The sequence below is a fragment of the Camelus bactrianus genome, chromosome 4, assembly GCF_048773025.1.
Source record: "Camelus bactrianus isolate YW-2024 breed Bactrian camel chromosome 4, ASM4877302v1, whole genome shotgun sequence".
Taxonomy (NCBI): Eukaryota; Metazoa; Chordata; class Mammalia; order Artiodactyla; family Camelidae; genus Camelus; species Camelus bactrianus.
Genome location: NC_133542.1, coordinates 28,334,022 through 28,478,200, shown reverse-complemented (window position 1 = coordinate 28,478,200; position 144,179 = coordinate 28,334,022).

Here is a 144,179-nt window from a genome sequence, read left to right as displayed (position 1 = left end):
GCTATTTTATGGGAGGGCAGAGGAAACCGTCATATTCATGAAACATTGGATTCCTAGATACTGACCGTTTACTGGGATGGCAGTGTCCATGGTTCCAATCAGCACCATCTTTTGACCTTTATGCCGGCTGGTACTGGTTTGACCACTAGGTGGCACACATTAGGTGGAAAGGCAAAATGCTGGCTGGCTGACTTTTACTCTGAACTTGTGGAGGAGTCATGGGAAAATCTTGAAATGATTGTGTAAAAGTTAAAGGCTGTTGAAGTATATGTGATTTTTAAAAAAGATATATAAGAAGAGTGAATCATCAAAATGTAACGTGTAGTGACCACTTGTGTTTCCTCAGAATAATTAACGCAAATTTTAAAAAATCACTACATACATGTTAATTGAGCAATATATATAGAAATTATCAGTTGCTTACTATGCTATGGACTTTAGTTATGTTAAATTTTTTAGTGACTAGCTTGTTATACTATCATATGCTTCTTTGTTATTGAGATGGAAAAATCTAGTTATATGAGAGTTCATTTAGCTGAATCAAGATAAAATGAGAATGACTTTATTTTATCAAAGTAACAAAATACTTGGTACTATATCAAATAGTACATGATGGATTACGATAAACAGCAATTGTCTTTTTCCTATTTCCAGCCAGATTCCACAGAGACAACTTTTTAAAAAAACTTTATAAAGTCATTATTTAAACAGCAAACACATAAAATGGTTTTGATTTGAAAATAGATAAGGTCTTTCTAGGAAGAGGAATATGCAATGATAATGTGATGTTGGTATGATTCTATACACTTGTTTCAAACTACAATGAGTGCTTTGGAATGAAATCACAGACATCTGTTAAAAGTTCTCTTTAAATCATGTACAGGATGTTTATGCTTTTGGAGGTCCTTTCTTAGGAATAATTCTAGTGAGGAAGGGATTCAGAAGAGGGAGAAAGAAGGAGAATGAGTGACAGCAAAGTCAGAGAACAGCAAATGATGAGTAAATGGACAGAGAAGACCATGGTACTCGTCTTCAGTCTTCACTGTCTAGTACCCCTGGTTGGTTTATTCCTTATTGAGACACTTAAGGCCACCAAAACCTGAACAAAACAAACTATCAAATTCTACATCTCAATCCCCTGCTCTGAGAACAAGCTCATTCAGACAGCTTCTGATAATTATCTAGTTTACCAATGAGATTATGGTATAGGTCGTGTGGGTAGGCATTACATGGCCTGGATACCTGCCTTTCTCACTAGTTACAGTTGCCCCTGTGAGCCATTTCTTAGGCATTCAGTTTCTTCCATTCACCACTTGTGGGCCAGATTATCCTGGAGGGATGGGACAGTCATGGGTTGTGGACAAAATCATGTTCATGAGCATATAAAACCTCCTATGAAACCTTATAATAAACCTTCTGGGGAAGGATGTTGGTGGGACTCCCAGAAGATCTCCTCTATTTCCTTTAAATCCCCAAACACCCATTAATGCAATCCATAGCTTGAGAAAGGCCCATAGCAGGGGGACAAGAACAGACCCACAACTTCCCAGTTCTTATTTACATAATATTTACATATTTGTACATACTAGCCTAATCCATGACATGTTTATTCTCTGTGTGGCTTTCCTAGGCTATGTGTCTTACAGTTCTGAGGTGCCTTATTCATTTATTCACTGCTTAGATCCAAGCTGTAGAATGAGGATAATTAACTAGAAATGGCATTCCCATCAGTTCTGCTGTGATTTTTTTGCACAATAAGTAATCCCCTTGCTCCAGACTCTAAGGATGTGATCTTACTCTCCACATGACACCTCCTGTGTACACTCCAGGGTTCCCGCATGAGTGTCTCACATCCACTAGAGCTGACTAAACCCAAGGTGGCTAATTAGCTAGTGCTTACCTGCCCGTGCCCTGCCTCTTTGCCTTGAGAACCTTTCTCTATATCTTGATGTTGGGCTATCTCAGCATCTTCTTTTAGCTGGTGCCTTTTTCTTAATCCTCCTGATCATAGCAGTGAAGTTTTATGAACAGTCAGTTTTCATCCAGATTGACCAAGAATGTGGTACAGGAGATCATGAGTGTATCAACCCAAGTCTTTCTGCAGCCTGATCCCAGTAGGTAGAGGAGGCTATAACATAACCACACACTTGTGGTGCTTCACAAACATTATGATCCCCTACAAAGAATTATATTTTATATTACAGCTTAGTAGATAGGCATAATCAATATATATAAAACCAAAAAACTTATAAAATTATACTTTAGTATCTATGAAAAAGTAAAAACAACAGAATTAATTTAAGTCTAAACATTTATTAACATACAAAAATCCTTAAAAATACAAAACAATCAACAACAACAAGAAAAATGCAGCAGTTGACTCTACAAGTTGGTTTCATGACCAGCTAATAAGTTATAACTCTTGGTTTGAAACAAACTGACCTACAGAGGAAGCGCTTCCTGAGCACTTTGGCACCTGAAGCCTTTTCTTCACTCTCAGATGCTGCAATTTCCCTTTGGGTGTGTTGGTTTTTTGTTTCCTGCTGTTTTTGAGTGTAAATGGCCTTCATACCCCTGGACTAAGTCCTATTTATTCATTCACTCTGTTATCTCAAACCAGACATCTAAAGTGAGTGATCTCTTTAGCTGTAAATGCAAATTAGAATGCCCTTGAGGTACCTACTTGAAAAGGTCAGGGTTACTCCTCCCTGGGTGCCTTGGGAAAAGGCTTTAATTCCCATGGATGCCCCTGGCAGTACAGTCTTAGAAGAGCCATAAATGTTCAGAAGCATCATGGAACCTATATACACAGCTAGCAGATGCCTTTTCTTTCCTGTCAATCCAGCTGGGCATATAGTTTTGCTTTTGGCTTGACTTAGCTAAGCAAGAGTCTAACTAAAAGAAAGTGTACATTGTGAAGGCTTCTCTAAACTTGTAGAATGAGACCTAGTCTTAAATCTGCAATAGGTAACAATCATAACAGGGCCATCTATCACTGGTAATATTGTGCAAGGCCTTGGTCAGTGCAATGCCATGACCTTTCCATTCTCACCTGTTCAGTCTTCCTCTTTGTCTCTTCCTCACACCAGGATGACATGCGTACAATCTCCTTCCTTGCCGGCACATGCACGTCTTCACAACCACTTCCGCTTTGTACACTCTGCTCTCCATGGAAAAGTGATGAGAGGGAAGTCAGAATTCTCTGAGTTTCCTCTGTACCTGTTTCTCTGTGTTCTCTTTACTTTTTCAAGCTTCTCTTTCCTGGAGTAAGATGGATACACTCATTCATGTAACAAATGAGTACTCAGAACTTTCTGTTTCCAATTACTCTCTTGACAAATCAGACAGATAAGATACTTGCTCTCATGGGACTTACAGTGTGGCTGCGAAGACAATTAGCAGGTGTTAACAGTAAGGTGTGATGATCCTCCTAGCCCAGGGATACAAAGAGTCACAGGCAGGTTATTCAAAGACATGGTCCAGATGTGAGAAGTCATCCCTTGAAGGAGTGACTTTTTAGCTGGACCCTGAAGAATGATACAGAAAGTGTCACAGATTGTTCTGAGCAAGGAAACAGTGTACTAGAAGTGTCAGAGGTGAGAGAGCCTGCCCCTGCATGAGGTTTTCAAGGAACTGACAGCCACCAGGAAGGCTGGTACAAAGGAGACTTGGAGACAGAGGCGAGAGCCCCATTATGCTTGCCTTTCAGTAAGCCAGGTTGAGAACACTTGAGCGTCCTTATAGTCAATAAGAATGGAAATTCATTATGACACTCTTAAGTTGGGGGGTGACAGAGCCATATTTATGTTTTTAGAACATCATTCTAGCCTCAGGGTGGGGAATGACTTGGTCAGGATTTAGTGGTTGATTATATTGAGGGTTAGGGAAAGGGAAGAAGCAACAATGGTTTGCCTCGTCAAGTCAATACAGTTATGAACAATTAAATTGCCTTCCCCAGCCTGGAAAGGAACTGAGTGCACACCCCATAGGGAAAAGCTGATCTTTAAAAAGGCATTTTTTCCTGCTATCTCTTTCTTTCTACCCTCAAATAAATCACTGTATTCTTGACTCTTAAATTATCCTTCTTATCTGAAAATGCTCTGCCTTGGACCCAAGTGTCTAAACAAACCTTCTATTCCAAGGAAGCACCGTTGCCTGCAGTGATGAGGGCAACATGTTTCACTCAGTGGGATTGCCAAAGCCCGGCTGGTAATTAGGTCTCAGGAAGCACTCCTACCCCCGCCCCCAGGCCCACCTACTTCTTCTTTTCTTGGAGCTCAAGGAACCGAGCAGGTGGAGCCTAATTTAGCCTCCCAGGATTGATGGGAGGCAAGTCATCCTGGGCCTGTCTGCATCTGCATTTTCCTGTTGAAGACACCAGAGTACAGGTTGGTCAGGCAATGCTTGGTCTATTATCCAGCAAGTCAGCCACAGAATTTGGAGAAGAACCCAGAAGCACAGTTCCTCCTCTGAGTTCAACAAAAGCAGTGAATTTCACACTGGGGCCCCAAGTTCAGCACCGGGTCCTAGAGGTTCATGGGGCCCAAGAGGAAAGTGCGTAAGGGGACCCAGGGCTCCTCATTCCGCCTAATTCCCTTTTCATATTCTGCCTTTTTTGAGAAGTTACACATTATTTCTTCAAACACCCTTGTTTGACTGATCAAAGCTAAACTGCAGGGTAGTCACTTTAGAGATTTCCCAAGGTTAATCCATTTTGAATTACAGCAGAGCAGGCATTAGAACTCGGTTCTTTCACCTGCTTGTCCAGTTCTTTTTTATATGTGTATTGTGCTTGGCACTGTATTTGTGTGGACTGATGTTATTGTCTAACCCAAGATTGACTAACTGTGGGGATTTCGTGCTAGGTTGAGTAGAAGGGCAAATCCTAACTTGTGAGGAAGCATGTGGCAGTGGGGGTAGGAGGGTTGGGAGGAAGAAGAGGGTGATGTGAAAGGCATCCTTCAACTCATGCTCAATACACTGTTAAAACCTTAGCATTTATGTTAGGGCTCTCCAGAGAAACAGAACCAGTGGGAGATAGACAGATAGATAGATAGATAGATAGATAGATAGATAGATAGACAGACAGACAGACAGACAAGAAGAAATTGGCTCATGTGATTATGGAGGTTTTCAGGTCCAATCTGCAGGTGGGGCAGCAGACTGGAGGCTCAGGGAGAGAGCTAATGTGCTCAAGGGCCGACAGGATGTTGCAGATGAAGTCCAATGTCCATCTGCTGGCAAATTCTCTCTTACTTGGAGGGGTGGGAAGTGGTCTTTTTTTTCTATTCAGGTCTTCAACTAATTGGATGAGGCCCACTCACATTATAGAGGACAATCTACCTGATCAATTAAAATGTTAATCTCATCCAAAAAAAACCCTCAAAGAAACACCCAGGACAATGTTTGACCAAAATCTGGGGACCCCATGGCCCAGTCAAGCTGACACATAAAATTAATCATTGTAGCATCCTTCAGCCTAGGCATGGTAGTACCTCGAGCATCCTTCAGCTTGGGCATAACACACAGGTAGTACCTTGAATATCTGTCAACTCATGCTTAACAAAATATCTTGAGCCCTCTTCAATGTGGACACAATACACAGAGAGCATCTTCAATTTGCTTCCCACATAGGATTGACCATGAATATAAGTTACTCATTTGTATCCAAATTGTAAAAAACATATGTATTAAAAAAGTAAGAGAGAATTTAATTTGCCTTCACAACAATGATTGAAGTTCTTTAACTGCTCATTAGGACCCAAGCCACTTGAGGGGAGGGACCATCCATTCTTACCATATATCACGTTGTACATGCTGGATCAGTACAGTGACTTGACCTGGCTTGACTATCAGGCTCTTTGCCAAGAGGGATCCTACTCCTGAGATTTCAGAGTCATTGGCTTCCCTAACATGTTTCACTCGCTTGGAGCTTGCTGAAAATTTTTCCTTTGGGCTTTAAATTTTCATGCTTGATTTCATCCCAAAGGTGAGTTTTTTGGTTGTTGAATGTTGAGAGAAACATCTGTTCGGCTGTTTCTGACACTTGGGCAGCTGAAGAAGAAGGAAAAGGAGCCGACCCTCAGCTTTCTGCTATAAGAATCATTTAAGATTATTTTTGCACATGAATAACTCCAACACGGAGTAAATTTAAAGTTTGAAACTTTCCATGCATCTGCTTCTCACAGGGGAGGAAGCAGGGTCATTCTGGAAAATTTTCTTTAAAAAATTGCATATCCAAAGCAATTTCAAGTGACCAAAAGTTTAGACAGAGCCTAGGTTTAAGGAACTGTTTCCATAGTTCTGTGCTTGGTAAAAACATGAAAACATGATAGCTCTATTTAATACTTAGTGTATGGCTTTTTGTATATTTGATTATAAATGTGTTTGAGGTTAGGGATACTTCATCATGTGTCAACAAGAAGGAATTGAGAGGCTTTTTTGAGTTTTTTTTGTTATTGTTTTTATTTCTTTCCAAACTCATGTTCTTTATTTCTTGTGCTCAAGGAAGGTTAAGCTTTACTTTTGCTGAGTAAATCTCAGCCCTGAGACTTCTCTGTTACTTGCTCTTGTTCTTCCAGGGCCCATCTCTTGGTCCTCTCCTTCCTCTATTTTTACATATATCGTTGTGTCTGCTTCCAACACTAGACTGTAAGCTTTTTATTTATATTTTTTAAGGTCAGAGATTGTATTTTATTTGCCTTTCCTTGAGTGCCTCACTCTGGGTCTGCTGTAACTGGGCACTCATGGAGTGTTGGTTAATTGGCTGGTAGAAGGCAGGTGTTCATACAACCTGGTAGGAGGACCTCTGACAATGAGGGGTTCTGGACCTCTAGTCTGGTCTTCTGCCTCGGAGCTGATTCTACCTGTCATTGGAAAAAAGATGGAAGCGTGCATCAAGGCATTTTAAAAAACAACCTGTCCACTTCTGTTCTCAGTGTGTAAACACAAGATATTCCCATGATTCTTATCCATACTCCATGAAGAATCTCCCTGGCTCAGAGTACACATGTCTTTGTTACACTTGACCTTTTTAGTTTACATTATGAAAATAAGTCATTTGAGTTTTCCAAATATATAGTATTGTAATATTAAATATGCCTTATAAACCACCCTACCCCATCTCTGCTAGTCCAAGAAGATGGTATGTGCCTCAAGGTAATGGAAGGATATGTCTTTCAATCACCTGTGTCCCCCTTCTCCCACCCAATAGAGTGAAGGCTTTTCAGATCATCAGGAAGAGTGAATACAGAGGAAGCTTGCTTTAAAAAAAGTTTATTTTGTTTGGGGTTCTTTTTTGGGGGGGGTAATTAGGTGTGTGTATGAATGTATGTATGTATGTATGTATTTACTTACTTAATGGAGGTACTGGGGATTGAACCTAGGACCTCATGCATGCTAGCATGTGCTCTACCACTGAGCTATACCCTCCTCCCTGAAGCTTGCTTTTTGAGTTCTGTTCTCCTGTTTGATTATCCTTGCAATAAGGAAGCTCTGATTGAAATCCCTGTGGTTGCATATCCTCTAATGCTTAGTTCTGGGAACAGCTGTTCACTGTCCCTTGTCCTAACCTTTCATGTAGAGGAAGAAAATTAATGAGTTTGCTGCTTGGTCTTCTTTCTTTCTAGATTAAGAGATCCCTAGTCCCTTAAACTTTGTGCCCATGGAACTATTTCATAGACTTGTTAATTAATTTTAGTTGATATTCTATTTGTTTTTTAGTTTTTCTCCATTTTTCTGCCCTTTTCTTTAAACAGTGCCCTGAAACGTCTCACCAAAGCTAAGTGTCACGGAGAAACAACTTCTTATCTTCCTCTTTAAAGGGGAAAAGTAGAACCTTAGGGATGGAGTGACTGCCTAGAGCCTCATAAGAACTGGTAAAATGGGTAGAGTCAAGGAACTCACAGCTCAGTGGAGAGAACACTTGGAATCAAGAGAGAGGGGTTTGAGTTCATCACCTACTGGCTGTGTTACTTATCTGTCATTTGGGAAGTGGAAATCATAATACTGCATATTTTGCCTCTGTTTCAGAGACATCATCAAGTTCATAAGAGACCATAGAGAAAATGGGAAAGTGTAAAGCTCTATACAGAGGGTTGTCAGAACCTAAAAGAAAAAGTAAAATGCCTTCAGAATCTTAGGAGAAAGTTAAAAGTGCAATGAGAGAGAATTTACATTACAGCAAATGAGATTGGTGATTTGCTGCAGTAAATCAGTGGTAGAGATTGAGTATATTAACCCCAGTCAAGATGATCAGGTGGAAAATTAGGAAAAGCATATTACTAAGTTACCCTGTGTCTACTGTGTGGTTAAATTAATGTATTATTTAAAATTTTTATATGCAAAACGAGATAGTGGTAGTTTTTTTCTCCTCCTCCCACAAAGGGAGTATTCATGCTTAGAAATATTAAATGGTTTGTCCAAGGCACTACAGCCATTGGGGGCAGAGCCTAGGCAAGGACCCTCTATCTCCTCATCTTCTCCATTCTATTTTTATTTCCTTAAGAACTTGAAGTGGAATGGACATGAATCTATGAATACAGCTGACACTGTAACCTGATGCTTTGTAATTATATGATTAAAGGTGTAACACAACCAAGTATAAACTAAAGCTTTTATAGTGAAACAGCTGAAGCTGATTAATGGAAAGCTGAAATAGCAATTGTAATATAAAAAGACAACATTGATAGAAAGAGATAGAATTAATGCAATGTAGTAAAAGAAATCTCAAAGAGGAAAAAAAAACCACATAGTTTTTTTTTATCTGCTTTATTCTAGGAAGGGTGCACAGTTCCTGGAGGGCAAAAGAAGTAAATAATGCCCATAGGAACCAAGAAGAAAATTTCTTCACACCATCTCCTTTGACTTTCTTTGTACCCTAGTGCCCTTTGTCTGAACAAAGTTAGTAGAAACATCTGTCTCACTTTGCAGCAGTCCTTTGGCGGACAGGTTTATACATCAGACTATTAAATGTTGAGTTATTATGTGTCAATCCCTAAGAGTCAAACCAGTGTCTTCACAAAGGACACTGAATTTGCAAATCCAAGGACTAACTGTAAACCATGGCAACCTCAGCCAGATTCTAACACCTCTTGAGGGCTAGACTGGTGGACAGCCCTCCATCTGTGACAGCTGTCATCTCTCTTTGATTGCAACTAATACTTTTGTCTATAGTGTACTTTTGCTAAATTTATTTTAACCCTATTATTCCCATTCTGGTAGCCTGACCAGTGAAGCAACTGTCATACAATTAGTGACAAATTTTAGATTTGAACCCAGGTCCCCTGAGTTTCATTTGAGCTTCCTCTTCTTTTCCCCACAACATCTATTTCTTATGACCTGCCTTTCTTTGTGCTCTTTGTGAATTCTTTTATAGCAGGGATTTTGTCTCCATCATCTGTGCCTTAGTTTTCTAGTCTTTAAATTGTGGGTAATAATACTTAACTCCTAGGGATGCCATGGGACAGAAATGAGACAAATGGGAAACAAATAGCACCTGGCTTAGGCTGGAGTAGATGCTAAATAAACACTAATTCCCATTCAGTCCTTTACTCGAGGTATGTTCTATAGAGATTTCTTCAGTGAACTTGGTTTCGTCACTTTCTTCCACTAGACTAGAAGCCAGCGGTTCTCAACCTTGACTATAACTGGCTTCACCTGGGGAGCTTTAAAAGCTCTTGATGCCTCATTCCCAGAAGATCTGATTTAATTGCTCTAGGGAAGGAAAGTACTTGAGTTGTGGTACTTAAAAATCTCTCTAGGTGATTCAAATGTATAGGCAAAGGCTGAGGAACACCCCTCACCCCAAAGTTTTGTAAGGGCTGTGGTTTTGTTTTACTCATCTTTGCAACCCCAGGACCCAGTGGAGCATCTCAGTATGGGCACTTAAATTTGGGTTGTTTGGAGGAACACAAATGGCCATGCAATCACTTCCTTATTCATGTATTTGTTTCTTTCTTCCTTCCTTCTTTGTTAACTCATTCAAATAATTCCATTTTATTTCAGCTTGTTCTTCCCACTGATTTAATTAAGCTGTATTCTATGTTTACTGCATCATTCTTTCTGAAATGATACATTCCTGGAATATATCATTGTTTCCTTTTAATGTATTTTTTTTCTTTCTGTTTCTGATCTCAGGCTTCCAGGAAATTTGGAGATTTAGTATTTATCAGTTCAAATTAATGAACTCATGTATTTATTCATAGTGGCAATAAACAGTTATTGAACCTCTACCATATGCTGGCCACTGTGCTGGGCAAATGAAGTAAAAAGATGAGTAAGAAAAAAGCTGTTTCAAAGAACAGCAAGTCCATTGGTAAGATGAACAATTTAACAAATAATTGTACTGTCTCTTGGTAAGGGCTTTGAGAAAGTTACCACCCTCTCAATTGCCTGTCAATGGCTGCTGTTTTTTTCTATGTCTCTTTGGTCTAGTTTTGCTCCAGTTTGTATGTATACACACACGCATATAGTGCATTTCTCTTTGGATCTGGATATAGTCATTTATGGAAGTAGTTGGAGACAGACATCCAAACCAATAAATAAGTAAAATGAATAAGAAGTCATTCTGGTGCACAGCCTGATGGCCTCCAGATAAAACCCTAGAAAACTGTCTGTCTTTGTCCCTATCAGAGCAGCATTTTACCATGACATTTTGATAGCATTGATTATTTATAGCAAAGATTTATTTCTATTCTCAGTCCTTTTCCATTAGCACATGAAGTATTTTTAAATTATACAGAGTTTCAGAATTCTCTTTCCTAATCAGGGGGAAAATTCTTGGCAATTTGGGGAGATAAAACTTCTTTCCTTATCTTCTGGCTGAATTACACCATCCACCTGCTATCCTGGAGGGCCCCTTGGGATAACTTTCATTTTAAATGATTAGGCTGGAGGACGGGTTCTGTTTGGCCAATGAAAATAAAATATTATACTCTGGAGGGGAAATGATAGAAAAAATATTGTTCTAAGATTTTTTTAGACCTCATCCATTCAATGGGTAATTGGCCAGTATGACTCATTTTAAGCTCAAAGCTAAGTTGAAGGTACTTAGTATATGAGATTGGTTAGTCAATTATCTTGCAAGCCTCTTTAAAAATGGGCTCAAAAGAGAAATGATTCTTTTGAAGGGGTCAGAAGGATATGAAGAATGAGTTGTGGTTAGAAAAAGGCATCCCAGAGGAGCGCTGAACATAAGGGCCCTGGAAATATATGATTGTCTGTCTATATAGGAGTTATGGTGGGGTGAGGAGGGTGATACTGAGAGATAGATCAGGAAAGCAAGCCTCCTCTGCATCAGTTTTCATTTGTCCAGGGCAGGATTTTTCAGCCTCAGTACTTTAACACTTTGTGCTGGGTAATTCTCTGTTGTGGAGAGCTGCCCTGTGCATGGTAGGATGTTTAGCAGCATCCTTGGCCTGTGCTCTTTAGATGCCAGTAACACCTCCTCCCTTGTTGTGACAACATAAAATATCTTCAGATATTGCCCAGTATACCCTGGGGAACAAAACTGCTTGTTTGCAACCACCGGTCTAGGGCAAGGCCAAAGTGATTGAAGGCAACCGATTTTTAAAATCCTTTTTAGAAAATCTGTCATGGAGTCTCAAGTTACAGTCTACCAAATAGTAAAGTCAGTAATGGCAGGAACCCTGTTTATATTATCCACTGTTATGCTAAGTGGACAGTTAAGACTAAATTGTGAATGAGCACTGTCAACAAATGAGTTACGTATAGGAAGATTAGAGCTTAAAATAATCTTGTTTATGTAGGAACTACTGATTTTCTAAGGACTTAGGAGATAGGAGCACAGATTCTAAACTCACATATTCTATGTTTGATTCAGTTTGTCTGTTATTTGTTTTTTTACATACACATACATATACTAATATATATATATTTAATTCCTGAATACTTGGTACTGCAGGTCCTTGGGATACAGTAGTGAGCAAAACAACCACTTCTTAGCTGTATAACCTTGGACCAATTATTAGCTTCTAGGAACCTCAGTATTCTCATATATAAAATGAGGATAATAATAACATGCACCTACTCCACTGTTAAATAAATTACAAAGTATAATGTATATAGTGTGCTTAGTTTAATGTCTGCATAGAATAACAAAAATGACAGTAATTACTATAAAACTGATGATGATAATGATTTACTAATAATCATAAAACTAATCAACTTAACCTTTTAGAGGAGGAAACTGAATTCTAGAACATGCATGAAGCTTCAATATCTAGAGCTCAGAGACATATTAGGGACTATCTGCTTCTCTACTTTCCTTTTCTCATTCAAGGAGTACTTAAGTGTTATAGGTGTTAATACAAAGGATGGAAACTTCTGAAGACCCAGCCTTTTCAAGAAATTCATAGTTGTCAGGAGTTGAACAAAGATCACCCACTTGACATAGAGAGTTGAACAAAAGACACATATCAGTGTTGTATTCATAAGTACTCTAGTCCAGATGATTATCTGGGTGGGGTTAAGGGGATAAAAGCATGAAAGAAAAATGAAAAAAAAAAAATCAACACAGCAGGAGCATTCTTCAAAGGAGCCTTTAATTCACCGATTTTTAAAAAGTCTTCTCTCCAAATAATCATAAGGCAGAAATTTGACATAAGGGTGAAGAGAGAGCATCCAGAAGCAGCTAATAGCCTTAAGAAAGAACATCTTAATGTACTCTACAGATGCCATTTGGAATTTCTATTTGAGTCAAAAAAGGAAAAGAAAATTTAAAAAGAACCCTGAAAAGTATGATGGAGGCAACCAACTCAATTTATGCATGGGATTCAGTTAAAATGCCCTCTGGTTCATCTCCATACCTCTGTTGGCAAGTCAAGAGGGCAATCAGAAATATCAGCTCTTTTTGGACATGACATCAGTATTTGGAGAAGTGAAAAGGAAAGCTCCAAACCCTTCATGATTCTGACAAGACCCCCACCTCTTCCTTCTACTTTCAAGACTCACATCCTCACTACCACCATCTGCCTTGAGACCGTCAAGACTAATCTTATTATATCATTTTCCTTGTTTATCTCTGTCACCACAAGCAGCCCAGGACTCCCTAGCCAGTCTTCATTCCTGTTTGGCTCCACATAGTCATTACCTGCTTGTACCCCTGCCACATAGACATTTAATAACTTCTTTCTTTGCTTTTTTTTTTTTTTTTTGTAGTACTTATCAACAGCCACCTTACTTTTTTGCCTATTTTTTTGTTTATTTTCCTTCAACACTAAAATCTAAGTTTCATGAGGTTGAAGATAGAAGTATATTTTGTTGAGGACTGTATCTCCCTCACCTAGAACAATGGTAAGCACATGGTGAACATTCAGTAACTACCTGGTAAATTAAAAACGACACTAATTAATATGTTTGGATAGTGTGCGAGGGATTATGCCAGAGATGCACTGGAAGGTGGAATTGGGGGTGTATCAGATAGAATCTCTGCCTTCAAGGGATCTGTAGTTTAGGAGGAGAGAAAATTGTCATTCAGTGTGGAGTCAGACAAGTGTCTTGGAGAGTGTGGAAAAGACTTCTGGTGCTCACCTCTGTCAGCTTCTCGTCTCCTTCCAGACCAACAGAATCACAATCTCTCCCACCCTTTGCTGTAGGGAGGGACTTGTGAATATTGTTCTGACCACTGGGTTGTAAACAGACGGGATGTGTATCACCTAAGAGTTTAAAAGTGAGTGCAAGACTCTCTATCAGTCTCTTTTGCTACTATAGCAACTGAAGAGGCAGCATGTTCCAGACAGTGGAGCTTGAAAATGGAGAATTCGGCATCAGCCTGGGTTGATAAGGGGCTGCATGGAGGATGGATGCCCTAGCGAGTCATCTCAATCTGCAACAGATTTTATAGAAGAGAAAAATAAGCCTTTGTTGTGTCAAGTACCTGAGATCTTGGGCTTATCTGATCCTGCAGCATAAACTACACTATCCTAATTAATTTAAGGAATACAGAAGATATCATTTTTCCTGAAGTCAGAATTATGGTACATAGACTGACACATAGTCTGGTATTAGCTGCAGTCATTTATTTTTCTCTCTCCCTCTAATTGAAGTATAGTTTCAGATGTACAACATAGAGATTTTACAGTCAAATACATTACGACATGATCACCACCAAATCATAACTGTCACCATACAAAATTATTACAGTGTCATTGACTACATTCCTTGTGCTGTATATTACATCCCTGTGACTTACTTATTTTCTGCCTGGGATTTTGTACTTCTTAATATCCTACACCTATATTGACCAACCTCCTGACCCCCTCCCCTCTGACAACCATAAATTTGCTCTCTGTGTCTATAAGTCTGTTTCTGTTTTGTCTTGTTCATTTGTTTTTGTTCTTTAAGTTCTACATGTACACATGTAAATGAGATAACACAGAGCTTTCTCTTTCTGATTTATCTCACTTAGTGTAATACCCTGTAGGTTAATCTGTGTTGTCACAAAAGAGATAATTCTTTTTTATGGCTAAGTAATATTCCATTATATAATGGACTATATATATAAATAAAGATATATATATATATGTATCTTTATCCATTCATCTATCAATGTAAATTTAGGTTGCTTCCATATCTTGACTATTGTAAATAATGCTGCAATGCAATAAACGTAGGGGTGCATATATCTTTTCAAATTAGTATTTTTGTTTTATTCAGGTAAATACCCAGAAATGGAAATGCTAGTTTGTGTGGTAGTTCTATTTTTAATATTTTGAGGAACCTCTATACTATTTTCCATAGCAGCTGCACCAATCTACATTCCCACCAACAGAGTCCAAGGGCTCCCTTTCCCCACATCTTCTTCAGCATTTGTTATCTCTTGTCTTTTTGATAATAGCCATTCTGACAGATGTGAAATGATATCTCATTGTGATTTTGATTTGTATTTCCTTGATGATTAGTGATGTTGAGCATCTTTTCATGTGTCTATTGGCTATTTGTTTGTCCCCTTCCCATTTTAAAATAAAATTGTTTGTTTTTCTGATATTGAGTTGTATAATTTATATAATTTGCATATTAGCTCCTTATTAGATATGTCAATTGCAAATACCTTCTCCCATTCAGTAGGTTGCCTTTTTGTTTTGTTGGTAGTTTCCTTCACTGTGAAGAATCTTTTTAGTTTGATGTAGTCTTATTTGTTCATTTTTGCTTTTGTTGTGCTTGCCTGAAGAGACAGATCCAAAAAGGATTCATAAGACCAGTGTCAAAGTGTGTATCACCTTTTATGGTTTCAGGGCTTACACCTAAGACTTCAATATGTTTTGAATTTATTTTTACATGTTTTGTAAGAAAATGTCCCAGTTTGTTTCTTTTGCATGTAGGTATCTGGTTTTCCCAACAGCATTTATTAAAAAGGCTGTCTTTTCCCCATTGTATATTCTTGCTGCCTTTCTCATAGATTACTTGATCATATAAGCATAGGTTTATTTCTGGACTCTCTTTTCTGTTTCATTGATCTATGTGTCTGTTTTTGTACCAGTATCATACTGTTTTGATTACTGTAGCTTTGCAGTATAGTTTGAAATCAGAGAGTGTGACCCTCCAGCTTTGTTCTTCTTTCTCAAGATTGCTTTAGCTATTTAGGGTCTTTTGTGATTCCATACAAATTTTAGGAGTATTTATTCTAGTTCTGTAAATAATTGTGTTGGTATTTTGATAGGAATTGCATTGAATCTGTAGATTTCTTTTGGTAGTATGGACATTTTGACAATATTAATTCTTCCAATCCATAAGCACAGGATATATTTCCATTTGTGTGTGTCATCTTCAACTACTTTCATCACTGTCTTAAAGTTTTCAGAGTACAGGTCTTTCACCTCCTTTGTTAAAGGTATTTAATTATTTTTGATGAAATTGTAAGTGAGATTGTGTTCTTCATTTCTTTTTCTAATAGATCATTATTAGTGTATAGGGTAGAACATTTAAAAGTAGAATATCCTCCATGGTTTGGAAAACTGTGAGACACCTTTATGACTTTTTATAAGGAGGAGGGGCTTTGTTTCCTTATAGAGATGGATGGGCACTGCAGTACAGATTATAATCCATCTAGAAGAACATAAATTGACAAATGTTACCTGAGTGCTTATTCTATACCCACCACTAGGTTGGGTACAAAGAGAGATGCCAGAGCAGCAGAAACCAGACCCCACTCTGGAGGAGACTATGTCCTTTATTGTAAACAAGTTCTAAATATTTATTGTATTAGCTATGAGATTTGTAAAAATTTAAAGGAGAGGGAGATTTCTGAAGTCTGGAGAATTTTAGGAAGGGTTCCTGAAGGTGAGGATTTGGTCTTAACCTTGATAAATGGGCAGGATTTAATACAACTACTAAGAATTTACTGAGTTTACTATGCATTAGACACAATGTGAAGATTTATGTAGCCCATTGCATTCACCCTGTGGATGGTATCTCCACTTTATAAATAAGGAAACTGAGTCGTGGGGCTGTTAAATAATTTGGATTCAAACCCTGTGGCAAGGTTTTCTCCTTGCCAAAGCAGATGTTCTTAATCATGAAGCAATCATGTTGAGGTGAAACTATGAGGAATAGGTCTTCTGAAAGGCAGAATGTATTGGAGTGAACCTCCCTTGGCTTGCTCTCAGATCCAGCAAAGCCTTGACTGTACTGACTTTCCAATAGAAATTCCGTTTCTTCATCCTTTTGGTTGTGGGGAGGAACTAGGTGAACTAATCTTTAAATAGTACCTTAAGTAATGGAGCTGCCCAGCTCTCAGCTTTGCTGAGTCAGCCACCTCCTCATATTTCCCAAGTATGAAAATACATCTCACCCCTTCACTCACACAGATGTATAAGGAAAGTGAGTGGTGGGTGGAACTGGTACTAACTCATCCAGACAGCTGATGATGCAGACTCTGCTGAGGACTATCATAGGTTAATGGGATCATTGATGTCCTTTTAATTGCATCAGGACTCCAGCCACACTGTTTTACCTGGGGTGAGTGTGTGAGCATTGTGCTGTCAGGGTCCTGGCAAGAAACATATGGCATGCTTGAAGGGTTGATAGGAGAGAATTTAATAAAGAAATTGTTTGTATAGCTGAGAGTAGGGTAGGTGAACCAACATTAAATGGTGAGGCATCTGAGATTAGCACCATCAAAACTCCATTGCCACTTCTAGACTTGAAGGGGCAAATAGAGGGAACAGAGTTACTGGAACTGATAAGAACTAACCCCATGTGTAGTAGTAAGAATAATGGCCCCTCAAAGTTGTTGTGCCCTAATCCCTAGAGCCTGTGAATATGTTACCTACGTGGCAAAAGGGACTTCACAGATGTAATTAAGGTTAAGGATCTTGAGATGGGGACATTATTCTAAATTATCCTGACGGGTCCAGCCTAATTACATGACTCCTTAAAGGCAGAGAACCTCTCCCTGCTGCAGAGAGAGATGTGATGAAGCCAGGAGGATCCACACAATGCCACATTGCTGGCTTTCAAGATAAAGGAGGCCATTAGCAAAAGAATATGAGCAACCCCTAGCAGCTGAGAATGGAAGGGAAATGGATTCTCCCCTAGAGCCTCCAGTTTGGAACCCAGCCTTGCCACCATCTTGATTTTAGCCCATTGAGATCTTGTCAGATATCTGACTACAGAACAGTAAGAGGATATATTTGAGTGTTTTAAACCACCAAATTTGTTGTCATTTCGTTTAACAGTCACAGGAAACTAATATACCTAGTAAGAGAGGGTGCTTTATAGGAGCTACAGGCCTAGACAGAGGATTGCAGCTACTGCCTGACTGTATTCCAGCAAAGTTACGGAGGGAAATGAATAGCCTGCCCTCCTCCTACCATCTGGGGCCTCTCCAGCGCCTCCCATTAGTGAACCTATTAGCTGAAAACTCCAGGGCAAAACAGCTTGGGTGATGCAGTTTCTAGCATTTAGTCTCCCAGAGCACAGAGCAGGGCAGCCAGGGTGGAGAACGGATCCGCAGGAGCAAACAGAGATGAGCCAGCACAGAGGTTAAACTTCAGGGTGGAGGTTTCAAGTGGTTGTGTGCTTAACTTGATTTCATTCACTATCATGAAGAGGAGGTCCTGGCAGGAAGCATTGCCAAGGACCTCCTTTCAGGCTAGGGTTTGGATTAGCTCAATATATTTCATTGCTACACCTAGAGAACAGATATGTAAATGTGTTTCATGCAATCCAATAGATCAATCAATTAAGTTAGTCATCATTCAACAAATCTACTTGAAAGACTTGCTCTTCACCCGCACAAGGAACAAGTGGGCGTGAGGTGGAGTTGGATACAGGAAAATAGAAAACATTGCCTTTGTTCTGGAAGAATTTAAAATATGCAGAGTAGAGGCGGAGCTGAGACAAGATGGAGAGGCAGACGCACACAGCCATCCATAATTCATGCATCTGGGCTGTATGCATGTCTGAAAGGAGAGGGCATGGGGTGGAGATCAAGGGTAGTGTAGGTGGGGAGGGAGTGTTCACAGAGAAAGTGGTACTTAAGCTGGGATTTGACATACATGTAGGACTTTTCTAGTCTGAAAAGGGATAGAGGGCCCCCAAAGCAGAGGAAATGGCATGAGGAGAGGGGAGATCAAAGGCTTGGCATTCAGGGAATAGTGAGAAATTCCATCTTGCCAGAATAGAGGATGCTTAGGGCATGTGGTGCTGTGGGGTGGGGGCTTGAGGCACGATAGGGTGGGTCATATTTATAAGGGGTCTTGAATGGTGTGTGTGTGTGTGTGGTTTTAGAATTGATTTCATAAGCTCATGAAAATAGTTGGTAAGGTCTGTAGAAATAATGTTGACTATAAATACACTTTTAAAAACAACGTAAAAATAAGCAAAATGTGTGAAACTAGTGACTGCTTCCATAATATAGATATTTCTATCCCTTAAAGTTAGTTTCTGTCTTATGCCCCCACATACCTTGCTCTGCCCATTTTTAAATGGAATTTTATATACCAAAAGAAAATGTGAAAGAAAACCACTGAAAAAAATCACAAACTCTGAATTCCCTGAGGGAAAACACATGGCAGATTTTTTTTTAACCTCATTTGGTTCTTGACCTCTTTCTCTCTGTACCCCCTAGTCTCTTCAAACTTACACACACATGCATGTACGTACACATGCACATACACAGACACACATGTGTACTGGAGCAGCTTAACTCTGAGAGTTCCCTTCTGATGGTAGGAGGATGACCAAAGTCTCTCCCTTCACTTCTCAGGAAACTCTGTGCTATCCTGCCATTGGGCTGACTTACCACATAAGTGATTTCCGCTGTCCTAGTCAACATCACTCAGACCCCAGCCACTGCCTCAAACAAATGTTTTTTGTCTTACTTAAGAAAAGCAACACTTCTATTTCAGACAGTATTTGGGAGAAACAAATGGAACAGATTTCTTCCTCAAAATCTGTCAGGTCACCAGGTCAGGACTTACTAGACGTGGGTCCACAGTTAATATACGTTTTCTCCTGTTACGGAAACGTTTCTGTAGTGCAAGTGAGGTAGACAGTGCACGAAGGGAGATGGCTGCTGCTATGTAACTGCTTTTGACTGCCTTTAATAACATACGTAGTGACTTTGTGATAATAGCACACTTACTTTCCAAAAACCTCAATAGCTAAACAAACATGAGGAAAGCAATGTTGAATTGAGAGAAAACTCCAGCCAAGGGTTCAAAAAGCCATGCGCTCTTGAGAGAGTGAGTTTCATCTTCATGGGCCCAATTTCTTATCTATAAAGTAAGAGCCTGGACACAATATTTCAGAAGGCAATTAGGAGAGTGTGGAGGTTAAAAACACCAGTATGGCTCTAACCGAACTCTACCAATTGCTAGCTGTGTGGGTATGGCACACAGACTCACTGAGATTTATCTACAGAAGGATAAAAGTAGTGCCTAACTCACAGGGCTGTGGGGAGGGGTAAAACGCCTTGCAATATGGGTATGTGTGCCTGTCTGTGCATTTCACAAATAGAGAAAACAAGGAGGCAAAGAAGGGTCGGGACACTGTGGGGCAGTGACGCAGCCCTTTGCAGTCACATTGGAATCTTTGCGCTGGGAAATTTAATGCTGTCTCTTGGAAGGAGGCAGTGGGTCCTAGATGCCCTAGATCTGTGTGATGGACTTTACCCAATTATTTCTAGTAAAGATGTTCTCCAAACACGTAGGAAAGGAAATACATCCAAACCTAAAAATGGTGATGAAAATTGACTTTCCAGGGGGAATAATTGGGGTATCAAATAATAGTGTTTACATCACAGTAGCACATGCTTGCTGGATGCAGAAATGAAATCGTTTCTGGCTGAATATGAATACTCATTACCACTGGCTTGGCTTTACCTTTTAGTAATTTTGGAAATCAGTGGTGGATGATGCAGCCCATCATCCGTTCCTAACCTCTTTTTGCTGGAATTGGAGGATTAGATCAGCTTAACCAACCTCTCATTAAGAGGCTATGAAATAACCACAAACAGAACACAATGAAGAGAGATTTATCCTGGATTAAGAACTGCAGACCATACCTCCTTGGAATTGCAGGAAATGATTCATAGTTCTGGCTGTGGGATTTTCAGAGGGTTCAAGGGTGGGGTTAGGGAGGAGTAACTCATCCAACTGCATGCTGCGCTTCTTGTGGTGAAGTCATAGATCATGCTGGGCTCATGGCTTGCTTCTTAATGAGTTGGGTAGTTAGAGTGGCCGTCAAATCAGGAAGAGATTGGGGCTACAATGGAATATTGGACTCTTATGGACAGGACCTTGCAAAAATGAAAACAGAAAACCCCTTTACCCCCTAAAACTCTAAACTAGGAAAAAAATATCTCCATTCTCCCTTTCCTGTCCAACTCTCTCATGACTAGACTTCCTTTGAATACTTCCCCCATCCCTGAAATCACAAAGTTAGATGTTCATCTCCTTCATGGCTGTGAAAACTGGTTCTTTCATCAGGGGAGGAATGGAATAGGCCCATTAGTATGTGTTTACAGCACTGAGTTTTATCATTATCATCATTATAATGGCCTTCCTGTCTGTTCAGAGTTTAATATTTATTGAAACCACTTTCAGTATCTTAAAAGTCCTTGCCTTTAGCACAGCATTACAAAAGGACTTCCTCTACTTGGCAGTAAATGCTAATTATCTTCACATGTATGGAGGTGGCCCAGTACATGGTTGGACTATCACAGAAGAAAAGTAATACCTCAGTTTGTGGTTATTGATTCAGTTTTGTGATGTTGAAATCCTCTGTGGCTTTATTTCTATATGCAGTTGAGATTGTCATGAGGCCTGCCAATATTCATATATCATCTCACAGCTCACTCAAGTCATTCTAACAAATGTTTATATTATTGCTTCACTTTCTCCTGATCCTGGAACAGATTGGGACATCCATCCAATGTTTCAGCACATTCCTGAGTTACCACTGTGATGGAGTGTTCTTGGAAGCCTTCAGTTTCTTGCTTCTCAGGACCTTGGCTACTTTCCAAGGAATGTGCCTTTGGAGAGAGTCCTTATCAGTCCTGGGTTAGGTCTTTCTTGTCTCTACCACCTTGCATGTCTAATTCCTTCTGACTGTAACCCAGATGAAGTTCGCTGCCCACGTATGTCTAAATAAATCCAAGATAACTTTTGAATAGCACTTTACATGTTTCATAGCACTTTCTACAGGAACTCTGATACCTAATAGTTTTACCAGCTTTGACTTTTTTTTGTTTTTTTGACATGGAACAGGCTGGAGAGTGACTGTTTTCTAAGTTGAAGTTATATTCTTGAGGCCAACTGTGGAACTGTTTACCCTGGTTGTCTTCAATAACAGCATAGAGGCTGGGAAGACATAGTTTTGGATCTGATTGTAGCCAGGAGGGTAAATTAGTCTTTTCAGAGCACATATGGTCTGATTTTCACATGTATCTTGAGGAACCACCTTTTTTTTTTTTTTAATTTAAAAAGAAAACCAACCCAATGGACCTGAATGTCTGCATTTCTGAGTGATAATGTAAGCAGATACTTTGTTTAGTGTATTGGGATTCAATAACCATCCTCATCCCACAAATATCTCTCCTCTTTGTTCTTGTGTGCCTTAGAAAAATCAGTGTGGTTATTTCTTAAGTCAGTATTATAGCTGCTAAAATCCTCCTCTCACTCTTATGATATTGAGAGAACGCTCTTGTATTATTACTACTCATAATATTTAAATAAAAAACAAGATACTGAGCAAACAAGAGGGCTTTGCATTTTTCAGGAGCTTCTACATCCTAAACATACAAAGTTGCCCCATTGCTATTCATCCAAATCAACTGCAGGGGTTCTCTGAGTTTAAATTTACTGTTCATTCAGAAATCACATTGTAAGCACTCACTGCCTCAATCAAACTTCTGGGTCATTCTGCTTGTTGGGCATGGCTGGATGCAACAGACTTGTAAATTAGGTGTGAGCTCTACTGAAAGTCCTTAGGGCATATTTTACTGTGATTGCTCATGCTCTCAGGACCATTCTCTCTGGGAGTTCCTCAACTCAAGGTTTTGACACTAGAGGGAAATCTGAAGACACAGTGTTCTAGAAGTCTCAGGCAGGTTAAGGAAGATGATTCAGCTGACTAGTCGCCTAGTCAGGACTGGACAGAACAAATATTTAAATATTATCCTGGTGATTCCACTGCTCTATGCAACCTCTTACATGTTCTTATATATAAGAACATAGTAGCAGTTCTATGTTATTTGCAACTGTAAAGATAAATTCAAGACAAATATTCTTCTGTCAATGTATGTGGCAAAAAGCAGTCATCAGCGTATAGCTAAAGTTAGCAGTGTTCATTCTTAAACCTGTTCTGACCCTCACGTTTGACTGAGAACCTTTGCTAAAATAAAGCACCCTCATTCTTGAAAGAAGCCTCATTTCTCTGCTACATTCATTTCTTTGAGGCCCACACTTAATTCCATACCTTTTGAAACTGTACTTAGATGAGATTGAAAGTCCACTGGAACTCATAAGAATGCAGAAATCCCTGTTCTAATACATCTCCCACCTCTAAAACTTAATTCTCTAGTTACGAGAAATTCTTGAAATGTAAATTTACTTCAATATTCCATTTCTGTAACACTGAAGATTTTGGATTGCCCATAAATTTCTAGAACCATACCATCTACTCCTCTTGAAGATTTTAGGAATTGGCCCAGTTAATTTAGCCACACTGGGCACCAGCTTTTCTCTGTTTCTCTCCCAAGGGCTGACCCAAGGTAGGCTAATCTGATTTCTCCCCTGTAGCAATCTAGAATTGGTACATAGAGGCTCTAGTTACCCTCTTCTGGGCTTTGGAGCTAGGAGGTTCACCTAACCTGGGCTAGGATGACCATTTTCTATGAAGTGTACAAGAAGAAAATTGTGTTGGAAGAGAGAGAAAAAAATAAAGTAAATAGTATTCAGAAAGCACAGATGAGGCTCATATGGTCCTAAAGAGATGGAAAGAGGTAACTTGGAGTCCTGACCTTCTGTTCCTGGTTCAATAAACACATAAAGTGTATCGGTACTTGCTCATAAATCCCCATTGGGGCTTAATTTAGTGTGAGCAGCATTCGGTTCTTAGAAAAAACAAAGCCAACTCAGTTTAAGACAAGGGCAGTTCCCCTCCTGTACCCAAACAGCAGGCATGGCTGCGGAAGAACGTGAAGATAATGTGACCGGTCTCAATTTAAATTATACCCACAGATCTTGAGTGAGGCTCCAGTGCTGCCAGGCATGCAGCTCTGTTTCCCTGAATCGATTTATATTTCATTCTCCAAGTCAGCCACTTCATGGCTTCTCCTCTTTCCTCAAGCTTTCAACACTCCCTCCCCTTGTCACTCTCATCTAATGACCTGGATTTTTATTCCACTGGGAAAACAGAAGCAGTGAGGAAGGAATGTTGTCACCTTCCCATAGCTGACAAACCTAGCCGTCTACTTGTACATGTGCTCAGGTATTCTGCCTTCCCTCCTGAAAAGTGATCACCTGCCCATATGCCTTGTAAAGCAACTCCTCTTCATCTGTACTTGGTTCCATTTTTCTTTGCCTGCTCAAGGACTTTGTTCCTTCAGTTATTCCCCGTTCCTTCTCTCTTTTTTTTTTTTTGTTTGTTTGGTTTTTTTTTTTTAAATTGAACTATAGTTGATTTACAATATTGTGTTCATTTCAAGTACACAGCAAAGTGATTTAGAGCTATACACATATATATATACATAATACATTTACTTTTTCACATTCTTTTCTATTATAGGTTGTTAAAAGATATTAAATATAGTTCCCTGTGCTATGCAGTAAATCTTTGTTGTTTATCTATTTTATGTATTGTAGTGTGTATCTGTTAATCCCATACTCCTAATTTTTCCCTCCCCACGCCCCACCTTCCCCTTTGGTAGCCATGTTTGTTTTCAATGGCTGTGAGTCTGCTTCTATTTTGTAAATAAGTTCATTTGTATTATCTTTTAGATTCCACATATAAGTGATATTATATAATATTTGTCTTTTTTTAACTTACTTCACTTAGTATGATAATCTCTAGGTCCATCCATGTAGGTACAGATGGCAATATTTCATTCTTTTATGGCTGAGTAATAATCCATTGTTCACATCTTCTTTATGCGTTTATCTGTTGATGGACATTTAGGTTGCTTCCACATCTTGACTATTGTACATAGTGACACTATGAACATTGGGGTGCATGTATCTTTTTGAATTAGAGTTTTCATCTTTTCTGGATATATGCCCAGGAGTGGGAATGCTGGATCATATAGTTAACTCTGTTTTTAGTTTTTTAAGGAACCTCCATGCTGTTTTCCATAGTAGCTGAACCCAGTTGCATTCCCACCAGTAGTGTAAGAGGGTTCCTTTTTCTCCACATCCTCTTCAGCATTTATTATTTGTAGACTTTTTGATGGTGGCCGTTCTGACAGGTGTCCCCATTCCTTCTCTTGCATCATTAATTTTTGCCTCTGTCCTTAATCAGCCTCCAAAGATACCATGAGTTCTCATCTTGATGAATACACAGATGAATGAAAATCTTCTTTGATGAAGAGCACCTCCCTCACTACTACTCTCCTTATCTAAAACTTCTTATAGCAAAAATCCTTGCAACAATTGTTCCTCCTATTTCCGTTTTTGGTTTTTTTTTTTCTCTTTATGCCATTTCAGTCAGGCTTTTGTCATCACCATAAATGTCTTACTCCCTTGAAGATCCACAATGATCTCCATGGTCTCAAGTTCTATGGCCAGCTTTCAAACTTCATTTTGTTTGACTTTTTATCTGCATTTGGGCAGAACTGATAACTTGTTTCTTCTGCATGTGGTGTCCTATCCTTCTGGTTTTCCTGTCTTCTTCCACACTGCTCTTAGCCTCCTCTGCCAGCTCCCCATCATCGTCCATACTATGTTTCATTCATCTTGTGTCGGTATTATTATGCTGGGTTGCTCTATTGTCAACTTGGTTAAGCTGGGAACTACATTTTCCAGGATCGCCTTTCTGCTATGGCTCCAGGTTAGAGCTGCTCAAAAGAGGAACTTGTGTGGGATTTTAAAATGGCACTAAAAAAAAGAGACCTTACTCTCTGAAGAACTTCAGGGCCTGATACAGTGGTGAAAAGACAAAGAAGTTCCTGGCAGGTTCCAGCTTGCATTTGATTCTGCCTCGTGACTTGTGGGTCTCTTGACTAACAGTGGTCCCCAGCACACTACCATATGCTTGGCTGTAGATGTACCAAGGTGGTAGTTACACAGGTGTAGTAGCTGCCGTTCCGCATGAAGAGGAGTCCCCATCTGGAGTTTCACTTCAGTGATTGGATGAGCCTAGTTTAATCACATTTCCCTTAAAGCTCCATCTTGTCTACTGATGCCAACGCTATGAGGAGACTGGCTAGTAACTTCCTCAAATCCTCCAGTCCCTCTCCTCAACCTATACTGCTCCAGCTCCTCCAACAATTGTGTAGAGTCTAATTCCTATAATAAATCTCTTATCCTATATCACTCCTATTTGAACCCTGAGAGAAGTGTTGGTATTGCTAGAAGTGGTTCTAGGGAAACACAGCATTAAGGGTAGCAATTTGGCACTAGAACTCTGATCTGAGTAGATTGAAAGGCAGTGATTAACTTGTTGTCAGCGGCTAATGGGACACTTGTAGCCTGTGTCAAGCAATAGCTATTGTCCCAGTTCTGAGATGAAGGGCTGTGCAGATGACAGACAGATCTTGGAGGATGACAGTGGATTATCCTAAACTTAATCAGATGTGGAGAACTCCATCTGTAACTTGTTACACACGTGGTATCTTTACTGGGCTAATAACACATCCCCGAACCAATATGCATCTAGCAACATGATAAATACCTATAAGTAAAGACACCAGAATACGTTTGCTGTCAGCTGGTGGTTAGCAATGCACTGTTCCATCTCAGGATTGTGTCAACTCTTCATCACCTTTTCATAACTTTTTTTCTCAGGAATCTCTCTGCTTTCTCATTCCAAGAGACATCATGCTGGTTTACCATGTTGAGGACATTATGTTCCTTGGACCTATTGAGTGGGAAGTAAACATTTCCCTAGACATATGTGTGCCAGAGTGTAGAAAATATTTCTCACAAAAATGCAGAAACATGCCAATTTGGTCAAGCTTTTAGGCATCCAGTGGTCTGGGGCATATCAAGATATCTGCTATGAGAGGGGTCATAGATATTCAGCATAGTACCATGGATTGCAGATATAACATAAGATTTACTGGGTGAAAAACTTAAAATCAGAGAAGTTGTAGAGTGCATGCAGTCCCCCATTTTCTCATCACTCTGTAGCACAGACTGAACATAGATGTCCTAGATGCACCATGACTAAAAGCTCAGCAGAGACTTGCTGTAGCCAAAAAGCTGCTAGATGTGCAAGAAAGAACTCCTGCTTACTCACCCCATTATGTAAGTTAGCCTCAAGGGGGAGGAAGTGCCAGGTTTCTTGTAGTGAAAAGAAGTAAAACAGGAGATCTCTGGATCCAGGAACACTCTAGGGGAGATGCACACTGGAAACCAAGGTCTGCACACTGAGGGCTCAGGAAACAACCATGCCTGCTGAATGAAGTGCTGAAATTAGCCAAAGGCCTGATCTCTGCAGGCTGACTCAGTGGAGCTAAGCCTGCTTTCTGCTCAGCTTCCAAAAGGGGGAAGGAGATGAGCCCCCAAGTCCATCTGGATTTGTCTCTCATCAATATCCCAAGGAAAGGGGAAAGCTGCTGCATCTGGCCCCTCTTCCAGTTCTACAGCAATACTTCTGATTGTCCATTTTGCCTAGGAGAAATGGCAAAACCTGTGGCTCTGTACTGATTCATGGGCTGTGGCTAATGGTTTGACTGGGTAGTCAGAGACTTGGAAGGAACACAACTGAATAATTGTGTCAAATAGTCCAGAATCAGTATGTGGATAGAACTCTTCAAAATGGGTACAAAGTATTTGTGTCCCGTGTGCTTGTTTACCAAAAAGCACCTCCTGCCGAGGTAAATCTTAATAACCAGGTGGACAAGATGACTCATGCTATGGATGTTAGCCTCTTTCCCTAGCCACCCTGTCTTTGCCTAGTAGATGAAGGTGGCCATGTGACAGAAATGGAGGTTATTCATGGGCTCAGCAATGTGAACTTCTGTTCACAAAGATCCATTACTGAGTGTGCAACCTACCAGAATCAGAGACCAACACTGAGTCTACAATATGTCACCACTCCCAAGGGACATCAGCCAACCACTTGGTGAAAGGTTGATTACACTGGACCACTTCCATCATTGTTCTCAGTGGAACAGACACATATCCTGGATATGAATTTGTCTTCCTGGCCTATGATGATTCTGCCCAAACCACCACCCATAGATTTCCAGAATGCCTTATTTAGTGTTACAGTTTTCCACAACATTACTTTTTGCCATGGAAATTATTCAAATATCATTTTCACTAGTGTTGTTATGATCCTCATCATTCTGAAGCAATCCATCTGATAAATCCTTTTGAAAACTCAGTTGTGGCACCAAATGTGTAGCACTACTTCGCAGGGTTAGTGTAAAATTCTTTAAGATGAATATATGCTCTGAATCAGTGACCAATGGGAATGGTTCTTCCCTGTTACCTCTTGTAGTCCACTGGCAAAATTTGTTCCCACAGCTTTGGGCTCTGTTGATTTAGAGTTCTTACTGAGTAGTGGAAGACTATTTTTATTAAAGGGCACACGGAGACTCACTAGATTGGAAGTTGAGACTATTACCAGGTCATTTTGGACTCCTCATCCCAGTGAACCAACAGGCAAAGAGAGAATCTTTGCATTGGAGGGGGTGGCTGACACTGACTGTCAGTGAGGAAATTGGGCTGCTGCAACACAATGAGGGCAAGGGAGAGAACGTCTGGAGAGCAGGAGATTTCTGGATGCCTTAGTGCTCCCCCATGTCTTATGTTAAAATTAATGGACTACTACAACTGTCCAATAGAGGCAAGACTGCTAATGGCACAACCTTTAAGGAACAAATGTTTGAGCCACCTTGCCACTAGGCAAGAAATCATGATCATCCAAGCTATTTGATAAGGACAAAGAGAATACAGATGGGTAGTGGAAAGGAGACATTATAAATCCCAGTTATGATGGCCCAACAAGTTACAGAAGTCCTCTAGTAATTATTTCTTCCTTACTCTAATGTGAATATGTGTGTGTATATGTAAAACGCCATTTGTTTTCTTTCATTTTTCATTTTCCCATTTTTCTCTCCAATATAAAGTGTACTAATAATGTTTAATGCATAGATATCAAAGGAGGAGCGTGATGCAGATAGAAGAGGAATGAACGTCCAAAGATGGATAAAGAGACAGGGAACTTAGGGTATCCTCTTCTGGGGATGTTGTACATTGTTGGTTATTTTAGGGATAGTTGCCTCATATTAGGTAGAAACATCTTTTGCCATTGGATTTCTTTGGAAATTAAATGAGGTTAAAAGAGGTTTATACAGACAGCAAGTTGACAGGCTATGGACTTATTTGGGTTGGTTAATCTGGGCAGTACATTCCCAAGAATCTCTTGTCCAAGTTACAGCTGGCCAAAACAAGAGCTTGTGTGAGATTTGGAGGGTGGAAAAAACATGCACAGAGACGCCCAGCTTGTCCTCATTCTCTCCTGCTCTGCATCCAACTCTTCTTTCCAACTGCTAGGCCTGTTATCCAAGCATCTCCACCAGATGCTTGGCTGTGAATGCATAGAAATAGCAGCTACACAAAGAACACATCCCTCAGAAACTTCTGCTACTGGCTTCTGAGATTTCCCCAGATGCCCCAACTTGTCTACCTGCACCAGTACTTCAGGGAGACTGGTTAGTGACTTCCTCTAAATCTGCAATGTCCTCTTCCGGGCCTTTCCTTTCCCATCTACTGCCATAATTGTATAAGGTCTAATAAATTCCTTACCCCACATAAAAGTACAATGATTCTGGCTCCCTATCTGAACCCTAGCTGGTACAGAAACTACCAGAACAGCTGGCATGTAGTAGATGTTTGATGAATGTTATGTAAGTCTGTGAGTGTGTGTGTGTGTGTGTGTGTGTGTGTGTGTGTGATGGGGCTATGTAAGTTGCTGGCAAATCGTATTAGTAATGTAATGTTGTAATAAGTAATTTTGTTCTAATTTGCTCTGATGTGCAATTAGCATGGGTAGAATTGAGAATTTATAACCCTATGTTTTGAGAAAGGGAGTTTGGAATAATTCCTGGACCTATTTTGGTGCAGTGGGGAAGGTTGTTAAATACTGCATGTTCAAACTTTTCCCATTTCAAGCTTCCACGTTTGTCTTGACTTCTAGCATTTTGTTGAAATCTAGACTGTAGAAGTCAGTGATGCATGCCATAAAATCAGAAAGGCATTGGATATCTGAATGACAGATTAGATAAAATAACAGCAACAATAACCACCATAACCAAAAAATAGAAAACAATAGAAACAAACACAAAATTCCCAGCCTTACAATGTGTATATTTTCTGCAACAAAGCAAAATGAATTTTAAAACATTTTTACTGAAACCTTGGAGGAGGATACACAAAAAATTTTGGTGGGCGAAATGTAAGAAATTAATAATATATTTATTTAGGCTATATAGGCTCTTATGGGTATTATATCTAATTATTGGGCTTCTTTTGATCATTTTATTTCAGAAAATAAAAATATTTATAAGGCTTCTCACAAATACATACAAGATCTCAGTTCTCCTGCTCAAATCTTTCCTCACAAAATTTTTAAGTTCCTTAAGACAATGATAGTAATTTCAGAATTTTCTTAAGTTTTACCCAACCCTGGTTCTGCAAAGCAATTATGTTCCCTAAGGATGAAAGTTTCCTCCTCTTTGACTTGTCCTGATAAAGTGGCAGACTCTACAGTAGGTGCTTTGTGTGCATTCTCTCTAAACTTCAAAACAAATGAAGGACGTAGGAAATACGTTTCCTGATTTAGGGATGACAGAAGTGAAGATCAGAGATTATCTAAATATGTATTCGAGGTCATGCAATGACATCATGAGTTTAACCTGGATCTACATTCCTTCCACTTGACTATCTTGCTTCCATTTAATTTTTCTATCCTTGCTTCCCCCACTCCAAGAACTGTTGCAAATTCAGTTTTTATAGCTATTGCCAAATTGTGCTCCAGAAATTACACTAGTGCGCATATATATATTCCTACCAGAGTGAGAAAGTCTCTATTTCCCTATGTCTTCATCAGTACCAGCCAGAACTTCCATTTTTTTTTTTTCAGAACTAGGATGTGATTATAAAGATGGTACTAAGGTGAAAGGTGGGAATCATATGTTTAAAATGGTAAATTTCAAGCATTTGTGTTTGAATGTGTGAGTGTTTTAAATAAGCTTTGTAGACTTCTACACAATTGACTATAATTGTGTCGGGACTTAGATTCAGCTGGAGCATGAGGTCTTGTGTCCTGGAATTGGGTTCTAGGTATCAGACAGAGAGATGCAAAGCTATTGGTGAACTGAGACTTTCAGCAAACAGGAGGGCCTCAGGGTCCTCACTGAGAGGGCCCAGAAACATTCTAATCCTATTTTCTTAGCCTAAGAAATGGTCTTTCCACACAGCACAGCAGGCAGTTGGCCCCACACTGTCATTCCTGTTGACTAAGAGAAAGATGTGTCTTTCTGAAGACACGTGTCTTTGGTGAGGGAGTGTAGAATCCATACTGTCCTCCAAGCTTAAGGAGATTCTAGCTGCTTCCTGGAGCTGCTCATCCATGGAATCTGGTCCTAAGCTCTTTTATCTATCATCTATCTATCTATCTGTCTGTCTGCCTATCTATCTATCTGTTGTGAGAGTGATCAAACCATTTTATTGAGGAGATTCAGGGGAGGGGCTAAGGGGTGGGAGGAAATTAGATCTGATGTCCTCTTCTGGCTGGGATCTCTCTAGCTTCACCCTCACTGAAAAAGGGCCCTAAGCTGTTTTAAACTAAAGAACTTTCAATTTCCCACAGTTCTTTCCACCTTCTCCATTCCAGCACTGCCCATAAATGCAAAGAGAGCTTGTAAATCTGACTTTTCTCTTCTTATAGTACACATTTTTCTTTTTTTCTTTTTTCTTATCTGCTATAATTTCTGGCCCTCTGGGAAATAAATTTTGATAGTAGGAAGGTGGAGAGAGAGAGAGGAAACTCCAGAGTCTGGCACTTGTTTTAGTTAGGGTTTTTCCAAATGGATGAGCTGGAGTAAAATAAGAACTTGGGTGCAGGCAGCTTACGTGGTAAGTCACCCCCATAAGCACAAGACAGAGAGTGGGAATAGTGACACAGGGAAGGGAGAGAAGATAATAAAGAATGCATTGATTAGTGAGGCTAATGCTATGGGCAACTGAGACTCAGTCCTACCAAGGAGCTTCTGAGAAACCATGTTGAATGTGCTTCAGAAATGAAGGATGGAGAAACTGAGGTTTATCCACCTCTTATTGGTTGAAGTTGCTGCTGGCAACGCTGCATCCTTGACACTTCTCTTATGCCCCATATGGCGGTTGGGTGAGTTCCTGTGGTGCTATAGAAAACCTGAGGCCAGAAGCAGAGGGATGCATGCACGAGAGGTGTGTCACTACCAGCCCATCAGCATGCCAGGCGACCCCCACAACAGATCAACTCTGAGATGGCTTAAGGGATATGGGGTGAGGTCTTAACAGTATCAGTCCAAGACCCTGAAGAGAAATTTCATGAATTTCTCATTGTTGTTTCCAGCCAATATAGAACACAGAATAATGTTGTTCTTGAAATACATATAGATTTCCATGGAGAGAGAGTTGGAAACAGAGCTTCAAAGAAGGAGAGGAAAGGTTTGGATAGTGTGTGGGTAAAGATAGGAACAGAAAGAAGAAAACAGAGATTACTCATAGGGCTCTGTGCTTATAATGCATATATATCATTTGTGGCCATATTTTGTGGTCTACAGGACCTCCACATTTGGTGGAGAAAATACAAACCTCTTAAATGCAAGGGGAAACTGCAGCTCCTGCTTGGAAGTTGAAAGAGGACTAGACACCTAGTTATTCAGGAAAGTTAACCTGTCTGTTTCCTCATCAGACTGTGTGAAACTTGGTTTGCGTGGCCCTATGTTCTGCTGAATCCTAGAGACTCTGTCCAGAAGGAGAGTGTCTCTCCAGTGGTTCTCAAGCCGGACACTCATTGAAATTGCCTGGAGAACTTAAAAAAATACTGATGGCTGGGCCCCAGCCCCAGAGGTTTTGATTTAATTGGGCTGGATACTGGGACTTTTAAAATTTCCCAGGGAGCTCTCATGTGCAGCCGAGGTGAGACTCTCTGCTGCGAAGCTCTTGAAGCAATGTTACTTCCTTTTATTTTCCTGATTCAAGAGTAACAACATTTCCATGTGCGAGAGCTGGAGTGGTGGGTGAAATAACCAAACCGTCAAAACTTGGGGAGAACACAAGTCAAGGATGAAAGATGAGATTATTATGCTAAAGTGACTGTGGTCCCACGTACAAGGGAATAAATATGGATCTGGTAGCAAAAAAGAGAAGCATTTTCTCTGAGTCGTCCTCAGTTGCAATTATTTAATTATGTTAAACCGTCCAGGAGATCAACATGATCTGTTATCTCTTACTTTACATATTAAGGTCAGATATTCATTGAAATATATCGTGAGGATGATAAAATGCAGTTTACAATTCTTCCATTTTCACAATGATTTCTCCATTAAATGATAGGTCTGAATGAAACTTTCATCCAAAAAGCTTTTTTTTTTTAACTCTTAAAAAAAATGAACATGATCTGTTATTCTCAAGCTTCATTGTTCACCGCGGAACTTGAAAACCATGTCAAATTACCCAGAGCTCTTAGCATGACTGTGGCCTGGTATTTGCTGGCTGAATTTGCAGATTCAGGAAGAGTATGATTTGCAATGCTAAACTTCATGTGACAATAGGCATTATTGAGCACCTACTATGTACGAAGTTCTGTATCAGTACAGTAAGAATATCAGAGATAAACTAGATTTGGACGCTTTCCTTAAGGACCTCATAAGGCAGGTTCACTTATTCATTCATTCATTTGGCCAGTCTTTGTTGGGCACCTGTAATATGCCAGTCATTCTAGATTCTGGGGTTACAGTAGTGAATGAAACAGAGTGCTCCCTGCTCTTATGAAGCATATCCCACTAGGAGAAACAACAAACAAACTGATAAATACATGGAATATCAGAGAGTGATAAGCACAATGTAGGAAAATAAAGCAAAATAAAAGGAGATAAAATAATGGTGTAATTTTTTTGATTGTGTGGATTGGGGACGCTTTCTAGAGAGGATGGTTTGAGCAGAAACTGAAATAAGTGGAGAGGGAACCCACATGGACGTCTAGGAGGGAAAGTGTGGTGGTGGTTTGAACGAGGGTAGAGCAGTAGAGGTGGTGAGCAGTGGTCCATTTCTGACATGTCTCAGGAAATACTCCATCCCAAAGTGGGATCAGCCAGGGTTCCTGGTGTGCATTCAGTCAATCACAGACCAGACTTACTCCCTGAGTGGTGCCCTGTGCTCAGCAACACGTAAAAGGCTGTGTTGATTCAAGAAAGAAGGAGGTATGGACCCCGCCCTTACTGGGTGCTGGGTGTTTTCACCAGGCTTCAAAACCTCCCTGAGCTGCTTCAACCTGGAAGTAAGCCACTTAAAATTAATTGGTCCTTACTCATACCTATACCCATCTCAGTGGCTTAGAAACAACTAATTTCAACTACAAATATTTATCAAGCACCTACTCTGCATCAGGCATTCTGTTAAGCATTTGGGGGAATCTAATTGCTAATTAAATATGGTGCTTTTCTTCCAGGAGTTTGTGATACCAGAGGGAGGACTCATTTCCATGGCCTTCCCTTCTTCCTTAGAGCCCAACAATAACATTCAAGGCTGCTCCTTTAGTTAAGGGGTTTTTTTTTTGTTTGTTTGTTTGTTTGTTTGTTTTTTGTAAGGGACAGAATTTTTATTTGTGTAGAAGCTCAGGTGAAAAGGGATTTATTCCAACAGTTTGCAATGGAACCCAATTGTAGAAAGCATTGCTAGTCCCTTGGGGAGCTTCAAGGCCTCACTGAATCTCTGTTTCTCGTTTTGCAGCTGTGTAGTGTCTTATCCCTGGCCTTCTCTGCACATCTGCTTTATGCTCTCTCTCCATTCTGGGTTTTCTCCTTTTCTCATGCCTTCCCATGGCCCTTTCAGGGCCAATTCAAAGTGGTCCCTTTGGGTGGATGGCTCTTCAGCTCATATCTCCCTGTCTTGATCTTGTGTCCCTATTCCCAATTCCCAGAAGAGAGGGTATTATTGGTTGGGTCCATTAGCTGTGATGTGGTTTGGGGCTACTTGATATACAGGACTCCCCATGTTGATGTATGAATATATCAGGGGGTGTGAGCAGAGGTGAAATGGTGATTATCTCTGGCACCGTATTCCTCTGTTGTATTATCTTTAGTAAGCCTTTGGACAACCAGCCTGCTTCTCTATGTTTAGGGCCCAATATTTAGGATCCTCCTCCAAAGAGCACCTTTTGCATACCAGCCTCATCATCCTTTCATTACATGGTGGTTCCCTTGCTTCAGTAATGGCTTCTTTACCAAACTACCTTTAATAGACAGGCTCCCTCATGATGCTGTATTGAAACATTCCTTGACACAAGAGAGGTTTCCCCTCTGCAGGCAGCAAAACAACAGCTGCAGTGACAAAAATGACCATGGTGGTGCAGGTGGTGACAGACCAAGGCCAGTACTCAGGTTAGCCATGCCCACAACTCCATCTCATCAGAGGGAGATGTTAGGCTGTTGATTGGCAAGCATTTCAAAAATGATGGACATTGATAGCAAAACCAAATGACTGGGTCCATATTCATTACTATGTATTCTCTATCCATGGACTCCAAGAGATCATTTTACCCTTTCAGCCTGCTCTTTCCCATGAATGAGTGTGTGTGTGAATCTACCTGATGTTAATGGCTGCTGAGGGAGTATAGGCTTGTGCGGAGAGGGAGTCGGATGAGGCTGGCTTAGCTGGCAGTGTGCCATTGGGGGGGGTGGATTCTGCTGAAGCTGGAGCCCTAGTGTATGTCATATTGGAATCAAACCTCCTATTGCTGAAAATCATAGTGCCTCTGATCTCAACACCATCAGATAAGCTGCCAGAAAATAACATCTTAGATATTCATTTAACAGGAGGCAGAGGTGTTGATAGAACTGTCTTGCTTTGAAAATTCCTACAAGAAGGCAGAGCCGACAAAACTCTAGTAGAAGCACCAGAGAGACAGAAGCTAAAAAGTATGGCAGAAACAAAGGATGCGGGGATCTTTGAAATGTGTTCTCTTTTAAGAGCATTAGACAAACACATGGCAGAGTCTGCACACCCCCTAATTATTTTCTGGCCTCTGTGCTTACAAACAAGCACCATATGAAAAGTAAAGCATCTTCAGCTTGAGAAAAGGGAAAAGAATGATTATAAGAAAACACAGAGATGTTCTAGAAATTATCCTGGCTGCCGCTTGCCTTAAGCACCAGAATGATGCTGCTTCCTGGGATACATCCTGAATGACATGCAGGCTTGCCCTGTAGAAGCTGTACAGATTCTCGTCGTGGCTGTATTCCATCCGTAAGTCTCAACACGTGTGGTTTCTCTCTTCGCTCCCCCTGCCAGCATCCCAAGCCTGTCCTCATAATCTCCAATGTGAGTCATTGAAAAAGCTTCAGGGATCCTCTTTGCTTCCTTCACCCTGCACACTGCTCTACTATTATCTCCTCCCAGCAGTGTATTTATCACATTGTGTCCTTGCTGAAGAAGCAACAGAAATCTCCCTATTGCCTGTTGAATGGACTCTGAACTCTATGGCCTTGTAGTTGAGACTCTCCTCCTTAAAGCACCTTCTCCTGTGATCACACATCCAACCTCATCTTCCCTTCATACCCACATCGGTATCCCTGCTTCAGTCACGGGGCTTCTTTACTGAGCTACCTGAATAGAGCGCTTGTCGATACAAGTAGGCATTGGCATCTACACTGTGAAATACTAGAGAACATTTCTCCAGCCTTTCTTTGATTGAATCACCCATTACTCTCCTATTCTCCCTTGCATGTGGAATTTATTTTTATACAAATAAAGATACCTGAGTGGCTGGATATTTATTTATTGGAATGCATGCTAGTCGATTTTGATATGATCTGAAGGAGTTGAGATGTTGACTGGGCAAATACCACCACCAAAACACTGCTTCTATTTCTACATGTTTTTCCTACTTCCATGTCTTTATATATAATATTCCATTTGTTTGAAAGTGTCCCTTGCATCTTTTCTGACTATGCATCCTGATTCCAACTGACAGTTGTGTTCAATCAGTTGGCTCATGTATATTTGTAACCTGTGCTTACTTAGGCCCACATCAGCCAAGAGCTTGAAACTGGATCACACTGACAGTTAACATGTATGGTTTATGGGTCTTGTGCTACCAATTAATGCAGGACTCCTAGGTCCAGGAAAAGCTGCTCCTCCCGAGGAGCCTCTCCAGTGTTCTCAAAACCAAATTTCATCAGTGACAATCCCCTTTCCCATTCTGGAAGCCCTCTGCTAGATGCTACCATGTCTTTCAGGTACTACTACCCCTTCTGGAAACCTCTGTTCCTGCCATGCACTGCTGCTTAAGGTGGAACGTTGTGCTTCCTCCAGGTTCTCTTGCTGCTCTTGACAGGCGGTACCCTCCTCCTCTGGCTCTGCCTTTGCTGCTGCTGGTGCCCTGGAGAACTAGACGTGCCAGAGCCACAAACTGTCTTGTGCACTGTGGGAGAAAATGCCTTAATCCCCTGCCATTTTGTTACCTTCTCTTAGGAGAGTGCCAAAACAATGTGGCTTTTGTTCCAGAGTCTTTCTTGTTGTATCCACAGCCTAAATTATCACAGGACTCAGATGTGATCCTTGGGGAGCTGGAAGGAAGGTGCACTTGGATAAATAATCATACCCCCACATGGGACCAGGCCTATCTGTCTTGACTCCTTTTCTCTTAGGGTAGGTGCTTTTCAAGAAGGCTTTCTAGTTCCTCATGAGGATGGTCTTCCAGTGACCTGCTCTACTGGTTCACCTCATTTAACCAAACAGGTCACAATGCTATTTTTGGCACATCATGCAGTAAGACTAGGGCCAAGCCGTATATTTATTTAATGGCTTTCATCACTAAGTTGCTGTGTGACTGTAGTCATGTCACCTAACTTCCCTGGGTCTGAGTTTATTCACCTAGATGAACTTGGAAATCTCCCTAAGTGCAGAAATTCCTTACTTTTAGACATTTGAGTAGTTTCCTTTTCTGGGTATGACAAACTAAAACCCTATGAGATAACTGCTCTGGGCAGAAAAACAACTACACAGTATGGTCACAACACAAAAAGCAGCTACCTGATGGTGCTGGAGAATGAGTAGAAGCAGACAGATTCAACTGGGGAGTGTACTCTCAGAGGGAAGGAGATGGTACACTACTCAAGTCGGTTGTCAACCCCGTTGCTTTTAGGCTAGGGCTAAGTGCAACCCTTGCAGTGCACAGAACCAGTGGAGTACAAGTGGGAAAACCGCCATTTCCAGCTTGGAGAACAAGAAAAGTTAATATGGGAAACTGAACACTGAAGAGAATGGGGAAATTGCATAAGGGAAAGAGCCAATGAAGACACCTCTAATCTCTGTCTACCCACATCTCGGACCCCTGAACCACACATGCATGGAACAGACTAAGAAGTTCAGCCAAAGATAAAAAATCTGAACTGATACTGGGGTAGCCACCCTGAAGATACTAAAAAGAGGAGAGAGCTTGCAGATTCTGGTGGGAAGTTTATATCAATGTGGGAGGAGGTAAGATAGCAAATATATAATAGATTCCCATATCTGGAGCTCTTAGATAGGGTTTAAATGCATTCTATGCATGTAGAAAACTATAGAGAATCCACAAAAAGTTACTAGCATCAGAATCAACTCAGTGTGTTTGCAAGATTCATGATCAATATACAAAAATCAACTAGAAAGTAAAATTAAATAAAAACTCCATTCACAATAACATAAAATACTTAAGGATAGACTTAACAAATGATATGAAAAATCAGCACACTGAAAACTGTAAAACATTGCAAAGGGAAATTAAAGAGAAAAATACACACACATATGTATTTCATGGATTGAAAGGCTCAATATTTCAAGACAGTAATTTCCCCCAAATTGTCCTAGATATTCAATACAATGTCAAGAGGCTTTTAAAAAGAAATTGGCAAGCTGGTTTTAAAATTTATGTGCAACTATAAAGGACTAAAAAGCTTAACACTATTTTGAAAAGGAACAAAATTGGAGAACTTACACAAATGGATTTCAAAACTTATTATAAAACTACATTAATCAAAGCATTGTGGTATTGGTAAGAATTGACAAACAGATCAATGAATAGCATAGGGTCTAAAAATAGATGCACATTGAGATGACCAATTGATTTTCAATAAATGTTCCAAGGTAATATAGAGACTTGAGTAATTAGATAGATTAACTAGGGTAGATTAGACTGTAGTGACAAATGAATTGCCAACTTAAGTGGCTTAAGCAACAAGAATTCTATTTCTCGTCCAGGAAATATGTTTATATTGGTAAGGCATGAAGACCAATTCAGAGTCACACTGATGTTTTCAATATGTGGCTTTTAAGACCATTCTGAGCATCTCTGTGGACATCCTATTGCCTATCATTGAGCCATGGATGTAAATAGGTGGTGCATGTGGAAGGTTGTTAAGGGGCCAGCGGTAGATGATTTTATAGGTCAGATCCAGACCTCAGTTACATGGTCATATGCAGCTCTGGTGGAGGCTGGCATATATAGTTTAGCTGTATGCCCAGGAAGAATAGGAAGTACATTTTTGTGAATAGCTAATAATCTCTGTCACATATAGGAGGGTATGCAACTTAAATAAATAGATACAAATGGGAAAAAAGGGTAAATGATAAATGAATAACAACTACATCAACAAATGCAAAAGTTGTCATTGGACATGTGCTGATATAATTCTATAGGCATTGCTATCAGGAAGGTGATGTCAACCGAGTGAAGATGAGAATGATGGAATACAATAATACAATGAATCTGTATCTAATGCCACATTGTTTTGGTTTTCTTCTTAGGTCCTAAATCTAGGGAATGTATGTCATATAGAGCAGACATGAATAGTGTAACTTATTAACAGGATGTAATCATGGTGCCTTCATAAGAATTGTTAGGCAACACAACATGTTATGCAGCCAACAGATACATAATTGATTCCTGAACAGAATCTGTCTTAGATTGCTTGTTTGTGGAAGGCCTTATAGTATCACTTTCCCATGTATACGAATGCATCAAGCACTGTTTCTAACCCCTGGTAGTCCCTCAGTTAGTGCTTGCAAATGAATGAATCCAATGAGCATTTGTTACTAGCACTCTTGGTTTTCCCCAGATTAACAAACTGGGAAATTACTTCCTCTATATGAGAACATGGTTTCTGTTTTACTACTTCTCTTTGTTAGAGGATAAAGAACAAAGTTAGGGAAAGAAAAAAACTCTAAAATGCCACAAAAAGAAATACAAAGACAAAATAAATCCTGAAGACCTGGTAATAATGAATGATGTCATGTATCTTCTGAGTATGTATGTGACGGCCGAGTGAGAAAGACCAGATAAATTCCAGGTTATGTCGAGGGAAACATGAGATCATAAATTTTTGTTGCAAAGTTATATCACTGACTTCCAAATGAAAAATAATTTCTAAAACCCCACAGAATGTATTTTCCAATGCTTGACTGCTTTTCAAATCTTAAATATTTGGGAGAAATCTTAAAAAGACTCTAAAAATCTAAGGAAACACTGCCTGTGTTGGCTCAGTTTTACAAATGACATAAACAGTTGAGATAAAGCAACCACTTTCCTAAAATATTCATAGAGCCATAGATGCATAGAGGATAATATGGGAGAGTGCTATGGCCCAAACATAGGAAGCTGAAGAAAAAAAAAAAAATAAAAGCAAATTGTTTCTCATCAAGTGTTCCTATGTGTCAGGATATGCGCTTATTGCCTTCATATGCCTTTTCACATAGAATCCTCAAAACACCCATACAAGCTAGGTATTACCTCCCATTTAAAAAATGAAAACACTGGGACTCAGACAGGGTTCAATAATTTGACTGCTGGAAGTCCATTTCAGATTTGTCTGATTCCAAATTTCAGTTTTTTTCATGAAAATCTCAATGTACTAAAATGATAAGTTATTTGTCTCTACCTTCCTATGGAAAGAACACTAGACAAGCCTTCCTTCCCTGTTAGGCTAGATCCAGTGTAAACTGAATGTGTCCCCATTTCTGCCTAACCTTTCTCTAAACTTCCCTTTATCAGTCCTGGCTCCTTTTGCACAGGCTTTGCCTCCACAAAAATTGACGGGAGTTGGGTATCTTGCAAGCTGTCCACTTGAGATGTGGTAGGGAATCTTCAGATGCCAAAGTCCCCACTCCTCCCTATTACATTGGGCGCTACAACTGAGTGCCTGTGGTGTTTTTATGATCATTCTTACACCATTGCTTTTCTCAAAAAAGAGTTAAGAGGCATCTGGGATATTTATTGTTCCCATGTTTCTATTAAAAGCGGGAAATGAAATGCAGAATGAGGAAGCTATGAGTGTTCCACTCAGCTGGCCTCGTTCATTTATGTTATCTGCCTACCCTGAAGGCATCTGAGTTTGTGATTTCAGGGATAGAAACATTCTGTGAGCCTTTCAAGGTGGAAACTAGCCGATCTGATGAACTTAATCTCTGTTCATACAATGAGGTTTAGGACACTCTCTGCCGTGTGTGTTTTAACAGGTTTTCTTCTTCTTTTTTTTTCCCCCTATATTTCCTGTTTGTTTTCTAAACCAATAGTGCCCAAATCCTGGATCAGCTGGACTAACTGTATCACATCTGGAAAACTGGTCAAAAATATAGATTCCCTTTGCCCTGGCTCTAGAGAGTCTGATTCAGTAGGTCTAGGATAGGATCTGGGAATCTATTTCTTAACAAGTTCCCCAGGTGAATCTGATGGGTAGCTATGTTTACTAACCACAGGCAAAGGGACAACTCAAAAGGGAAGGACACTTTAGGACAAGTATTAGGCTGGTGGAGAACATCTGGGGGGAGTCAGGGCATCACAGTACTTTTATGAGTTGCACTAACTCAGACTGCCAGGTATGTTGTATGAGCCCTAGTGATCAGTGTATGTGATGGACACCATTGTCAGATTATCCTATTCCCACACCATGACTCCACAACCCAGGCCAGTTAGATTCTGTTTCTACAAATTTCAAGAAGCAGCAGATGCTGGTGGCTTCAGAAGAATACACAGCTTCCCAAAACTCTCACCTTACAGACAGGGACTTAAGTCTAAAGAAGATAAAATTTTCTCTATCTTTTGCTCTAATAAACAGTGTACAAATCTAGGGGCATTAGTTAGTGGACAAACTCATATCATTGCATAACTTCTGAAGTTTTTGCCTTTTATTTCCCATCTTGAGTTGGCCTTCATTTGGTGTTGAATTTTAGTTATGTAGGTTCATTCTATATGCACTCTAGATTAGCAATATTAACCGCTTAGTTTAACTAAAACTGTAATTAAACTATTTAAAATGCTTGGGGTTAATTATATACACTTAAGATTTTCCTATTCCCCTGGTTAATCTGTTACATATAGCTAAAAATATGGAACACACATTTGAACTTTCACAACACAGCTGGACACAGAGAAGGTAATAAAAAATAAATTATACTTGCTACCAGGAGAAGGGTTAGTTTGAGAAGGTGAAGCTTTAGGTATTAATTTCCACCCTGAGTAAATGTTTGACTAATGGTTGACATGCAGGAGATCTGTATGAGTAAAGACTTTGAACACACAATTTCATTTGGCTACTTTGAGGTGGTCATGGTTTTGGGATTGTCTTGTCTTTCTAGGCCAGTGGTACCCAGGAGTTACCTTGGAGGATAAAAGTCACAGTAATCAAAAGAGATGGAGGTTTTAAGTCCTTACTTTCTAATGTGCTCCATTTCATTTTTGTCCAATGTGTAGCCTCCTTCCATCTTTGGGGGAAAAAATCCACTAAATTGAAAAGGAAGAGAGCCATATAAGACCTTGGCCAGACTCCCTCAAGAAGCATTCATTCAAAGTTTACTTTCGGGTCCAAGGTTGAGGCTTCCCTGGCATTTGCTCTGTAGTGTTGTTGCTTTTGTGTGTCATTTTATAAACAAAACGGTGTACTACAGAGTACATTTGTCACACAAGAAAGACAGGTTGCAGAGGCACAGAAGTGGATTTCATTAAGTTGAGAAGCTTTCTCTAAATTAAGGCTTTTGCTACTGATTTACAGTAACTCATCCACCTAAAATAACTGGAGAGGCAAAATTCACCTGTGAAATGGCTTTACTTATTTCATTATATACTCCCCCTTCATCAGTTCTTTACTGTACTTTCTGCTACATTTTTAATGACCTCAGTTGACTCTACAACCAAATTTCTTCACTAGTAAACATTTGAAAATTTCTGCTTTAATAGCCCCAAGAATGTACCTGAGATGGATGATAAGGTGGAGTCTGATGACTCCATAGGTCTGGGCACCAAAGTTCTGGGAAATAGGAGGAAAGTTATCCCAGGGTCAAATCCTGGCCAAAGATAAAAATGTGCTTAGCTCATACGAAGAACTGTATTAAGCTATCATCCTTTGATGGGTTCCACGGGAATAAACACGGATGGGTTTGCATTGTGCAGATGTGCATGGCTTCAGACCAGAATATTTTCTGCTTGCACTAGGGATATTTCTTGACTCAGTTCAAGACATAGGAATGTTGACAGGGAGCTCCAGGTGAAGTATAGTATAAAAGGCCACTGGGAAGTTTTCTGTCACCATAGCCAAATGATTTCATCTACAGTAGAACAGAATCCATTCCTTTAGATGAGTACAAGCAATGAGGTTTTCTCTCCGGCCCATTTCTTTCTGCTCTTGTTTTTGGTACATGTTTGGGTATGTGTACACATTCATGTGTGTATGGTGAGCAGACATATGTCTTGATACCAACAATCATCATGCCTTGTTAGCTCTGAAACTTTATCCTTTGGCATTTGCACTTGGATGTGCAGATAGGAAGACTTGTCAAAACAGTGTTATCTGTCTAAATGAAGGAGTGTGTTAAATTAGAATCCTCAGTCATTGCGACATTCATCATCCCTCCAGTGCTGTACAGTCCTCACACGCACACAGACATGTGTGGTTGGAACACTAGTGGTGGTTGAAAAGTATCAAGTTTCCTCAGAAAAGGGGAGTTTCCTGACTTATTTCCAAACAGAAGCTTATTTTCTACCTCATATTAAGTAGCCAGTTTTACATGTAAAGCATTAAGGCCCCCAGAGTCAGTGATTCCGCCAGCTCAGCCCTTTACCCTCCACTTAACGTAGGCCACTGTTTCCTCCTCCAGTCAGTACTTAGAGATACATCATCCATCCTCTTTTTTTTTCCTTCCCCATCCATTAGTTCACCCTACCCGGATTTTGGCATAGGTTCAGACATAGATGTATAAATAATTCTGTTCAATTCCTTTTAACACAACCAGCATTTCCCAAGTGCCTATTTTGTACCAACCTTTGTGCTAAGCACTCTAGTCAGTATAAAAGTGAAGATTCATGGGCCAGATTTTATTTTCCTAAGGAGTCTCCAGAGATACTTTAAACTCTTAGTCAGATGATCAACAGCATTTACTGGGCATCTGTAGGGTATAGATACTGGCTAGTTGCAGTTGTGAGGCGGATATTTCAAAGGCCTTTTCTAACTTACTGGTTATTTGTAAGACCTTTCTATTCCACCAAGTGTTTGCAAGCATGTGGTGATATAACTGAGGGGGTTGAGAAAGGCCAATAAAAGCCCCTGTTTCAGAATTGCATGTGAGTTAAGAGCTATAAAAATATAGCTTTGCTCATCACAGGGGCAGTTCAGCCCCTTGTCATCATCAGCCAAGTTCTTGTGTTATGTTTGAGTTGTTCTCCACAGTAGTGGCAATATGTTTGCATTTGTTTATTCAAGCTAGCTGACCTGGACCCCTTAATGGCAAAGAAAAACCACTTTTGAGATACTTGGTAACAGAAAGTGCATTAGAATGAGGGGGTTAGATTCAAGGACCGGGCTTCATCCATGTGATTCTCTGATCAGTTAAGCCATATAGTGACTTGAGACACAAAAGACACATCTAAAAAGTATCTCAAATAAGGATGATATGAGAGTATAATAGGACAATGTGAGATGCTGACTGAGATCTTTTCTTTCCTTATAGAACACTGAGGAGTGCAAAGATTATAGTAGAAGTGGTACCCTGTAGAGAACAAAGCTATTAAATTCTCCAAGCCTGAGTTTAAGAGAAAATGCCTGGTTCTTCTGTGAGACTCCCACTCAGTTCCTGGTGTGAGCAGAATTAAACTTGTTTGATGGTCTTTGACAGTGGGAGCAATAAGTGGGGGACTGGAAGAGTCAGGGGAATGGTGTTCATGTGGAGAAGGAAGGGGAAGAAAGCAAACCACTGGTCTCTTTCCCTCAATCAAATGGAATTTGAGGTTGGTGAGCAAGTAAAAGTATTCACGTTATCTGCCGTAAGAGGAGACTGTCATTCATTCCTCATTGGGCTAACCAATAAGATTCCAGCCTTCCTGATGTGACCTGACACTCCTGGAGTGAGGAAAAGAGCACTGTGGAGAGGTGGATTAGTGATAAGGCCAGGCAGAGTTGTCATGGCTCACTTCCTGAGTGTTTTGTTTTGGAGAGGTATGGAAAATAGATTGGGACAAGGGAAGGAGGAAGAGAAAAAAAAAAAAAACCCTTCTTGTTGGGGAGGTAGCAGGGAGCAGAGAGAAAGGCATGGTAATGCTGCTGTCTAGAGGAGTTTATTAATATGGGGATTGCTGCATGGGACTGAGTTCCCTGTCAAAATATTCTTTTAAGACTTGCAGGTTCCCCCTTATAAATTATACATAACAAACTAGATCAGCAGTGATGACCAACAAGAAAGGGAAAGATATTTGCTCCTCTGACCTGTGGTGACCTAGGTATATTAGATTCTGATTCCTGCTATAATCAATTACCATAAACTTAGTGGTTAAGAGAATATAAATTTATTCTCTTACAGTTCTAGAGGTCAAAAGTCCAAAATGAGGCTAAGGCCCTAAAATCATGGTGTCAATAGGGTTTGTTTCTTCTGCAAGCTCTAAGAAAAATTCTATTTTTTAACCTCTTTTAGTGTCTAGAATCTGGCATTCCCTAGGCTCATGGCTGCATCACTCCAATCTTTCATATCATCACATGGCCTTCTCCTAACCCTGAAGCCGCCTGCATCCTTCTTATAAGGATATTTATGATTACATTGGGACCACTCAGATAATCCAGGTTAATCTCCCCATATTAGATTCTTAACTCAAAATTATTATGTTGAAATCCTAACTTCCAATACCTCAAAATGTGACTATATGTGAAAGTATGGTCTTTAAAGAGATAATTAAGTTGAATTAAGCAAATACTAACAGATTTGAAGGGAGAAATAGACAACAATACAATAGTAGGGGACCTCAACAGAGGATAGATCATTCAGATAGAAAATCTATGAGGAAGCACTGGACTTGACTGACAGTCTTGACGTACATATTCAGAACACTCCACACAACGGCAGCACCATACACATTCTTCTCAAGTGCACGTGGGACATTCTTCAGTATAGATCATATGTTAAGTCACAAAACAAGCCTTAGCAAATATAAGAAGATTGAAATTATATCATATATGTTTTCCGACCACAAAGATATAAAACTAGAAATCAGTAATGGGAGGAAAACTGGGAAATTTGCAATTGTTAAAAATTAAACACGTGCTTGAACAATAAATGGGTCAAAAAAAAGAAATGGAAAGGGAAATCAAGAAATACTTTGAAACAAAAATGGAAACAAAACACAAAACTTATGGGCAACATAAAGCAGTTCTATGAAGGAAATTTAGAGCAGTAAATGCCTACATTAAGGAAAAAAAGAATGATCAAAAGTAAGTAATCTAACACTATACCTTTTGGAAAAGGTAAAACAAATTATGCCCAAAGTTAGCTGAAGGAAGGAAATAAAAAAGAAAGAAGCAAAAAATAAATGAAAAAGAGACATGAGAAGCAATATAAAATATCAAGAAAACTAAGGGCTGGTTTTTTAAAAGATAAATAAAATTGATAAAATTATATCTGACTGAAAAAAAAAAAAAGAGAGAAGACTCTAATAAATAAAATCAGCCATGAAGGAGAAGACATTACAACTGACTCCACAGAAATACAAAAGATCAGAAGATATTACTATGAACAATTATGTGCTAACAAATTAGATAACCTAGAATAAATGGATAAATTACTAGAAACATGCAACCTACCAAGACTAAATCTTGAATAAATAAAAAATTTGAATGGAACAATTACTAGTAGGGAGACTGAATCAGTAATCAAGAACTTCCCCCCTCAAAAGGTTCAGAGCCAGATGAATTCACAAGTCACTGGTGAATTCTGCCAAACATTTAAAAAAGAATTAATATCAGTCTTTGTCAAACTCTCCCAAAAAATGTGAAGGGAAACAACACTCCAAAACTAATTTTATGAAGATGTCATTACCTTAATACCAAAGCAGACAAGAACAATACAAGAAAACTACAGGCCAATATCCCTGATGAATATAGATGCAGAAATTCTCAATGAAATATATATCTGGAGAAAAATGGAAATCACTGTCTTGTATAGCATGGTGACTATAATGAACACTTTTGTGTTATATACTTAATAGTTGTTAAATGAATGATTTTAAATAGTAGTTTTCAAATCGCCACATATAGACAAAAATTGATAATTGTGAGAGGGGATGGAAGTGATAACTAACATCATTAGTTATGATAATCATTTTGCAATATACATATGTATCAAATCAGCATGTTGTATTCCTTAAACTTATATATCTTATATATCAATAATTATCTCCATAAATTTGGAAAAGACATTTGATAACATTATAAAACAAACAAATAACTGGTGTTGCCGAAGATGCAGAAGAAGTACACTGATAGTAGGATTGTAAAATAGTCTAATCACTTTGGAAAATAGATTGACAGGCTTTTAAAGAGTTAAACATTCACCTGCCATATTATCCTGCAACCCCTCTCCTAGGTATTTACCCAAGAGAAACAAACACATATATCCGTACAAATATTTGTACATAAATGTTCAAAGTAGCTTTATTTATAATAGCCCCAAACTAGAAAAAATCCAATGTCCATCAACAATTGATGCATAAACAATTGTGGGATATCTATACAATGGAAAACTACTCAGCAAAATAAAACAAAGGACCATTGACTCATAATAACTTGGAAAAATCTCAACATGGAGAATTCTCAACATAACATGCTGAGTAAAAGAAAGCGGACTTAGAAAAAAGTGAACACATACTAGGTGGTTTCATTTATGTAACTTGAGAAAACAGAAACTAATCTGTAGTGAAAGAAAGCCAGATTCGTGGTTGCTGAGGAACTGGGGTGGTGATTGTAGGCAGAAGTGGGATGAAGGAATTATAAAAGGGCACAAAAAAACTTGTGAGAGAGATGGATCTATTCGGTATTGTTATGGACTGAATGTGTCTCCCTAAAATTCATATGTGGAAGCCCTAAGCCCCACTGTGACAGTATTATTTGGAGGTGGGGCCTTTGGGAGGTGATTAGATTTAGACTAGATAATAAGTGTGGGTCCTCATGATAGGATTAATGCCCTTAGAAGAAGAAGATACCGCTCTTTCTCTCTCCCTCTGTGTGTGTGTGTGTGTGTGTGTCTGTGTGTGTGTGTGTGTGTCTGTGTGTGTGTGTGTGTGTGTATACCAAGAGGCCATAGGTGCCAACAGTGCATTGGTGGCCATCTGTGAGCCAGGAGGAGAGCCTTCACCAAGAACTGAATCTGCTGGTACCTTGATCTTGGACTTTCAATCCTCCAGAACTATGGGAAATGAATACCTGTTGTTTAAGGCACCCAGTCTATCATTTTTGGTTATAGTAGCTCAAGCAGACGAAGATACTTACCTTGATTGTGCTGATGCTTTCACAGGATCATAAATATGTGAAAACTTACCAAATTGTACACTTTAGAATACATTCAGTTTATTTTATGTTAATTAAGCCTTTATAAATCTGTTAAATAATAAAATTGGCCATATTTTTACTGCATGGGTATTTACATTTTTCAGAAGTCCTATTGTGAGGTTAGACGACCACTAGAGACATTTAGTGACTGCAGGTTGGCAGTGAGGAGAGGTATGTGGAACAGGCACAGGAAGCAGATCAGAAGCATGCTAGCTAGTGTGAAATGTAGTTGCTATGCAACCAGATCCTCCAATTTATATTGTGATCTGACTACACAGGCTGAACTATTGTCTTCTGGTTCTTTAAACTAAAATCCCATGATTATTTAGACATTTCTCTTAATGAAGAAAAGAGACAATGAAGCTTTGAATCACAGAGGTGAATTGTACTCTTCAACCTCTTTCTCCTGGAATCCAGTACTAAAGAATACTAAATATTTGAAAAATTACATTGTAGGAATAGAGGAAAATGACCTTAGAGTAGAAAAGTGGGTTCAATGCCCTACCTCAAGGCCATTTCTTAAAAAACCTTTGTAAAGAAAAAAAGTAGATTATCCTTATCTTAAAGACCGCCAGCTTTTTATGTTTCCTAACAAGAGGGACACAGCAAAGTGAGTGGAAAAGGCTTGGCCTGAGATTTCTACATCTCTGGGTGTCCTTGGCTAAGTTACTTGGCTTAAATTAACAGTTACTTCATATAGGAGGAGATTGCACTGGATGATTTCCCCTGCAATTATGTTTTAATTATCAATAATCTAATGGTGAAATGAGTTAGGAGCTTGGAGGTGTTGTAACAAGCCCATACCTGGTGTTTGAAAGCTTCACTAGTAAATGTTTGACACAGTCCTGCTCTGCACACTTCACCCCAGGTTCTTGAGACTGCTTACACTGCACTATCCTCACATTATTTACATTTTCAAATACTGGCCAACTTTAAGAACAGTAAAATTGGATTCGTTTTATATCCAGTGTATTTAATGAGCCTTCTCCAGTCTAATCATTATAAGTTACAATAGGACAAAATGAAAATGATTCTCGTGTTGGAGAAGTTGTTCATCCGTTTTGAGAGAGAACAGATAATTCCAGTCCCCTCTGAACATCTGAATTTTTTTCCTTGAGTAAAATAAAGGACATTCCCAGAAGCATTAACAGCACTGGTTTGAAGATATACCAAGTTGCAAGGCTGAGGAGTTAAATCTGAAGATTGGTTTTCGGAAGGAGAGTCTTGGTTTCTTTTCTTGGCTGCACCATAAGGATGTGTCACCCTGAGAGCTCAGACCCACTTTCTAGCATCCCTATACCCAGTAGTTTCAAGGAAAATGATAAAGCTCAGGAATATGCCAAATAAGGATGATGAGTCAAATTCTTGAAAAGCACTTTACTTATTTTTAAGTGAATTAAGTTATCCCAGATGCGAGTGCATGAAAAGTGAATGGAATGGATTATCCAATTTTTTTAGTGAATGGGTTGTCCATTCCATGCCTGGCAGGTGTGTGTTGATGGAAATGAGGCATCCACCCCACCCCTCCCACTTTGCACTTCCAGCCTAGCTACAACAAAGTGGAGGAGAGATCCTTCCAGAGCTCATGACGATAAACAGATTGCTTGCCTGATGCAAGGAGTGTTTAATAATGCAGCATCGCTGGGACTGACTGTCCCCCTGACACAATGCTGGCCTTTCCTTCAGGATATCGTCAGACTCAGTCTATTGTCCATGCACCAAACCTTCCGACACCTATTGTTATAAATGACCCTGCTTTTTTGATGCCATTCATCATTTCTATAAATGGAACAACTCTTCCTCTTACAAGCAGATATTTCCTTCCTATTCTCACTTAGAATGTGAGATGGACAGTTCCTAATAACTGCAGCTATGTGCTGTGGTGATATGCCATTAAGAGACTCAAATTTCTCAATTAGATGAGATGAGACTTATTTAAAGAGTTTAATTGCCATCAAGAACTTCACTGCTAGACAACCTGCCAAACCCAGGTGTGACAGCACTAGCAGTAACAGTAGCCAAGGGGAATGAACAAATTCAAATGACATCTCAATTTCTCTCCTAGGGGAAGTTTCATGTGGTGTGTGTGTGTGTGTGTGTACATACTTTTGGGTATGAAGAACTGATGAAATACTCTGTAAATGAGGGTACGTCCTTATTTATCTACTCATTAAATTGCATTTATCTCCCCATTGAATTGTCTCAGCTTTTTTGAAGTGGTGGTGTTCTCTGTGGTGTATGTGTAGCTCAGCAGTCTAGTGGATGACCTTCTGACTTCAGAACCATTGGTGGCACAGTTCTAGTGGCCACAGGTACATGATATTGTGAACTGTGCCTCCTGCAGTTGTATTATGGCTCTGGCTGTCTTGATTCCTGCAGCCAATTTGATGCTGCTTTTCAAAAGCAGGCCTTCTCATAGAAAACAGTTTAAGGTCTTCCATGTCTTACTAGAAGCGCCTCCAGTGTCTGCCTCACTAGCTAGGCTTTTAGCTGTGACTGTGCCCCACAGTGATCAGCTCTTCCCCACTGCCTACCATGATGCTTTTTTGTCTCCTGAAACAGTGTGTTGGTCCACCCACTATGCTTCCTGTTAACATCTGTTTGTTTGTTTGTTTTTTCCATAATGGGGAAGTGGGAAAGGAACTTTGCAATTAAATCCCAGCTGTGTCCATTACTATGAGATCATAAACTCTCCAGTCTCAATTTCTCTGTCTGTACAATGGAAATAATTAGCACCAACCTCCCAGGATGGTGAAGCTGCTATTGTGGCTCTGTAAAGTGTCAACTTGGCTAAACTACACTTCCCAGATTTTCCTTCCTTGTATGTTTAGGATGGACCACAGGAGAGATTCTTGAGTGTGTTTTAGAGGGTGAAAGCAGAGTAGAATTATAATCAAAACCATTTTTATAGCTCAAAGATACTGTTGCTTATTCTGGCTCACCTCATCCACCAGGTCTGTAACTGCTCCCTCTGGTTCCTCCTTAAGTTTCTCAGATTCTTGACCCAGGCTCTATGCTGAGTTCTGTGCCGAAGGGCCCAAGCTTCTGGAGGACACCCATATTATCAAGCTCAGAGGCAGCAGCAACTTGCAAGCTTCAGCCCATTATCATGGACTCTGGTTTGTAGCGTGTGCCTTCTGGCTCGTCCGTGCTCTCCTTCACCTTATATCCATCTCTTCCTGCCTAGTGTGTTCCCTGTAGACTTCAACTTTGACACCAGATCTGGAGACAGCAGCTTCACTGTTAATCAGCTCCCGCAGCTACGTAACTCAAATTTCTGTAAAAAATCAGGGTTATATCTTTTAGAGGTTTAAGTGATTGAACCTTAGCTGACAGATAGGACATATATAGTGTAAAGTACTAGGACTACAGAAGGCATACGATAGTAGATAAATGGGTGCATGAATGGATAGATGACACAGACTTACTGGCCTGGATGAAGATGGAGAAGGTGAGGAACTTAAGTTTGCTGAGCACCTACTATATGCCAGAAACTATGCTGTGTGTGAGGATACAGCTGCATAAAAGTCATACGAAGTTCATTGTATCCATGACAGTTGCAGTTTGGTGGCTTTATTTATCTTTGTTGATAGCTTTCCTGGATTCCTGATGATAATCATTTAAAGGCAATATGGCATATAGATAATGCTGAGGTTATTATAGAAGGCAAATGAAATATCCACACCTTCCTCTTCTTTGCCTACACCTTGACATCATATTTGGCTCATAGTATACACTGAGAATGACTGAAGTGTGCAACAGACCTGATTGGGTGCCAGTGAGGAGGGGCTAGCCACACTGACCAGATTCTATTCCCTTACTAATCCCTTCCACAAGGAACATTCTGACCAAATAGGGAACTCTAGACAGGGCTCTGGCTCTTTGCTGGCTGACATAATATTTTAGCAGATAGGCCATTTCGCTGGCATAAGCCAGTTTGTGGTCTTGGGCTTTTCAGAATTGTCATCTCTTTAGAGTATGACATTGACTTAGCCACACTTGTCTAACGTGTTGTGTGTATTTTATGTATAGGATATCCAGAGAAAGCATACACAGTGTAAGTAAGGTTCTGGTACGGTTCTGCTGAGAATGTACAGCAAAACTACAGCATAGGCAGCGATAATCAACACAGGTGTCTGGAGTCCTGGAGGACCCCTGCTTCACCTTGTCTTGGTCCTTTGGGTTCTGAGTTCCAGGAAGATTCAAGAGGCCCTGGGGAAGAGCCAGGGCCTCAAATTGGAAGCATGTTAGTATTAGTAACTGATACAGATGAACAAATTCACAACAGCTCAGTATCAGCTCCGTACTCATTTGGGTTTTCCAACTCTAGGCACATCATTCTGGCTGCTACCAGAATAGTTTCATAAAGTCTACATTTCTAACAGTAACCCAATGATTTTGTAAATTAGGACTTTTCAAAGCCATCCAAAGATTTGTTGAGAATCACTGGCCTTACCCTTTGCAATACTATAAATTAAATGTAATAAAGTTCTAGCTTAATGTGGGCATCTTATCAAGAAAATAGTCTATCTTTTGGTTTAAATTTCTTCTGTCTGGGTTTAGATTCCATTGATACTTTTCTGGATTCCAATTGTTGCACACCATTGTGCTCCAGGATGTCACATAGTGGTTCTCATTCATCTCTGTCACAGACACACACACACCCCTCACCTTCCAACCCATGTGACTGCTTGGAGTTGTTCAGCTTACAGCTTCTGATAGAAGCAGTTCTTGGACTGACTTGTGTAGTGTCAGCCTACATGTGCACGGCTTCATAGGGGGCAACAGAGGCAAGGGAATCTTCCTGCAGGTTTCTGGCGCTCTTTCTCTCTGTATCTCCGTCTTTGCCAGTACTCTGCCCTCAAGTCCCAGCCCACTCGACTTTCAGCACCTCTGATCTCTTCTCAACTCGGTGAGATGGTTGGACTCTGCTGAGCTAGCTCTACCTGCTCCACACTTGCAAAGTGCCTCCAGGAGGAAAGCCAGGGATTTCATGGGCTTGTGGTTCCTTTTCTCTCAGGGATCATGTCCTAGCCTGCAGGTTGCCTGTTGTCTGAAAGCGGTTGTTTCCTACATTCTGCTCAGTTTCCTAGTTGTTTCTGGTGGGGTAGCAGGTCATGTCTGGTACTAGTAACTCACTGAGGTAGAAGCAGAAGCTCCGCCTTCCTGTGTGAACCGGGAGTAAGTACACAATGTCACTATTCCTGCTTCCTAATCTGGGCGCTCTCCCTGGGTGTGTGCATGTCTTTCTCAACACACTATGGCAAAGGATGCTGTAATTTAAACTCCCATTTTAGGAAAATGTCACTCCCTAATCAAATTCCAAATTGAAAACTGCTTCCCTACTTTGGGAAGAAATATGGATGCTGTCATACTCCTGACTTCCTGTGGATAAATATCTTTGGACACTCACCCCTTTCCTGGCCCAGAGTGTGTGGGTGCTCAGTCTTTAGCAGTTTGATGCTAAGAGTCACTTAAGCTGCAGGTCTCCATGTGTGCTCATAGCACATAGGGCTCAACACAGAAAGCCTTCTGGCTAAAGCACTGTGTCTCTGGAGGCCTCTCACCATTGCCCTGGAGAGGACTGTGGGAATAATATTAACAACTCCTACCTGAGTATCACTTCTCAGCTTATAAAGACTTTTACATCACTATCTCACTGAATCCTCAAAAGTGGTCTGTGAGGTAGGCAAAGCAAGTAACATCTTTCAAATTTTACCAGAAAGGAACTGACAGTGAAGGATTTCAAAATTCTGCTTCATGTGGTTTCAACAACTTTATCCTGAGTCCTTTTAGGGCCATTTATCATGAGTGCACCTTAAATGATAAGTGCTTAATATGATTGTTAAATCATATAAAGTAATAGAAATCCAGTGTTGCTGTTTCAATTGTCTTAATTTTTTAAAAGAAGTAGTTTAGGCTAATTCAAAAGTGTGTTGCAAATGTATCCTATTCTTTGTGATTCAGTTACTCATGCCTCTGGGGAGTTAGGCTGTAAATCGAGCGCCACCAGGTGGCAGCTTAAACAAATTGCCAGTATAGCCCCTGGATGGAAATAAGCAACTCCAGCATGCCAATCTTAGAAGGTTTGGTGGTAGCACAGGATCAGAATGGCCAACATTACCACAGACGTAGAATAATAACAAATGAGGTGGGTCTTTTAGGAGACTGTGGATAAAACAATGCAGTAGATACCACTGGACTCCCTACCCAGTTCTCGTACCTTTTCTTTCCACATTCCCTAACTCCCTAGTTTAGGAGACTGACTCTCTGGGAAAGACATTTAATCAGTCAATCAATCAATCAGTCAGTCAATTAATTTAACATTTACTGAGTACCCACCACATGCCAAGCTCCATGCCACACTCTGTAGATGCAAACTAGAAAAGCAGATCTTAAGGGAGAAAGCTCATACGTCATTGTATCAGGTTTTGGCAGGCGGTGAGGAGAGGAAACCTCACTCTATGATCCTGTTGTGAGGGAATTTTTGACACTTAGAGTGACAAAGCTGTGTGCAAAGGAAACTGTCTTAAGATTCCCTCAGAGAGATGTAGTCCCTGGAGTCTGTGAACAGGGATACTTTAGTGTTCTTGTCAACTCCATGTTTGCAAAAAGAGAGCTTTGAGGGCCCTAGGTGGTTGGGAGAGAGTGCTGCCTAAAAGAAGACATCAAGGTGAATAATCTATCCCCACTGATGGGAAAGAAATCAGCCAATAGCAGAAGATAATAAATCCTTCTGTGTGAATGGAAGATTCTGATTTAATAATAACAACATTAATATTAGCTACCAATGATGGCATACCTAATATTGACCAAATATGTCACATATACCCACATACACACAAGGTAGCTATTATTATCCAGTTTTACAAATAGTAGCACTGAGACTCTTGGAGGTTAAGTTACTTGCCATAGGTCGTAGACTTTGTGAATTTCAGCCCTTATCTATCTGACCCCATATCTCTACACTGACCCTCAGCTGGTAATATTAAATAATATTGAATGACTGTGTGCCTGCTCAGTGCTGATGTTTTAGCTGATGCTGTGTCTAACACTTAGTGATTTCTCCCTTTCTTTATTAAAAGTGTCTTCTGACGTACTGAAATTATCATACTTTGAAGTGGGCGGTTAGTGTCAACCTGCAGAGCTGTCTAGAGCAGAGATTCCTCCCCCTTTCTGAGTGAGGGGCTTTTGAAGAAAAAAAAAAAAAGGAAAATTCCCATAATGCACCTCTAGCTGTTTCTGACAAGAACATTGATACAGAAGTATTAGTGAATAAATGTTAGTTTGCAGTAAAATGGAATAAAAGGAAGAGGTGAGGGGCAGGAGATGGTAGTGGGAGAAAAGAAGAGTTATCAGGCTATTTATATGTTTTCTGTGGCCTTCCCCTTGCTGTCTGGCTAGACCTGGTCCTGAATAAGTAGCTTCAAGCACTGGCTGGTATCTTGCCTTGCTCAGTATAAATATGTTCAATGGGCAGGGGAAAATGACTGTTTCCCATTGCACTGTTATTAGAAATTGAAGTCCCTGTATAACAGAAGCAATTTTTTGGTTCTGTTGAGCTGCAGTTTTCTACCTAGTGAAAAATAAAGACTGTGCACAATATATGCCCTGAGTATGACAATTTCAAGCTTTAAATCCTCAAAGAAAATTCACATTTCTATTTTTTCTATTTAAGGAGATATGAATATATATAATGAAGTTAGGTAGAAATTACGAAATTAGGAAAATGGGAAATTAAACTAATTTGCTGCTTTCTTTATTCTATTTTGGGGGATTACACACACACACACACACAAACTCACAGCTTTTGTTCAGCACAGGACAATGAAAGGAGGCTGGTTCGATTCACTTTACAGAAAGATAGAAAAACATCTTTAGACCCATGCCATTCCTACTTGTCTGCAGCTCTCTCCCAGGCCTTGCCTTATTATTCACGTCATAGCAACGATGCATTGGCAGGTGCAGAATCAGTTTGGGCCTTGTATTCTCCACTCAAGTGAAGATTACTATTTGTCCAGAGGCTGATTTTTATTTAGGCCTCAGGCCTCCAGGCCTGTACTCATTTTTGTGGTGTATTATAGGAACTCCCTTCGGGCAGAATCTAACCTGAGGGATTTCATTTTTGCAAAAGTCTGTGCTAGTACAGGGAAGGTGGCCTGGGGAACAAATGGCCAAGGAAGGAATTGATGTCCACCTGGCCCGAGGGGGAGTCTAATTTATTCTCTTAGTCTCACCATCTTACAACAGACATTTTGCATTAGGGACCGTGGCTGTAAGTCAAACATGCTCCCCACCTCCAAGGGCATTATACTCTTAAAGGGAAGATGGACTTGAATAAGAGCAATTTAGGTACCATCAGATGACTGCCATAATATGGAAACAGGCAAAATTATGTAAAATATACAAGAAAGGAGCCATCAGCCAACCTCTTTTGCCAAAACCCTGGACATTCATTTCCATGAGTATTTCCTCTCCCTCCACATTTGTAGTTAACCAAGTCCCATCATTCGTAACTCACTACTGCCTCACAAACCCATTTAATTTCATCCATTCACACAATAGTATCTTCAGCAGGCTCCTTACAGGTCTCCCTGTCATGCTCAGCAAATGCCACCTGCTTGTGGTTCCTTTCCTGAAACCCAGGCATTTCATGAGGCCATCGCACCATCAAGATTGTGAAGGCTGTTTGTGTCATCATCTGAATTTACTCTGCTTCTTTACATCTGTAGCTCTTTGGCTTCTTCCCTTTCCTTTTCCTCTCCTGTATTCCCTAACTCCAAATCCTTCTTTACTGTTCAAAATAGGTCATGTTTTCAACTATGAAGATTTTGAAGTAGAGGGAAGTCATCTCAGAGAGAGGCGGGGGTGGGGATGGAATCCATCTGTGAAAGTGGAATCTGTACAGAACACATCTGCCAAACAAAGGGTCATGAGCTGAGCAATTCTTAGGCAGGCGAGCCCAGGTGTGGGTGACCACACCAGCCCCGCCATGTGAACAAATGCGACAGGGCAAAGGTTTACAACTTGTGAAATCTGAGCGCCTTTCTCAGGGAGGACACTGACTTCTTGGACAGAGAAAGTATGCTATTAGGTTTGAAGTATATATGTATACATGTACATATTTTCCCCTTTTGGGCCTTATCAAAAAGACCATCTTTTTAAAAAGGTTTAAGTTTTTCCCAGTCCAAATTGGGGTTGTGTCTTAGTTAACGGCACCCAGGAAGGACGCCTGGCTGATCTTATTCTAAAAGTGCTCTCCGGAGACCCTCTTCGGAAAGTCCTGCTTGACAACAGGGCAAGAGACAAATCAAATCCTCTGAGATCGTTCAAGCAAAAGGAAACATATTTTACTTACAATGTTTCTAAGAAATCCTTCCTACTGCATTTTAAGCTCCCCCTCTTTAAGTAGACAGTATGAAATCTCATAAAGGGGGTGTATATATGGTGTCACTGAACATGCGTGCCTAGGAGACTCGCCTGAACAGGACATCTGGGGAAGAGTACAGCCCAAATGAACCTGGAGGATTCTCACCTCAGTACGACCTGCCATGGCTTTGCTGTCTCCCTCAACCTTCTGAATGTCTTTAGTTAAAGAAACATGCTGCCTAAACAAGCAGAGAGCAACCACTCCCATAAATATATTAGTTTTCTTCCTTCTTTTCTCTTACCCCTTCCTTTCTTCATCCATCCCTCTGTTGCTTCTCCTCTTTTTCAATTTTCTTCTTTTCTAGCTCTTGTCTTACATCTTTTCTCTTCAACTGGTTTTCTCCTTTCTTTTCTCCCATTTTTCTTTCTCTCTTACCCCTTTCCAGACATTCATTGAGAGAGGAAGAGATTTATTCTTTAAAGTTTAAACAGGGTGGCTATCATTTTCTAGGCTCTATCAATCTAAAGTAGAGAATGTTGGCCCCTTTTGCTATTTTCTTTAAGTCTTTAAAAAATAATGGTCATAGGTTTAGGGTGATTCTGATGGTGATTACCTCTTGCTTTTGTGTTTTACTCTCTGTTCTCAAGTTCTTACTGCTTTTATTTAGTTTTTGAAATACTGTAGGACTGCCAGAGACAGCGTAGATTCTACCAGTCTTCCAGATCTGAGATCACTAATATTTCTCAAACAACATCTGACAGACAGAAGATAGCTAATAACACAATTCAATTTCATAAACACTTACAGACTGGCTCCTGTGTGTCAGGTACTATAGACTCAAAGAGGAAGAAGCTGCAGGCTTTGCCCTCCTAGGAATCCCCTGTTCAATGCAATATACTAAGTGGTGAACTATTGATATAAATGGAATGCCACTGGAACATAAAGGATTAATTATTATTATATATATTTTTTGATGGAAAATGAATGTCTTTCACAAGGGAGATGAAGGGCCTTAAAGAATGAACGGGATTTCTATGTGTTGGTTAGGAAGGGCACTAATGCAGAGGGAACAGCCTAAATAAAGGAATGAAGTCATAAAATACATAGTGTATTTCTGCCATTGGTTAGTACGTGAGTGTGAAAAGGGTATGTGTTGATACCCTTTGGTGGAAGTGAAAGATGAGGCCAAAATATTTTGCTGTAATGATTGTGAAAGTTCTGGGTTCTAGAATTAAGACTTTATTATAAGCAGTATGTTGTGGGATAATTCTGGTGAAATCCCTGCAGAGGGTCCTGCATCACTTGTCACCACATGTTTTAACAATTGTCCTTCTTATGATAGTGGAGGATATTATTAGATTTTGACTATTTTTTCCTGAGTGGGATTTGTCAAACTGTTTTGTGCTTGTTCATGTAATATATCTACATTTTTGCCCCTGAGAGAATAAGGCCATGTGCAAATCTTCTTCTCTCCTGGGATTCTGGTCCTTGCTCACTTGATTTAACCTCAGGGGCTAGTTCTCATCATAAACTGTATGTTATTCGATATTTGATCTACGGTATTTGCAAACCAGAGGAAATGTGGACGCTCGATGTTTTTCCCCTTCAGGCAAAACGCTGAAAGCAATTTGGGACTAATTATAATTTGGGCATTGCATTTAGTAAGAAATAAAAGGGTGTTAGTAAATCTGTTGACTGTTAACTCCCTATTCCTTGATATCCTGATATTACCATGTCATTACAATGAAAAGAATAAAAATTTAGGTCTAGCCCAAATAGCAGACTCTTTCCAGTTCTCCAGACTCTTGAGGCAGATTTCCAAAACTTTTCTTGGGCATTAAATTAGGGGGAGGCTTAGAGGAGGAACTGGCTGAAGCTAAGGAGACCTATTAAGATACAATGACTGTATTCAAGGTAAGAGATGGGTAGAGGGGAGAAGGGGGTACTAGAAGTATAGAAGGGATTTCAAAAATATTTCAAAGGTTGAAATCGATAACTTAGGCATTCACTGGAAGTGGAGGATGAGGGAGAAAGAAGATTCAGAGGGTTATAGATTTTGAAAATAAGTTGAAACTGTCATTTGATGGGATAGAGAACTCAGGAGAGAAAGTGATAGCTGTATATACGCGCACACACATACATACCACATCTTTATTCATCTATCAGTGGATAGTCAGATTGCTTCTATATCTTGGCTACTGTAAATAATGCTGCTATGAACATTGGGATGCATATCTTTTTGAAGTAGTGTTTTCATTTTCTTTGGATAAATACTCAGTAGTAGAATTGCTGGATTATATGGTAGTTCTATTTTTATTTTTACTTTTTCTGCACCAATCTATATTCCTACCAACAGTGCATGAGGGTTCTCTTTTCTCCAAATCCTCACCAGCATTTTTTTGTTGTCTTCTTGATGATAACCATTTTGACAGTTGTGAGGTGATAGCTCATTGTGGTTTTGATTTGCGTTTCCGCAAAGATTGGTGATGTTGGACATCTTTTCATGTGCCTATTGGCCATCTGTAGGTCCTCTGGAAAGATGTTTATTCAAGTTCACTGCCCATATTTTAATTGGATTGTTTGTTTTTCCTTATGTTGAGTTATATGAATTCTTTGTATATTTTGGATATTAACTCCTTTTCAAATACACCATTTGCAAGTATCTTCTCCCATTCAGTCGGTGGCCCTTTCACTTTTTTGATAGTTTCCTTTACTGTGCAAAACCTTTTCAGTTGTGTGCAATTCTATTTTATTTTTACTTTTATCTTCCTTTCTTGAGGAGACATATCCAAAAAATATTGCTAAGATCAATGTCAAAGACGATGCTATGATTTTTTCCTAGCAGTTTTATGGTTTTTGGTCTTACATTTAAGTCTTTAATGAATATTATAAATATAAATAGAAAATAAATATAAACACATGTGTTCTCTGCCCCTTTCTCTCGCTCTTCCCCTGGGGCCCCTGTGACGCCAGTGCTAGTGTCCTTGATGTTCCTCTAGAGGTCTCTTAAACTGTCTTCATTCTTTTCTTTTTCTTTTCTGTTCAACTTGAGTGATTTTCATATTCTGTCTTTCATTTTGTTGCTCTCTTCCTCTTCATCATCTAATCTACTGTTGATTCCTTCTAGCATATTTTTATTTCATTTATTGTATCCTTCAGCTCTGGTTATTTATATTTTTAAATTCTTTGCTAGAAACTTCTAACTTCTCACTGTGTTCCTCCTTTCTTCTCCTCTTTGAGCATCTTTATGATAATTACCTTGAACTCCCTGTCTCCACTTCATTGAGTTCCTCTTCTGGGGTTTGGACCCCTTGCTCCTTGGGGAGAACCTCTACATTTATGATTATCTCTCACTTGTGGGTCACTCTTTGCCTAAGGGTTTTGGGTTTTGACTATATTGCATCTTTGCCACTCCTACATATCTCATGATTCCTTCTTTGTAACTTTAGTTGTAGAATATTTTCTCTGTGAGTCTTTGGGTTGTTCTCATTAATAATTTCTCCATATATAACTGTAATTTTGGTGTGCTCATGGTGGGATGTGAGCTCAGGGTCTTCCTATGCAACCCATCTTGGTCACTCCCCATGGAATCCACATTTTAAATAAGCATCTAGGTCATTCTGATGCAGATAGTTCAGGAATAACATTTGGCTAAAAACTAGGATTAAGAATTTTGTTTAGAGTTAGTGGTCTCTGGGATGAAGAAGGAGAATAAGGAACAAGCAAGATGGCAAAAAGTGGGTTGCAACATGGGATAGTGTAGTAAGTAATTTATTATCCTTGTAGTAGCATGAAAAATAACTATTTTAGTTGTATAGCCAACAGCAAGTGTTACTTCAGAGTTGTTGCTTGGAATGATCTCCCCCTGTTACTATTTTATCTTTGTTGACAAATACTACATTTTTCACTTATAATGTCATGAATGCTCTTTTTCAGACACAAAGCACATTTTCACAAAGTGTTTCCTCAAGTCTGTCCCACAGCTACAGGGAGAAATGGTTATTCCCTCCCTTCCTGAGAAGAAAGTATGGTCTTAATGGGGAAAGGGGATGACATGAAAACAAATATTTATGGTAACGTGTAATAAAAGCTACAAAACCTATGGGAAAATGCCATGAAAGGCAAAGAAAGGAGTAGTTAGGGAAGATCTTATAGAAAAGATGACTTTGTAAACTGGATTTTAAAGGATGAAGAGTGGTTTTCTACGTGAAGAAGGAAGATGAAAGAGTGGTGGAGGCATAGATAGTGCCTGAACCAAGCTGCATTCAAGGAACATTTATAAACAAAAGAATAAGATTGAGCAGATTTTGGAGGTGGATTGTGAGGAAAAGATAAGAATTCAGAATGACTTCTACAGGAAAATACATATTTTGTCAGATTATTGATTTAAAATGTAGGTAACCTTATGTATTTAGATAGTCCTGCAGCAGAGAGACCATCTGTTCAAAGAGGGGATAAATTTGGCTATTTTAAGTTCCTTCCAACTCTAAAATCCTGTGCCGCTGCTAGAACTAATGTAGAAATCTAATGAAATGAATGAAATTAAAGATTTGAGATAGGCTAGAAGAAATACATAAAAAAAAGGAATAAATTCTTTCTTTGGCTTTTACATTGAATATTTCCTGACCAAAGGGAAATTTCCTGTTTCCCAGAAATGGGAAAAATTGATATCAGTGGTTCCAGTTAAACTAGGAGGGATGAACACAAGCTGAGTCTTTCCAAATAACCATTACAGAATAAAAAATAAAAACCACAAATGCAGAGATAGCAGCAGAACGAAGAATGGCAAAAGAGAGATGTCAACAAAGTTTTGGGGATGGGAAGCTGATGTGCCAACAGTAACTGACCAAGTCAAGTAAAGAAACCAGAAACTGAAACCCACAGAATGAACAGTGAAGAAGGAAGCCAGTTTGTGCCCACAGAACTCTGGAAATGCTGAGAAAGAAGAGTCATCAGAAAGTTCTGAAGGCAAGAGTGAGCACTAGAGCTAAAAGTAGAATTGCCTTGAAGTCTGTGGAAGGAATGGTTAGAACTGTGAATACACTTTTCTGTATTTGGTAGTGGGGGTGTCTGTGCCTTCCTAACCAGACAGAAGATGAAGGTTTAATCTCAGGAGAAAATGACTCAGAGAATCTCTGATGTGGGGACCCCTAAGCCCTGCTAGGGCTGGGATGAGGGTGAGCCACCAAACAGAAAACCAGAAAAGAGTGTAAGAATGACCCACCATCATCCTTCCTGTCTCTCCCTCAGCTTCCAGAATGCTGGCACCTAGGCTGATTCCACATGTCTCTCCTCCCTTCAGCAACCCTCTTGCCCTTTGACTCACATGTGCCCAGGTCAGAGATTATAGAGACTTTCTTGCTAGAGTAACCAGTTGGTCCAAGGGAAAAGGTGTGCAGATGTTGAAAACTACAGAAGTCCCCTTTAAAAAATCTGCTCACCATCTTAGCATCCTCCAGTGAAGTCCTCCAAACATTTTCTAAATTATCAGTGCCTCACTCTTAAATATGAACAGGGAGGAAGAATTGTCAGACTTTTGAAGGAAACATCTAACATGAACAACACAGGCAAAAAATGTATGTAATAAAATAAGAAAGCTAGAAAAATACAGAAACAATGAATAAAATAGGAAAAATAAGACTCTAAAAAACTCTAATATACTTATGAAGATAAGATACTTTATTCAAGAAATAAGAAAAGATATTAAAAAAGAATATTTTAAAAAAGCATTCATACATAGTGAATTGTATTAGGAAAAAAATAGATGTCTCCCTTAATATAGAGCTAACTTTGGCAAAGGGACAGAAATTTTGAGGGAAATGTTAAAGATATTGATGATATTCAATATCTGTCTAATAAATGACCCAGAAGGAGTGATAGAAGATAGAGAGGAAGAAATACAGGTTTTCTGAGCTGAAGACACTCCCGTATCTTTAAACGAAAATGACTCACCTAGAAGGCATATTGAAAAGTGGTATTTTTATATCTATATTTTTTTCTTTGTAGAGCTTCAAAAATTAAAAAAAGGTAACATGCTCCCATAGAAAAAAGGAGAAGCAACCTACCAAGGGACAGAAAGAGAGACAGAAAGTCAGTAAGCTATAAGATGATAAAACAATATATAAACAGTCTGAAGACACTGGTTTTGAATCTCATATTCAGTATTCTTTAAGCAGGAATCAAAATTAAATCATAATTCATATTCAGAAGTATATGACTCCTGTGTGTCCTTTGTCGAAAAAAGTTTTCAAGGTGTTGTCTACTAAAATAAAAGATGAGATGAGTGGATTAGCAAAATGCAGTATGTATTTAACAATGAAATATTATTTGATCTTAACAGGGAAAGAAATTCTGCCATATGCTGCAAAATGCATGAAACTTAAAGACATTATGCTAAGTGAAATAAGGCAGGCACAAAAGAAGAAATACTGTATAATGCAACTTACATGGCATACCTAGAAGAGTCAAACTTATAAGAAAAAAGTAGAACGGTGGTTGCCAAGGGCTGCTGGTAGGGAGAATGAGAACTTACTGTTTAATGAGCATGTAGTTTTAGTTTGGGGAAGATGAAAAATTTCTACAGAAGGATAGTGGTGATGGATAGCGGAGGTATTTTGTTTCTAGATCCAACAGGAAATATTAGGAAATCAGCCTAATGTGAAACATTCTGTCCTTTGGTTGAATGCACAACAATGTGAAAATACTTAAAGCCATTGAACTGTACCCTTAAAATAGAAAATTTTATTTTATCTTATCACAATCCCCTAACCAACAGATAATATATGAAAGGAAAATATGCGTTAGAGGAAAAAAGATACTGAGCAAAAAATCTAGTAAAACTGGTAGTTAAATCCAAAAAATGTTAATTATGCATTGTGAACCTTATTGCCACTCTTAAAGGGTTTTTAAAACAGAAGAGAAATGGCATCCTCATCAGTGACACCACAGACCAGGCTGGTGACCATTTCTATCATCGTGCATTCAAGGTTCCTTAATTTCCTCAACTCCAACACACTTAAACCTTCTCCATTTCAGAAACCAACACTTTGGACTCCATTATCAAACAAAATTGCTCCGTATCAGGGTCTGAAAATTTAAAATATACCTCACTGACCGCAACCTTTCTTGTCTTCATTATTTTCTGTTATTTCCACTGGATCTGTCCCTTGCTCTCCTTTTACACAATGATTCCTCTAAATCAGCTCATTAGACACCAAAATTAGACCAACTCTTTTTCACTTTTCCTAAAACCCCATGAAAGCTGAACCATGATTGGCCATATTAACAATGGTCTCAACAACTCTCAAGAATCCTCTACCATCTTGATCTTCTACTATTCCCATTATCAACATTGGGATATTTCCACCATCTGTTTCTTCATATCCCACTTTCAGCCAGCTGAGAGTTTCCATTAAATCCATGTCGATTGGATCCAGTACATTCTTTTCTTTAATTGAAGTATAGTCAGTTTACAATGTTGTGTCAATTTCTGGTGTACAGCATAATAGTTCAGTCATACATATATATACATATATTTATTTTCATATTCTTTTTCATTATAGGTTACTTCAAGATATTGGATATAGTTCCCTGTCCTATACAGTATAAACTTGTTTATCTATTTTTTATATAGTAGTTACTATCTCCAAATCACGAACTCCCAATTTATCCCTTCCCACCCTGTTCTCCCCCTGGTAACCATAAGTTTGTTTTCTATGTCTGTGAGGCTGTTTCTGTTTTATAAATAAGTTCATTTGTCTTTTTTTTTAGATTCCACATATAAGTAATAGCATACAGTATTTTTCTTTCTCTTTCTGTCTTACTTCACTTAGAATGATGATCTCCAGGTCCATCCATGTTGCTGCAAATGACATTATTTCATTCTTTTTTATGGATGAGTAGTATTCCATTGTATAAATATACCACAACTTTTTTTAAGCCAAAGGGAAAATAAGACCCGAAGTTTCAGAAGGTAATTGCAGCATGCTGTAGATAGGAGTCTCATGGTACCAGTGGGTAAGATAAGGGAGGGAAGCAGAGATCAAGGCTAACATCAATACGTGTGGGAGAAGAAGCGGCTTCCATTCATCTAGTTTTATGGAAAATGCTGAGAATGATGTATTTTAAAATTCACAGTTAATTTGATAGTGTTTAGAATCATAAATGCCTGTTTCAAAACCATAATGTAGTATGCTCATATATTAGATTGAACCATGTGAAATGCCAATATCGTATGGTAATCATAATGCAACTTTTAGAGCCTCCTCAATTTCTTAGCCACTGGAAAAAAAGATTTTAGAAATATGTCATATATTATCAGTATGTCATTTTAGATAACTGATGAGTTCAATTTTTTTTCTAATGCAATATGGGAAACATTTTTTTCACATAAGGCTATTACTGTGCACAGCAAATGGGGTGTAAACCATCAAGACTTTTGTCTTGTTTTGGTTCTATATCCCAGAGAGCTATTCAAAACTCTCAGACAAAGTTTTAGGAAATTCTGAAAATAGGCTCCTCAGGCATTTTGTTTCTAGACACAATTGGAAATGCTAGGAAACCAGCCTAATGTGAAATATTCCATGTTTTGGTTGAATGCACCTGCTGTGATCAGATTTAAGTAACGTTTGTTTATTAGGTATGTGAGCATTGTCTACTGACCAGTCTGTGTAATAAGTTCATTTATTATTATTCATACATTATGTTCTTTAATCTAACAGTAACTCTTTATGTAACCTTACACTATTAGTTAGGTACTATTTTTTCATTCTACAGATGGGGAAGCAGATTCAGAGAAGATAAGTGACTTGGTCACATTGAACAGATAGAGAGTGGAGCCAAGCATGGAAGCCAGGCATTGGACCCAGATCTCCTGACTGTAAGTCTTGTGTCCTTTCTGCTATCCATGGTCCTTATGTCTAACCTTCTAAAGGAAAATGAAAAATTACATCTAGGATAAGACGCCTGTGAAATCAGATATTTGTTATTGAATTAGGCTCATACATTTCTGTCCTCCATCATGTAGAAATTAAACTATATTTATGCATCCTGTTACATATGTCATAGTGTTGAACATGAGGACCCTGTCATTGGAAGAAGTGCTGAGAAAATCATCAGAGTGTCCTGGACTATGGGAAGAGGAGGTGTAAGGGATTGCATGGTCATAGAAGAAGGGGAGTATAGTGCAAGGAGCATGTTCCCTTGACATCTGTGACTATTAGTTTGGGAACATGAAAGAAGTGTGTCTGTGTGCATCTGTGTGTGTGTAGATGCGTGCGTGCATGCATGTGTCTATGTCCTATGAATTTTAACACATAATTTGATACTACCTAGGAAGTACAATTTATCTGAAATATCTTATGTATTTCCCTGTTACAAAATTTGAACTTATATAAAATTTATAAAATAGACCATGATCATCTTACTGAAGGATTATTTTGTTTACATAAGTGCCATCATAACTTAAATAGTGTGTGATTTATATGTGGATTTTAGAGACACATCCATTATGTAAAGCAACTTGCACCTGACCTTTAGTGATGTTTATGTAAGTTTGTGGAGAACATAGACCTTCTTTCTTATTTATCTTCATACTGAGATTCTTGATACTTTATGGATCATGATCCCTTTGAGAATTTGATGGAAGCTACACAGTTTCTTCTGAGAAGAATAGACATATGCATGTCAATAATTTTGCATTTCATGCTAGGGACTCATGAACTTCTTGGCACCACCCTCTGGACCTCCTAGGGTTAAGAACAACTTGAAACCAACCCTGCTATATAGTAGGTTTCATAGGTATTTCTTTATGCTCCTCAAATTATGAGTATGAGATGTGAATTAATCCATCACTTCACAGCTCAATCCCATCTCCTAATTCACTGTAACTCTAGTCTCATTCAAACCCTTCACTGACTGAAGGAAAAGAAATGGGGGGCATAATCCTTGTGGATAAGCAATCAATCCTTTTAATGAAATCATTTGACATATCTACTCTGGTTTGGAAAATTTTGAATTAGACACAGTTAATAAAACCTCAAGTTTCTTAAAATAATCAAATAACATGAAACAAGCAGTCTCACTCTTTCCTTGAGCTTCACTGAGTCATTGAGCCCCATTTGTGGAGAATGGATGAGGATGGGGTGAAGTTCAGATATGAGCTTGGGATGAAGAACTTAAGGGGAGCCCTCAAACATATCAATTTTTTTAAAAAAACAGTGATTTTACATTTTGATGTATCTTTTGTGTCTCAGCTCAAGTTAGGCATGAATGGTGGTGGAGATTTGCCAATGTATTGGGTGCTGTGAAGAGTACTTCTGGGATCAGTGGCTTACACATTGTGTCCTTGTAAAGTTTGTCTTCAGGCTTAAAGCTTGAACTGGTACCACAGAAAACCTTAATCTGTAAATAGACAAACTCTGAGGCTGTTTCTCGTTTGTGGTATATTGGATCAAACTAATCAACAGGTTTTTTGGTTTTGTTTTAGTTTTTTGGTAGTAGCATATCAATTTTTGTAACAGGCATTACTATTTCTCATTGATATACTATTTCCCTTTCATTTTGGGCTCAAGAAAAGATTGCACTTTCCACCCCCACCCCTTGAAATTAGTTGAGACCATTTGATTTTCTTTGGACAGCAAAATGTAAGTGAAATGAAATTTAACACCCATGATTCTCTACTTCCCCCTTCTCACTGACCTGTGGAATTCCCAATGGTGGTACCTCCATTGTCTTTGGTCCCTAACTGAGGCTGACATGGGGCAGAGGCTACTGCCAACTGGCAATGGATCCATAGCTAAAGGAGGAAAAACACGTTGGTTGTTATAAACCATTGAAATTTAGGGGTTTTTGTTGTAGCAACACAATCTAGCCTGTTACACCTGCTATTGATAATCTAGTAAACTTGATACAACTTTTATTTAAATAACGTAAACAGACTACTGAGCTAGTAAGTAGGTGGTATAATGTAAAAGTGGAAATTAGTGGTGCTTTACTTTTAATGGCAGGCCTGTTCTTTGTAGGAGCATCTTATGCAGTCCTGGGATTCTTTGCTGTTCAGCAAAGCAAATACGTGTGTGCGTGTCTATAGGAATGAAGCCTTAAAGAATTCACAATGGCTGTGCTGGCCCAGTGGCCCAGGCAAATAAACACTATTTACTTCCTTTCCCCTTTCATTTTCTCTGAGAGCTAGAGAGTCATTCAGCTTCCTCCACTGGGACAGTGGTGACAATGATCCTGTTGATCTCTGGAGGCTCCATGTCATGGTTAAGTCACTTGAAACTGTTTACTAATCTGCAGGTCTTGTTGGGTCATGAAGTCCCAGAGCCTCTTTCTCGTGCATTATCTTCCACCTCCCTCTTTTTTTCCTTATGAACAGAAGAGTCCCTCAGGATCCTTTAGAGTGTATCCATCACAGGCTTGACCACAGTGGGAAAGAGGTTGGGGAAAGTACTTTCACTATTAGCAGGCACGAATTGAACCAGTCTTAAAAAGTGACAGGCACAAGTGATGAAGAGCTAATTCTTAGACCCCAGCAATTCACCAGTGTCACTTTTTAATCTGACAGAAGATAGTATATAGGTAGAGAGGCAAATGTTGTCATGAGAAGAACAAAGAATTTGGAATAAGTGATCTCGTCTCAAAAGCAGTCTCTGCCATTTATCAGCATTGTGGTTGTAAGTATCTGCTTAACCCAAGCCCAAATCATTCGCCAATATCCATGGGTGCAGTGACACCTGCCTTCCATGGTAACCCTGAAGGTGTATTTCAGAAAATGGGATCTCATTCAATGCTTTTTCCATGTTCTTTTTTACATATTTAATAAATATTCCTATAATCCAGGTGTCCAGGCATCTATAGCCTTCAAGGGTCACATTTTCCTTCAATGCCCAATCAGCAATAATCTAAACTTCCATCCTCACCTAATCCAAGAAGTCCAATGTTTTCCCTCATTCTACTCCTCAGCTTTCCTGAGAATCTCTGCAGGATGTGTGCATATTTCACAAATGTATCCTGGCTGTTCTCATCACCTTAGCCAGCTCTCTGGCACCAGATTCCTGCTGTGATGCTCTGCAAGTCCCCCTTGCTGTTGTGTAACTCTCCCCTCCAGTTCTTTAGCCCTACAGTGCTTTTTCTCAAAATTTGACCCAGGTCTGTCTCTTTATTCCCCCCAGCACAGCAAAGACAGGCTCTGACAAGCTTATCTTGGAGGCTTAGGGACAACAGAAAAAGATTTCAGCTTGGTGGGAGGTGGGGTTGGGGAGGCAGTATTTACATGCCCATTAAGTTCTTAGAATCCTCAGACCCAATGTTTTCCAAATGGTTTCTGTATGAAATGAACAGAGTTCTCTGTTAAACACAGACCTAGTGAATTAGAATCTCTGAGAGTGGGTGCACAGGAATGTATACTGTAATAAACCCAATATGAAATATTTATGAAGTGGGTTCTTGGAACATTGGAAAGGAATTGTTTGGGAACTTGTGCCCTTGATGCCCTGTTGCAGGAACCAGATCACATCCAACCAAAAAGAATGATTTGATGATATTTTCCTGACCTGGAATAAGAGCCTCCGAACTTCTGCAGATCCAGACTAAAGAAACAAACAAACAAAATATACAATAACAACAGTAGCGGGAACAACAAACTCTTTAAAATGCCCCCTTGGGGAAAACTCTGTTATCTGCATACTCCACACTCATCTTCCTTCTTCTTCCTTGCTGATGGAATCCTATGTGGTCAAACAATGTCATGCCTAGTTTCTGGTGATTAATCAGGACTGGTCCAAGTCAGTTTTAACTATCCTGCCCCGTCTTTCTTAGCCTCCCTTTACAGCCAGGGGCAGCCGTCTGATCCAATAAAATGCAACAAGAAACTTTGAGGGGAAGAATCTCTGGGAAATTTTTTTGCTTTTCTATCTTGAATATAGATGTGATAAATGAATAATTGGATCTGTGACAATCAACTTCTGACCATGAAGGAAAGGAAAAGAAAATTGTAGAAACATTGTCGGTTCCTAGAGCAAAGTCAGCATCTGCTTTACCCCTAGTCTTCCTTTGATGGGAGAAAAATGAAACCCTCTTTTTGGGTCACTGTAGCTGTTTCTTTGTTCTGATTTGTTTTGGCTACTAAAAACATTCTCAGTCTCAGGCTGTCCTCCCCGTAAGGATAATATTATTTCAGTGCTAACCACAGTGATGATAGCCTTTTATATGACATGACCTATTTAGCTCCTCATTATTGCAAATATCTCCATTTCAAAAGAGAATCTTGGCTTTTTCAAAACTCACATTGTTTTTTTTCCCTCCTAATTGACGAAGAGGTTTGTCCTTAAAAGTTTGCTCTGAAAGTGTTTTGCCTTCCACATAAGAAGAAAAGGCTTTGAAGTAAGACTTTTCTCTTTACCTCATCTCCTCTGATCCCTTACACACGCACTCCCGTTCATAGTTTCAGAGACTGAGCACCCTAAGTATGTAAAAATCTTCACTGGCATTATCCACAGTCTCCTAAGAAATGCTCCCATATCTGAGAAAATATTTACAAGCCATATATCAGATAAGGGGTTAATATCCAAAGTATTTAAGGAATTCATACAACTCAACACACAACCTGATAAAAAAAAAGAGAATAAAAACTGAATAGACATTTTCCAAAGAAGACATACAAATGGCCAACTGGTAAATTAAAAGGTGCTCAATATCACTGATTATCAGGGAAAGGCAAATTAAAATCATAGTGAGATATCACCTCATGCCTGTCAGAATGGCTGTTACCAAAAAGACAAAAAAATAACAAATGTTGACAAGAATGTGGAGAAAAGGGAACCCTGGTACACTGTTGGTGGGAGTGTAAATTGGTGCAGTCATCATGGAAAACAGTACAGAAGTTCCTCAAAAAACTAAAGACAGATCTACCATATGATCCAGCAGTCCTTATTCTGGTTATATACATAAAGGAGATGAAATCAGTCCATCAGAAAGATACCTGCATTCCCACATTCATTGCAGCGTTGTTCACAGTGGCCAAGATATGGAGACAGTCTAAATGTCTGCTGATGGATGAGTGGATAAAGAAAGAAAAAAAAAAAAATATATATATATATATATATATATAGAAATACTATTCAGCCTTAAAAAAGGAAGAGATCCTTCCTTTTGCAACAACATGGATAAGCTTATCAGTCATTATGCTAAATGAAGTAAGTCAGATACAGAGAGAAAAAAAAAAAACTGTGTCACCTCACTTGCATGTGGAACCTAAAAAAGTCAATTGCAAAGAAGCAGAGAATAGAATGCTGGTTACCAAGGGTGGAAAAGGGTGGACTGGTGTGGGAAATGGGGAGATGTTGGTCAGAGGATACAAAATTGCAGTCATGTAGGATGAATAAGTCTAGAGATCTATCACATAGCATGATTACTGTAGTTAACACTACACTGAATACTGAAAATTTGCTAAGAGAGTACACTTCGGGTTATCTTATCACACACAAAAAAAATAGTAACTTTGTAAGGAGAAGATACGTTCATTGGCTTGACTGTAACAATCATCTTAGTAAGTGTATGTATACCAAATCATCATGCTGTATACCTTAAATGTATATAGTTTTTATTTTAAAATAAAATAAAATGAAAAACAAAAAAATTCCCATATTCACATGCATATTCATCATCTTATTCTCTCCGCTACATCATGAAACTAAGGAATCCTATAAACAATGTGGGAAAATTGTCAACTCTAGGCCCACGCCAAGGGCACATGCAATAGGATCCACTGGCATTCCAGAAACAAGACCCCTTAGGCAGGGTCCGAGACAGAGCCAGCCCATATTACGTTACCGTAAAGAAATGTTATACAAAGTCGGCTACAGGGACATGATTTCCGTTAGGCACTTTTGAGGGAAAAAAGAAAGAAAAAGTGTCTCAAGAGCAAATTATGAAAGAAACATTGTATACTACATCATCTTATTTTAAGGGATTTTTTTCCAGTTCCTTGTATGTTCCTAGCAACCACAGGGACTTTAAAAGTATTACTCTTTTTTGCTTGAAAATCTCTTCTTTCCTCCTCACCTAAACCTATCTTCCAATTCTCAGCACCATTCTCTCTCCTGATCTTCCCTGACCAGATGGAAAGCTCCTCTGTGTATGCTTATAGCATTATGTACCTTCCAAAGCAGTGCTACAATGATCATTCTATATTTTATTTGTGTAATTATGTAATAAATGTAATAGACTATAAACTCTATGAGGACAAGACTATACCAGTTTTTGCCCAGCAGAGTGTCTTTGTATCTGATACAAAGTGGGCACTTAATGAATAGTTGTTGGTGGAATGAATGACTACAGGTGTTTTATATATATATATATACACACACACACATACATATGTACACACACACACACATATATATATCTCTATCTCAGTGGCTCAGTTATATCTATATCTATATCTATATCTATATATCTCAGTGGCTCAGAAATATCTTGCAGTAAAGAAATCTGATTAACTTTGCTTAACTCTAGAACTCTATAGATTTCCCACATTGGTTTGAGCCACAGACCCTTTTTCCCCCATGTAACTCTCATTAACACCCTGCAAGAGTAAGAGTTCTAAAAAACACACATTAAAGCAAACAAAAAAACTTTTCTGAAGCACATTTGCCACACATTTTTAATGTTTTAGAGTCTGAAGGAGTGTTAAAATTTATATAGTTTAAACCACTCAGTTAGCAAAGAACAAGCCACAGTGGTTAAGTGTCCTTTCTAAGATTGCACAATTAGTTATCGGCAGAAAGCAGACTAAAAATCAGCACTTCTAATGTCTAGTCAAGTGATCTCCCCATGTCCATCTATTACTTCCCTAAACCCAGAACTGTGTGAATTTAGTCATGCAACAAACTAGAAAAATGAATGACAGGTTGTTAGGAATTTTACTTAGAGCCATTCTAGTTTCTCTTCAGTTTCATTAAAGCATTTATTTGTGACTTAGTCATGTAACATATATTCAGACTTAGTCATTTAATATTAATGGCTATAATGTTAAAACCTAAAACATGGCCGTTGAATTTCATCTTTAGAGAAGATATTTGTTAATACTAAAAATTTCAGTTTCTACTTTTCAAATGTAGCCTCCTGCTCTGATCTACTCTAATCTTACTGGCAGTGATATGACTTTCTTTGCTCATCTCATAACCTTTTTCCCCAGCAGTTCTTTAAATTACAAAAATTTTTATATTACATTTGCAAGACCTAAATGAGTCCCTGACAAGTGGTGCCAGGCTATCGAGTGGTCTATCAGTGGTGCCAGGGTACTCCACCAGAGGTTGGATAGTTACTTCATCAGGGTCCTACTGCCCAGATTTATTTTAGAAATATGAGTTGAGAAACTTTTGTTTACAGATATTCCTTTTGAAAAAAAGAAAAAGAGCCAATATATCTTTATTGTATTTTATTTTTATAGTTTGGTTTGCTTAGAATGGACAATATGATACAGCAAAATAAGAAATAAAGAGGAAAAAAAGGAAATGGTGATATAGAAGAGTAGGGAGTAAAAATGGGTCAAAGAATGGATGATAGGAAATCGATGAAATACCTCTTGCCCTAAACCACAGAGAACATTTAAACCATGTGTGGGTCCATTCATATGGTGTCTTCCTCTCCTTTGCACATATGAGTCCATCTGTAATTGATTCTCAAAGCTACCCCTTGGCTAAGCTTTAGAGAGTCCTTTGTCTTACTCTGGTATTTCTTCACCAGAGTATAGGATTCTTTCATCTTTCTATCCTCCACCCCATTACACATTCCCACACATTCACATGTACACATTTTTTTCCACATATTGGAAAACAGGGTTAAGTCACTTTGGAGAGATATTACCCCAGTTTTAGTGTGCAGTTGTTTCTTGAAAACGTGATTTTTGGACTTCAACAGATTATAATTAAATCACCACCAACCCATGAGAAGGATAGAATTATTCAAAGTCATTGCCTTATCATAGGTCACATAAAATCCAGATCGAAATCAATTCAGCCTGGCAAATGTTATATGGAATCACTACTATGTGCTAAATTGCAATGAAAGAAACACTCACAGATAAATCAGAACAATCAGGAAATCAGATGAAGCCTCAAGAAGTTTGTAATTTAAAGACAAAAAGAGAGATGGGAACTAATATTTAGTGGTATCTTCTTTGTGACCCTGAGCCGATTCATGGTTTTGTTTTAACTGCACAATAACATTTAGAACAGTTTTCAACTCCTAGGACAGTGCCTAGCAGAGTACTAGACCTTCATAAAAACCTGCCAAATGAAAGGCAATGTATCATCCTATGAGGAATCAAAAATTCAGAGGAGTCACATAGCTGTTTGAGATTAGGTAGAACTTACAAGTATAAAAATAATAATGGCTCATAATTTATTGAGCACTTCCCATGTGCCCAGACCTGTTAGTGCAAAAATTCGATCAGCACAACAGCCAGGTTCATGGGCTTTGGCACTAACCAGACACGGGTTTATATTTTTGCTCTGCTGGAATTACCAACCCAGGATCATAAGACCAAGTGAATGGCTCCACATTGCCAAGCTACGGGTTCTTCATGTATAAAATACAGTTGAAAATACCTCTATTTCAGGGATCTTATAAGAATTAAATGAAAAATATGTAAGGTATGTGGCACAGAGTAGTATCTAAGTGACAGAACTAAAATGGGAACTCAGCTGTGGCAGAATAAATAATGTTCCCCCATAGATGTCCATGTTCTAACCCCCAGAACCTGTGAATGACAAAAGGAACTTTGTAGATGTGATTAAGTTAAGGCTCTTCAGATAGATTTTCCTGAATTATGTGAGTGGACCCAAGGTAATGACATGGGTCCTTAGGGAGATAAGAAGGTCAGGGTCAGAGAAGGAGATGTGACAATCTCAAAGTCAAAGTGATGCAGCCACAAGTAAAGAAGTTCAAGCAGCCTCTAGAAGCTGGAAAAGGGCAAAGAACTACTATTTCCCTGGAACATCCAGAAGGAAGGCAGCCCTGCCAATATCTTGATTTTAGCTCAGTGAGACCCATTTTGGACTTCTGACTTTCAGAATAAATTTGCATGGCTTCAGCTTTGTGGTGATTTGTTATAGCAGCCACAGCAAACCAGTTCATCAGCACATGCTTTTACCTCTGTGTCTTGCTGCCTTCTGCAAATACAGAATTAAATAAGAAAGAAACCTAATATTTGGCAGACTAGAGCTGGTTTTCTTTTGAGTTCCTATTCTCTTAACCTGCTTGCTCTTTCTTCTCTCATGGCCAAATGACTTGACACGTCTGTTTCCTCTGTCTGATTGCTTCTTCTGTGGCCACTAAATTACATGGAAAGAGAGAGAAAAGGGGGAGGGGAAAAATAAAGGAACCACTGGCAGTAATAAGAGTTTTTTGAGGAAAGGTAGATCCTCTGTATCTGTGGGTTGTTTCTCTAAGCTAGAAAATGTGGGCCTCCGTTTAAAGGATTGTGATTTTTTCCACTTCTTCCCAAATATGTTTCTCCATGCCTCTTTCCCAACCCCTACACACAAACCCAGAATGGAGACAAATCCTCTAATGGAGTCTTAGGTTCTAACTCCAAATCCCCTGCACAGCTTTTTCCATTGTGTTCCTTCAAGAATGCCTTAACTAAAAAATGGTTATTGTAGTAAATATGCGGGGACATCTCTAATCTTTATTTAGAGATAGTCAATTACTTATTCACTTTTTAATTCAAGAAAATACATTTGGAGAATTTTGCATGTGCCAAACACTCTCCTGAGGAATCCAACGGTGAGCGAACAGGTCAGATAAAGTTCCTTCCCTCATGCACTTATATTCCAGTGGGAGAAATAAACCAATGCAAGCAAACACATTTAAAATATTTGTCAAAAGAATTGCAAATAGTGCTAAGCATTACTAAGGTCATGAACTAAGGGCTGAGATAGCTGATAGGGTGTACAGGAAATGGGCAATGGGTATGTTAGTTAAGGGAAGATCCCAGACATTTTAGCTGAAAGTACCCGAAAAGATGAGTAGAAAGAGCCTTGTGAAGAATGAGACTGTGGTGGAGAGCATCCCAGAGAAAGAGCACAGAGTGTACAAAGGCTTGAAGCAGAGAGAAGCTTAGAATGTCCAAGAACTGAAAGAAGATGGTGGTGCGGTTAGAATATAGTGAGATGTGTTTGGAGCCACTGCAGTTTTAGCTCAAGGAGGGTCTTGTAGGCAGTAGGAGGGAATTTGATTTGATTTTGTGTGTCGTGGAAAGCAGTTAGAAATTTCAAACAAGCAGTGACATAAACAGATACATGTTTAAATCTGCCGTGCTTGTGTTTATTTGCAAAATGGATTTGAGAGGAGCAGGACTGGAAATGGGGAGACTGGTTGATATGCTTTGCAGTATCCCAGGTGACAGCTGATGAAGGTCTGATCTAGGGTGGTGGAAGTCAAATCTATTTGGAAATATGACAGAAAGAATCTATAAATAGACTAAATACGGTGGAGGGCTCCTGGCTTGAGTATCTGCGTGGTTGGGGTGCCATTCCAGTTGAGATGGAGATGATAGAGATGAACAGGAAATAATTTTGACAAAGGAATTGGGAGTTACATTTTGTGCATTGAGGTTTCAGAAGTCTGGGAGTTATCCAAGTGGAGCTGTCAGGTTGGAAGTTGGATGTGTATATAAGCCTGGAGTTCAAGGAACAGGTCTGAGCCAGAGATATAAATATGGAAATCATTAACATACTTATGGTCCTTAAAGTCAAGTGATTTGTATACAGCTGGAAAATATGTATAAAGCAAGAGGACAGCTCAAGATGAAGCCCTGGAGAACTGCCACATTAGATGTCAGATAGAGAAGGAGCAGGAGCCATGGGGACAGAAGGAGAGTGGGCAGTGAGGGAGTAAGACAGCCAGGTGTATGGTGTGGGCTGCAGTCAAGAGGGCAGAGTGCCAGAGCAGGAGGGAGGAGGCATCTCTGTCAAGTGATGCTAAGGGTTTGAGTGTAGCAAAGACAGAGAGTATAGTATGGATTAGCCAACATGGGAACTGATAACCCCGACCAGATGAAGGTACATCTAGGTCACAAGGTAGATTACAGTGTGTTAACAAGTGACTGTAAAGTGAGGAAGTACAGAGAGCATTTGTATATAGACAATTTTTTCAAGAAATTTGGTTATAATAGGGGACAGATAAATGGAGCAGAAGCTGGCAGGGAATATGTAGACAATGGAGATTTTTGTGTGTGTAAGATTAGAGATGATAAAACACATCTGTGTGCTGAGGAGAATAAGCAAGTGGATGGAGAGACATTGTTGATGCATGAGAGAGAGTGGGTACCTGGAAGAGGAACATTCTTGAGAAAATAGGGAAGAATATGAGCTTGGCCTTCAGTAGCAGGGACAGTAAGGAGGCAGGGTCAATGACAGAAAGATGATGTTGTTCCCACCTAATGGCTACTATTCCTCAATGAATTATGTAAAGTCATCAACTAGGGTTAGTGGGAGGTTTAAAGAAAGAGAAGATGACGTGAAATTCTTGTCTCACTTGAATTAGATAATTAGCTTCCCTTTAGTGGACTTTATGCTTACTAAGCAACCTTCTGGTTGTAATTGGGCTTCCTGTTGGATTTGCCAACAGAGAGAAGATGTGCAGGGCAGAGGCTCAAGTGACAGCCCAGGGGAAGTTAGAATTCTCCCAGTAAATATCTCTTGTGAGTTTGTTTTTGTGAGCCAACCTGGTCAACTCAGGGATACAGAGAAGTCCAGATCTTCAGAAGTGCAATCTGAAATATGGCAACTTTATCAACTTTGTATGTGTTTCTCCTGGCAAAATCCTTGACTTATTTAGCATCTTTCTATTAAACACTAGTAAAGTTTATATCATTTACCTGCGTTAGAGGAATAAGTAGTAAGGATCATTCATTTAGGCTCACAATAGACCATGCATTGTATCGCTTAAAACTATGGACCTGGAGAATCACTGGTTATGATCACTACTTCATAGTCTTATAGAAGCATTGTTTTATACCTCCAGACACTCTCACCCTTTATCTTGCAATGGAAAAATTTCTGCTTTTCAATTCCTGTAGAAATAACACAAGTCAACAAATAATAGGGAGAAATAAGGAAGCTCTGAAATTAGCCTGAGAATTAAGGGAACTTTTCCTCATTATCAGGTACATTATGCATCTACATTTCCCTTGAAGATTTACAAAATGTCCAGCCAATGGGTTCATAATTGTTGGAAAAATAGAGGAGGGATGAAAGAGTTGGTACTGTATCAGAATACTTAACTGCAGGTTATAAATACCCTGGGTGGCCCAAGCACTGGTCATCACCCTGCTCCCATCATCAAGAAGATTTTGATTTCCAAACATTCATGGAAATGCTACCGTGCAGTTTTTTGTTTGTTTTTGCTTTTAAACAGAGTAAATAATGACCATCCAGAGAAGGAGACTACAGGTTTCTTTTTCTTTGTGTGTTTTTTTTTTTTTGGATGGGATTCTTTTGCTACTCCCTTCTGTAACTTCTCAATAAATCATTATGATAATCATTCTTTTTAAGACTTCATATATTTTCCTGTCAAAAATGCAGGAAAATGATTGTGGATTCTAGATAAACAAAGCTACAGTAAAATTCTTCTGTCATAGCCCTTGTGAACGTGTGTGTGTATGTGTGTGTGTGAGAGAGAGAAGGAGGAAATAAAGATTTGTTGTTGTCGTAGGGTGTTTCTTGCAAAACGGAACTCAGCAGAAACATCAGACACAAAAACAGGACAGTTCATTTATTCCAAAAATATTTATTGAGCATCTAATAGAAAGAAGGCACTGCACTGGGTATTGGGCACACAGTCGCACATAAAACAGACTTTAGAAAACCCTGCTGTCGTGGAAACTTGCATTCTGGTAGGTGGCACCTGACTGTCTATCTCTCTAGCTTTTCCAGAAGTTTTCAATACATGACTGGGAGACCCAAGGGAGTTGAAGCCTTTTGCTTTCTTGTGTCAAATACAACCTGGCTGGGTCCTTTGTCTCTCTAGTTGATTTAAATGAAACAAGAAGTGACTTTCAGGTGTGTAGTGGTAATACAGCTTGTGGCCAATGAGCAGAAGAAGATGATGGTATTATTTACTGTAGAAAAGGAAGCATATCTATAGAGTAGTGAGATTAGGAAGCATATCTATAGAGTAGTGAGATTAGATCTATTAAGGTAGCATACAAGTAGCTAGAAAGCAGCCACAAAATATGATGGAATCCTTTCTCAGTGGTGATAACATTGTCTTCTGTTCTATTGAAACTTCCATTCCATTTTCTAAGGACACACGTATTCTCTGTCCAACTTTCACTGACAGACAAAATCTCAAACACACGTGGGCATTCTCTCTGTTCCTATTTCTCTGTCCCTGCCCTCTCTCTCTGTATCTCTCTCTCTCTCTCTCACACACACACACTCTCTTTGCCAAGCCAGCTGCTTCAGTGATTCATCTCAAAACTGCTATCGAGAAACAAAGTCCATTTTTCTCCCTCTTATCAATCACCTTAAACTTCTCTTTGAAGTAAAGCCAGAAAGTTCACTGGAGTCATTTTCCCGGTTGCTGGAAATCCCATCACTGTATTTTCACATCAGGATTCTCAAGCTGCCAGCTCTGTTCCTGAAGTAACAGGGGGACCACCTTCCTCCTTTTATCTTTGTTCACATGGTGAGGGAAGTACATTAGGCAACACGGGAGTGTATTACCACCACACTTGTCTCCTTGGCATCGTTTATAGATTCTGCGTCAACACTCAAGATCCTCGGTGATAATGAAGAGGATAATTAGTCTATAATTAGAAGTTAACCACAAATCTATAAAAGAAATTTCAGCATATTGACACAGACTTTTCTTTAAGTGACATTTCTGTGCATAGTTAATTAATTGCTGATCTCAAATTGGGTCACTGGAAATGTATTCTTCTGATCTCTAGTAATTTCTCATCTAGACACACTTTAAAAAAAATTCAGATTGTATCTCCAAGTGCCTCTGTGCAGTTGAGCTGTACTGTAGTGGGAGAAAAGACAGACCACACAGGACACAATTAATATGTTTGTTAAAAAATGACCGTGCTGTAACTGAGGTGCCACTGGAGTCTACTTTGTGAGTGGCAGGACGTACTCACTTACCCTTCCTCAAAATGCATTTCCCTTCAATTCCTTTGGAAAGTCAATGAACCAGACATAGCTCAGATTCCACTGCAGAAACGTAAATTGTGATATTAACACACAAGATAAATAATGAGGAAAAAACCAGGAAGCCGTCCAGACTCTTTTTACTCAGTATATTCATATAAATAAATACTATCTATAATATACGTACCTGTGAGACTGTACTAAGTCTTGACACATGGAAATCTAATGAAATTTTAATAGAAAAAAATGTGAGGATTGCTATGGAATTACACTGGTATTATATTTACTAATACTACATGCATTAGTTACAGTTAATACTCTTGCCATTACTGGCTAAACAAGAGTGTCGCACCTCTAATAATCTGCTGAGCAGGTTTCATAGAGATTTTCTATCAAGTAGGAATAAATAGTGAAATGCTTCCTAAGGTTCCAACTAGAGAGAGAAAATAATGTTGGGATTGTGAGTTAAGCTTGAAGTAATGTTCATTTCTTGCATTACGTTCCAGCTTGAGTGGCACAGCCATGGGCAGGCATGGGAGAGGACCTTATTCTGTAGCCTGAGTAGTGGATGAAGAAGGGTTGTCTATATAGTTGAACTGTGGATGTTGGCCCCTGATTCAGACCTAGTTCCATCCACCACCAAAGCCATTTGGACACCATGTCATGGTTCTCATGTTGTTAAACAGAGAGGTTCAGGAATAACCTATGCCCCACCCCTGGGCTGATGCACCAGGACTTCACAGCATTGCTGGTGCTCATGTTCTGCAGTCCCACTCCTGCACCTGCACCCTGATGGGATGTTTCCCATGGGAAAGCCGAGCCTTTTCTGGACTCTTCCATGCCCTAGGAAAATGAAGTTTTGGGCATTTTATAAAACTGGTATTGACCCATACTAAGTATGAGGAAGTTGAGAGGCTCGGAAAATTTAGTAATCTATCATAGTAAGTAAATGGCAAAGTGGGGAGTCCAATCCAGGCTGACCTCAACATCCACATGCTAATCACACTACCTGTGTTCCTGAGCTGTGGCCTAGACCCCTGGTTCCTAGGCCAGACAGCGCATCAGAAACATCAGCGGGCTTATTAAAAACATAAGATTTCTGCACAGTCTTCCCTTTAATATTTTGACTTAGCAGATCTGGGGAAGAGCCATGGAATCGGATACATTTTTAAGTTCCCGCTGGTGGTTCTGACGGACACCCAGGGTCAGGAACTGCTGATCTTGATCTCTGCACCACACTAGGAACTCAAACAGATTCATCCTTTGCTCCAACAAATATTTGTTGAATGCTGATCATCTACCAGATTCTGTTCTAGATGCTTGAAATATAGCAGGAAATAGAACAATTAAAGTCCCTGCTCTTGTGAAACTTAAACTCTAGTTGGAGGAGCCAGATAATGAAAAATTATGTATGTATATGTGTGTATATCTTTCAAGCAGTGGTAAATGGTAAATAGAAAAACAAAGCATGGGATCTTCAGGAGATATTACAGTGTGCTGATGAAGAAGTTGAGCAAGTCTATGGGGAAAGTGATAGGATGTAAATCTGGAGAGGATTCTCTGATGGAAGAAGTCAACAGATTCATGGACAGCTTCCAAATAAGTCGCTGCAAGAGACACTTCTGGAAGGGAAATGAGGATGCTCTAATTTTTTTTCTCCAGCTGTTGTGGTGACTATAAAATAACAACACAATCTGCCCTTGTTGGAGAAGTATGCATCCTTGCATGTAGAATTCTGGGCCCTACAAGCTCATCTCCACTTTGTCAGGCAGCAAGAGAGAATTAGCTCAGCAGTGCCAATGAAGAGCCACCCTCCGGAATCAAAGATAAAGTTCATTGCTCAACCAAAGATCCTGAGGGTGTTTTTAATGCCATTTAGTTCTAAGCAGTGTGGAGAATCCTCCAGGTTTCCACACAGCAGCAAATGAATGTCAACAGAGCAGTTCACAAACAGATCTTGGGGCATATTCCTCCTGCCTCATGGCAGACCCAGAGCCCATGCACACCCAGTCAGCATCTTCTACAAGCCAGAATCCTCCAAGAGTAAGTTCAGTGCTTCCCCATGGCATCTCCTGGGGAGTATTGGTAGTGAGCTTGATGCTTCAGATTTCCACTCAGTTTCTCCCAGATCCTTGGGGTCTGTAGTCACCCCATACTAATGAAGAATTTTGCATAGTGTGCTTCCTCAAATTATTACAGGGTAAGACCAATGACAAACAGATTATTTTAGTCCACATTTACTCAAGGCTGTAGTAGGTGCATACACAGCTTCTCTGAGGTACTCTCAGAATTTAGGGAAAGGATCAGGGAAAGGTGAGCCTCTAAGAGAGAAAGGAGCACACAACATGGGGTGCATGTTTCACACAAAGTGCCTCACTGTCAGATGATTTCTAGTTATTTTGCTGAGGAGGCTCACAGATTAGGATAGTCAACACATTGTCCCCAGGACTAAACTAGAACTTCAGAAAGAGTTAATCTAAGTAGTAACATTGCTCTCTGCCAACTTTAAGTGGATATGCTATGATAACAAAAGGGTGGTAGTCTTCATAGAAACTAGAAAAGGGGTAAATAGAGAGGAAGAGTAAGTCTCTGTCTCCAGTCCTGTCCAAAGAAGAGCACTCTTTCCAGCTAGCACAAGCATCCACTTAATCTTTACCTAGCTAGACTGGAAATGGGTGTGTCTGGCCTTCAAATCTTGATGTTAAAAATAATTGAGATCCCTTGACTCTGGCTCTGAGCTAAGCACATAGCAGTCCCAGAGGATTTGGACATTCATGGAGAAGAGAACACACTGAGCAGTTAGCCTAGGTATTCTGGGCTTCTTGAGAGTTTGATTTTTTTAATTGCTGAATTCATAATTTCTCAGTATAAATTGGTCGCTTGCTATTTGACTATCATGAGTCAGTTCCAAAAGCCTGAAATATTCTGACTTATGCAGCTAGTCTTCTATACCACAAAGGGAAATATCCTGTCTGAGGGTAGCTGTCTGTCTCTTTAACATCTTTCTTCCAAACTTTACTTGGGTTAGTAGGTATGACCCACCCCAAGGCAGTTTTAGACTCAATTTTATATATATATATAAATAAATGATTTATAATATATCATGTATGTGTATATGCATATATACACATATACCAGTACATATATGTAAGATATATATACCATCAATATGTATACACTGAGTGATTCACACATTATAGAACATTTAGCTAGTGGAAAAATTGGTATTACAATCCAGTTCTCCTGGTCATCTGGTTAAATATCCTTTGTATTATCTCTCCCATACTATTATCACCCACTATTCACTTTTATTAAGACCACTGGGTAAACAGTCTTGCCCAGAGATGTGTATGCCATGTTATTACTCTCAGTAATGTTATCTGAAAGTCAGCTGCAATGTAGATTCTATACACCAAATAAGAAAGATTAATAAAGACTGTTGAGAAAAAGAAAATGACCACTTATATTTTTATCTTTATTTCAATCTTAGTTTCTATTCTGCAGTTGATTTCTCCACCATTTTTTTCTTTAATAAACTCATTTGCCAGTTCTATCTTTTGGACAAGTGTTTCTGCCATTTCTGTTTTTTTTTTCAAGTTCTCTCAAATGTTTATTACCTTTTAGTGCAGAATTATTTTTCCCCAGATACTTTTGATTGTGGATATAAGCTCTTGGGTTATTTTAATGACTTGCCTCTCATAAGTTTGTTTGGATTTATGTCAGCAGCATCTCTTTCCCAATTAAACTAAGTCACCCCAAGGTTTCCAAGACCGTAAGATCAAACTTATTGATGACTTCAATTCTTGAGAGCCAATCTTCTCTTACTGCGTGCAAAGCCTCAGCCCAGTAACAAGGTCTTATTACAAAAGAAAAGCATAAAGTGGCCATTATAATGGATATTGTTGTGATAAATTATTATAATCCACTGAGAGAATTGCAAGTGTGAAATTTGCTTGGAGTTCTGCCATCAGCAACCTGCTTTAGATAAGCAACTGATTTAAATGGGACCAAAGTATCCAGTACATGAAAGATACAGTGAGTCGTCCCACAAGAAAATGAAAATATGAATATGCCTTGAATGTTCCATGATAAAATCAACACTTAATGAATAAGGACAAACATACAGATCATCTTGAAGATGTAGAGTGATTTCCAGGATAGAGAGAATATTCTTATTAATAGTATTAACACATCTGGACTGTGAATGAGTCAAAGCAAAGGGGACTGTCTAACCATCAATATACAGGAAAGGAGTGCAGAGGGTATAGCTCAATGGTAGAGAATATGCTTAGCATGCACAAGGTCTTGGGTTCAAACCCTGGTTCCTCCATTAATGAATAAAAATAAATAAACCTAATTACCTTCCCCCACAAAAGAAGTAAAAAAGTAAAGATAGATAAAATTAAAAAACAAAACACAGAAGAGGGACTATTCAAAGCCAACAGTGCCCAGGAAGAAGTTGTGTCTCAGTGAATGTACATCATTTGATAGACAATATCCTGAGATGCTCTCAAAGCCCCACTGGCATAGCATTTTGCCAGTGTTCTCATCTTTAAAATGGAGATTAAGAGTGCTATGGCCCAGGGCAAGTCACTCCAAAATTTAATTCAATGACATATTGATTATTTTGAATTTAAGTTACTTAAGAAACTGCCAATGCAAGAGAGACAATTTGATGCTCCTCTCTGTCTGAAAGGAGGAAATAAATCACTCATATGAAAGGTATACTTCCTACATCTGGAGGTAAGATACCCTTATCACCAGAGATCAGGAATTTGGGGCCAAGAAGCCTGTATAAACAAACTCGGTTACTTCTTTAATTTACTATCCCAAGCTCACACTCTGTTTGGATTCTTCATTTATTAAGCCCCCAAAGCCTAAGTTTCTTTGTTCTGTCAATTCTCCACAAATTTATTGTTTCCTTGTCTGAAAAGCATAAAAGTTGTCTGCTTTGGTCAATTCTCAGGTCCTATTTTTCTGAGGCCACTGTGTACATGAAGTAAAATTTGTTTCTTTAATGTCTTATTAATCTGTCTTATTTTAATTTTATCGTTAGTCCAGCCACAAGTAGTCAAGAGGGGTAGAGGGGAACTATTTCCCCTCCTAAAAAGAGTATCAGCTTCACAACATTGTAATGAATTTCCCACGAAATCCTGTATTAAAATGAGAATGATCTGAATAATGGGTGAAAGTTCACAGTCTAAGTCTGCATTTCCCATAAGTCAGTTGAGCACCTCTGTTGTGATATTTGTCATTGTAATATACACCTCTATACTTACTTAATACTTATCTTGATAGCTCGCTTTAAAAAATTTAAATAGATTTAGATATAAATGAAGCATCACTATCACAAGAATAAATCCTGTCACTTTTATAATTAGAATGTTATTATAAATTGATTATTAACTTAAATATCATTTTAATTAGTTAATTAAATATCATAAAAGTCTTTACCTCTAGTGCACCTAGAGGCCATTTCTATACTGATGGAGTAAAATCATTCTAAAACCTTTCTTGCTATCCAAGGTGTGGTTCCTGGCCACATCAATATCATCTGGGAGCTGGGACCAGCCCTGGGACACCCCAGGCTGGCAGCCAGCCATGATTGGACCTGGCCCCACACACCAGCAGGGTGACACCAGCCCCAGGACCTCCAAGCCAGGCAGACAGCCACGACAGGACCCATCCCCACCCACCAGTGGCTAGAAGCCTCCATACAAACCAAGGCTTGACAGCCAGCCAGGGTGGAAACCAGCTTTGCTTACCAACATGCTCACAGCAATCAGCCCATGTAGGGGACACCTCTACATCATAGAGCTCTGATGACCAGAAGAGAGTGTGCTGCTGGGCCTGGTAGGATATCCTCTTTATAAGGCCTATTCTCCAAGATCTGGAAATGTAACTAGCTTATCTGATACGTACACATAGACACAAGAATTAGGCATATGATGTGACAAAGGAATATATTCCAAATGAAGGACCAAGATAAAACCCTCGTAGGAGAACTAAGCAAAGTGGAGAAACATGATCAATCCAATAAAGAGTTCAAAGTCATAATACAAACATGCTCAACAAACTTGGGAGAAGGATGGATAAACAGACTGAGTTTAAAGAAAAATTAGAAAATGTGAAGAAGAACGAAATAGAGTTGAAAATACAATAACTAAAATTTAAAAATACCCTGGAAGAAATCAACAGTAGATTAAATGATATAGAGAAATGAATAGATCAGAGAGCAAGAAAAGAGAGTAGTGGGAATCTCCCAAAGTGAAAAAAGGATTAAAAACAAAACAAGGACAGTTTCGGAGACCTCTGGGACAACATAAAATTTACTAACATTTGCATTATAGGAATCCCAGGAGAAGAGGAAAGAGAGAAAGGGGCAAAGAACTTACTTGAAGTGGTAATAGCTGAAAAATTCCTGAACCTGGGAAAGGAAACAGGCATCCAGGTTGAGGAAGACATTTTGGTCTAGAGAGCCCCAAGAAAGGTCAGTACAAAGAGATTCACACCAAGACACGTTGTAATTGAAATGGCAAAAATTAAATATAAAAAAAATTCTTAAAAGCAGCAAAGAAAAAGCAATTAGTTACATACAAGGGAACTCCCATAGGACTGTCAGCTGACTTTTCAGAAGAAACTTTGGAGGCCAGAAGGATCTAGCATGATATGCTTAAAGTGACGAAAGCAAAAAACCTACAATCAAGGATACTCCACCCAGGAAGGCTGTTGTTTAGATTTGAAGGAGACACCAATAGTTTTACACACAAGCAAAAGCTAAAAGAGTTCAGCACCACACCATACACCATAAGTGATATTTATTGCTGGGATGCAAGGATAGTCCAACATTTGCAAATCAATCAGTACGATATACCACATTAACAAACTGAAGACAAAAATCATATGATCATCTCAATAGAGGCAAAAAAGGCTTTGATGACATCCAACATTCATTTATGATAAAGATTCCCTACAAAATGGGTACAGAGGAAACATACCTCAACATAATAAAGGCCATGTATGACAGACTTACAGCCAACATCACACTCAGTGATGAAAAGCTGAAAGCATTTCCTCTAAGATCAGGAACGAGAAAAGGATGTCCACTCTCCAATTTTATTCAACATAGTAGTAGAAGTCCTAGACACAGCAAACAGAAAAGAAAAAGAAATAAACAGAATCCCAATTTGGAAAGGAAGAAGTAAAACTCACTGCTTGATGATGACATGATGCTATACATATAAAACCCTAAAGATGCCACCAAAAAACACCTAGAGCTCATCAATGAGTTTGGTAAAGTTGCAGAATAGAAAATTAGTATACATAAATCTGTTGCATTTCTATATACTAACAACAAACTATCAGAAGTAGAAATTAAGAAAATAACCCCATATACAATTGCATCAAAAAGAATAAAATACCTAGGAATAAATCTAACTAAGGAGGTAAAAGTCCTGAAAACTAATGTACTAATGAAAGAAATTAAAAATGACACAAATGGGAAGATATACCATCCTTATGGATCAGAAGAATTAATATTGTTAAAATGATTATACTACCCAAGGCAATCTACAGATTCAATGTAATCTCTATCAAAATATCAATGAAATTTTTCACAGAACTAGAATATGCAGAAGAAAGAAGAAGACATGTAGATGGCCAACAGACACATGAAAAAAATGCTCAACATTGCTAATCATCAGGGAAATGCAAATCAAAACCACAATGAGGTATTACCTCACACCTATCACTGTGAATGACTGTTACTCAAAAGACAAAAGAAAGAAAATATCAATTGCTGTGGGATGTGGAAAAAAGAAAATTCTTGTGCACTCTTGGTGGTAATATAAAATGATGCAGTCGCTGTGGAAAACAATATGGAGATGTCTTTAAAAACTGAGATTAGAACTACCATACAATCTAGCAATTTCACTTCTGTTATTTTCCCAAAGAAAACACACAAATTTGAAAAGGTATTTGTGTCCCTATTTTATTTACATTATTTACATTATTTAGCATTATTTACAGTAACCAAGACATAGTAGCAATCTAAGTGCCCATCAATAGGTGAATAGACAAAGAAGATGTGGTATATATGTATACAATGGAATATTACTCAGCTGTAAAAAAAAATCTTGCCATTTGTGACAACATAGGTGGACCTAGAGGGTATTATGCTAAGTGAAATAAGTCAGAGAAAGACAGATACTATAAAATTTTCACTTATATGTGGCATCTTTAAAAAATGAATAAAACAAAACAGAAACAGAGTCATAGATACAGAGAACAAATAGGTGGTTGTCAGAAGGGAGTAGAGTCCTGGGATGAGAGAAATAGTTATGGGAGATTAAGAGGTACAATATTCTAGTTACAAACTAAATGAGACACTGGAATGAAATATACAGTATGAGGAATATGGTCAATAACTATGTAATATCTTTGTGCTGTGACAGATTGTAACTAGACCTTATCGTGGTGATTGTTTTGTAATGTATATAAATATCAAATCACTATGTTGGGTACCAGGAACTAACACAGTGTAGTAGGTCAGTTGTATTTCAAAAAACAGGCAAACAACCAACCAACCAAACTCATGAAAAGAGAGATCAGATTTGTGGTTACCAGAGACTTGAGGTGGGAGGAGGGAAAATTGGATGAAGGTAGTTAAATGTAGAAACTTCCAGTTGTAAGGTAAATAAATACTAGAGCTGTCATGTACATGAGAAATATAATCAACACCACTGTATGTTACATATGAAAGTTGTTAAGAGATTAAATCCTAAGAGCTCTCATCACAAGGAAATTTTTTTTTCCTTTTCTATCTATATGAGATGATGGATGGTCACTAAACTTGTGGCCATCATTTCATGATGTGTATAAATCAAATCACTGTGCTGTATACCTTAAACTTACAAAGTGATGTGTGTCCATTATATCTCAATAAAACTGGAAGAAAAAAATCATCCAGCATCTTGTTAGAAACATAGAACCTCAGAACCACCCTAGACCTGCTGGATGAGGACATTAACAAGATCCTTAGGTCATTCGTGAGCACTGTTCCAATAAGATTCCTTTCCTGACCCTAGGAACTTCCCTTTCCCACATTATCCCTCTAAATTCCACTTCCACTTCTTTTGCCTCCTTTATCCTTGCATTTATATAAATATATATGTGTATATATATCCCTTTTAGTATTTTGCTTTGTATGAAACATTTTATTTATAGTTTAAATACAGAGTGATGTAAATACTAACATGGGTCACTAATATTGATTTTATGTCCTACAATTACGATTTGATCCCCTACAAATACCACAAGTGGCATACATATTACATTTGGGAAAACAAAGCTAAAGTGCCTTGTTTCTGTGCTCTTGTTACCAAGCCTGTAGTCATTATAGGTCACTGGAGTCACAAACTGTGAAGGCCAGTAGTATATCTGTATGTGCCAAGATATACGTATTATATTCCCTTTGGCAGGGCTATTCCTGCACCAGAAAAGAGCACCTCAAGCTTTTTTTTTTAGTCATTGAACTCCTCTTAAGTTTATGCTTTATTATACTTCCCTGTTTACCAAGCAATCTCAACCAGTGAGTTGGTGGGAAATAACAAACCGGTCATGCTACCTGCATGCTGCATGGCAGAATATATAAATTCCTACAAATTAATAAAACTGACATCTAGGTTTTTGTAGTAATCTCTAGAAACCTGATTAATAAGCATGTAGAGACTTAGATATACTCTAGGTTTTTTGTCAAATCACATTTTTAAGGCTACAAGGCTTCAAGTCTCACTGTGAACTATAGTAAATGAGCCAGGAAAATTCCATCTGGTGAAACCTGCTCTAAAGAGATTGGCAACCAACCTCTTCTTGTCCTACTCTGACCACAAATGTGCTTTTCTTACAAATGGAAACACCATATCTAGCTGGTTCTGAGATATGCCTACTGAAAAGAATAAATAATTCATCAGCTCTGAATCTCATATAGAAGTATCAACCTTCTTAATTTTTCAGTGCCTGGGCAATCCTAAAGTCTTTTGAGGCTGCAGCTCACCAAAGGGCAGTCACACCGTCTAAGATACTCGTCCCAATCATCCTATTTTAAGCCACTTAAAGCAATAGGTCTTCATTGATTCCTGTATCCTAAGCAAACTTCCTCTATTAAGGTGATGAATTCTGGAGGCTGGCAGATCTGAGCAATCCATCTGGGCTGCACCAGTGATAAACAGACACTAAGGAATGTAAATGAGGGTAGAAAAAGACTTTAAAGTCAAGAATCAGAGAACCTGAGAACGAGGAAAGACTCTAGAAATCAGTCAACCTAACCCCTTGGGAAACTGATGTCCAGAGAGATGAAAATATTGGCCAGGGTCATTGAGTGGGTAATTAAGAACCAAAGGTGGAATGACAATCAGGCCTGGTGACAGAACTTTAACTGCTGTATATTCGTCATCACATAAGTGCTTTGGACTAACTGCTGTTAAAGAAAGCAGGGGTGGAAGAGAAACAAAGCAAGAATGAGAAAAAGAGGGTAAGATTTCTGAACTTGGTTTTCCCTGAAAAAACCTTCAGAGATTGCTTTCACTTTGATATGGACAATGTATTCCTCCAGCAATATTCTAGCTTCTCTTTTCCTTTCTGAGCTGCATATGGTTCCGCTGAGAGCTCTGGGACTTTTGTTCCATAACCATGGAACAATTTCCTAATCTCTATTCTGCATTCCCTTTCCATTTATGAAATAGTTCCACTGTGTATTGTCTGCCTTGAGACTTACTGAACTCTTGATCAGCATTCAACCTTGCTTGTCACCTACTTTTTACCTTGTCTGACCGCACTATTCCATTGTTTCTTATGGCCTGTGGACAGTTATCTAGGCTGTGTTTCCCATCCCATAGCCTCCCTGTCCCAGTCCTGGTAGAGTGTGACTGGGGATTCGGAAGAGAGAAGGGCACATAAATGAGAAACAATCCCTTTAAGGTTTCACATCAAAATTGGAATTTTCTATAGGATTTATGTCATATAGGAATAAAGACTTCATTCTTTCTGCTCATTGCTTTTAACATGACCTAAAATCAGAAAGTTTTTGCTAGGCTTAGATACATAAATTCTTAAAAACTGAACCCCAGTTTCCACTGAGCACAGACTATCTTACATTCATTTCCATTTAAGAGATTAAAAAGGCAAAAAAGAAAAATGAAATCCTTTAAAGGAATTTAAATCTCCTTCCTCTTACTGGATTTAATGCTCTGAGTTCTGTTTCTAAATGTTACAGTCTTCACTGTGATCCAGGAAATCCTGGACCTATTACATTTGCCTGTTCCAACCTCAGATGACTCCCATTAGGGCTCTGTGGCCAAAATGAAGTAGGTGAGGCCAACCCTCAGAATGAGTTCTATTCTATAAGACTCTTAATCTATACTTCATCAGCCATAAGTAGATGATTTAACTTTTTCCAAAATGACAGATGTGTTTGGGTTTTGGGGAGAAAGATACAATCACTGTGTTATCTCCTGTAAGTCTCATCAAAATCCCAGTGGTTAGTGTTGCCCAATAAGTTAATGGGAGGGCCACCTGAGGCTTATTGGATGTGGGGTCATACTGGGCATAAGCCCACAAGAGAGATGAAATGACACTGGAAACAATTTAAAGAATGGTTGGGGAAAATAACTATGGAGAAGAAAAGAGAGAAGACTGAGAAATCAAACAAAATTAAAACAAATCAATGTTTTTGCCCAGAAAGATGAAGCTAGATGCATTTGAGGTCCAAAACATGATGTGTGGAGGGCACAAGTCCTCGTTTAATAAATTCCCTTTTGTGTTTGCTTCAGGTAAGGCTCCATGTTGAATGCTGTGGGGAAAATAGATGAGTAAGACAAGGTTCATGCCATGGAGGTGTATGCATTTTGTTGTTTTTAAGTTTAGAAAAATAACTTAAATATTGATAGTATAAGCAGAACATGGCTTGTGTCTAGAGGGCGTGGATAAAACACTCAAGTATTTCAGAAGAACAACAATAGGGTCAGGGAAGGGATAATGGAAAAAGTTGTATTTCAATGGATGAGCACCATCAGACATGCATAAGTTAGAGAAAAGGGCGTATGATGCAGAAGGACTACAGGGAACAAATACACTTCAGTGTATTAGTTAAGGCAAAGTTTGCTGGCATAGTAGATAAACCCCAAAATCTGAGTGGCTTAACAGTATAGAAGCTTAATTCTTACTTTCATAAAGCCCAAAGGGATATTTCTGTTCTGTCTGTTCAATAGGTGGCTATCTGATAAGTGTTGGTTGAAGGACCAGGTTCTCCCTATCTTTTGATTCCACCAACTTTAACATCCCCAAGGTCCCTATGTTCACCTTCATTAAGCTAATAAAGGAGAAAGAGGTTGTAAGGAATGCTTGGGCCAGGTCTGGAGGTGGAACATCACTTCTGCTTGTATTAACTAGAACCTACATATGATCACATGTAACTACAAGGGATGCTGGAAAATATAGTCTAGTGAGAATTAAGAGAACGTGGGTTTGATGAATGAATAACTAGTCTATCTTTTCAATGGGCAGGGAGGTCTAAGTGGAGAAGTAATTCAATTTGTTTGAAATAGAGGATGGGAGATGAGAAATCATTTGATATAAAACTAAAGAAGTGGGTGGAGAATATTTTTATTTTTGATTGATTAATTCTTTTATTCATTCATTCAGCAAAATTTATTTAGCACCTGCTGTATACCAGATACTATGCTAGATGTTGAGGATTTAATAAGGAGTGTGTCTAGTGGAGAAGACAGTTATGAGAGTAAATATTATAAGCACTGTAATAGAAGTATACGCAAAATGCCATAAAAAACACAAAGGGGAGGCAGTAACATGGCTAGGGGAATCTTGGACTGGAGCTGAAACAGAATGAGAGTCTTTTTGTATGAGGAGGGTGGGCACTGGGGCTGTGAAGGGAATGTTCTACATAGAGGAGACTTCACAGGCAAATGTGCAGGTGTGTGGAAGGGCATGGTGCAGTCACAAAGTCGTAGGGAATATGGGATTGCTCACATGATTCTAGTTTATTAATGACTGGGTCAATCCTGCAAGTCTGAAAAATATAAATTCAGGAAAAAAAGGAAAAAACAAAACAGGAAATGCTACATTTCACAGTAGATAATAAATTTACAATTTTTTTTTCCTTAAGAGGTGGTGCAGGCTAGTGATATACACACTTACCAGCAGGATAAAGAGATAAATTCAAGGTTGATATATTTAGTGTAGGAAGGTTTAGGAGTATGTCTCTGGTTCCTTGAAATTAATGGTTTGCTCAGAATATATTATTTGAGGTTGTTGCCAAAGACATGGTCTCTGAAGTCAGATAGATTGGGTTGAAACCTAGACACAGCCCTTGCTAGCTGTGTGGCCTTGAGTAATTTTTCTGAATCTTAGTTTTTCTTGTCTTTAAAATTGGGACATTGACATTATATACTTCAATGTACCAGTTAGACTTTGTTGCCCATAACTCAGTGGCTTAAAAATAATTCATTATCTCATGGTTCTGAGAGTTGACAATTCGGGCTGGGCTCAGTGAATCAGTTTTTCTGCTGGCCTCACCTGAACTTATGCATGTGGCTATATTCAGCTGGAGGGTTGGCTGGTGATTTGTTCTGACTGCCAGGTGGTGCTAGTTGTTGGTCAAGGTTATGAGGATGAATGTACACATATACCTAGCAGACTCATTTGGGCTTATTCATATAGTGGCAATCTTAAGCTTCCCAGGAGTATGAAGATATGGCAAGCCCCAATATTCAAGTGCTTTACAAAACTCTGTGTCGTTATCCCACTGACCAGTATAAGTTACACTGTCCCATTGGTCAAGCCCAGAGTCATGTGAGTGTTGGCTACCCAAGGCCATGGATACAGGGAGATAAAAACAAATTGGGGCTGTAGCAATCTATCACATCCAATCACGGTGTTGCTGTATAGATTAAGTAATATGTTTGTCACATTTTGGATGTAGTAAACACTCAATAAATGGGAATATGATGATGGTGATTATGCATGGATCGCTGCCAATGTGGCATATCTAATTGTCATTTACAGTTGAGGAAAATGTGTAATGGGGGAATAAGAGACCTGGATTCTTGTCTAGCTTTGCTGTTAAATGAAGTAGAGAATTGGGACCAGAGGGACTATGAGTGGTTTAACTACAACAATGGACAAATGGATAACATTTCTTTGTTAATTGCTATTCCACTATAATTCTTCCACTCCTACCTTCATATCACATCCCACCCTACTATGCCGTTCTTCAACACCCATCCCTTGCCCAGCTCACCACAACCACCATTTCCTGCCCACCACCTCTGCCACTGCACATATGACTTACTATAGAACCTCTCACTCCATGTCATATTTCCTGGGTACTTTTTGTTTCTGAATCTGTAACTATATTTATTAGAATGCTTATAGTTTCTTGTAACTAAATTACCAACTGAAATAGCTTAAACACCAAGGAATTATTACCTCATATAACAGCTCTGCAGAAAGCAGTTACTGAGTTGATTGATTTGAAGTTTCAATAAATGATGCCAGTGCTCAGAGGTCATTTCTCTGAGATCCTGTTTGGTTCTCCCTCACTCTTACTACAGGATGGCAGCTATTACTTCCAAACATCCTGCTTTCACAGGAAAATATCTAAAGGCAAGAAATAAGGGGCATTTCCAACCCCTCTTCATTTATTTGTCAGAGAGGTAAATTTCTTTCAGAACCTCCTTTCTTATTTGTCATTGACTAGAGTATGACCACGTGATCACCTCCAAACCAATCAGAGGCAAGGAGGGGATAAGATTATCATTATCATGGTTAGATCAGATGCATCATGGTTTATCTTCTAGAATTAGGAAGGGGCCCATATTCCCTGAATATATTGTTGTAGAATACACTGTTCAAGGATAATTGTCTTTTAAAGGTTTAATCATGACTTTCATAAAAATATGAAATGAACAGGTGTGAAAGACTTAAACTCATTAAGGAGGAAGCCACAAAAAAAGTTACAAACAGTCCCAGAGAAAATCCAAAGACCAAAACAAATATGTAAGATCATCATGATTTCTGAAATGAATTAATCAGTGCAAAACTAGCTTCTTCCATGGTAGGGGAGGAAAGTCAATTGAACCTCCAAGGAACAGAATTTATTTGCATATCTATAGACAAGAAATACTTGTTTTACCACCAGTTTTCTGCAAGTTAACTTCCATCTCTACAGGATTGTAAGACAATGAAAAGCACAAATAACAAAAAATCCGATACCTTGAGAGAGTGAGCTCAATATCCAGTTTTCAATTGAAGACATCTTATATAGTCTTTTGGCCCACTTCGAAGCCTTTCAGTTTTTTCTTACAATATGCACAAAATCATATTTTTTTAGCAAGGAATAAAGAGGAAATGACTGTTGGGTAGACAACCAACAGTGTCTGCCATAATAACATTACTGGGAATTAGAGAAATAAACGTATCATGATTTGCAAGAGACTTTCACGCTGCTTTACAGGGATTGCTTTGGAGGTGAATGGTAGATCAGGAGATATTAGTTGAGGCCGAGAAAGCTTGATGATTTGCCAAGCCTAAGCCTGCATCTGAAGTGGGGACGGGACAGCAACCTGGTATCTCCGCTCCTGGAGAGTCGCTAAAATCACATGTTAAGAACTGTAGCCAGAGGCACTTCCATCATGAAGGAGGAGACCACAAATAATTCCCTTTTGGAAGCTGCAGATTTTAATTTTCCTAATGTACAGGACCATTTTCTGCTCCCATTCTACCCCCTTCCTTAGTTCTTTTCCACATTTAGTGCAAATTGAATTCCAAGGGAATTATACCAGCGATCACATACTATTCATTTCAGTCTGTTGACAGGCAATTTTTCCAGAGTACCCTGCTGGGGATTTGATAGTGAGAGGGGGTGGTGTGAAAATGTGATTTCTTGTATTCTGTATTCTTACAGCTTTTGTCCCCAGTCTGGTGTTTACGGGCTGCTTTATTCCTATGTCTTATACAATGTAGGATACTATATTTTTATACCTTAATTAGTTTCAAAATTAATAAACTAAATGTTTTGTAATTTTTTTTAAGTTCCAAACCACACAGTGTGCTTGCCAGCACTGTTAGTGGCTCAGCAAGCCTGTCATAGGAAAGGAATCTAGTCAGGCTTTTGCTAAATGCTACATTTCTCACACATGCATTTTGCACATATATTTCTGATTTCATCTGTGAGTAATTGCTTCTGGAGAAAGAATTGCTCACATTTTAGAGGAATAACATTTTTCACATATATGCTCATTGACCATTTCCAAGGCAAAGTCCCATTCTACCTGTGAAAACATTGCTTTCTCTAGGCTAGTGGCTCTCAATTTGTAATGTCCATCATAATCACGTGGGGTGGGGAGGCTTGTTAAAACACAGATGTCTGGACCCCACACCAGAGTTTTTGATTCAGTAGGTCTGAATGAACCCGAGAATTGGCACTTCTAACTAGTTCCCTGGTGATGCTGATGCAGCTGGTCTGGGGACAATAATTTGCGAACCAGTGCTCTAGGCCACGCACCTTCAGGTCAGATAAGATCCTCAGTCCAGGAGGCAGCCACAAATCTACATAGGAGAGAGAAGAGAACTCTTTTTGTTATTACCAGGGAGTATTTTCTTGCCCTCAAAAGAGCCCATTTGACCTCCCATTATCTTTATCCAGTGAAAATGTTGATATGAGTAATCCAAAATGGCAGGCCATGAAAATATTACTGTGAAATCACTGTAGGACTTTCAGCTAACTGTCGATGCATGACATAGAGAGGAGGAGGAGGAGTCTGAACTGAAGAAAAGCAGACCCATAAACCTGAGAATTATTCTTAGTGTGCACTGGCTGTACTTCTTTGGCCCCCACTGACTGTCTCCTTAAACGTCATTGATAGACAAAGACTATGGACTGCCGATTGCTCAGGTCCCTTCCATCCCTTTTCTTCCATGAACCTGATCCTAACCAGATGTCCAAAGAGTGCCCCAGGCCCATTTGCCAGTGTGAACATCTTGAGTCAAGAAATCCAGCAGGAGAAGGGGTGTTACCTGCCTCAGAGTCCACAGCTATAGTTTTGCCAACCCTGATGTCAGCGAGTAAAGAGAAGAGCCAACTGGGCTTTCAAGGAATTCAAGACTGTGTGACTCAGGTAAAACTGATCTGATTAGCAGGGTGTAAAATTCCCCTTTCATAGAGCTGTCAAGGGATTATTAATGATCTCAAGCTGCCTGACACTCTTTTATACCCTCTCACAACTGTGTCCTCAGCATTTTTCCAGCACCCAACTTCCTCAATTAAAGGAAAAGCACCATCTCCACCTTTCAGTGGAAACTCTGGAGGCCTTGCTAGGAAGTGTTCTGGGTAACTAGCAAGCCCACCTCTCTTAACTGCAGGCATCTGAGAGGTCACAGAAGAAAGATGGAGGCTTTCAATTTCACCTAAGAGTCTTAGAGTCTCCTGTGAAGCTTGTGGCAAACAGACAGGAGGGTAGAGACCATCTGAAAGAAAAACAACTGCTGCATCTTGTAGTCAGTCACGAATGTGGGCTCGCAAAACTCTGGGATTTTAGGTAAAGGGCTGTGCTTTCTCCGTCTTTGCCTCGTTAATGAGTCTGTCCATTGAGAGGACTTGGAACAGAAGTGCTTCATGAGGTTTGCTGAGTGGATAAATATGAGGAATGTTGCTTTGTGTGTGGAGTTATTGTTCTTCTGCATGTTTTTCTCATAAAATTCTCCAAAATCAATAAAGTTATTAATGAATAAATAAATATTTTTACATGAAACAGAAAGTTATGTTGAAGGCTCAGAAATGACATTGTCTCAGTAAAGAGCCTTTGAATGGATGGGTGAATAAATTCTTCTACAGACCTTTCAGTGAAAATGGGATGGTTTTGTGGCTTGCAAAACTAATGTCTAAATTTCTAAGTCTTGATAAACTTTCAGTAGGTCCCAAAAGTAACTATGCAATAAAAAAAAGTAAGTAAACAACTTCTCTCTGATCTTGACTCTGAGTCACGCAAATGTTTATTCCTTTTTATTGTTTAATAATAATAACAAAAATGATAATGATAATGATAATAATAATGGCTAACCTTAGTTGGGCACAAAGACCCAGACCCTGTGCAAACCTTTTTTGTTTGTTTGTTTAATACTCATAGCAATCTGAGAAGTAGTTACTGTAATTATCCTCAGAAAGATTGCATAAGTTACTCAAGGGCATCTAGCTGGTGATGGGTGGAGCAAAGATTTTTGCCAAGGAATTCTGACCCCAGTGCTGTGCACTGTATCAGAAACAGTGATGATAACTGAACCTTTGGAGAAATAGCTTGTGGTAGTATGAATAATGGCTCCCAGACATTTCTCCGTTCGGCTGCTTGAGACCTGTGAATAAATTACCTTACATGGAAAAAGGGACTTTATCGTGATCAAATTAAGAATCTTGAGATGAGGAAGTTATCGTGGATTATCCAGATGGGTTTGTTGTAATCACAAAGGTCCTTCTAAGAGGGAGACAGGAGGGTCAGAGTAAGAAAACACAGTGTGATGACAGAAGCAGAGGTCAGTGTGATGTGAGGCCATGAGGCAAGGAAAGAAGGGAAGCTGTAAATGGCAAGGAGACTCCCCTTAAGTCTCCAGAAGAAATGCAGTTCTGCTGACCCGTTTTGGACTTCCGACCTCCAGAACTGTGAGATAATAAATCTGTGTTGTTTGAAGCCACTAAGGGGCAATTATTACAAATATTGATTTTTGGTAGTCTGTTACAGCATCCATACGAAATTGATAGGCAGCTGATATAATCTGATGCTGGTCACTCTCTGCCCTTGGCAGGAAGGTGCCAGCACAAGCCCCTAGATTTGCTGTCATGGCTTCACAGACCTGACTCCACAGAGAAATACCCTGTTGGTTTTGAGGCTCCCCAGATTGGCCTGCTGCTTTATTTATCAGTACATAAATACATGCCATTTCAGAAAGTGGATGCCATTCCCCAGCATATTCACAGCAATCAAAATAGCAAAACAGCCTGGAAATTGCTGTAATAACGCTTTATTCTTGTCCTCACTTTGACTTATAAAGTGACATGCTCACAAGATTGGTAAAAAAAAATCTCTGCTTCTCTTTGCTTCCTCCCTTCTTTCTAGATTTTCTTTACCCTCTCTGCTAAGAAATTAAGCCCCTGCCTGAGCAGGTTTCCCTTCACTGACATATATTGTGAGCTTTGTTTTCCTTACTTTTTAAGTGAGCATATTTTTTCCCTTTTAATTATTTTTATGATGTGTTGGATTAGCAACAAAAGGGAACTTTGAAATGACAAACATAAACATGAGAAATGCAGAGTCTAAATTAATTTCCACTCTGATTTAGAGGAAAACATGGTTGGTCCCTATTCAGGTCTATGCAGTATGAGAAAGTAGAATTGTTTCATACCCTAAAAAGAAGAGAAGGAAATGAGTGTCCTTTAGATACTTACTGTGTGTTTCATGCTTGATGGATTCTATCATATTTACTTCTCACAACTTGTAAATGCTAGGTATTCCCCCCATTTTTTTTGAAGAAGCATGAAATAACCATACAAAGTCTCACAGCTTTGAAAGAGAAAAGCCAGTTTCCTGAGGCCTAGATTGCTGTAAATCCCATGAAAAGTGGTTTCTGTTCTGTGCTGCCTCCAAAGTATAGGGTCTCTTTTCATCATGGGCTACCACCGAGTAACTTTCTGAGGAGCAAGTGGGGGCTCTAGAACATGGGTCCTACTTCTTTCTGTTCCTGCCATTTTCCTTCATATGGAAGTTTCTCATCTGCCTTCAGAAGCACTCCTCCACACCTAAGTTGTGGAAGGTGCCCCTGCTCATTGATTCAAATTCTTGCCTTCACTCTTCCCTCTCATGAACATTTCATGTTTGATAGAGATGTAGTGTTTGGCAGAGAAAGCCTTTGTGATATTGTCATGGCATATCTGGTCTATCCACACCATGCTTCACCGCAAAATTTGATGAGTTCTCATCCACTATTGAAACAGGATTGTTCCCCTTGGCATCTCTTGCTATTAGTTTTGAATGTTGGTGCCCATTACAGATATATCTGGTAAAGATGACACTTTCATTTTACTATTTGATGTTTTGTATATGTAAAGAGGTAGAGCATAAATTTGGATAAGCAGACATAGAGGGATAGAAACAGAATAGTGGGATAAGGAAAAGGCATACAAGGTGGACTTAGTAGGAAAAAGAAAAACTTCATGATTTCATGTTAGGCAGAGCTAGACAAGTTAAGACTAAGCATACTTGGAGGTATGGCAAATACTCAGTCCCTTGACAAGCACAGGGTTTCATTTTTCCATCACATATTGAAGGTGTAGACCTCAACATTGCCTAAAACCAAAATGGAATCCTGCTGAAGACAAGAGAAAGAACATTTGGTGGACAATAGGTTGTCTCAGTATAGTGACTCCTCCCTTTTGGCCCTCCCACCTCCCCCTGATTCATTGTCTTCCCTACTCTGAGCTTCTCAAGTCTGAACCTATGGACCACATCATCCAGACTTTCATGACCTCATCTTTTCATTGGGTTTAGCCAGTGAAAGGCACTAGCAGGAGATTTTAGGATGGGAGAAAAGGGAAGTTAGGACATTTCTTTGTTACTTGCTTCCTGTTAGATGTTATAGGGTCTGGTGATGCCTACATCTCTCCATTACTATAGATACTGGCCCCTTCTCCATAAAGTCATCTCTCACTGGACTTAAATAACACTGTTTCTTTTTTTCCCCCTTCATTTATAAGAGTAGTAATGACTTTCCACTATTGCTAAGCTTTGGGTGCTTCAGCCTCCCTGGTTGGTCACCTCAACCTACCAGCTCTTAATGCAAATAGTCCCTTCATTAAAATCTCTTCAACTCAACCATCTGTGTATAAATTGTTTCCTGATGACACCCCAATTGACACACAGTTCCCTTTTCAGAACTTTCTGAATAGAGCATTTTCCTGCAAAAATGATGATTTAGTTTTTCAATTGTGTCCCAGTATTAGAGCATGTTTTAAAATCTTAAGTTCTTTTGTTTTCTTGTTTTCCTTTGTAAATGGAGAAATAACCTCACCTGTTCTCAGGGAAAATAAGGTAAAGTAATACCTCTTTAAAAGTGGCATGAGTTTTGTTCCCCTCGGGGGTCAAATCAGTGCCTCCCTGGAAATAATTTCCGTTGTTGATACAGGACCCTGCTGTATGTAGCTCCCTTACCTTAGTGCAAAATCTCTTTAACAGGGGTTTTCCTTGCCATATAACATCAGGGAGACAATAGGGTTCCCCTGTGCTTGTTTCTAGGCCCTACAATGTCACTCTTATGGCTGCACAATACCTTTGTCCCTAAGTGTCCCAGATATTTTTAGAAAATTTAACATAGCTATCTGTAATAAAATGTTATAAAGAGTTGGAGTCTTCCCTCAACCAGGCGAAAGTCTGATTAAAAAGATCTTGTGCTGGCCCTGAAGGTCAGTATTTATGGCACTATATTATTTATAAATAATGTGAGAATTATTATAGCAATAAAAGTTGGCGTTCCAAAGAATGGGCATATTAGGGATGGCTAAATTATGATGACATTGAGATCATAGGTCACATCTGAAGCTTTCTTTCAAACCCATGGAAAATTACCATCAGCTTGACTGCAAAGCTACGGGAAAGTGCCGAAAGACATGAAGAACAATGGGAAATTCCTACACGCTGGAGGACTATGGAAGACTGAGTTGATCCATGGGGCTGGGAGCATGTTACCTAGAGACCTGAGTAATTTAGTGTTCTTTATCAGTCTCAAGACTGGCAACGTTTCTGCCTAACTCCTCTCTCCGAATCTGAATAGATCCCTGCTCCAGTCAGTATTCCAATATCTCAAATAGAAATATACAGTTGAAGAAACCCCTGGAAGAGGATGAGATTGGATATTTTGTGTTTCATCCTTTCCAAAGAGAAAATGCTGAGTTAATCACAAATCACAAACTGGACCCCAGCCTACAAACTTCTCTCCTCCCATGAAAGATTAGATAGCTCCATGGTGCTCTGTTCATACCACTATATGGCCACCATTCAGACAATTGATAGATTTAAAGAACAGCTATAGGAAAGTCTCTTTCTTCTTGAAAGAAAGGTTTAGAACGAAAGAATTGTTGGAATGCTCCACTATCCCTGTGGAGATAGGGTCTACTTGATTGCTGCAGAACATGATCTTATCACAAGGCCTACAACTATTTTTAAAGTAGCACGCATTTGGAAAGACCATCCTTGATGATGTCCCTACCTCACCCCTTCTCTGATTTAAATGCCTCAAACCCTAAGATCAGTTTCCATTCAAAAGCTGAGCTAACAGGTGTTTATTACTCTAGGAATCAAGCCAGTTTGCAAAGTTCAACTGTACTTCTGACTGATTCTGAAACTTCTGAGATGGGAAAGAGCCCAGAAAATGAGTTTTAAAGCCAGTCTTCTAATCATACTGTTTCTGACGATGGGCAAGAAATTGATTTAGTTAAGAAAAAATGATTCTTGTGGCATCTGTAATCTAAGAACCACTAGGAGAGTTTCACTCTGCTGGATGATCTCTTTGCCCAAAAAGCATCAGAGACGCAAACAAACTTCGGAGCACTTGGGGGAAGCAAAATAAGCCTCCGATCCTTTGATAGATCGCCATTTCTCTCTGTTGTTTTCCCTGTGTTTTGGCACTCTAAATGTTTATTTTCTTTTCTTGGGGTTTGTTTCACACAGTGTAAAATTTCTGTAAATATTTTTTTTTCCTTTAGGGAAAATCCATTCTTCTACAGGTCTGTTAAAGTTCTTCAGCAACCTTCAGACTACTAATTATGTAGAGATTATGCTGGGGAGGAGGTAGATTCAATTCAAGGATGATTACCATGTAATCTAGAGAGCATAAATAATAAGGTACTTAGTGCAGAAGAGTTTACAAATGCACAGCCATTTCTTGGCTCTGTGTGCCTGGGGAAAGAGTAAGAAACTAAATGTTTGTGATTTATAATTCCTTCATCTCTGTTGGGACTTGTCATATATATACCTATCTATCTATAGATATAGATATAGATATAGATATAGATATAGATATAGATATATATCTCCTCATGAGGATAAAAGTGATCTTCAGCATTGCATGTTTCTTCTTCTTTTGACTTTCTGTACTCTTAGGTCAGGTTAGGTGGCTCAACGTTGGAATTTTAGGGTGGCGTTCTGAGGAAGCAGAAGCAAAGCCTCTAGATTTAGTTGGCTGGAATGAAAGTTGTACCCTGTATTTCTATAAACTATATTTCTATAAACTATGTTTCTATATTATTTTCAGGTCCTACCACACATTTTTGCACTTTGGAAATACAGAACGCTCTGGTTTCTCAGATTCAGGACTTAAGGTTTCATTATTTGAAAATTCACTGCATACCCTCCTGTGATTTCAAATTCCTCCACTAAAATTAATAATGGATTGAAAGGTCCTAAGGAAAGGTGTTTAAAATTAGCATTTAACTGAGACTTTTCCCATAATTGAGCATGAAGAATTCCAAGGTATTGCAAAGAGAAAGCTGGCATGCCTCTGAAGTACAGATCAAATTTTTAGGGATTTGCCAATTTTAGGAAATCTGAATAGTCTATTTCAACTAGCTCAAATAGGGAGGATATAATACATACTGTATTATTACTCATTGTGCTGACATTTAATTGATTTTGAATGTGTGGATTATTTCCCCAATTGCGTCACAAGTTTATAAACCAGATGGAGCATATCTTTCAATTTTTTCACCTCTACCTGTACATATGTTCTTATGTACACAAAGTTGACACAACCCTCTGAAGCCAAATTATAGTTCATTGTAATAATTCAGGAAATGCACTATCAGTCAGAATAGGCTACGATATGCTGCGGCAACAAATAATCTGAAAATATATATGGCTTACAACATACTCATCTTCACCCTGGTAATCACCCTGGCATTTAAGCAAATAGAGCAGTCTCTATATGGAATATTGCTTATATCATATAGGGAAAATGAAAGGTATTTAACCATGTTGTCTCTTAAAACTTCTGCTTCAAGGGAACAAGCATCACTTCTACCCACATTTCATTGGTCAGAGTAAGTCTTATGGCTACTCAGTGAAGGGAGAGAAAGTGAAATACTGAGAAAACCATAATTTAATCTTCTACAGGAGACATAGGGGTTGGGAAGAAGACATATTGAGGCATTGTTGAAACTGTATATATCCTTCCAGGCCTAAGCCAGGCACTTAGCAACCATTTTTCACCACTTCTCTGTCTCTCCTAACCTTGGGTATGATTAAATTAATTGGTTAAGGAAAGCTGGTATGTAGTTCATGTGATTAATGCCTTGGAAAACAATTGCAGTAGATTGCATTGATTTGTCTCATTTTATATACTTGAAATTAAAGGCTTATGAAGTCTACATGCAAATTTATGCAAAGTGGGATGCAAATTCACATTGTAAGCCATGAGTACTGGCACTACCCCCTCCCTCTAGAAAAAGAACTGCACCACTGAATATGCATGTGCTGCATATGGTACTGCTCTTTTCAAATAGCAGCTCAGAACCAGCAGCCAAATAAATCCCGGTGACATCGACTGAGGAACAAACAAAAGTTTAAAGTCATTTAGGAACAAAAATTGAGCTCCAAAGTCTCAATATTTTCAGGGTCAACATCTTCAAGCAAGATCTGAGTTAACAAATGCACTGTCTTTTGGACTTCAGGCTCTATATGGATAGGGCAGAGGCACACTGTTGAACAAAAGAGGTACTGGTGGAACCCACCCCAGGATTTCATTGTCTTGATTATTCGCTTCTGGTGATCACTTGGCTGGCTGGATCAAATAAATCTTCATTGCCACAAGCCAGTGCCCATGTGTGCTGACATATTTCTCCCTCATTTGTACCCATCAGTAGGAGATTCTGGTTCCAAGATTCAGACGGAGAGTGATTATTAAGATTATCTCAAAGAGAGGAACAAATTTTGCACCTGAGTGCTTGCAAGTCAGGCATAGGGGAAAATTAACCACTTGTAGGAATGCCAATTAGAAACAATATCTTGATCAGCCTGCAGGTGGTACTCAGATGATTCACTGAGTTCATTCTGCTCTTGTGAGACCCCAAGTTTTGCTTTGAACTAAGTACATGTAAAATATTTTTGGTGAATGTTTATAAATAAACAGCTATGGAGCAGTCTCATGAGGGTTCTTCTAATTTGATGCTAATGAATTCAACATTTACTCATCTAGTTATTCACTCATTTATCAAATATTTTTTGGTTAACTTCCAAGTACTTGGCAGGGACGGGGGTACAAAACCAGATGATAGGCACCCCCTGCCCTCGAGGAGCACCAGCCAGCCTCCTGAGCTACCTGGAGTTTTTCATAGTCTCAGGGACACTCTCTTCGGAGGGCTTCTAAAAGTATTTCTTATGAATCACATTGAGAAATATGCCAGGTGAAAGGAGGGAGCAATGAAATCCTTTGATGTGATGCTTATGAACAATTGTTCATTACAGCAACTGCTTTTATAAAACTCTAGTCGGGAAAATATTTCTCAGTCGTAGCTTAGGTTTCAAACAACTTTTAGTACAACAAAAGCATTTCAGATGTTCCCTGGAGTTTGTCATAATGGAGTTTGATCTATGAATTTAAAAATATGCCCAGTGGTTTAGATATTTTACTTATAAAACTTCCTTGGAGCAAAGGGAAATACAGAGACTGTGTTGGATAAATAAAGTGACCTAGGGGCTAAGTGACCTATGTCTTCTTTATTTCCCTTGTACTGTGGCATTAAGACAGTCATTCAAAAGATTGGCATGCCAGTGACAAACGTGCCTGAATTCCCCACATACATCAATGCAGGAGAGTCAAGTCAAGTCAACATATAAGCTAGGAGGCAGCCTAATGAAAGCATCAATCTTCAAAAGAAGACTATTATTAGCAAAGAAATAATAATAATCATTATAATGGCCAGGTCATGTGTATCAAGTGTTTAAGTATGCAGTAAGCACAGGAATAAGAGCCTTTAATTGTTAGAGCAGCTCATTATGCCCATTTCACAGATTAGGACACTGAGGCTCAGACAGGTATGTAAAGGAGTAAGCCTAGTATTCGGCGTTTGACTGTCCTCACAGCCTCTCCTTTCTCTTGATATTAACCTCTGCCTAGGAGAGCCTCCCTCCTTCATTTGAGATAGGGAGGCTGTCAGCAGGAGAATCCACATCCCCTTGACTTTGGTGAAGGACAGCCTGCAGAAGGCTGCTCATGTCTGGCCTGTTCAGTGAGCACAACTGAGCCAATGTAAGGACCAAAGGGACTACTTCCTCTTTTATTCCTTTGACTAGAAAAAATCAGGGAAGCAGGAGAAGGGAAGGGATCCCTTTCTGGCTCCCCACCTCTTAGCATTTTTAAAGTTTGTGGATACTACATACAGTGGGTTGAGTTGTTCAAGTCCTAACCCCAGTACGTATGACTGTAGCCTTATTTGGAAATAGAATCTCGGCTGATGTAATTAATTAAGATGAGTTCATACTGGAGTAGGGTGGGCCCTGAATCCAGTCACTGGTATTTTTACAAAAGAGAGCAGATAGAGATTTGGACACAGAGACACAGACACACAGGGAAGAAGGTCATGTGAAAACAGAAGCAGGGATTGTTAGTGATGCAAGCTGTAAGCTAAGGGGCACCAGGGATGGCTGAAAACAGCCAGAAACTAGGAAAGAGTCACGGAAGGATTCTTCTCTGGAAACCTCAGAGAAAGCACGGCCCTGCTGACAGCTTGACTTTGAACTTCCAGCTTAAGAACTATAAGAGAATAAATTTCTGCCATTTTAAGCTACCTGGTTTGAGGTACTTTGTTATGGCAGCCCTGGGAGACTAAGATACCACATTTCTTATCTCTTTCCATTATGTCCTATATTTTGCTATCACATTCACCAGTTAGCTCAGACCTTTATCTCTATTGGTTGAACTGTTATGGTGGGCTTTGCTCCAGTCTGGCTACAAAGTATTATTCCCTGTGCAGTGCATCTTTCCCAATGCTGCCAGAATCATTTTTCCAAAAATCAGTTCTGATTATGTCACATGTCTGCTGTTCAAAGTTTTCAGTGATCCCCCAACATACAATACCCACAGCCTGAGACTCAAGGCTCCTTATTACAAGACTCTTACTTACCTGCTCACCATCCTGGCCTCCCACTTCTCTTTCATCCTGGTCCTAGTGCGCCCACAGCAGATACTCACAGTTATTATTATTCCTTAAACCTGAACTCAGCCCAAAAGATGGTTCAGCATGCCCCACCTATGAGCCTCATTTTTCCTCTTTGTTGTTCTTCCCTCTTTACCTACCCCAGTCTCACTGAGGATTCTACCCTGTCTCTCTCTTTTTCCCTCTGAGGTCTATGGTTATCCTTCCCATGCTTCACAAATGCCATCTCTTCACAATCTTTTTCACTTGCACTAACTTGGTGATCCCTTTCCATTGCCTGCACTCCCATCACTTTTCCCCTGAATTCATAATAATGAACTCAGTTCTTTCCATGTACCATCTATTGTGCTGAGTTTAACTTAGATTATCACACTTCATCCTCACAATAACTCTACTTACTAATTTTACAGAAAAAAATGAAGCTTAGAATTAGTAAGTGTCTTTTTGAAGACTCACAGCTAAGAAATGGTGGCTTTGGTTTAAGCTCTGGGCTGTTGAAATTCCGTTCATGTTTCACGCCAGTACACACATGCCACTTCTGTGATATCTTCCTTGCTCTTGAGTTATAGTAATGTTTCTTCTTATTGTCTCATATTCTCTACTAGATTTTGAGCTCCTTGAGGTTGAGGTCTGCATGTAAGTCGTCTTTGGTTTCTCTGCAGGGCTTAATGTAGTGGAAAAGACTCAAGTTTTAGGCTTGACTCTGCTCTGAAGCAATAATGTGGCTTTGATGAATTGTATCACCTCTGTAGATATCTCTGAGGCCTACGGTGACCTAAGTTTCAATGATTACTATGGCTCAGAGCTTGATTTAACTGAAATTAATTTCGAGCAGTTCTAGCCGTGGTTGACGCCTTGAAAGAAATTGGAAGACAAGAGCCTTTGGATGAAATGCCCATTAGACTAGTTGTTTTGTTTTTTTTTTCCCTCCAGAAACATTGCTTAAAGCTTAAAATAAACACTCTCATGTAAGACCCCCTTAAAACAGAGACAGATTATTTGCTAAAAGCAAGGCTGCTTAATTTTTTCTATTGTCACTTTAAATCAGATAGGTTTTCTATTTTTAACAAGTCTTAATTTATTAAAGCAAACACCCCACACATGATATAAGGCATAAGATTTAGCAATAGATTTTTTAAGGCCAATTTTAAGGCCGTTGGGGTAGTACCGAGATGTTTGAAGATCATAATTAAAATGAGACATGAAAAACAAAAAGATTTCTCAGCTCTTCAACCATCAAAACATTTGGCGTCCCTTTCTTTCCTAGGCCCCAAATAGCCATGTAATCATCGCTCTGTGTTTTACATGCAATTCTACAGCTAAGTACATCATTATTTAGACTCCGCAGATTATATGGTAATCATGGATTTACTGTAAACCCAATTTAATTTCTACGGAATTACTGACTTTAAGGTTGCAAAACAATATTGTTTACAAGGCTGTATAATAGCACTCAGAATGAATGCTAATTAGAGCTAATAAAGAAAGGAATGCATAGCTTTCAGGACTAAGCCTAAACATTATAGTGATCGATACGGTAATCAAGGCTTTTTAAGAGAGGACCTGTTGAACACCTACTCTGCAGTCTCCGTACTATAAAACTAAGGATATGGACAAAACCCGAAGATCATTGTATTATAAAATTCAAGAACAGTTCTCATAATGGGTTACCTCATTTATTTTTATTTGCTTATTCTAACTAATAACACTAATCCTGTGTTTGGGGTTTCAGTTTTTAATTAATAACCAAGATGTTGAATTTTTGAATAAGATAGTCTTAGAAGCATCTCTTTGAAACCTAAATGGTGCACAGTCAATCTACTGCACACAAAATTTGCTCTTGCTATACTTTCCCTGTAACCAATGAAATGTGTCTGACTTTAGATGTGTAAGTGGGGATGTGAATGAATAAATGAATACTCCCAATTCAACAAACTTAAGAGATGTAGTGAACAAGAGGAAGGATACAGTTTAAAGTTTGTGGTGCTTCTTGGTCATAATCTCTGGTGAGTAAGCTTTAAGTGCTACAGAGATGAAGAGTAGCCTAAGGCATGAGTCAGACTGGTAGACCTTGTTTGAGGGTAGGGTAAGAAGGATATGGGGAGAACTCATGCAAACACTGGAGTTTAAGTAGACCTTTGGCCAACTTTTGAGAAATCCAGATTGTAATTTAAAGAAAAGAAGAAAGGTGGCAGTCTCAAAGGGTGGGGGGGGGGGGCGCGCTATTTTATAACTTTTAAAATCTTCTTCCTTATGGTAGTAATTATATTCAAAAGCATCAAGCTACTAGGAAATGATGAGACTATTTTTAAAATTTATTAGGGATTTTGTGCAGGAGAAAGAAGTTGCAAAGAGGTCAGGAATAGAAAGGAGGAAGATAAATTAAACCTCTTTTGGAAACAAGTACTCATGCAAACCTTTTCACTTATCAGGTTAAAATATCCCTGGAAATCAATGCCAGCAGTCCAGTTGCATTCCAGATAGTGAATCAAGTTTAAACCAGAAGTTCCTTGAGTGTAGGCATTCTACTGTGTTTTATTTTATTTTTCCCACACATTTACTCAGCCAATATTTAATGAGCTCCTACTGCATGGCAAGCACTGGGCTAGATGTTGGGGACTTAAAAACCAAAAGACAGATACGACTTTCCCATCGTTACAGTCTTCAGCCTAATAGAGAGATAACCAACAAGTTATGTTAAAAATTTTTATATGTTGCTTTAGTCATAACTCTAGGTTATAAGACAAAAACCAAATTCAAATTGGCTAAATCAAAGAGAATGGTTGGCTCACAGATCAGAACGGCCCAATGCATTGGTCAAGGCTAAAAGAAGAGGGTTCAGAGCATCTATTCTGACTTGGTCTCATTCTTTCCATTATTCTTCTATAATGGTTCCATACTCAGGCAAACTTTCTCTTTGTGGTGACAAAACAGCTGCCAGTAGTTCCAACCTTGGATTTATCGTCTTCGTACCCTCACAGAAAGGCAATTTCTCTTCCCCTGTAGTTGCACAGAAACCCTGAGCTTAATTTGTATTTCTCAAAATTGAGTTACCTGCCCATTTCTGAGCCAATCATTGTAACTAACGGGCCAAGGCCCACCCTGAACGAGGTGTGGTCAACTCCAATCAAATTACATAAAGTGGAAAAAGAAAGGATGGTTTCATGAGGAAAACTTGGATAAATTACTAAAGAAGAGTGGAAAAACTCCCAGGCAGGCAGAAACAATAGACATCTACTAAAAACCGTATGATGTTAAAATACACTCATTGTGTTCTTACCTCTTTTCCCATGCACATAAGAAGTGTATTTCCAATGGTAGTTACATTAAAATCATTTTAAAAGGTATTTTTGAGCATCTTTTGTGGTCTGTGATACTTAATTTTGTATGTCAACTTAGCTGGGCTCACAGATGTCCCAAAAGCTGGTAAAACATTATTTCTGGGTGTGTCTATGAGGGTGTTTCTGGAAGAGATCAGCACTGGAATCAGAACACTGAATAAATAAAAACACCCTCTGTCAGAGGGCGTCTTTGAGGTGACATGATGGCAAGTTGACCTAAGAGCTGGACCAGAGCAATGGGAGGCTCCTCGCCGCCCCTTGCCCTGGAATGTGCATATTTCCTTTGCCTTCCCCAACACTAGAAGCTTCCCCAGAAACATAGCCTTAAGATGTGTTGTTGAGACCATCTGGACTTTATATATGACAGAACCCAATGAAGGCCTCTATTTAAACTTTTAAGCTTCTAATGGGCAAGTGTGGAGATCTACTTGTCTTGAAGTCACCCAAGACAGCCTTGTAGAAAATAAGATCTCTTGCTTATTAAAAATGCCACCTATCAACCTGGAGTGCTCTGCCTCTTTCTTCAGTCTTTCCTTGTCCTCCATGTACAGGGCCAGTTTACAAACCAGCACCCTCACCAACATGGGTGGGCATTATTCAACTTGTTGAAGGCCTGAATATAACAAACTGGCAGAGGAAGGGTGAATTTGCTTTCTGCTTGAGTTGGGACATCTGTCTTCTCCTGCCCTGGGACATTGTTTCTTTCTGCCAATTGGGCCTTTGAACTTGGACCAGGAATTAACATCACTGGCCCTGGTTCTCAAGACTTTGGGTTTAGACTGGAACTACACACCACTGACTCTCCTGGGCCTCCAGTATGCAGACACCATAATCATGTGAGCCAATCTCTCATTAAATTTCTTTCTATATAACTGTATCCTATTGGTTCTCTGGGGAACCCTGGTTGATATACAGTCAAAGTATTATTTTTGAGATACCAAAAAAATAAAACCCAAAAGCTTGGGGTCTCTTTCAAAACAAAGTATGTTCAACTGAAACGGTCCAAGATGTTCCAATATATGTAAAGTGATCTATTACAATTGACATGCTTAAGTGCTAAGTAAGGCATGAAGACACTATGCTCTACTATAATGATTAAAAATAGCAACTATTACTTGTCCAATATTTCACATTTTAAAAGCATTTTTGTGTGTATTGTTATGAGTAATTGTAAAGTGAACCCTGTTAGGTTGTTGGAAAATATATATTCATGATCCACATTTTCCCACAGGAAACATCTGAGGCAAGAAAGGACACAAAAGTCCAAAGTGAACATGAACAGAGTGAGGGGCGTGCAGTCCTGGCTGTTACTTTCCCTCTTGTCTCAAGAGGGTCTGCTCCCTGCAGTGGACATTCCTTGGTAGTCAGAAAGCACAGCCAAAGTGCCCTGTCACAAAGTTGTTCTTTTCTATTTTTTTTTTTTTGAAAGCTCACATTTTAGTTGAAAAATGTGTGTGCAGTTGCTTTCTATTCCATAATATAGATATATAGATACTCTGACCCTGGCTTATTTGTGACTGAGTATCCCTAATGCACTTTGAACCATGGGCCTGTCATCCAAATTCACAAAGGGCAGCACAAGTTTGCAGGAACTTGGGGACCTGTGATGTGATTCCCGGGGGGCAGGAATTGTCATTTGCAGTCTTGATGAATGTGTCTAGTAGAGAGATAGTATGAGGTCACAAAGTAGCACTCATTCCATGTGGACAACAATGACAAGAGAGTAAGTCAAGTTCCTCCTCATCCCCCAAAGTCCTTAAGAAAGAAGCACAGGCCCAGTGGGGGAAAAAATCTGTATTTAGCAAGTTTCTACTATTTTACGCAGAACATCTACGCACTTCTTTGTGTTGTTATCATGTTTGCTCCGTTTCACGAAGAGATAAATCACACAGTATGTTCTACAGGTTTCAAGTTTGCTGAAAACAAACACAATTTCACAGCTTTCCAGAATATTTTATTGTTTAGCATCTTCCAGGACTTTGTATTCACTAAATCACTTACAGTTTATTCCTTAATCATCACAGAATCCTTGAAGCAGTTTGGCCTGATACATTGCCAGTTCTACTTTATGGATGAGGAACCTAAAGGGAAGTGATGTTCAAAGTTACACACAAGGACCAAAGTTAGAACCCATAAGTCTCAATTATGGGTATGTTCCATTGACTCTGGATTCCTCTCTGCATATAAACCTTGGGTTTTTCCATACCCTCTGTAAGTTAGGTCACAAGGACGAGTCCCTGTCTCATTATGTCTGACTTATAATCTCTTATTGTCATTTAGTAGTCTTGTGACCAAGGGTAAGTCACAAAACCTGAACAAGCCTCAGTTTTCTCACTTGTAAAAAGGAGAAATCAAGCCTGTGTTTCAAGTTGTGATTACCTATAGCAAATGAAACAGTCATTGTTGCAATTAAGAATTACCCCGCTCTTCATTCAACTATTTCTAATCAACATCATTTCTCCAATTTTCTCATTCTCTTTCTCGTGGTAGATCATAAACCCGTTGAAAAACATAGGCTTATAAATTGCTTTATAATAGCGGTTCTCAACGTTAACTGTACCCAAAATCAGTTGGGCAGCCTTTTGAAATTATCCATTCCTTTCCTCTACTCCAGGCCAATGAAATATGAATAAATAAGAGGCAGGTCTCAAGCATTGTACTTTAAGAAAATCTCCCCAGATGGGTTCTACTGTGCAGCCAGTGTCGAATATCTTTGCTTTATAGAGATGCCTGTCCCTCCTACCACCCACTTATAAAGCCATAGCCTTTTCCAAGATGCAAGACTTCACCAGTTTGGGGCCTGATTAAAAGAAAAATAAATGCATAAAGTAAGACATACATGATAAGTCATTCATGTAAAAGATAGCAATTGGTACTCCTTCTACACAATAAAATCAAAAACTCCTGGGATCTTCTGGAGAACCAGAAGGAATGGGGGCCACTCTGAGGACTTGCTCAAGTTGAATCTTTGCCACATAGATTCCTCAAGATCCTGAGATTTCCTTATTTACAATACTTTTCCATTAGATGGACTCCACCATTAAGAGGTTCACTTGAATTAACAATAAAAAACTGTTTATTAAAAGAAAAAAATAGTTTAAGGTGGATTTGTGAAAGGAACAGAAACTAATCCTGCATGGGGCAGAGTTGCCCAGAGCCTCAGATGCCTGGACCTCCCTCCTGCACCCCACTCCCTGCTGTGGGGGCCAGACTGCCACCCCAGTGGATCTGGAAGGCAGAGCATTGAGCCGGACAATTATTCTTGAGCCTTAAGATTTCATGTAATTTGCCTTGCTGGATTTTGGACTTACTTGGGGCCCATCACCCCTTCCTCCTTTTCTGTTTCTCCCTTTTGGAATGGAAATGCCTGTTTCACCACTGTATTTTGGAAGCACATAACTTGTTTGGTTTCACAGGTTCACAGATAAAGAGTAATTTGGCCTCAGGGTGAATCATACCTGGAGTATTACCCAAATCTGGTTTACATGATATTTAGATGAGACTTTGGACTTTAGCATCGTTATTGGTACACATTATGACTTTGGAGGTTGCTGGGAGGGAGTTAATGTATTTTGCATTTGAGAAGGACATGAATTTTAGGGGTCCAGGGGAAGAATGTTATGGAATGAATATCGTCCTCAAGATTCGTATGTTGAAATTCTGACCTCCAACATGATGTTATTAGGAGGTGGGGGCCTTTGGGAGATAATTAGGTCGTGAGGGTAAAGCCCTCATTAATGGGATTAGTGCACTGATAAGACTCTCTCTCTGCCCTGTGGGGAAACAATGAAAAAACAGCTGTCTGCAAACCAGAAGGAGTGTCCTAATCAGACACAGGATCTGCCAGTGCCTAGATCTTAGACTTCCCTGCCTCCAGAATTGTGAGAAATAAACTCCTGTTGTTTAAGCAAAATCAGCATCATTATCATCATCATCATCATCATAACCTGGGAATGCACTTTGGGGAAGCCCTTTGATGGGATTCAGGAAGTCTGTAAAGAAAGCTTTAGTCTCTACCACTACCCACTATTTTCTTACTGGCACTATTTAGAAGTTGTTAAAAGCAATATAAGTTTATTTTACATTTACTTTTTCCTTATTTCTCTCATCAATGAGTGCTCAATGCCTTGCACAGTGCCTGACACAAATTAGATACTAAATATATATTTGTTGACTGAATGAATGAGTGATTGAATGAATGAATGAATGAATATCTATGAGCCTGAAGGGTCAGTGAATCAGAAGACTCATTTATCTTTTGTCAAGATCTCTCTCCCATCTGAATACTGAGTCTGTCTCTTCTCTAGAACTAGTGAGGAGATGCTTTCTTTGGATCCTCTTTCCTTCAGACCCTTGAGGCTGGGGAGTAGTGTTCTGTAAGTTCAGAAATACCCTGAAGACCAGCCATTTGTAAGGCATGCTTGCTCAGCATGATGGGGGAATAAAACAATGACTAAGTCAGGATGTCTGCTCAGATTTTTAAAAATGTATTCCAAAAGTCAAGATAGAAACTCATGTAACTTAAACCAAAGGCACAATAGGAAATATGCCATGAAAAATTTGCCTGTGATGTGCTTTGGGAACATAGAGCAGGATATTGAGAAGTGCCTTGTAGAGGTTGCTTTAGTTTTGATGATTGTTCATTAATCCTAGATCAAACTGACATATACGATATCTAGTGAAAAACCTCACTCTTACCTGTTGTCCCCGCTGTCTCCACCTTCCCTTCAGTTAAACCAGGTAGTCTCATGTCCTTCCAGAGTTTCTTTTTGCAAATCTCCCCCCACCAAAAAAAAAAAAAAAAATGCAGATACATGTACTTTTATTTTCCACCTTTCTTGCATGTTACATATAATTTCTACACAGTGCTATTTGCACTTAACAGTATAGCTTGGAAATCTTTGCATTTCAGTACACACAGAACTTTAGAGTTTGTTTTCAAGCTGACTCTTGTAATATAAGCAGGCTTATAAAAAGCAGAGGAGTATCATTTCAGTGGAATGGCCAGAAGCAGAACCAGGCCTGGATTAGTTGGGGAAAGCAATGTTGTCTGTCTAGCAGGTCTACAGAGCAGGGGAAGGGGAGTCATTTTAGGAAAAGCTGGTGGGGGCAGCTCATAGGTACTGCAAATACCTTGGGAGGACATCATCAGTTGTACAAGGAAGTGACAGATCATCAGAGTTGTGCTCTAGGAAGATCAGTCTACAGCAAGGTCAACAATGGGTTACAGCGGGACAGAGCATAGAGGCAAGAGGCAGGGAGATCAATTAGAAAGCAAAACAGCTGAAATCTAAACCAGACATAGTAATGAAGAGAATGGAAGGGAAAGGACATAAATATAAGAGACATGGTGGAGGTTCATTCTACAGAACAAGTTTGCTACCGTTTCTGTCCAGCTGTCCCACGTGATAAATAAATTTCAACTGTACTACTCAATTCTTTGGGCATATTTAGTGATATATATACAATTCCAAGCTTGCTAACCTCACTTCCATCTATTCCTCAAGCATTAAAGAAAAAAGAATCAGACTGCCTATGTGTGAGAGTGATGATTTAGAGTTGATTTTGACTTCCCTCTATTTTATATGCTAGTTAAAAAGTAAATTACTTATAAACTTCAGCATTTTATTAGCAATAGTAAATTATTTTGCAGCTGATTGATAGGACAGTCTAATATGTCAACTCAGTTGGAATCACTGATTCCCAGAACTTGTTAACTATTCCTGGATAGGGTTTGGGGAAGGATAGTGGAGGAGAGGAAGGAATTGATGCAAATTTGAGTGCCTGGATGCATAGGATGTAATTAATGGAGGTGGAGAATGCAGCAAAAACAGTTCTGTAACAATGGAGCAGAGAGTAGCAGGTATAATCTGCTATGGGTCTTGAAATATATTTAGGAATACAGACCATAAAATTTTCAGAGTGCGAACTGCTACATAGCCTGAGTCTTCTTTATTTATTTAGTATATTCAGGAGAGCCCAGTGCTTAAGAAAATAACTCTGGAGTTAGACTCCCTAGGTTTGAGCACTGTTTCTGTCACTTCTCAGCTTTGTGACACTTTGTGACACTTGTTACTTAATATTTCTATGCCTCAATTTTTATATCTGTCAAATGGGGAAAATTATGATGCATGTTTCCTAGGTTACTGAGAGGAAAGAAATGAGCTAATTCTTGCAAAGTGCTTAGAACAGTCCCTGACATATAATGTGTCCAATTAATTACTGCTATTATCATTATTCATTTGAGAAATGTTTATTCAGTGTTGACCATGTGCTATGTGCTATTCAAGGTGCTATGTGCAGAGCTGTACAAAGCACATTTACTTCTACCCTCACAGAGCTTAGAGAGGAATGATGACCTCTAAAATAAGAAATACTGATAGTAGTCATGATTGATCCTGAAGAGGACTAAATTGGAAGTATTTGTATTGTTTTTCAAGGATCTCTCTAATAAGTTAATGTGCTTAAAGACAGATATAGAGTTAGTATGTGCAAAGATACATTAAAGGCACAGAAGTACACATCATAAAGGCAGATGCATGAAGAAAATAATTAAGGAAGCTAAAGAATGAGGTGAAAATTTCAAAACTTGCAAAAACACCTGAAGGGCTTTAATGACATTTTTAGAGCAAAACAAATGACCAAGTAAAACACAGAACAAACACCAAAGCCAAAGTTGCCACAAGAAAAATAAACACCAATGTTCCTAGTAAATGGAGACACAAATATCCTCAACAAAATATTAAGAAATCAAATCCAGCAACACATGAAAAGGATATTATTCAAATTATTAAGTCAAATTATTATTTATCCCAGGAATGCAAGTATTGTACACCATAATAAATCAATCAATGCAATACACTAAGAAGGAAAAAAAATCCACGTGATCATCTCAATACACATAGAAAAAGCATTTGAAAAAATTCAACTGCCTTTCCTGATAGAAGTACTTAGCAAACTAAGAATAAAAGATGATTTTCTTAAAATGATAAAGGGAATTTATGAAAAGTCCATTGTTAACATGTTACTCAATGGTGAGAGAATGAAAGCTTTTCCCCTAAGATCAGGAACAAGACAAGTGTATCCACTGTCACCACTGCTATTCAACATTGCCCTGGAAGTCTTAGCAAGAGCAATCAGGCAGGAAAAAGATATAAAAGCCATTCAAATTAGAAAGTAGAAAGTAAAACTATCTCTATTTTTAGAGGAAATGTTTCTATGTATGAAAATCCCAAAGAATCCACAAAAACCTATTAGAATAATATATGAATTTAGCAAAATTTTAGAGTAGAAAAATCAACAACCAAAAATCAGTTTTGTTTCTATACACCAACAAGGAACAATTCAAAATGGAGATTTAAAAAATAATTCCATTTATCATAGCATCTAAAATAATAAAATCACCTAGGAATAAATTTAACCAAGGAAGTGTACAATTTGCATAATGAGTACTATAAAACATTGTCAAAAGGAATTAAGTAAGACTTAATGAAATGGGAAGATATCCCGTGTTTATAGATTGAAAGATGTACTATTTCTAAATGGCAATACTCCCCTAAATAATGTACAGATTCAGTGCAATCCCTATCAAAATTCCAATGGCCTTTTTTTTTTTTTTGCAAAAATAGAAAAGCCAATCCTCAAATTCATATGGAATTATAAGGAATCCCAAATAGCCAAAACAATATTGAACAAGTAAAACAAAGTTTGAGGACCTATACTTGTCAATTTCAAAACTTACTGCAAAGCTAAAATCATGTATTACTGGCATAAGGACAGACATATTAGAACAACAGAACAGAATTGAGAGTCAAGAAATAACCCAAAATATATATGACCAATTTATTTTTGGTATGGGTGCCAAGACCTTTCGATAAGGAGAGAATAGTCTCTTCAACAAATGGTGCAGGGACAACTGGATAAGCATATGCAAAAGCATGAATTTGACCCTACTTCATTCCATTTATAGAAATCAATTCAACATGGATCAACAACCTAAACATGAGATGGAGGGAGGGTGGGACAGGATACCTGCTTGGATGCAGATACTGTCAAGTTAATAAGGAGTGGGGACAGCCAGTCTCCTTCAATTGTAAAGCATAAAATATTTTTTAAAAAAGAGAAATGGAGATCAATCATAAGATATTGCCTAGTTTCTTGAAGTTAGTTCAAATTAGTTCAAACTCAGGTGAGTTACTTCTTAAGGGATCAAAAGAACTGTCCATCGTGATTGTGGGACCACTGTTGGTCATCTTTGAGAAATCCTGGGCAGTAAGCAATGTGTTAAGACAGTGAATGGACAACTGCAAAGTTACTTACAAAGGGGAATGTGGTCCCTGGATTGCAGGCTGCTAGACTAGATGGTGATTCCCAACAAAATTTCCCAACAGATGTTATATAGGCAGTTTATAAGAGGTGACGTGTAGGACAAACATGGACTCCCAAAGCCAAGCTAACAAGTCAAGCCATAATTTGCTTTTTGTATGTACCAGGCCATAAAAATTAGGAGAATGCTATAGAGTGAGAAAGGTAAATTTATCAAGGCATTAAACAAAGACTTATCTTGCTAATAAATGGGAGGAAATGTGGTCTGGGATAATAGTAGGGTTAGAGTAATTGTTAGTTTAATTGTTTGTTGAATATCCAAGGAGTATTGATAAATGGATGGGCACCAATCTGGAAGGAGGCCTCAGTAATCATATTCTGGGACCCTATGCTATTGCTTATTCCAATTTAATTTACTGTTTAAATTTAAGACCAAAGAGTACAGAATGCTAGGAAGAGATCACATTGCAAGAATAAAAACAGAGATTTTAGTTTAATTTATCAAAAAGATATCAGTGTAATTACAAATGGGAAAGATTTAGTTTGATAGCCTTCCTCATGAGAGAGAATGCTTTCACTCCTCACATGTTAACTGAGTGTCCACTATTTGCCAGGCACTCTGCTAGCTGGTCAGCCTGTAAAAATGTGGTCGGTCCAGTAATCTGTAGCAGACTAGTTACCACAAAACCCTCCCTGAAATCATAGTGGTTTGTTTCTTGCTCAAGTCTTAGAATGATGTAGGTTAACAGAGACACTCTTTCAAGCAGACTTTCAGGGACCTGGGCTTCACTGTCTCTAGAACTTCCACTGTCCCTGAATCTGGCCAACAGGCAAGGGGAGAGAGCACATGGAGGATCCCGGACCTTCCTGCTTGGCCCCTATCATACTAGGTCATTTCTAACTACAGGGGAACCTGGAAAGTATAGTCTCACTGTGTGCCCTGGAGGAAAAGGGAAGCAACTGCCAATCTCTGCCACAGGGAAAGCCAGACACATAAAAAGACACATGAAACAATGTAGTAAATAAAATCAGTATTAGAGATACACAGATGGTGCTTAAACAAACAAAAAACACCAAAAAGGACTGAAGCATCCTGAGCTAGAGCAGTCAAAGAAGATATCCAAAGGAGGTTATGTCAGTGGTGAGTCTCTGAGGATGATTTTGAAATAATGGATACAGGTTAACCAGACTAAGAGGAGAGGGCATTAAAAGAGACAAACTCACAAAATGCAAATGAAAGAGAAAGAATGTGGAGGGACTCTGAGCCCAGGAGAACTGGCAGCCTGCCAGGGAGTGGGCAGTGGCTCTCTTGGGGCTCATGTAATTCTTGGCATCTGAGACAAATGGCTGCTTGGATGAGAAAAGGGCATCCTCTTCTGTTCCACAATCCAGTTCACAGAGCTACTTTTTGGGACTGCTTCCAGAAAATGGTCCCTTTCTCTGCTGTGCCTTACCTTGTAAAGTGTCATGTTAACTGCTCCCAAAGAACTTCCCTGTGGCTATCAGTAGCTACTGTTCCACAGCCAAAGCTGTGAAGACAGCTTGACATAAACGCACCATTATGTTCCATTTAGATTAGGGTTTCAGTTCCCACTGCCCAGAGAGATGCAGTAGAGATGTGATTCGCATCTCAGTGAAAAAAGTGCATCTGAAAGCTGATGAGTCTACACTTATCCTAGGTCCAGGATTTCTATTTTTGGAGAGTGTCAAACTGATGACAGAAACTGAGATCACACTGCCCTCAATCCCCAAGGGAACAAGCCAGGGCCCATGGGAGCTCTGCCCAGCGGGGGTGGCCCAGGCAGCTCTGTCCCAGGCCTAGGAGTCTTGGTGGGAAGCAAAAAACCAGAAGCCATTCCATTATGATCACACCCTCAGACAAAAGACCAGAGCTAGTGCTGTTCCCACACTAGGGTGGTCTTGTTAGCAACCAGTACCACTGAGACAGTCTTGCAAGCTCTTGGTTTTGAGGTCATTTCTTGGTCTCCTGTTCTAAGTCACTCAGCTGACTGCTGGATTTAAAGACATTCTAAAGCACAGATAGGAGCTGGCCAGCCTTAAATTGGATGGTTAGGCTTTAATTTCCAAATCCCACTGGTCCCCAAATGGAAAACCAAGATCCTGGCTGTTGAGGAGAACTCATAACTTTTGTGTCTCAAGGCCTGTGATGCTGATTCTTGGTTCTATATCTACATCTATATATCTATATCTACTTCTATAGCTATATATAGTATTTTTTATAGAGAATGGGAATTACAAGCTAGATGCTTAAACACAAGTTAAACATTACGTTTGTAGATCCCATCAAGATCTGGAGTCCCACTTTTTTGTTCTTTTGCCTTGACAAGTGAGGCAGAGTGTATTGGAAGAGGCACACATCTTAATGTCAAGGTAATAGATGTTCAAATCAAGTTCTTTTGATCTGTGTGACTTTGGGTAACAAAGTCTGACTGTCAATGACTAAACTTCCTTTTATTTCCTGTCTATAAAATGATAGTGAGAATGCCTACCTCATTGTAGCATTAACTGTGAATACTAATATAACATTCCTGCTTCAGGAATGGCATGTTGTAAGCGTGCAGTTAAAAAATATTCTGCTCTTTTGTTTTCCCTATAAACCTCTAATGCCCCAGTTGTGGAATCACCCAAGTATCTGTCTTGCTCGCATCTCAGACTCAATAGATCAGAAAGTGAGATCGTTTCCTTTACGTCTAAACCAGCTCTCCCTCTCAGTGTCTCTCTGTAAATAGTACCACCATTTTCTCAATTAATTAGACTCACTTCTTTTACTCTTCCTCTTCAGTCACTAAGATCTATTGGGTTTTCCTCTCTGATGTTTGCAACAGCCTCATTACGCCTTGTAAATCTATACTTTTAAAGTTATGGAAGCATCACAAATGTCATAGGAGCCACTGAAGCATTTAGAAGAGAATCTTGATCTGGTGAAGTCAGTATTTAAAGATTTTTTTTTTTCTCCAGTGCACTGCTGCTAGAGGTGTAGCTCTGAACTGCCAAAGAGATGAGAATCAGGAGCAGAAGAAAGATCCCAACAGAAAGAAAGCCAGGTAAATGGGGCATAGATAATATGGAGATTTCCTGTTTTAGTGGAAGTTGAATGGGCTTCAGGCTTTGTCAATCCAATGGTTCTCAGATATCTTTCAGTAAAGTCGCACCCCACCCTTTACTTTGAGCCTTTTGTCTACTGGGTTAAAGATCATTAATTTATTTCTATCTTTCACTCTATTTAATATTTGAGAATGCTGAAGCCCAAAGAAGTAACATGACTTGTCCACAGTTATCTAGCAGGTCATCCAGTGGTATTTCAGTTGTCCCATGTCTCCTCTCCACAGAGCTTTGCTCTGTGCAAGCCAATCTGAAATAGGCTATGTCATTGGTACTTTCTGAGTACAAATGCTGACACACCAACATTAATGCCAAACTTGCATTACTTAAATCCCCACCTGAATAATTGTAGGACCTTGGCTAACATCCCCCCAGAAGACTCTACTAGTCATTTCTAAGAGAACCAAGGACAGAGTCAGCTTACAAATGTGCATGGGTAATTCTGCCCATGTCTGTGTTGGACTTTATCAAACTGCCTCCTAAGCATTTCAGGGTATCATGGCTCTACCGCCATTGCTGGGTGCTGCCTTCCCTCCTCTTCTCTGCTGGGCTCAGTACTTTTCTGCTGGCTTTTTTGAGCCCTTTGGGTGCTATGGCTGGACTGAAACCTACAGTGGAGTGTGGGTAGTGGGGAGAAATTCCCTTTTCCAAACTCAGTTTTATACTAACTAATCTAGGCCCTGAAGCAGTGCTGCTTGTGCCTAAGATCTTAAACATTTTCCAAAACCTTTCAGTTTCTAGGCCTAGGCCTTCCTCCCTCTTTCCCAATTGAAATAAATAAACAATCAAGTAAAAAAAATGCCAGCTTCCCAGGAAGGACAGTTACCATATGTCCCTTCCATTGGCACCATCACTCCTCTGTTTTCTACAAGACAAGCAAATCATTTCTCCTTTTTTCCAAATATATACTTAGGCAGAGAGGTGTTCCCACATTGTACATGTTTATGATGCTTAGCTCCAGCTGAGACAGAATTCCTTATCATTATGCAGAACTTCTGTGTGAAAGCAAAGACATGTTTGTGGGCTAGTATTTGTCATTCTTTCCCAGTGCTGAGCCCAGTTCCTGCCCTACACATAGTAGAAGTTCAACGAAGACTTACCTTTTAGGGGAGGTCTCCTGGTGGCACCAGGCCTTGCAAAGAAATGTCATTGTCTTTGGCATTTTGATTCTACAGAGGCCAATCATGTACACAATAGCAAAACCACAAGCCTACACTTTGACCAAGAGATCAATATTTGGGTAGTCCTGTTGGGATGAACAATCATGTATATGGGATGTTGTGATATTTTGATTTATAATAAGAAGTATGTATTTCATCTTTTTCCTGTCCCCACTTCTGGCACAGAGCTCCTAAAATCGATGGAATTTCCAAAGTGTTGAGAGTGATAAATATGTCTTTTGTTACGTTGATGAGGTGACTTTTAGGAGCTAGTTGACCCTGGAGTCAGCGATATGATTAGAGGGTTGAAACTTTCCCTTCCTACCCACTGACCTCCTGGAAGGGGAGAGAGGCTGAAGTTCAGTCACCAATGGCCTATGATTTAATCAGTCATGCTTATGGTTGCAATTGGACTTGAACTTGGCATTCTGAATTGGAGAAGGTCATTGGAACCTTCAATCTGTAGCTAGTCAGTCAGAAGCACAGGTAACAACTTGGGCTTGCGACTGGCATCTGAAGTGTGTGGCGGGGGAGGGCAGTCTTGTGGACTGAGCCCTTAACGTGTGGGATCTGGTGCTATCTCTGGGCAGATAATGTCAGAATTGAGTTGAATTATAGGACATCCAGCTGATGTGCCAAGAATTGCTTGTTTGTGTCGGGAACTCCCTCCCCCACATGGATTAGAATTAGGATCTGAACAGTTTTAGATATGTACTCTTGAAACTCAGCTCAGCCAGTACTTCCTCCAGGAAGCCTGCCCTGATCTCCCAGTAGGAGTTAGGTGGCCTCAGAAGTATTCCTGCTTCACTCTTTACTTGTCTTCATCATAGTCCTTACAATTCTGTGCTGTGATTTTTGCTTACTCGCCAATTATCATTTACTGGACTATGAGCCCTTGTGGGCAAAAAAAGGGTCTGCCTTTGTTAATTCAGAATCTGAGACTTGCCACTCGAGGAATTTGAAGTCTTCCCATTGCCATTACAAAAAAATTAAAATTAAAACCCCCAACACGGATTATACATTTCCCATCCTTTTACTGCTGCCTGCTTCTCTAGCTTCATCTTCCTCTTTGCTCATTTTTCAAAGCTCAGGTATATTTGGCTTCTTTCAGGTCTTTGTTGCCTGGTCCCTCTGGCCAAAGGGAGTTTTCCCACTTTGGCCTCCATCATCTAAGAATTCAGCTCATATTGCAGTTTCCTAAGGAAGTCTTATTTGACACATCTCACTCCAACCCAGACAACCCCCATTGCCTCTTATCCGCCTTCATTTCTTGTCCAGATTATGTCCCTTTGTTGTGAGAGCTCACAGAACCATGTTCTATTCCTTCCAAGCAGTTACTTGGTAACTCTGCATTTACTGGTGTGCTTTTGTGATAAGCTTTCCTGACTGCCCCCATTCATTCAATTTTAATTCACCAAGAAGAGGGAGTTTCACAGTACATATGTTCCAGGTGATCAGGACAGTGCCTGGTATATAGAATGCACCGTATCAGTACTGTGCAATAGATGAAATGTTTGATGAATGAGTGAATGAATGAATTAGTAAATTCAGATGGAGTATATACTAAGCCTCTGAAGGCAGAGAGAGGACTGTTAGAGATCAATATACAGTGAGTTTTATCCTATCATTTTGCTAAATCCGGATAACTGACCTCTTGATGAGCACTAAAAGCAAATTTGCTTGGTTATTGCAGGTGCACCATGAAAACATTTATGAAATGTATTTTCCAGAATGAGAAAATAAAACTCAGGTTAATTTTTAAATTAATAGCATGTCTAAGGCAATGACCTAATATAGTTATTATCTACCTATAAATGTATTCAAAAAGTGTGCAGGTAGAATTAATGGTATGTTCATGATTTGTAAATGCTGCCTATGGATATATGCAGATAATATGAAAGAACATTTAATTGGATATAATTAAACTACAAAGATACTTAAAGTAATGACACTTTTAAGAATAAATTCACAGAGTTATCTGAGGAGCCAATTCAAGTAATTTACAACTCAATGATTATATTGGCAGAGCTAGTGCCTCATGATTAAAATAGAATACTTGTATTTTGCACAACAAAGACCTATATAATCTAAGGGAAGCTCATAATTCGGCAGAAAGAACAACATAAACTTCGGTGTCAGACAAATACAGGTTTGAATCCTAATTCTACTAGTCACTGGCTGTATGAATTTGGGCAAGACAACTATATTAGCTTCCTTTCTTTTCTTTGAAATTCAAAAGCTCCCCCTCTGCTTCAAGGATTTTGCCTTTGTTCTTTTCCTGTCCCTGTGCATAGCTGGCTCCTCATCTTTCAGAGTTTCAGAGTTCATATCATATATTCTCTCCAAGGAGATTCTGGTTTGGGCCATGTTCCTTGGGCAGCAGATTCTGATGTGCAGGTGTGTATGCAGAAAGTTGACTGGGAACACCCTGGGGAGTTATCCCTGTGAAGGGGTGAGGAAAGCCTGATTGGACAAAGAGTGAAGCTGAGCTGTGATGCAGTCACGAGAGAAACCTCAGCCAATCTCACTGGGAGTTCTGGCGCCAGGGTGGCCTTTCAGAATTGTCCTGTATTGAGGCCGAAAGGCTGGGCCTCTGCACCCTCCCATCAGTCAGGCATTGGATGCAGGCTGAGAAGGGGTAGTAATGTGGGTGGGGCAGCTCTATTTAGCTGAGGACATTTCCTAGAGGAACTCAGCTGTGAGCTCATGGTGGTCAACAATCTTGCAGCTGGGGGAATGAGAGCCCAGGTCCAGAAGGGGGATCAGTGGATTTACTACAGAGGCCTTGCCTAACCAATTAGCATACCACCCTTGCACACTGCATTCTATCAACTGCCCTGTTCACTTCATTTCTATTCTATCATATTCTACAGTTTGAAATTAATTTGTCCTTTTGTTCATTATCTGTTTTTTCCACTCAGGTAAAAAACGCCTCTTGAGGGTAAAGAACCGGTTAGTGAACAATGTGTAGTTGGCACTCAGTAAATACCGGTGGAGAAAAATGAATGTGTGAACAAATGATGCAGGCTGATAACAAACTCTACATCACTTGCTGCAGCAATTATAATTTCTAACGTTGCTGCAGAGAGTGAGGAGTCATTTTATAAAAGAGATATATGTCTGCAGTATTTGGAAGGAATAAAAGAACATTAAAATCCCATCCTTATTCAGAAAGTAGAAACAGAATGTGACCTCCAATTGTAATATCTGATGCATTATAGTTTCCAACCAAGCTTTACAAAGGAAAAAAAAAGTTAAATGTTTTATTCTAATTAGTAAAGTAATGGATGTTTATTGTAGGAAATGTATAGGATACAACTATAAATAAGAAAATAAAATTTATCTGTGACTGAAACAGAATGATGGCCACTATTAGCATATTTTAGTATGTTCCTTCTCAATATTTCTCTATTTGTATTTTTTATCTAATTGAGATCATACTGCTTCTTTAATTTTGTACCTTGTATTTTTTCCTTCAACGTGATGTGAAGTTTTTGAGGTTATTGAAACCTTATTTTTAAAAGTCTATTCTTATAGTTGCAACATTATTATTTAACCATACTACCATGATTGGATAATTAGATTGTTTCTAATTTTTGTGTGATTATAAGCTATTCCAAGTAAACCTTTTTTATAACAAGATTTATTAAAGATTATTCTTTTAAATGCTCAGATGATCTAATTTGCTAATCATATGCCTCATTTGTCAGTTAGATCAAATCACTCCTTTCCATTTATCTGAAATAATAGAGTAGAACAAATCATTAAGCTAAAAGTAAAAAATCTTGGGTTCCAGCCCAGGTTGGAAGCTAACTAATGATGCAGCCTTGGGGAAGCAATATGCCTTTGACACTGAGCCTCAGTTTCTTTGCTTATAAAATGGAGTGCTTGGGCTAAATCATCTTCAATATCCCTTTCAGCTCTAGCATCCTATACTGTTAGGACTGCTTCTTACTTCTCTTCAAGAAACAGCTTCATGGGCTCAATTTCAGGCCTCTTTGACATTTTGAGTTACCTACAAATCTTCTCTGATTTCCTGTATTTCTGATTTAATTTCCTTCCTTTTATCCAATTTTGGTTATTCCTTAATCTTCTTATCTAGGTCTTCCTTTTGTTCCTTTTTTCACTGCCATCCATTAAGCTGAGATGAACCCTCTCTTCTTGATCTTTTACCCACTCAGTACTTGATTTTTCCTTAAATCCTTTCTCAACACTTAGTTGTTTTTTTTTTCTGTTAATCCTTTTGATGTTCAGTCCTCACAAAGATTGCTCAGCCTTCTACTTTCTGTTGTCTCTGCAAAAATAAATGCAAATGAAAAGTTGGATGAAAGAATAACAGCCAGTGAAAGTAAACCCAGAAACATGATACAGCACAATCTGGTGTTTTAATATAATGTGTCTGTAACGAACTATATGTGGTCTGGGGTTTAGTGGGGAGGGTGAGGGAGGGAACAGCATGTGCTGAAGGCTGGCTGAAAGGCCAAAGAATATTTCAGTCAACAAAGTTAATAGAGGCCCATATGTCGCATTACTCTTAATCTCATAACAAAAATGATGATAGTAATCAGTAATTGGTAACATTTTTAATTGCTTTTTATGCAGCAGACATTATACTAAGCATATTGATGAGCCATGTCTCTTTAGAATCTTCAGGAACCCCTGTGAGGTAGGAATTATTATTACCCCCAATTTGTCGATGGGGAAACTGATGTATTAAAATCATTTCTCAATATTATAATAAATATATTTACAGGAATTGTATCAACTCTCTGGAAGGTGTTCAGTGTAATAGCAGGCATGGATTATATCATGTATCAGTTAGAATGTGGCAGATATTCTTAATGTGGTTTTGCGCCAAACCCATAACCTGAGACAAGGTTGACTGGTGAAAGGGAGAGAGGGAAGAAGGGAGGGTCAAAATAAGGGCGTGTCTTCGAGGCCACCACTGCAGGCTCCTGGCAAATGGAAGCTGCCTCAGCGTCTCAAGTTCAGTTCCTAGAATTGTGGAGACTGGCATTCTCCCTTTTGCTATACTATCCTTTCTGAAAGTGGGTTTTCAGAAAAATTCTTTGGGGAATTGTTGATAGGCAAGGAACAAACAAAAGGAATGACTAAATCAAATTACTTGGAGAAACACTACAAGGAAAATAGGAGGAAAAGAAAGGAGAGTGATTCACTGCATCTTCTGTGCCAGGCACTTTTCCTTCACTGTTCCATCTGATCTTCCCCAGAAGGATAGGAAATGCCCATCATTTCCATTTTAATTGGGGCTCAAAGAAATTATGTAACCAAGGTAGGATCCCCATACACAGGGTAAGAGTAGCTGTTGGAACCTAACCTGGTCTGACTTGAGCATCTATCCTCTGTTCTGAATATTCATTGTCTACAGGAGTTAGTCCTGGCATCATTTTTTTTGCAGGAAAAGGTCACTCCCACCTCTCTTACATGCTATCAGACATATGTCTGCTCACTAAACTCATATGTCTGCTCACAATCATGCAGTTTGTTGATGGTTTGCTCTGCTGGGCAGCTGTCTAGGTCCCATTGGAGCTGAGATGTGTTTGTAGTAAACAGTAAACCCATAGGCCAGTTTTTAAAAACAGTTTGTGGAACTTGTCCCAGATGTGAGCACCGTACACTAACCCACCACGCTCCTGCTCTGTGCTGGTTGTCCCCATCTGTGGCTTTCTTCTTTCTGGACTAGTCATCTGTCACATACAGTTCCCTGCCAAATCAGTGCTTTCCAGAAACCCAAAGGGAAAGCAAGTTCTGAGTGAATAAGGGCAAAATATGTCATATTTCTTTCAAACTAGCTTCCACATTAAAATTTACCTGATTTATTTTCATTCCCAGATGTAGAGAGGCATGGATATTTCACAGCTGCTACTCAGATGGTCCAGAAATACTATTTGGGGCCATAATTTCAATTTCTCCTTGACCAAAACTTGAACTGTGTTAGCTGACCAGAAAACCCCAAATAAACCTGAATGACACTCTCTTCTTTTCAGAGGATAGGCTTCAGAGAAATATAGACATGATTTTAAATCCCAGCTCTGCTTTTGACCAGTTATGTAACTTTGGGTAAGTTAATTAAGCTCTCTGTTCTGTCATCATGACGTGGGGATACAACGGTAATGATCATATTTACCCCAAAGTATTTCTCTCTGAAGATAAAAGAAGCAGTGTGTAAAGTATATAGCAAATTTCCTATCACCGACAGATACTCAACAAGTGTTAGCTTCCATTCTGTTCCCTCCAATCTCCGTCACTTTGTCCTGATAAAAATAGGTAACAGACTAGAAAAGGTGTTTGTTAGACAGTAACAATCTACAAGTCTAGATTTTCACTGTTCTAGAGTTTTGGCAGTGCAGTTAGCATGTAATTCCCAGATTAGAAGAAAACTACAATAAAGGAAAAATCTAACTCTGACACTCAGATCCTGTTTGTTTCTGGGAAAGAGTTGTGTGTCTTATTAAATACTGACTACTGTGCTATTCTCTCCAGAAAATGATTGGTTGAATTAGGTGGACAGGGAGTTGGAATTGAATAGAGCCAGGAAAACAGCGAAAACAGCTGTGTCTGAATGGAGGCAGCAAACTTCCAGCTCTTGCTGATTCATTTCTCCAGCAGTTTTTACTTAAGAGAACCATCCATAATACATGGCTGCTGGATGATAAAGAAGGCAAATCACCCAAATTGTGAGCATCATGAGCATCGCGCATTGGCTTTTCCAATTCCGGGAAATGGCATGAAAAGCTACCTATAATTTTTCTAGGAGGAGCATGAGGGAAAAAGAAATATAGTTACTCAGACAAAGAGACATGAGAATGACTGATTTGCTTTTTTAGTATGCGTTCGCCATCCTTCCAAAAAAGAGTTAATTATAATTCATTTTTTAACAAACATTTGTTAAACATCTACTGTGTGCCAGGCATAAGGTGTTGGGTATGCAGAGGGCAGTAGATGACCATGATCCCTGCCCTTCATGGAGCGTGCAGCCTAGTGCATCCAATAGACACATCACTAAAGAAATAAATACCTGTTTTCAATTAGATGAAAGTGTGGGGAAGATAGAAAACAGTGGGGACATGCTTAGAAGTGCCAGCAACCACTTAAGTGGAGCCTACAAGAAGAGGGGGAGTCAGTCACGCAAAATGCCAAGAGCAGGACACCCCATCACAGAAGCATGTCGGAAGCAAAGTCTATGGGAGAGAAAAGGCTTGGCTTGTTCTGGAAACTGAAAGCAAGCCACTGTGGCTAAAGAAAAGCTAGCAAGGGAAGGTGGTATGAATGGGAGCTTGGAGAGGAAAGCAGGGACTTGTTGGCTACGTAAAAAATGAGGCTTTTATTATAAGGTTAACATGAAACCATTTAAATGTTTGACTCAGGGGAATAGCATATTTAGATTTGCGATTTTAAAAGATCCCTCTAGTTGCTTGGTGGAGAAAGGTTTGTGTAAAGAGGATACAAGATTTGCAGCCAATTCTCAGGCATTTCAATATTCCAGGCATGGAATGAGGGGGTGGTGAGGAGGCAGGAAAGTGATGGCAATGCAGGTGGAGAGAAGTAGATGTAGAACAGGGAACACATACTGGAGGTAGCATTGATTTGGGTGGTGAGAGTGACAAAGAGAATAATCAAGGATAACTTAATAAGTCATGGATTGGTTTAATGGAATGGGTGTGTGGTGGTGCCATTTACCTGCTTGGGAGAGACTGCAAAAGAAGCAGAGGGACATTCCAAACTTTCTCTGAGCCCCTTGAGAGCTTTGTATATATCTTTGTTATGGAATAAACAACACTATGCTTTGGTTTATTGTCTACCTGGCTACTTTTCCTGCCAGGTTTTTTACTCCTTCGGGTAGGAAGCACAGAGTTGAGAGCATGGGCTTCTGAGTTAAGAGAACAGGGGTCCAATCCGTGCTCTACCACCTACTCACTGTGTGACCTTGAGCAGGTTGCAAATGTCATAGAGCCTAGGTTTCCCACTTTGTAATTAGGCTCTAATAACATCTATCTCAAGGGTTGATGGATTAAATGAAGTAAATTGTATAATATGTCTAGTACTTAGAGTAGAATCAATGAATGTTAGCTATTGTTAGTTATCACTAGATTCTTTCATAGTCCTCGTCCATCACAGATACTAAGTATTTATGGAATAAATGAATAAACAGGCTAGAACCCATTTAGGTGCTCACTGGGAAAAAAAAAATGAGCAAATCATATCTGGATTACAATCTTAAATCTATGATTTGCCAACTATTCACTGTCAGTTTTAACCTTTTGGAAACCCTAACTCAGTTTTCTCATATGTAAAGTAGAGCAGAGATGTGTGAGGAAAAGGTAGTTGTAGGCTACAAGGTTCCTTAAGGAGCTTCTAAATTTAAACTTCTCATAATATTCTTTGTTCTTTATTTTAATACATCTATTTAGTCAACATTAAAGGGTGCTTAATAGTTCATTAAATGTGTATCTACTCTCTCAGTTCATTATAGTATCACTGAGGTAGATGATAGGCCAGGTGGCATGATTCTGAGTTAACAGATGAGAAAGTTGATGTTAAATGAATTGAATACCTACCTCATAACACAGATAAGAATAATTTTTCCACTATGTCTCATTGCTTCTCAGACTAGATAGTAGTCCTCAGATGCAAACAAGAAGAATTCATTTCCAAGAGCCATACTATCTTTGAAAACAACCATTTAAAAATGTTGAGTCAACCTAGGCTTAATATTCATCCTTGAAAAAAAATTCAAATGGAGTTTCAGAGCTATGGGAAATCCAATAGACAAGTAAGACTTCCAGTGTGCACTTAGTTAGAGCTTCCTGTCTCTATTATGTTGTCTAGTGGAAATATAGCAGGAGCCCCATATGTAATTTAAAATTTCCTAGTAGCCACATTAAAATGTTAAAGAGAAATAGATAAAATTACTTTTATTATCATATTTTATTTAATCCTATACTTTCAAAATATTATCATTTCAATATGCAACCAATTTAAACATGTTTGAGATATTTTATAATCTTTGTTTTTTTCATTCTAAGTCTTCTAAGTCTAAAAATCCAATGTGTATTTTACACTTAGAGCACATTTCAGTTCAGCCTGGCCACATTTCAGATGCTTAACAGTCACATGTGGCTCTTAGCCTCTATGTTGGACAACACAGCTCATACAACTAGTATAGTCACCCAATCACCAGTCAAAAACCTTTATATGGTTTCATGTTAACCTTACAATAAAAGCCACGTTCTGTACATGGCCAGTCTCTGCTTTTCTCTCTATCTTTTCATTCATGTTGCCTTCCCTTGCTCACTTATTATTTCCCTGAGGACTAATATTCAGATCATTGAATGGTGCCATATAGAATGGTTGTATTGTGTGGTGCATCAGTTAATATGGCTGCATTTTTAAAAAGACAAGTTCAGCTAGTCAAGCTTGACATTTCTCTTGAAATGGGTTATGTTAGCCCATTCTATTTCAAGTTAAGTTACATGAAAAAGATCTTCATTCAGGAAACCAGAACATTAGGACCAGAACCCTGTGTATAGTCATTCTCAAAATACTTATCTGCCACAAAAAGATCCATAAACACACTCGTGTATATATGCATGTTACACACATAGAAAACATCTGAAAGAATTTCCAAGAAATTAGTCTCAGTACTGACTTTGGAGAAAAGGTCAAGTATGATGGATTGGAATAGCCAATTATTTTTTATTACATATGCTTTTATAGTGTTTGAAATTTTTACCAGAATTTTCAACAAAAATGATAAAAATTGCTTTTTCAATCAAAATTATTACAGTAAAATAGAATTACACTTTTAGCAAAAAAAAACTATCAAACAAAAAGATAAAATTAATTTTATTATCATATTTTATTTAACCCCATACTTCTAAAATGCATCAGAGTAGAAGAAAATTCCATTGGTCTTTGCTTTTTATTTTTCTCAGTAAGGCCCTTTCTTCAGCCAGAAATTTAGAAATTGCAGTGGCATGTTATCCAAGGTTATAATCAATGTATAAACCCAAGAAAGGTTCAACCATATCACTGCGGTGTAGGAGGCAGACACAGTCTGTCGAAAAGTTCCTGTGAATTTGATGGGATTTGTAGCCCTACATCACCCATGGGCTCAGGCTGTCAAGCAACCAGAGAAAATCAATAAAGACTCCTTACTTGTACTCAGAATTGCAGGGCATGTTTGATGTGTTATCAGCCACCTGGCCTGAACCATATTCTGGAAGATTGTGATCATGTCATTGTACTGTTCTAGATCGATCAAATCATTTCTTTTTTGGAGGCAACATAGTTTGTGTAGTATTTATTCCCCAATGTGAATAATTCACTAAACACTAATTCCAGGCAGGAGTTACTCTTTAAAAAAAAAGTTAGTGAAAGTGTTTGCTTCTTTCATTACTTTATTGGAAAATGACAATCAACCTCATCATATTAATGACTCAGAGAAGTGCTGTAGTAAAGAAACCTTCTTGATGTTATTTAATCCCGCATTTGCCAAGCCCGTATGATCAAGCAACTTCTAGCTTCTTTCATACATGCTTAATGGACACACCTGAGCACACTTTGGAACCCTCTGGTGTGATTATAAGCGACCTCACTTACTGTTTCTGTGATCTTGGTCAAGTGATTCTTTTTTCTTAACCTTCTTTATAAAATGGGGATGATAATATATGAGGTCTAAATTAATTTAATGAAATAATTTATGAAGAAAGGATCTTCATAATGGCCAGTACATAGAAGACACATAAAAGAGTTCAACCAACATTAATTTAGTCTTTTCCTACTCTCCTGCCCTTCCCTGTTCCTCTGTTATTAGGAAAACTCTGATAGAAAGAATGTGATCTATAGAAAACAATATTGCTAAAGCATACCTATTAGAAAATAAGAAAAGTTAGATAATTAGAAGCTTAATGGCACACATTTCTTTGAGACAAAGACTTGAAGGGGTGCAGATGAAACAAAATGAGAGTGGACTGAAAAACTGAACCATTTTGGTATGTGTTACTTTAATTAGGTTTTCAGAAGAAAAAAATATTTCTGTCTATAGAAATTCTTTAAAGTAAAAATTTCTCAAACCTTCTGCTTTTTTAACTGCAAATAACCTTATAAATTAGAAATTCCTAAACTAAATATAAGAATGTAAACTTTATAGGGTCCTGGATTAAGAGTCTTCACTTTAACTTGAGCATTTTATAGATGGTCCACAAACTAGTGTTATGAATAATAGACTAGATTCCCAACAAAATTTCCAGTCAATTACCAAACATTGTCTTATTGTTTGATACATATCACCCTTTTAGAGGTGAAGTAATATATATGTATTTTGGATTTAAACATAAGTTTAAAAAACACTTGTAGCTTTATTTGTTTAAAAAGCAAATACTTGATAACATTTGGGTCTTCCTAAGATATAAATAAGATCGATTCAAAACTTCATTCTGCATCCTGTGGAAGATCCAATGCCATCAGTAACTGTCTTTGTGAATTCCCAGCAGGCTTTGCATCTCATGGCCACCTACAGCACCAAGTCCTGCTTCTGCTGACGTGGTTCAGTTACACATTTTCCTGTCATTCCAAATGAGCTGTCCTCAGGAATCACTGTATCAACTCAGATGTAAAACTCCCTTTACCTGATGTTCAAAACACAAACAACAAAATAAAAATGCCAAACAAAAAAACAAACAAGACAATTCATTATGAGGATTTTATGGGTATAAATGAATATTTAAGAAAAGGGAGGGGATTTACATTTCAGAAACATAAACAATGTAAAAATTAAACTGTAGGCACTCCTTTCTTAAAGTCTTATAGCCAATTCTGTAGAATAAGTTTTCAGGGTCCCTCCATATGGCTAAACTCTGACCTCTCACACTTTTACTTTCTCATTTTCTCTATTACCTCTCCCTGAGAAACAAAGAAGAAAGATCTTTATGTCCCCAGAATAACCTAGTCAATATTAGGTGGCATCCTTATTGTTCAGGACAGTCAATGAATAGCTGTTGCCATTTACCCTACTTAAAGGGGCCCACGTGAGAAGCAACACCAAGTGGAAGCCAATCCCTGTGATTACAGCATTTGTCCCTTAGATGTTCATTTTCAGCTTGGGGTTTGTATTCAAACCCATTGTCCATGACGTGTCCATATGGAACCTCTGTCTGTACCAGGAGGCAGTTCTTAGTTTGGATGATAACCATTTATTTATTTAAATATGGAAAGTGCCACAGGCAGTGCTTTGCTGGTAAATCACTCTTCATATTGAATTTATATTGAATTTTATAGGAGCTACATAGCCTATATTTTAGGCCAGGTAATCCTGGACTTGAAAGTCTATCCAATTATTTTCACAGGATATAGACAGTTGGAAATGTATCTGTTTATATATGTGTACATATATATATTTGTGTGTGTGTGTGAATAATCAATAGATATGATAAATACTATCATTTAAATATAGTTATTTAATTTTGTTGCATTAGTTTTGTTCATAATTTGTTTACACAAACTAACTTACCTGGCATCATAAGGAAATGTGGTATTTATTATTACCAAATAATTAATGCTTCCCTTTCATAAGAAGTAACAGAATTTTATTAAAACATTTCCAAAGAAGCATTTCTAAAATACATGTTTCTCACAAAATACAATGTTCATATTGCAGTAGGTTGGTATAAAAACAAGGCGAATGATGTGGGAGACATACCATTGGAGGAATTGTCTAGAGCGGTATTATTCAAAATTGCTGTTGGGAGGTCAATTTGGTGAGTCTTTACCAATAATGAAATAGAATGGAATAGGAAAAAAAAATGGGGTACATGACATATAGTACGATTATCTACTTTCCTTTGAAATTTTGTTTATTACGTGTGTGTATGTTTGTGTGTGCCCTTAGATGCAACATAAAACATATTTCTTACTGTGGGTCACAAAGACATTTGAAAGTCATTAGTATAGAAGTCAGGCTGTGCTGGGGCAGCATATGAGTGTGGTTCCCACAATACAGAGTCTGGTCCTCACCTTTACAGGTAAGAAATTAAATTTCTAGGGGGACATTGGTCCTTGACTTAATCCTGTTTCCTGAAAAAATAGTCTGAGGTCAGGTTCAGGTTGCAGGTTGTATAAATCAGACCTGCTATCTTTCTGTTGAGCCAGTCACAATGGGCTTTGAAATTGAACCACCGTGATCCAAATCCTGGCTCCACACTTACTAGTTGTGTGACCTTGGGCAACATGCTTTACATCTCCAGTCTTTGGATTTCTCACCTGTAAAGTGGAGATAAAAATATTTCTTATTTCCAAGGGTTACTCTGCAGTGATATGAGATCATTTAATAAACCTTTAAGATAAAGCCTTCACACAGTAAGTTATGTTAACTATGATGATACTTGTTTTATGTTTCACATCCAGTTATAATAAATACGAACATTCGTCCTTACTCTGTGTGTGGAGGAGGAAGAGGCGGTAGTCTTACTTATGATGGGAAAAGTCATAAAATTTACCAACAAACCACTGCCTATGGCACTTACCATATGGTTTTGCCCTTGTCTTTTGTTTTCAAGCACTGTGAGCTTCAGTGGGGCAGATAGACAGCAGATGGATACTGGAAAAACAAGGAAATACAGGCTAAAAGTAGGAATTGTAATCTTTTATGCCAAATATCCTGTCCATGAAATGTGTGAAATCAAAGGATCAATGAAAAGCCACCTGCATGTTCTTTATGCTCAGAATAGACCGTTTGAAGAAATAAGTACACATGCTCTTTGAAAAAAAATTTTCAGAGGAGATGTATGTTCTTTTCCATTGCCTATTGCAACTTTGGCATCCAGTGCAGTTCAGGGAGGTCTCCGTTTAAACTAGTCTCAGCAAATAAAGTGCATGTCCTCTCATGCTGACTAAAGTTAAGTCCAACTGATCTTCATCTTTAAAAAATTCTCTTTATTAAAATAAAAACCATTATATGCTCACTTTTAATCATTTCTCTAATCTTAATATTTTAACTTCTTCCCATTGAGCTAATTTTCTTCAACTTTATTAAATTATGGCATCTTCCTTAATTAATACCAAAAATGTTAAAGCAGAAGTGGCTTTAGGAATCTTATCGTCAAATCACCATATATTATAGAAGAAAAAAATAAGACTCAGAGAAATGAAAAAGATATTGCCAAGATTATATAGGTAGCTATTAGCACAGCTTATACCAAAACCCATGCTTCTTGAATACTCAATTCAGACTTATTTCCCTTTCTCTCATCTACTTTCATTTTAGGACTGTGATAATTAGAAGAGCTAAGGAAACATTACTTAAAACCATTATTTTCTATGAAATATTTGCTCTGTGAAGGCACCATGTTACCTTACTCTCTAGACAGAACTACTGGGCCCTTTGAGTCTCCCTGAAGTTTTTCAATATGAACAGTGATGCCCCAGTGCCTTTTTCTGTTTGTCGTCTATCCTGCTGGCTTATTTAGATTTCAACTTCATGTGTTGTGTACCTCACATGGTTCTGCTTTAGCCAGCAAGGTTCTGCTTTTAACACTCTGGAAATAAGAAAAATGCAGGAATAATCTTAAGGGGGTTATGCTGGGGGCTAGTAAAAGGGAAAGATGAATTGTTATGGTAGAATTAACTGCAGCTGCTGAAAAGTGTAGCTAGTTGGAGAGTGTCAGGTGGCAGACAGTGCACAATGGCACTTAGATGTACTCATGCAGATAGAAACACTCTCATTGCAGTGCAGGGTGGTGGTCATCCTGTGGTGGGCATTGTGTGTGCAGAGGGCAGCTGAGACATTGTAGGTGTGTGTGACTGGAATAGAGAAGAGTGGAGACTATGAGGATGCTAGCTCAGTGCCCAGTTTGTTTGTAATACTTGCTAAGACAAAGGTTTGGGAAGTGCACTGACCAAGAGAGTAGCAGAGGGTGAAGAGCAGAGAAGGCAGAAGATACCCGTGTGCATACCTGCCTCTGTTATAAGTATGCATACATACGTATTTTTTCTCTCATCTATTTATTGAGTCATTCTTCTTCTTATCCTCTTTTCTAAAATCCATAATTATTTGTGAATTTAATATATAGAATGTTTATTCATTTTAACCTTACTGAGAAATACTGGGAAATACTTTGCTTCTATCTCAAAACCTTGTAAAAATTGTAAAGGATTTATGACATCACAGAAAAAGGAGACATTTTGCTGTGGGCTTATTTTCTGCGAGTTTATAACATATGAAATTACTAATATTCAGCTTTTTTTGAACTATAAAAATGACAGTATCATATTGTTTTCCTTTTACTTGCCCAGGGTTAGTGGGAAAGAGACAACAGTTGAAGTGGTTGCTCTGTGAGGAGCCATTTAAGATTGACTTTTGTTGTCCCTCTTCCAGAAGGTGCATGGGTAGTAGGTAGCATAGGGCTTTGAAACATAACAGGCTTCAGTGTCAATCCAGGTGCTTTCACTCATTTGCTTTGTGATCTTGAGATCATTTTATAGCTTCTTTTTTTTTTTTTTTTCATTTATAAAACGGGGATAGCAACAGAACCAATTGTATTAGTTCTCTCTTGCTGCATAACAAATTCTCCCAGAACTTAGTGGGTTTAAAAAAACACAGTTATTATCTCCAAGTTTCTGTGTCAGGAATCCGGAAACAGCTTAGCTGGGTGGTTCTGGCTGAGGTTCTCTCATGAGGTTGCAGTCAAGAAGATGACTGGGGCTTTAGTCATCTAAAGGCTAGACTGCAACTGGAGGATCTGTTGGCAGGAAGTCTCAGTTCTGTGCCATGTAGACTTCTCTGTAGGGCTGCTTAAGTATCCTCACAACAAGGCAGCTAGCTTCCTCCAGAGTGACTAATCCAAGAGAGAGCAACATATTTTATGACATAACCTTAGAAGTTACACATCATCTTTTTTCACAGTCTCTTGTTGGTTACATGGGTCAGCCCTACTCAGTGTGAGGGCTACACAAGAATGTGAATACCAGGAGGCAAGGATCACTAAGGCCATCTTGATGGGTGGCTACCACACCAACTAAGTTAATGTACGTAAGTACTTAGCTTGGCATGTATCAAGCACATTTGAGCCTAATTAAATGTTCACTATTATTATTGTTATTAATTTATTGAAAGTAGTTTAAAAGTTAAGGTATAGTTTCTGTTCAAAATTTGGAAATTGCAAAACAAAAACAAAAAACAAACCAGAGAATAAATTTTAGATAAATAGAAACATCCCACTTCTTACTTGTTTCTACCTTTCTCACCCTGAATGGTACCTATAAAGTAAAACATGCAGCGAATTTTGTCAAAATAAAATAAAATATTAGAATCCTTGTAGCTCTATAGGTAAATATATAGCTATTTGAAAAAAAAAAGTTTTATTAATTATAAACTTTCAATATTCTACAGGATAAACTCACATCTAGTATACACGGTTCTTTTGAGATTATAAATAAATAAGAAGATTAAGAGTAAATTCAGTTCAATACGGTAAATGCTCTTCAGTGTTCTGTAAGTTCATAAATTCTTCCTTTTCTTCCGAATACAATTAATGTTTGGTTTAAAAGACATAAAAAATTTTATGTGACAGAAATCAACTCAGTCTATTTTAAGGGAACAGGGAACGTTAAAGCTCACACAATTGATAAGTCAGAGGTGGAACAGTGTATGAGGACAGCCAGACCCAGGGGTCAAATGATATCATCAGGTCATTCCCCATCTTGCCTTGTTTTCTCCCATGTGGTGAGCAACATGATCACCAGCATCCCCACACTACCACGTTCATGGCATAGCAGTAGGATGGAAAGAAGAACTTCCCCCCCCAGCACCTCCATCAATCTCAAGTCTCACTCTTGAGCCAGTCACTGTAGTTATGGAGATGAGCATTCCGATTGGCTAGCCTGGCTGATGCACCTACTTGAGATGACAGTGGTGGTGGTGGTGGTGGTGGTGAGGGCTATTGTTGGTGTTGGATTTAGGGGACACTATAATCTTTATTTCCCCCAGCTCACTAAAGGAATCAGAAGAAATTGGTGGGAAAGTGTGTAGAGAAAAGAAAAATATAGCTACCATAGTCTACCATGAATAAGTAGAATTTTTGATAGAAGCAATCTGTACAATGAATTAAAAAGAAACTTGTAGAATAACTATACATCCTAATTACTTACAGGGAGACTTTAGAGATATTGTGGGTTCAGTTCCAGGCCACCACAGTAAAAGGAGTCATACAAAATTTTTGGTTTCCTAGTGCTTATAAAAGTTATGTTTATGCTATACTGCAGTCTATTAAGTGTGCAATAACATTATATTTTTAAAAAGTGTACATACCTTAAGTAAGAAATACTTTATTGCTAAAAAACGCTAACCACCATTTCAGCCTTCTTTGAGTCAAAATCTTTTTGCAATAGTAGCATCAAGGATCACTAATCACAGATCACCATAACAAATATAGTATAATGAAAAAGGTTAAAACATTGGGAGAATTATCAAAATGTGACAGAGACACGAAGTGAGCAAATGCTGTTGGAAAAATGGTCCTGATAGACTTGCTTGACACAGGGTTGCCACAAACTTCAATTTGAAAAAAAAAAAAAAAAGCATATTATGTGAAACAAAATAAAAAAAAATTGAAGCACAATAAAACAAAGTAAACTTGTATAGAATATTTTACTTTATATTTTATAAAGGGAGATAATGCAGGGTGTGTACATCCTATGGCTAGAAGATTAAAATGTATCTTACCCACGAGGAAAAATATTTTCACTTATTGTTAGAAAGGTGAGCCACACAAAAGTTAGTTTTTTATAACCCATGATGTGAAAGTATAAAATCTAGAAGTAGAGAAAGCTACACAAGAATCTAGTGAAGATTGTATAGACCAATAGTTTTAAATTAGTAAAGAGGATTGGCTCAGCGATTGTTTATTGCTGAAGGATAGTGGAGATGCAAAGGGAAGGAATCTTCAACTTCCAGTCTCTCAGCTTCGCTTTTGTCTGTCTTTGGAGAGAATCTACATGAGTTTTTCTTTGAAGGGAAGGTTCTGTTACCAAAAAGTGAGTTTGGAAAACTAATGTCATATAAAAGGTAATTCTAGAATTTGAGAGTCTGTAGATATGCATACATCCATTTTGTCATTCAACAAACATTTGTTTGATGCCCACTATACATAATGGTGGGCACATGGTCAAACGAAATACATTGCTCTTACCTCTTAGAGCTAAGAATTTAGGATATATTTGTTGCTGTCTTAGGGTTATTATAAGCTCAGGCCAGAAACTGTGCCCCAGATCCACTAACATTTGACAGATATTTAGCAAGTTTCTCTTGCATGCAAGGTAGTAGGTAGAGCAATGTCACGGGTGGGTGCTAGGAATGCAAAGATGAATAGCAATCTCTGCTCTCAGAAAACCACAAATCAATACTTAGTTTCTTGGTCTCAAGGATGGTGGACTTTTGACCTCCTTATATGCTTCTACTTTCAGTGAGGGAGGAAATATGAAGTGAGTGTTATCTTCCATATTTCTCATTTCCCCTCCTCAACAACAACAACAACAAAAATTCCTCCTATAAGGTTTAAGGGACCTCTATGAAGAAAAATGATGGCAATATAATAGCTCTTGGGTGGCTAAATCACAATTCATGGACTATTTGTAGATCCCAAGAGGACTATTCAGTATCAACCTCATTCCTAACGGTGGAAAAATATTTCAAATGCATAGCCTTCTTGGAGGAGAAAACTACATGTTTTTATTTATAACATCTGTACTTAAATGCATAATTCTTAGAGCAGAGTTTTTTAAAGTGTGGTCCATGGATCACCTATATCAGAATAACATGGGGGACTTATTAAAAGTGCAAATTCCTGGGTCCCACCCGACCTTCATAATGAGAAGCAGCAGATTCCAGAATTCAGCAATTTAAACAAGGATTCTAGGTGTCATAGACACACTAATGTTTCAGAAATGATACTTTAAAAACTTAAGTCATGTAAGATCTCAAATGAGTACACAGTCTCTCTGGATGTATTCATTCATCATGTTATGAGTAGGTAATTTTAATGAACTCCATTTAAACAGTGTTAATAACAATAACTCACCAATAAACCATTAAACAAAGCCATTTTTTGCCTGGTAGCTATAGGGAGTGTCTCTCCATACATCAGTTTCCTATTCTAACCCAAATCAAAGTGACTGTTGGTTTAATAACAGAGAACCTTTGTTTTTCCTTGTCACAATAATCTAGGGTTGCAATAAAGTTAACAAAATCATAGCCCTCTGGCTGGACACGAGTAGTTCCATCCTCAAATTCCTCCCAAGGCATCTAGGAAGTCCCTAGAAGGTACTACATATATACTCTCATGTGGTCCCTAGGTGGCCTCATCTCCTTTCTTGTTCTTCAGGTTTGCAGTAATATTACTCTGACACGATCCATGATGTGTCCTGGCTTTCCACTATTCCACTACTGATGAAAGCAGCTCTCCAGGATGCTGTCGTTTTCTGCTCCCAACTTTCCAAATCCAAGAGCTCAATATGGTCCTGCTTTCAAACTTTGAGTTCCAACAAGTTACACTGCCAGTGAAGAATACTTGCTTCCTAGCCCTGTGTTGTTCTCTGCATCTGAGGCTTTAAATGGATCTACCTTTACTCTCCATGTCTTGCCAGAGAGTGGAGTGATGATCTGATTCTCGATTAATTACATC